Genomic DNA, 144,179 nt, shown 5'->3' with positions numbered 1-144,179 from the left:
TGTGTGTGTGTGTGTGTGTGTGTCTGTATCTCTGTGAGTGCGTGTGCGTCTGTGTGTGTGTGTGTGTTTGTCATGATCTGTTTGAGTGGGGGAGCAGGCTCGATGGGTCAAATGGCCTCCAACTGCACATATTTGAGATTCAAATACATTGACACACATGCATGCTGACACAGACACACACACACAGACACACACAGAGACACACGCACACACACACAGACAGACACACACACAGACACACACACACAGAGACACACGCACACACACACACAGACAGACACACACACAGACACACACACACACACGCGCGCACACAGAGACACACACGCGCACGCAGACACAGACACACACAGACACACACACAGAGAAAGATATACACAGTATTGACATATTTATTGACCATTTAATGTGACTGAATGCTACACATCCTGGTTTGCCGATGACACAAAACATTAGACAGCATTGTAAGCAGCGCAGCTGGAAACATCACATTGCAAAGAGTTATTCATATTTTGTACATGGACAAAGCTGGTGGAGAGGTTTCAGTGCTGCAGGGAAATGTAAACTGACACAACTTAGATTTAAAAGGGATAGAACAACGTACTTTAATAAATGATGAAATGACAGAAACAGTGGAAGCTCCAAATGTCCAGATATTTCACAGCTGAATTCGCACAATACACACAGCAATGGATCTGATATTGTGGAATTGTTGTAAATGTGGTTAATCTCAGTACGGAGGCTGTCTTCATGTTACAATGTTAATCTGATCACTCTCATCAAAACAGGGTCAACATTTCTGTACAATGTGAGTGAATCATCAGCTCAAATCGTTCAGGTTCAGTGTTTAAAATAACCAGTCACTTTTCTGTGGCTGCTTTGGGAATGTCAGTGGAATGTAGTTTACAGTCAAGTGTGAACAATTGTATTGGGGAATAATTGGAAGCAGTTTCCATTGAGAGCTTCCTGCATTCTGGAAATGTGTGTGATCTATTCAGAGATAGGAAATGGACGGATGAATAAAGATGCAGTTTGTTGTGAATTACATGAGATTGTCTGCCTTGAAGATTCACAAGTTCCATGTGCTGAGAGAAAGGAATGATTAAACAATGTCTATAATTCAAATCCTTCAGACAAGTGAAAAAGCAGGAGAACAACTGAATCCACAAACGCTGCCACAGACAGTATTCGAAGCTTCAACTTCATGTTTGAATGTGAAGGGCTGATTGAAATAAACAGGAGGCCACACTGGGATGCTGAGCAATTTGATTCCTGTTTTTCCTAAACTTCAAAATAATAATATGTGATGAAACATTCCTTGGACAGAGCAGAGGGAATTTTACTCTGTATTTAGCCCATTCCAGTATTTGTGTTGGGAACATTTGATGAACAGTGCAGGTTAAACATTATTCTTAACCGCTGGAATTTAAGTTGGGGGCTGATTTAATCAAACATTGAAAATAATGAGGGAAAGGGAGAGGCTGATAAAGAACAAGTTCTTCTGCTGGCTGGGAACTTCAGGATTTGGGAATATTTGAATGTTAGCCTCAGTTTAGAATTTTAGAATTGTAGAAATGGAAACATTGCCAGATGTGGTGTGGAGTTAGTTTGAAACAATCTTCTGCAAATGGCTATTGATGCTCAGTCACTTGTTATTATTTTAAATCTGGGTTTGATAGATTTTCCTTAGTCCAAGGGGTTAAGAGACAGAGAGTTAGATCACAGATCAGCCAGGATCTTATTGAATATTGGAACAGGCTTTCAGGAAGATTGTTCCAGATTCCAAACACCCTCTTGATGAAGTGCTTTTCCTCACTTCACTTCTGATCCATTTCCCCATCATTTAGAATCTGTGCCCTCTAGTTCATGACCATCTCTTGAGAGGGAAGAGTTTCTCACTCTTTAACCTGTGGATACCCCTTAGGATCTTGAATCTCTCTCTCAAGTCTCACCTCAGCCTTCTTTCCTCCAAGGAAAACAGTCCCAACCTCTCCAATCTACCCTCGTAGCTACGGATCTTATTCCCTGGGATCATTCTTGTGAATCTCCTCTGCACTCTCTCCAATGTCTTCACATCCCTCCTCAAGTACGGTGCCCAGAACTGGGCGCAGTTTCCAGATGAGGCCTAACAAGTGTCTTATACAAGTTCAATATGAACTCGTTACTCTTGTCCTCAATCCCTCCATTAATAAAAGCTGGGATACCATATACTTCATTTACTGCTCTCTCAAAGTGCCCTGCCACCTTCACTGACGTATGTACATATTAGAATCATGGAATCCCTACAGTGCAGAAGGAGGCCATACAGCCCATCGAGCCTGCGCTGACAACATTCCCACCCAGGCCCTATCCCCGTGATGCAACGTATTTACCCTGATAATACTGGCATGAATTGAGAAATGGTTAACGGACAGAAAACAGAGCTTAGGTACAAATGGGTCATTTTCAGGGTGGCAGGCTGTGACCAGCGGCTTATCACAAGGATCAGTACTCGGGAGCCCAGCTATTCACAATCCATATCATTGATTTGGACGTTTGGGATCAAATGTAATATTTCCGAGTTTGCAGATGACATGAAAGCAGGTGGAAGTGTGAGTTGTGAGGAGGATGTAGACTCTTCAAGGGGATGTGGGAGAGGCTGAATTAGTGGTGAAACCACACACGGAGTGTTGTGTACAGTTTTATCCTCTTACCTAAGGAAAGATATTCTTGTCCGAGAGGGACTTCAATGACATTTCACTGCATTAATTCCTGGGATGGAGGGATTGTCCTCTGAGGAAAGAAAATTGACTTTTACTTTATGCACTTTATGCATGAGAGGTGACCTCATTCAAACTTGGACAATTCTTACAGGGCTCAGCAGGGTCGAGTCATAGAGGTTTACAGCATGGAAATGCGCTTTGGCCCAACTTGTCCATGCCGCCCAGTTTTTACCATTAAGCTAATCACAATTGCCTGTGTTTCGCCCATATCCCTCTATACCAATCTTACCCATGTAACTGTCTAAATGCTTTTTAAAACATAAAATTGTACCCGCCCCTACTACTGCCCCTGGCAGCTCATTCCAGACACTCACCACCCTCTGTGTGAAAAGAATTGCCCTCTGGACCCTTTTGTATCTCTCCCCTCTCACCTTAAACCTATGCCCTCTAGTTTTAGACTCCCCTACCTTTGGGAGAAGATATTGACTATCGAGCTGATCTATGCCCCTCATTATTTTATAGACCTCTATAAAATCACCCCTCAGTCTTCTACGCTACAGGGAAAAAAGTCCCACCCTGTGCAACCTCTCCTTAAAACCCAAACCATCAAGTCCCGGTAGCATCCGAGTAAATCTTTTTTGCACTCTTTCCAGTTTAATAATATCTATTCTAAAATAGGGTGACCAGAACTGTACACAGTATTCCAAGCGTAGCCTTAACAATGTCTTGTACAACTTCAACAAGACGTCCCAACTCCTGTGTTCAATGTTCTGGCCAATGAAACCAAGCATGCCGAATGCCTTCTTCACCACTCTGTCAACCTGTGACTCCACTGTCAAGAAGCTATGAACCTGTACCCCGAGATCTCTTTGTTCTATAACTCTCCCCAACCCCCAAACGTTAGCTGAGTAGATACAGGAAGGATGTATCCCCCGGCTGGGGGGGGGGGGGGGGGGGCGGTGGTGGGGGTGTCTAGAATCATGGCATAGTCGCAGAGTAAGGGGGCAGGACATTTAGGACTGAGATAAGAACATAAGAAATAGGAGCAGGAGTAGGCCATCTAGCCCCTCGAGCCTGCCCCGCCATTCAATAAGATCATGGCTGCTCTGAAGTGGATCAGTTCCACTTACCCGCCTGATCCCCATAACCCCTAATTCCCTTACCGATCAGGAATCCATCTCTCCGTGATGTAAACATATTCAACGAGGTAGCCTCCACCACTCCAGTGGGCAGAGAATTCCAGAGATTCACCACCCTCTGAGAGAAGAAGTTCCTCCTCAACTCTGTCCTAAACTGACCCCCCTTTATTTTGAGGCTCTGCCCTCTAGTTCTAGCTTCCTTTCTAAGTGGAAAGAATCTCTCCACCTCTACCCTATCCAGCCCCTTCATTATCTTATAGGTCTCCATAAGATCCCCCCCTCAGCCTTCTAAATTCCAACGAGTACAAACCCAATCTGCTCAGTCTCTCCTGATAATCAACACCCCTCATCTCTGGTATCAACCTGGTGAACCTTCTCTGCACTCCCTCCAAGGCCAATATATCCTTCCGCAAATAAGGGGACCAATACTGCACACAGTATTCCAGCTGCGGCCTCACCAATGCCCTGTACAGTTGCAGCAAGACATCCCTGCTTTTATATTCTATCCCCCTTGCGATATAGGCCAACATCCCATTTGCCTTCCTGATCACCTGTTGCACCTGCAGACTGGGTTTTTGCGTCTCATGCACAAGGACCCCCAGGTCCCTTTGCACAGCAGCATGTTGTAATTTTTTTCCATTTAGATAATAATCCAATTTGCTATTATTTTCTCCAAAGTGAATAAACTCGCATTTGTCAACGTTATACTCCATCTGCCAGATCCTCGCCCACTCACTCAGCCTGTCCAAATCTCTCTGCAGGCCTTCTACGCCCTCCGCACGATTCACTTTTCCACTTATCTTTGTGTCGTCTGCAAACTTTGTTACCCTACACTCAGTCCCCTCCTCCGGATCGTCTATATAAATGGTAAATAGTTGAGGCCCCAGTACCGATCCCTGCGGCACGCCACTAGTTACCATCCGCCAACCAGAAAAGCACCCATTTATTCCGACTCTCTGCTTCCTGTGAGGAGTAATTTCTTCCCTCAGAGTCATAGAGTGGTACAGTGAAGAAAAGGCCCTTCGACCCATTGAGTCTGCACCAACAGTAACTTCCACTAAAGTTGTGCGAATCCAATTTTCCATCTCTTGTACCATATCTTTGAATGTTGTGATGTTTCAAGTGCTCATCCAAATGCTTTTGAAAGGTTGTAAGGTTTCCGACCTCCACTGCCTTCCCAGGCAGTACTTTCCTGATTCCCATCACCCTCTGAGTAAATGTTTTTCTCAACTCTCCTCTGAATCTCCTGCCCTTTGCCCTAAAACTATGTCCCCTCATGATTGACCCCTCAACCAAGGGGAACAGCTGTTTCCTATTCACCCTGTCCATACCCCTCATAATCTTGTACACCTCAATCAGCCTTCTCTGCTCTAAAGAAAACAATCCAAACTTTTCCAGTCTCTCCTTATAGCTCAAATACTCCATCCCAGGCAACTTGCTGCTGAGCCTCCTCTGTACCCCCTCTAGTGCTATCATATCCTTCCTCTGGTGTGGTGACCAGATCTGCACACGGTACTCCAGCTGTGGCCTAACCAACACTCTGTACAACTCCAACATTAACTCTTTGCTCTTCTACTCTGCGCCATGACTGATAAAAGCAAGTGTCTCATCTGCCTTCTTTACCACTTGATTCACCTGCTCTGCTGCCTTCAGGGATCTGTGAATAATTGCCCAAGATCCATATGTTCCTCTGAGCTTCCCAGTGTCCTGCAACTCATTAAATACTCCCTTGCCTTGTTACTGCTTCCAAAGTGCATCACCTCGCACCTATCAGGGTCAAATACCATCTGCCACTGCTCTGCCTATCTGACCAACCCAGCGATATCTTCCTGTAACCTACAACCTTCTTCACTATTAACCATCCTACCAATCTTGGTGTCATCTGGAACCTTGCTTATCATTGCCCCCACATTAGCATCTGTCTCATTTATGTATAACAACAATAAGCCCCCCAGCACGGAGCCTTGTGGTGCACCACTGGACACCGGCCTCCAGCCACTCAAACAGCCTTCCAACACCACCCTTTGTGTCCAATTACTAAACCAGTTTCGGATCCATCTCACCAAGTTTTCCTGAATTCCATGTGCTCCCAGGATGGTAAATCTTTGGAATTCCCTATCCCAGAGGGCTGTGGAGGCTCAGTCATCGTTCACAGACTGAGATGGATAGGTTTCTACAGATTAAACATATTGCAAAGTTTCACCATCTGTGACCCCTTGTTCCAGCCTCTTCTCTCCCCCCCCCCCCCCCCCCCCCGCCCCTCTCCCCACCCCCTCAGCCCCTCAGCTGGAGGAAACAACATCCCTGTATTCAGTCAGTCCAGCCCGGTCAGAATTTATACATTTCAATTCGATCCCCTCTCATTCTTCGGAACTCCAGTGAATACAGGCCCAGTCGACTCAATCTCTCCTCATACGACAATCCTGCCATCCCAGGAATCAGTCTGGTGTGCCTCCGCTGCTCTCCCTCTATGGTAAGTGCAGTATTTCATAGTTACAGAGACAAAAACTGTACACAATATTCCAGGTGTGGTCTCACCGAGGGCCTGTACAGCTGCAGTAAGACATCCTTGCTCCTTTCCTCAAATTCTCTTGCAATGAAGGCCAACATATCATTTGCCTTCCTAACTGTTTGCTGTAGCTGCATGCTTGCTTTCAGTCTCTGGTGTACTGGGACACCCAGGTCCCTTTGTATATCAACATTTCCCAATCTATCACCATTTAAATAATCCTCTGCCATTCTGCTTCTCTGTCCGAAGTAGTTAAATTCACGTTTGTCCACGTTATGCAGCATCTGCCACGCATTTACCCATTCACTCAATTTGCTGAAGTCACTGTGAAACATTTTAACATCCTTCTCACTGCTCACATTCCCAACAAGTTTCATGGCATCAGCAAACTTGGAAATATTATTTTTGGTTCCCTCATCCAAATCATTGGTGTACATCTTGTGTGTGTCTCAATGTCAGCTCGGAAACATGTACAGCACAATCCCATCCTGTTTCTGTCTTTCTATGGCTCTGTATCTGTATATATCGCTCTCTGAAATTAGAATAAAGAAAATTACAGCACAGGAACAGGCCCTTCGGCCCTCCAAGCCTGCACCAACCATGTGTGAACTAAAAACACCTCCCCTTCCAGGGACCATATCCCTCTATTCCCATCCTATTCTTGTATTTCTCCAGACGCCCCTTAAAACTCATTATTGTATCTGCTTCCACTACCTCTCCAAGCAGCGCGTTCCAGGCACCCACCACCCTCTGTGTAAAAAACTTGCCTTGTACATCTCCTTTAAACCTTGCCCCTCACACCTTAAACCTGTGCACCCTAGTAATTGACTCTTCCACCCCGGGAAAAAGCTCCTGACTATCCACTCTGTCCATGCCTTTAGAAATGTCCATCCCCCAAGTTGCTGTGAGGACATTCAGAGTCAGTGTGTGACTTGGGTCAAAGATAGACCAGCGAGGTCTCTCCCTTAATGACATTGAGTGACTCTTTAGCTTTTTATGATGAGCAGAAACCTTTCATCTCTCTTGTGTGTAATTCATTCCAATTCTGTCCCTGACATTAATCAGTTGTGACTTTCTGTAGGAGCTGGAATGTTCTCTCTGGCGACAGAGAATCCATTGAGAGGAGGATCAGGTGTGACCTTTCTCTCCTGGAATCCATGTTTCCTGTTTGTGTCTTGTAGATTGTGTGTGGAGAGAGCAGAGGGAAAAGGCTGAGTGGGTTTGTAATGAACAGGGGTTTGCTTTCATTCACAAACTGGAGCTGAAGCCAACGTGTGCAGATGTGAAGAATGGAGATCAGAAAAGGACCATGGGTAGAATTGGAGACTATTCTGCCCATCCAGATGTGCTGTCTTTTTGGAAGAGAAATCTAGTTAATCTCTATTTACAGAGGGAGAAGGGATTCCTCCTCCATTATATATCTGTTTCGTTTTAGGCTGTCTGTGTGAGTGTTAGTGTGTGCATATTTTTCTCAATCTGCCTGTCTCTCAGTCCCTCTGGTCCCAGAATCTGTTTCTCTCTCCACAGATGCTGTCTGACCTGTTTGGTATGTCCTTATTTTCTGTTTCAGTATCTGAGGAGTTGCGTATGGTGCTGAACATTGTGCAATCATCAGCGAACATCCCCACTTCAGACCTTGTGATGGAGGGAAGGTCAGTGATGGAGCAGCTGAAGATGGTTGGGGCCTCGGACACTCACCCTGAGGAACTCCTGCAGGGACGTCCCGGGACTGAGAGGATCGGCTTTGAGATAATCGGCACATTGGGGGAAAGGTTGAAAACCAGAGGATGCTGAATTCAGGTAAATGGCGACAGCGGCAACATGAGGAAATGTTTCTAACGTAGTGAGTGTCCAGTATCTGGAATGTACTGTCTGAGGGTGAGGTGGAAGCAGATTCCATCAAGGACTTCCAGGAGAAGTTGAATGGGAAGCTGAAGGGGAAATATTTACAGGGTGACGGGGAAAGGGTGGAGGAGTGGGAATAGTGACATTGCTCTTGCAGAGTGTCGCCCTGGCTTGATGGGGCTGAATGGCCTCCTGTGCTGTCACCGTTCTATGATTCAGATGCAAGTTATCTTCTCAGTGTCTATTAGACCCCACTCTTTCCTCCATGATCAGTTACAGCATTTTAAGTTCAGATCCCAGAACGTTTTATTTGGGGATTTGAGGAGTGATTTGTTTTCCAGCCTGGCCGAGAATTTGATGCTATAACTGAAGCCACAATTGAATGATTCTGAGGTCAGATTATGATCCACTGAGACACAGCTGGCTCCGAGCTTCCCTGAAAAATGTCGCTGTTGTGTTCCCGGCCAGATGATTTCTCCGTCTTGTGTCGGCCGGCTGTGCCACAAGGATCTGGACTTTGTTCCCAGATGTTCACAATGTTTATCAATGATTTGGATGTGGGGACCTAATGTAATATTTCCAAGTTTGCGGATGGCACAAAGCTCGGTGGGAATGTGAGTTGTGAGGAAAATGCAAAGTGGCTTCAAGAGGATTTGGACAGACATTGTCTCTCAGTGCCTCTCTCAATCTGGCTCTCTCTTTCTCTCACTCTCCTTGACCCTGTCATCTGTTGGTCTCTGCATCTCTCGCTCTCTCTCTCTCTGGGAATCTGTAAAAACATATCCACTAACATGCACACAGACAGAAACATACACACACACACACACACATACGCGACTGTGAGAATTGTCACAGATCAATCCCAATATCAGTGAGTAGTCTCCAATGCAATAGTTTGTGACCAGGTTGTGCAACATGCATTGAAATGTGGCAACATGGAAGTTGGTTCACTCAGTTGGCTGGACAGCTGGTTTGAGATGCACAAAGTCTCCAACACGTCATGAAAGCCCAACCCTTTCAACCTTTCCCCTGGCCTGAGGTGTGGTAAATCACCGCCAGTGAGTTCTCCCCCTCAAAGGGGAGAGCAGCAGATCGTCATCTGGGACTGTGGTCACTTTCCCTTTACCGATGTTCAACTTTATTTCCCTTCCTCAATTTCTGCTCATCTCCAAGAGACTCGAGCGAAATTCACCCAATCTTTCAACACCAATATTACACACACAATACTGGAGCAATTGGACATTTCACACAACACCCAATAGCTGGTAACAAGACCAAACAAAAACTGTTCCAAACAAGAGTGGTGGCACCAGCTGACCCACACAAATATATAACTTGAAAGGAATATTCGTCTATCCATCCAGCTGACTCTCTTTCTCTGTCTATCTAACAGAGAGATTTTTCAGTGCAGTAACAACTGAAACAGGGTAGAATGTAGGAATAAGAAAGACAGGAACTTGTGTGAAATAAAACTGAGACACAGGTGAGTTGAGTAATGAATGAAACAAGGCCGAACACAGCAGTATCTCCGATGATGCTGAATGTAAGAGAAACAGATCAAATCTATTCCTGGGGAAGTGCAGCAACAGCTTAGAAATTGTCGGGTGTGGTGTAGATAGAGGCATGGCTGCGTGCGTTAATAACTGTGACTTCACTGAGTGCATTGGAAACAGTGACATAGTTGAGTGAAGCAATAACTAAGTAAAGACCAATTGTAGTATATACAGAGGGATGGCCCCATGCATTAAGAAGAGAAACTGTATCTAGTTTATAGGGGTGGCACAGTGGTTAGCACTGCAGCCTCTCAGCGCCAGGGACCCGGGTTCGATTCCCGACTTGCGTCACTGTCTGTGTGGAGTCTGCATGTTCTCCCCGTGTCTGGGTTTCCTCCGAGTGCTCCGGTTTCCTCCCACAGTCTGAAAGACATGCTGTTCGGTGGATTGGCCATGCTAAATTCTCCCTCAGTGAAGCCGAACAGCGCCGGAGTGTGGCAACTAGGGGATTTTCACAGCAACTTCATTGCAGTGTTAATGTAAGCCTCCTTGTGACACTAATAAATAACATTGAAACTGTATAAAGTGTTATATACACAGATACAGTGCTGAGGTAAAGAGAAATGGAGACATGCTCCACATTCATTACCCAGACATGGTCGAGTTTATTTTTTATAAAGAGTGACATGGTTAAATGCAGTGATAATTTAAGCAGGTCCCCTCCCTAACAGCACTGTGGGTGTACCTACACCACATAGACAGCAGCGGGTTCAAGACGGCAGCTCACCACCACCTTCTCCAGGGCAACTAGGAATGGGCAATAAATGCTGACCTAGCCAGTGACACCCACATCACAAGAATCAATAAATATTCATCTAACCCAGCACATTGTCCAATGAAATATCAATCCATACATGGTATTAATACAGTGAGAACTCAAAAAGGGTTGATTGTAGTGTCCACAGCAGCATGGTGTAATGTAGTATTCACTGAGACAACTGAGCGTATAAACAGCGACTGGGTTGAGTGCGGTGATAACTGGGAAAGGAGCGAATGTCCGGGATTCTCCGGCTGTTCACTCGTGGGGAATTCTCTGCTCTCGTTCCCCTGCCTCTGGTTTCCTGCTAGCGTGAGGTGACTTCAATGGGAAATCCCATTGACAGCGACAGGACCAAAAACTCCCTCTGCGAGTGAACGGTGTGTCACCTCTCACTGCCCAGAAAGCTGCTGAGGGGAGACTGGAGGATCCCAGAAACTATGTTAAAAATAGCCATATTGGCAACAGCAGGAAAATATTACATCCCAAACTCAGTAATATTCACAATGATATTCTCCAATCAGCTGAAGGGCAGAGATTACTGATACAAGGCCCAGATTATAATAACAGAGAGAGGTTTCGGGCAGAGTTTACTGATACAAGGCCCATATTGTAATAACTGAGAGAGGTTTCGGGCAGAGTTTACTGATACAAGGCCCATATTGTAATAACTGAGAGAGGTTTCGGGCAGAGTTTACTGATACAAGGCCCAGATTGTAATAATTGAGAGAGGTTTCGGGCAGAGATTACTGATACAAGACCCAGATTAATAACTGAGAGAGGTTTAGGGCAGAGTTTACTGATACAAGGCCCAGATTGTAATAACTGAGAGAGGTTTCGAGCAGAGATTACTGATACCAGGCCCAGATTGTAATAACTGAGAGAGGTTTCGGGCAGAGTTTACTGATACATGATCCGGCAGGATTTACTGTTTGATAATCCAGCTGTTTGGCCCCGTTATGAGCACACCTTCCATGGCCATCAAGTCCGGAAGTCGGCCTTGAACCCTTGAAGAATGAGAGGCGATCCCATTGAAACAGACTTAAAATTCTTACAGGGTGTGACAGGGTGGATGTAGATTGGATGTTTCCCCTGGCTGGTGAGACTAGAACCAGGGGACACAATCTCAGAATCAGGGGCAGACCATTGAAGACTGAGATGAGGAGGAATTTCTTCACTCAGAGGGTGGTGAATCTTTGGAATTTTCTATTCCAGGGGGATGTGGAAGCCCAATCATTCAGCATGTTCAAGACGCAAATCGATTGTGTGAAATAAAATAGGAATCTGTGTGTGTGTTTGTGTGTGTCTGTGTGTGTGTGTGTGTCTGTGTGCATGCATGTGTGTGTGTGTGTGTATGTTTGTGTCTGTGTGTGTGTGTCTGTGTGCATGCATGTGTGTGTGTGTGTATGTTTGTGTGTGTTTGTGTGTGTGTGTCTGTTTGTGTGTGTCTGTGTGCATGCATGTGTGTGTTTGTGTGTGTGTGTGTGTGTTTGTGTGTGTGCGTGGACATGTTTCCGTGTGTGTTTATTACTGTGTGCGTCTGAGTGTTACTGGGTGAGAATATCTGTTTCTGTGTGTTTTCATAGAATCCTAGACTCCTACAGTGCAGAAGGAGGCCATTTGGCCCATTGAGTCTGCACCGACCACAATCCCACTCAGGCCCTATCCCCGTAACCCCATGCACTTAGCCGAACTCGTCTCCCTGACGCGGAGGGACAATTTAGCACGGCCAATGCACCCGAACCAGAACGTCTTTCAGACTGTGGGAGGAAACCGGAGCACCCGGAGGAAACCCACGCAGACACGGGGAGAACGTGCAAACTCTGCACAGACAGTGACCCAAGGTGGGAACCGAACCCGAGTCCCTGGCACTGTGAGGCAGCAGTGCTAAATTTTTTTTATGGTGTGTGTGTGTTTATTGTGTTTGTGTGTGTGATTTGTGTGTGTTTTATGTGTGTTTGTTGTGTGTGTGCGTGTTTTGTGTGTGTGCGTGTTTTATGTGTGTTTGTGTGTGCATGCTTTGTGTGTGTGCGTGCTTTGTGTGTGTGCGTGCTTTGTGTGTGTGCGTGCTTTGTGTGTGTGCGTGTTTTGTGTGTGTGCGTGTTTTGTGTGTGTTTGTGTGTGTGCGTGCTTTGTGTGTGTGCGTGTTTTGTGTGTGTTGGTGTGTGCGTGTTTTGTGTGCGTACGTGCACCATGATCTGTTTGAATGCTGGCGCAGGATCGATGGGCCAAATGGCCTACACCTGCTCCTATTTTCCTTTGAGATTTAAATACATTGACACACATGCACGCTGACACACACACACAGAAAGATATACACAGTGTGGACGTATTTATTGACCACTTAATGTGACTGAATGCTACACATCCCAGTTTACCAAAGACACACAATATTCAGCAGCATTGTAAACAGCGCAGCTGGAAACATCAAATTGGGGATTTGGTTTGAAAAAGGGTCAAAGCCTCTCTTGCTGAAGGCTGTTTGTCTATATTGTGCTGACAGTGATACACTGCCATCCTCTGCTGCCTGCTGGACATTGCTCCAGCCGCAGAGAGAGTGAAGTACATCAGAAACTCACTGGGAGAGAATGCAGCTTCACACAGTATCCATCCAAAATGACAGGAGCATCAGCACACACACAAGCTCCATGTGGAGACTGAGAGGGACTCAGTGTGGAACACAAACCTTCACACTAAACCTGGAAGGACATTGATAAAGAGTTTAAAACAAAACTTCAGCAAATGTTTTGAAACATTTTGGTCCGTGGAAAAGTGCAGTGTGTAAAAAGCTGAAGATGTTTCCATTTCACATCTTCCTGCTTTGGGGAAATGGGAGTTATCTTTGCATTTACAAGGATATGGGGAGGGAGGTGTTTGAATGGACATTCAGCTTTTTGGGTGATTAAAGTGGTAACTTTGTTTCCAGAAGCTGTTTACAGTGATTGTCCCGAGAGATTGTATTGTTTCAGTGATGTCGACATCTCCAATACTTCAGACAGAGGAAGGAAACAATATACAAAAGGAAAGATTGGGGGAATCACTACATTGAAGGTGTGAGGCCTCATCACTCTCTGTCTGGTTTTGTTCTGAAATCTTTACATTTTTAAACACTGAAACCTCTTGCTCTTGTTGGGAATATCACTGCGGTTTGAGAAAAGCAAACACTGATCCCACACTAAACACCCCCCCCCAACACAGGACTGAGCAGAGAGTGTGAAATGTGACTGGTGTCAGAGTGGATTGTCAAACTGACAGAAGGGATTTGAAAAATGTCTAAATGATTCATTGATTAAAAACTCTAACATTAATGTCCCGCATCATAAACATCTGCTTCTTTATTGTATCTTTCTTTTACAGATCAAGTGATGGGTTGAATTTTGGACGGTGTAGATTTCCCTCAGCTGATTATTAAGCTTTCTGATTGACACAAATACAATATCTGCTGTCGGTGACTCCAACAGTGAAATTCTCTCAGTTTATCATTCTGAATCTGTCACTGAGACAATTGTGGGCGGTAGTTCAGTTTTCAGTGTGAAATGTAGAAGGTAACTTTTGTTGTAATGTAATTGTAGTTAATAGTTTTCCTGTAGTTTAAATCTCAGGTATAAATTAATAACTTTTCTCGTTCCTGATTCACAATTGTTCATTTCCCGTGATGTTGAGCTCTGGTTTTCTCTTTCTGGTGTCTGGTACAGCTGTACAGATATTGGGCAGCTCAGAGCGGGTGGGGTCTGATCTCATTGTGAAGCTCAAAGGTCAGATTCACTTTTGTTAACTTTAAAATCAATTTTCCTGTCAAATATTCTCTGAATTTTTAAATAAATATTGAATGGAAAATTAAATCTGACTTTGCCAAACTCTCTTTCTGTATTTCTCTGTTCGGAGTCTCTGATCGATGCTAAGGGCCTAGTATTTGAGGCTCTGAGCTGAACTCACAATCTGTCTGATTCTGAGGGAAGATTACTGCCACTCAGATACAACTGGCTGCAATATCCCCTTGAAATATATCAGTTGTGTAAAGAGTCACATGTTTTTTTTCCCCTGTGTCTGCTGTCCTTAAAGAACTATTGAATAATCTAAACATCCGCATTAATGATCACAGAACAAGGCCAACATGGGGGAATTGAGTATCAGGTTTAAAAGTTTTTTTATTAGTGTCACAAGTAGGGTTACATTAACACTGCAATGAAGTTACTGTGGAAAATCCATAGTCGCCATGCTCTTGCACCTGTTTGGGCAACTTGGGGAGAATTTAGCATGGCTGATACACCTAACCAGCGCGTCTTTCGAACTGTGGGAGGAAACCACAGCACCCGGTGGAAACCCACGCAGACACGGGGAGAATGTACAAACTCCACACTGACAGTGACCCAAGCCAGGAATCAAACCCGGGTCCCTGGCGCTGTGAGGCAGCAGTGTGAACCACTGTGCCGCCCCTCATCGATAAATTGTGCAGTTGTGGATTGCACAGGACAGGAGGGATGTGATAGCACTGGAAAAGGTGCAGAGGAGATTCACCAGGATGTTGCCTGGCCTGGAGAGTTTTAGTTCATAGAATCATAGAATCCCTACAGTCCAGAATGAGGCCATTCGACCCATCAAATCTGCACGGACTCTTACCCAGGCTTACCCCGTAAACCCACGTGTTTTCCCGCTAATCCCCCTAACCTATACATCGTGGGACCCTCGGCAATTTTGCATGGACAATGCACCTGGAGGAAACCCACGCAGACATGGGGAGAATGTGCAAACTCCACACAGACAGTAACCCGAGGCCGGAATTGAACCCGGGTCCCTGGCGCTGTGAGGCAGCAGTGCGAACCACTGTGCTACCGTGCCGCCACTCGAACTGAAGAGAGATTTTATAGACTGAGGGTGTGATCTTGCCACCTGTTGATGCCACACTCCCGCTCAGCGAGGTCGGAGAATCTGGTGAGCAGCCAAAGAACAAAGAACAAAGAACAGTACAGCACAGGAAACAGGCCCTTCGGCCCTCCAAGCCTGTGCCGCTCCTTGGTCCAACTAGACCAATCGTTTGTATCCCTCCATTCCCAGGCTGCTCATGTGACTATCCAGGTAAGTCTTAAACGATGTCAGCGTGCCTGCCTCCACCACCCTACTTGGCAGCGCATTCCAGGCCCCCACCACCCTCTGTGTAAAAAACGTCCCTCTGATGTCTGAGTTATACTTCGCCCCTCTCAGCTTGAGCCCGTGACCCCTCGTGATCGTCACCTCCGACCTGGGAAAAAGCTTCCCACTGTTCACCCTATCTATACCCTTCATAATCTTGTATACCTCTATTAGATCTCCCCTCATTCTCCGTCTTTCCAAGGAGAACAACCCCAGTCTACCCAATCTCTCCTCATAGCTAAGACCCTCCATACCAGGCAACATCCTGGTAAACCTTCTCTGCACTCTCTCCAATGCTTCCACGTCCTTCTGGTAGTGCGGCGACCAGAACTGGACGCAGTACTCCAAATGCGGCCTAACCAGCGTTCTATACAGCTGCATCATCAGACTCCAGCTTTTATACTCTATACCCCGTCCTATAAAGGCAAGCATACCATATGCCTTCTTCACCACCTTCTCCACCTGTGTTGCCACCTTCAAGGATTTGTGGACTTGCACACCTAGGTCCCTCTGTGTTTCTATACTCCTGATGACTCTGCCATTTATTGCATAACTCCTCCCTACATTATTTCTTCCAAAATGCATCACTTCGCATTTATCCGGATTAAATTCCATCTGCCACCTCTCCGCCCAATTTTCCAGCCAAATCTCCTTTCACTGCAGTGGGATGGGAAAATCCTGCCGGCCTGAACGGTGATAAGATTCCACCCTGGGGTTGTTTTCCGTGGAGCAGAGGAGGCTGAGGGGGAACATGATGGAGATGGATAAGATTATGAGGGACATCGATAGAGTAGACGGGGAGAAAGCTTTCCCCTTGGTGGTGGGATCAATGACCAGGGGGTATAGATTTTGGGTAAGGGGCAGGAGGTTTACAGGGGATGTGAGGAAAACCTTTTTCACCCAGAGGGTGGTGGGAGTCTGGAACTCTCTGCCTGAAAGGGTGGTGGAGGCAGAGACCCTCAGAACGTTTAAGAAGTGCTTAGCTATGCATTTGCAATGCCAAGGCTTACCAGGCCGTGAGCCAAGTTGGGTGATTTGTCTTTGACCGGCACAGATGCAATGGGCCGAAGGGCCTTTTCTGTTCTCTAGACCTCCATTGCTAAAACACAACCTCACTGACCCAGCTTCTGGTCATACATCCAAATCTCTCCCTCTGCAGCTCGGGGACAAATCCTGCCGCGCAATCTTCCTTTGAAGTGGCTTTGGACATTTCATTCTCCGTGAGGACTTGTCCGGACAGTGGTTGCTGTTGTTGTGTTTGTCTCAGTGTCAGCTCAGAAACATGGACAACATGTTAGAAATGGCCGTCTCTCAGTGAGTGTGAGGACAGGGCAGGCTTTGAGCGAGGCCTGGGCCGCTCCCTGAAGGACACAGGGCCACCATTGTGCTTTTTGCTGACAAACAGAAAGCTTTCACCCCTCTCTCTCTCTCTCGTGTCTCATTCTGCCCCTTCCATTCACTCTGTGCTGCTTTCTGGAGGAGGCTGCCAGCTTTATCCGCCACAGAGCATCTGCCAACAAGAACATCAGATGAAACCTTCCATTCCCCAAGTCCCTCTTTCCTCTCTGCTCCTCGCTGTCTTTCCGGAGGAAGTGGGATGGGAAGCTGATGGGAAAAGATTTGCAGGGCTCCAGGGACAAGGTGGAGCAGTGGGGCTGGCTCGATTGCTCTAGCAGAGAGTCGACAGCAGCTGAATGGGCTGAATGGCCTCCTTCATTCTGTGGCTATTCTATGGTTGACACACAATAGATAGTCAATATCTTTTCCCAAAGGTAGGGGAGTCTCAAACTCGAGGGCATGGGTTTAAGGTGAGAGGGGGGACATACAAAAGTTTCCAGAGGGGCAATCTTTTCACACAGAGAGTGATGAGCGTCTGGAACAAGCTGTCAGAGGTAGTAGTAGAGACGGACACAGATTTATCTTTTAAAAAGCATTTAGACAGTTACATGGGTAAGATAGATGTGGAGGGATATGGGCCAAATGTGGGGAATTGGGACCAGCTTAGGGGTTAAAAGAAAAAGGGCAGCATGACAAGTTGGGCCAAAGGGCCTGTTTCCATGCTGTAAACATCTATGACACTATGACAACTTGTCATTTGGGTCTCAACTTCAAGTTTCTAGGTGTCCAGATCACCAACAACTTGTCCTGGTCCCCCCATGCCGACACTATAATTGAGAAAGCCCACCAACACGTCTACTTTCTCAGGAGGCTACGGAAATTTGGCATGTCAGCTACGACTCTCACCAACTTCTACAGATGCACCATAGAAAGCATCCTTTCTGTATCACGGCTTGGTATGGTTTCTGCTCTGTCCAAGACTGCAAGAAATTACAAAAGGTTGTGAATGTAGCCCCGTCCATCACGCAGACTAGCCTCCCATTCATTAACTCTGTCTACACCTCCCGCGGCCTTAGAAAAGCAGCCAGCACAATTAAGGACCTCATGCACACATTCTCTCTTCCACCTTCTTCCGTCAGGAAAAAGATACAAAGTCTGAGATCACGTACCAACCGACTCAAGAACTTCCCTGCTGCCCTCAGACTTTTGAATGGACCTGCTACATATTAGATTTATCTCTCTCTACACCCTACCTATGACTGCAACACTACATTCTGCACCCTCTCTTTTACTTCTCCCCAATGTACTCTATGAACGGTATGTTTTGTCTGTACAGCATACAAGAAACAATACTTTTCACTGCATCCCAATACATGCGACAATAATAAATCAAATCAAATCAAAATCCTCCCAATTCTTTCCTCCACGATAGGTCGCAGCATTTAAAGAACACGCCCAGGGCCCAGTGCTGAGTCTGAGGGTATCTGACTACAGTAAGGTGAGTGATACAGGAGGGTCTCACTGTCTGAGGGAGGTGAGTCTTAGCCGGGGGTGCGTGAGTGACCCAGGTTAATCTGACACTCCAGGGACAGTTGGAATGGAGCTTTCCCCCGGGCTGTCCCCTCCCCGTGTCTGCGTGGGTTTCCTCCGGGTGCTCCGGTTTCCTCCCACAGTCTGAAAGATGTGCTGGTTAGGGTGCATTGGCCATGCTAAATTCTCCCTCAGTGTAACCCGAACAGGCGCCGGAGTGTGGGCGACTAGGGGATTCTCACAGTAACTTCATTGTAGTGTTAATGTAAGCCTACTTCTGAGACTAATAAATAAACTGAAACTGAAGGTCAAGGTGCTGCTGTGACAATGCACTCTTGTTTAAACACTCTGCAATGCTGAGACTGGGAGAAGTGACCAACAGGGGGCAGCATTGCAGCTTCTGTCCCCCTATTGAAACTGGGATTGTTGCTCCATCTGCTGCACAATCCCAACCCCATCCACTGGGGGCAACCTGGACAATGGCTGCAGACGGACCTCACTGCGCATGCGCAGCAATGACACCCACCGCCGCCGGCCATTTTGCGTTGCCAAGGGAGACGGCCAGCGGCCATATTCCGTTGCCAAGGGAGACGGCGGCGGCGACCATCTTGCGTTGCCAGGGGAGACGGCATCAACGCGGCGGCGTCCCGCGCGCTGACCTCTGGGAGCATTCCCGTCCTGCACATGCGCACAGGCAGCCCCGCCCCCTCGACAGATCCCCTTTGTTGTCCCGCCAACGAGCATGGGCCGGGCCGGAGTGGGCAAGAGGTGGCACTGGGAGGAGCAGCCCCCGGCAGCGTCACAGCGACACCTGGTGTCCAGGAAGGGCAATAGCATCAGCACAGTCTCTGCCCAAAGGCTTCCCCAGTTCAGCTGCTCAGAGACACTGGGAATGTCTTCAAGTGGAAACTTCAGCTTCTCACATTCACCCCCTGTGTTCAGTCATTGTTTCCTAGACAACCTCTGTAGTCACATCACAAACAACTTGTTCACATTGAAGGCCATGGCAATCTGGACCATTCGGCTTCAAAGCCATTGAGCTTTGAAATTTCAATTGAAATGTTGGAGATGAGAGTTTATCGATGCAAGTCATGTTGCATGTGGAACGCTCATGATGCCACAATTAGAGCGGTGCAGACATCTCACAGGGTTGTGTGCCTGGAGGAGATGTCAGAGACGGGCTGGTTAAATATAGAGGGACAGGGTCTGAAGCTAAGTTTTGGGTAAAAGATGGCAGTGATGTTGTGACATTAATTTAGCTTCAGATAGTTGCTGGGGAGGGGGATAGAGAGGTTGGGGAGCGATGTTTGTATTGGGGCAATCTCTCTCTCTCTCTCATCATGTATATATATGAATCCATCTCTCACTCTCTATCTCTCTTTACCCATTGTGTCCAGAGTCTTGTGAAGGCGCAGACCGGTGGCAGGTCATTACTGCCGAGGAGGACAGCCTTCAGCGCACTGGAGCTGCGTTGCTGCACGGATAGCTCGAGGCACCTCTGCCTCCGACAGCATCATCTTCCACACGTGTGTCTCTTCTGGACTTTGTGTGTGTCGTGTGTAACTGGTGGGGACTATACAATCCAACTGGAACATGGTATGGTGGGAAGGTCTTATGAGCAAAGGCTGAGGGACTTGAGGCTGTTTTCATTAGAGAGAAGAAGGTTAAGAGGTGAGTTCTCATCATAAACCAGCTGGTCGCCTCCATGCTGCGGTACCGGCTGGTCCCTTTGACCCCTCCCCCTGGCTTTGTCGCCGATATCCAGAGAACCCTCGTGCGGTTCTTCTGGGACAATCGACTGCACTGGGTCCCTGCTGCGGTTCTGCATCTCCCGCTTGAGGAGGGCGGACAAGGTCTGGTGTGCCTCCGCACTCAGATAGCGACCTTCCGCCTCCAGGCCCTGCAGAGGTACCTTTACGTTGAGCCCCCTCCACAGTGGTGTGCCATGGCGACGTATTTCTTCCGCCAGTGGCACGGCCTCAATTATGACGTGCAGCTCCTGCATATCGAACTGGGGCGTGCTTCGACCGCCCTGCAGGAGTTGCCCGTCTTTTACCAGGGCCTCCTCACTGTCTGGAACAAGGTCGCCTCGTGACGCAGCTCTCCCCCGTCAGGAGTAGCGGCTCTCGTGCGAGAGCCGCTGCTCAGGAATCCGCTCCTCCAGCCGTATAACTTCAGGTGGCTGGCGGAGAGGGGGGCTGTGGACGCCGGGGTGACCAGAATCGGGGACGTGCTCGATGGCGGAGGGGCGGGCTGGATGAGTCCCCGCATGCTGGCTGAGCGCATCTGGATGGCAATCTGGACCATTCGGCTTCAAAGACATTGAGCTTTGAAACTTCAATTGAAATGTTGGAGATGAGAGTTTATCGATGCAAGTCATGTTGCATGTGGAACGCTCATGATGCCACAATTAGAGCGGTGCAGACATCTCACAGGGTTGTGTGACTGGAGGAGATGTCAGAGACGGGGTGGTTAAATATAGAGGGACAGGGTCTGAAGCTACGTTTTGGGTAAAAGATGGCAGTAATGTTGTGACATTAATTTAGCTTCAGATAGTTGCTGGGGAGGGGGATAGAGAGGTTGGGGAGTGATGTTTGTATTGGGGCAATCTCTCTCTCTCTCTCTCTCATCATGTATATATATGAATCCATCTCTCACTCTCTATCTCTCTTTACCCATTGTGTCCAGAGTCTTGTGAAGGCGCAGGCCGGTGGCAGGTTCTGTTTCCTGAAGGACATTACCGAACCTGTCAGATTATTGTGACAATCCAGTAGTTTTCATGGTCACTTTTTCCTCGCGCCGGCCCCACAAATGATCAGATTCATTCAGCTCAATTTCACAATCTGCCTTTGTGTTTTTGTGGGTTCTCTCTCACTTCCTTTTTTCTGTTCGAACTCAATTTCCCAGGGTTTTAGAAGAGGAGGATTTGCAGTTGGGAAACTGAAACCAAATATGATATCGAAACCTGCTGGAGTTAGCCAATTTATTGTAACCTGAATATCATTGTGTTTTGAACATGGAAGGAAAAAGCACCATTTTTAGGGGAGAGAACCTGTACACGTGTTCTGTGTGTGGACAGGACTTCAACCAATCATCCAGGCTTTCGGAACATAATTGCAGTCACAACAGGGAGAAGCTGTGGAAATGTGGGGACTGTGGGAAGGGATTTGATTACCCACCCCAGCTGGAGATTCATCGGGGCAGTCACAGCAGGGAGAGACCATTCACCTGCTCCCAGTGTGGGAAGGGATTCACTCAGTCAAACAGCTTATATATACACCAGAGAACTCACACTGAGGAGAGGCCATTCACCTGCTCCCAGTGTGGGAAGGGATTCATTACCTCATCCCATCTGCTGAAACATCGGCGAATCCACACTGGAGAGAGGCCGTTCACTTGCTGTGTGTGTGGGAAGAGATTCACTCAGTCTTCAAACCTCTTTATATGCCCTGTTTGCCCTGTCTTTATATGCCCTGTTTGTGAACAGAATTCCCACTCACCTGAAGAAGGGGCTTGAAGCTCCGAAAGCTTGTGTGGCTTTTGCTCCCAAATAAAGCTGTTGGACTTTAAGCTGGTGTTGTTAAACTTCTTACTGTGTTTACCCCAGTCCAACGCCGGCATCTCCACATCATGTTCTGTCTGAGTCAGAGGTGGGAGAAGATTCCATCAAGAGGAAATTGAATGGGAAGCTGAAGGGAAAATATTGACAGGGTTACGGGGAGAGGGTGGAGGATTTGGAATACTGCGTCCAGTTCTGGTCGCCACACTCCCAGAAGGACGTGGAGGCTTTGGAGAGAGTACAGAGGAGGTTTACCAGGATGTTGCCTGGTATGGAGGGGCTTGGTTATGAGGAGAGATTGGGGAAACTGGGGTTGTTCTCCTTGGAAAGACGGAGGATGAGGGGAGACTTAATAGAGGTGTATAAAATTATGAAAGGCATAGATAGGGTGAACGGTGGGAAGCTTTTCCCCGGGTCGGTGGTGACGTTCACAAGGGGTCATAGGTTCAAGGTGAAGGGGGGAAGGTTTAACACTGATATCAGAAGGACATATTTTACACAGAGGGTGGTGGGGGCCTGGAATGTGTTGCCGGACAAGGTGGTGGAGGCGGACACACTGGGAACGTTTAAGACTTATCTAGACAGCTATATGAACGGAGTGGGAATGGAGGGATACAAAAGAGTGGTCTAGTTTGGACCAGGGAGAGGCGCGGGCTAATTGTTCTTTGTTTCTCGTTTCAAGGCTTCATTCTATGATCATCTTGCTGGTGCCAGTACAGAGCGAGACTGCGGATAGTTGGGAACCTGTCTCGGGGGCAGGGAATTCAGATGGTGTTCGTAAAGCAGAAGTGGAAATGACTAGGGTTGGGAAGCAGTTTCTGATCAGGGCCAGTGTGATCTCCTGGACTCGTTTCGATCGCCTCAGGGGGTCGGAGAGGAATTTCCCAGATTTTTTTTCCCCATATTGGCCCTGGGGTTTTCACTCTGGGTTTTCGCCTCTCCCTGGAGATCACATGGTCTGGAATGGGGGGGTGGGGGTGAGTTAATAGGTTGTGATGAACAAAGAATCGTAGCTGTGAGGGACAGCTCGGTGGATAGGATATTAGGATGTAGATAGGCTGGAAAATTGGGCGGGGATCCTGGATTCAGGATTCAATCCTGGACCGGGGAGCGGCGCGGGCTTGGAGGGCCGAAGGGCCTGTTCCTGTGCTGTATTGTTCTTTGTTCTTTGATTGGGAATAGTGAAACTGCTCTTGCAGTGTGTCGATCCAGGCTTGACGGGCTGAATGGCCTCCTGTGCTGTCCCCATTCTATGATTCATACACAAGTTAACTTCTCAGTGTCTATTAGGCCCCACTCGTTCCTCCATGATCAGTTCCAGCATTTCAAGTTCAGATCCCAGTACTTTTTAGTTGGGGGATTGAGGAGTAAAACAGAAATAGGAATAAGAGTGTCGGTGCGCTTATGTTTTTGTATTTCTGTGTGTGTGTGTGTGAGAGAGAGAGACAGTTTCTAAGTGTGTGTAAGTGTCTATTTCAATGTGTGTTTCTGTGTGTGTGATTGTGTTTCTCTGCGTGTGTCTGTGAGTGAGTGTCTGTGTCTGTGTGTGTGTCTCTCTCTGGGTCTTTGTGCATGTGTGTCTGTGAGTGTGTGTTTGTGTCTCTCTGCGTGTGTGTCTGTGTGTCTCTCTCTTTGTCTATGTGTGTGTGTCTATGAGTGTGTGTGTGTGTCTGTATCTCTGTGAGTGCGTCTGTGTGTGTGTGTGTCTATGAGTGTGTGTGTGTGTTTGTGTGTGTTTGTCATGATCTGTTTGAGTGGGGGAGCAGGCTCGATGGGTCAAATGGCCTCCAACTGCACATATTTGAGATTCAAATACATTGACACACATGCATGCTCACACACACACACACACACACACACACACACACACAGAAAGATATACACAGTATTGACATATTTATTGACCATTTAATGTGACTGAATGCTACACATCCTGGTTTGCCGATGACACAAAACATTAGACAGCATTGTAAGCAGCGCAGCTGGAAACATCACATTGCAAAGAGTTATTCATATTTTGTACATGGACAAAACTGGTGGAGAGGTTTCAGTGCAGGGAAATGTAAACTGACACAACTTAGATTTAAAAGGGATAGAACAACGTACTTTAATAAATGATGAAATGACAGAAACAGTGGAAGCTCCAAATGTCCAGATATTTCACAGCTGAATTCACACAATACACACAGCAATGGATCTGATATTGCGGAATTGTTGTAAATGTGGTTAATCTCAGTACGGAGGCTGTCTTCATGTTACAATGTTAATCTGATCAGTCTCATCAAAACAGGATCAACATTTCTGTACAATGTGAGTGAATCATCAGCTCAAATAGTTCAGGTTCAGTGTTTAAAATAACCAGTCACTTTTCTGTGGCTGCTTTGGGAATGTCTCTCTACACCCTACCTATGACTGCAACACTACATTCTGCACCCTCTCTTTTACTTCTCCCCAATGTACTCTATGAACGGTATGTTTTGTCTGTACAGCATACAAGAAACAATACTTTTCACTGTATCCCAATACATGCGACAATAATAAATCAAATCAAATCAAAATCCTCCCAATTCTTTCCTCCACGATAGGTCGCAGCATTTAAAGAACACGCCCAGGGCCCAGTGCTGAGTCTGAGGGTATGTGACTACAGTAAGGTGAGTGATACAGGAGGGCCTCACTGTCTGAGGGAGGTGAGTCTTAGCCGGGGGTGCGTGAGTGACCCAGGTTAATCTGACACTCCAGGGACAGTTGGAATGGAGCTTTCCCCCGGGCTGTCCCCTCCCCGTGTCTGCGTGGGTTTCCTCCGGGTGCTCCGGTTTCCTCCCACAGTCTGAAAGATGTGCTGGTTAGGGTGCATTGGCCGTGCTAAATTCTCCCTCAGTGTAACCCGAACAGGCGCCGGAGTGTGGCGACTAGGGGATTCTCACAGTAACTTCATTGCAGTGTTAATGTAAGCCTACTTCTGACACTAATAAATAAACTGAAACTGAAGGTCAAGGTGCTGCTGTGACAATGCACTCTTGTTTAAACACTCTGCAATGCTGAGACTGGGAGAAGTGACCAACAGGGGGCAGCATTGCAGCTTCTGTCCCCCTATTGAAACTGGGATTGTTGCTCCATCTGCTGCACAATCCCAACCCCATCCACTGGGGGCAACCTGGACAATGGCTGCAGACAGACCTCACTGCGCGTGCGCCGCAATGACACCCACCGCCGGCGGCCATTTTGCGTTGCCAAGGGAGACGGCCAGCGGCCATATTCCGTTGCCAAGGGAGACGGCGGCGGCGACCATCTTGCGTTGCCAGGGGAGACGGCATCAATGCGGCGGCGTCCCGCGCGCTGACCTCTGGGAGCATTCCCGTCCCGCACATGCGCACAGGTCGCCCCGCCCCCTCGACAGACCCCCCTGCTGTCCCGCCAACGAGCATGGGCCGGAGTGGGCAAGAGGTGACACTGGGAGGAGCAGCCCCCGGGAGCGTCACAGCGACACCTGGTGGCCAGGAAGGGCAATAGCAGCAGCACACTCTCTGCCCAAAGGCTTCCCCAGTTCAGCTGCTCAGAGACACTGGGAATGTCTTCAAGTGGAAACTTCAGCTTCTCACATTCACCCCCTGTTTCCTAGACAACCTCTGTAGTGACATCACAAACAACCTGTTCACATTGAAGGCCATGGCAATCTGGACCATTCGGCTTCAAAGCCATTGAGCTTTGAAATTTCAATTGAAATGTTGGAGATGAGAGTTTATCGATGCAAGTCATGTTGCATGTGGAACGCTCACGATGCCACAATTAGAGCGGTGCAGACATCTCACAGGGTTGTGTGACTGGAGGAGATGTCAGAGACGGGCTGGTTAAATATAGAGGGACAGGGTCTGAAGCTACGTTTTGGGTAAAAGATGGCAGTAATGTTGTGACATTAATTTAGCTTCAGATAGTTGCTGGGGAGGGGGATAGAGAGGTTGGGGAGTGTGTTTGTATTGGGGCAATCTCTCTCTCTCTCTCTCATCATGTATATATATGAATCCATCTCTCACTCTCTATCTCTCTTTACCCATTGTGTCCAGAGTCTTGTGAAGGCGCAGACCGGCGGAGAGGGGGGCTGTGGACGCCGGGGTGACCAGAATCGGGGATGTGCTCGATGAGAGAGGGGCGGGCTGGATGAGTCCCCGCGTGCTGGCTGAGCGCGCGGGGATGTTCGTCTGGCGCGCGGACAAAGCCATCCTAGACCTTAGGACGGTCGTGCTCGGCCCCGAAACTGCACGCAAACTTGAGACGGCGCAGGCGTGCGGTGGGATCCCGCCCGAGCGTTCCCCTGTTCGGGCGGAATTCCACATTGGCCCAAAGCCTCAGCCCCCTCCCCTGGGTGAGGTGCCCCACAGCCTGAGCCGCCTCGCGGAAATGCCCTCCGTGCCTTTTTCTACCGCGCGGAGGCGTTTCCTGTGCGGGCTGCTGCTGCACACCCTCCACTACCGCCTCCTCGCCTGTCGCCCGGATACACCTTGGCGGGCCTTGTTGCCGCCGGGCGGCGGAGGTCCCCGCTGGAGGTCCCTCTACGGAGGGATCTCCCCCAATTACGTCGGGGACCTGGGGTGGAGGGTGATGCATGCAGCAGTTCCGCACAACCGTAGGATTCACTGGTTCACGGGCTCCGAAGACTGCCCTTTCTGTGGCCTTGTGGAGTCCGTGGACCATGTCTATGTTGAGTGTCTTAGGCTGCACTCCCTTTATGTTTTCCTGAAGAACCTTTTATTGATGTTTTGTTTGCACTTCAGTCCCACGCTCCTGATCTACGGACACCCGGTGCGGAGAGGGGAGGGTCGGGATGGCGACCTCCTCGTGAACCTGCTCCTGGGCCTGGCGAAACGCGCCATTTACCGGTCCAGGCAGCGGGCGATCGAGGGGGCCGTCCATCCTGACTGTCTTCCCCTCTACCGCGGCTACGTTCGCGGCCAGGTGTCCCTGGAGAGGGAGTATGCGGTGTCCACGGGCGAGGTTGACGCTTTCCGCGCCCGCTGGGCACCGCAGGGGTTGGGGTGCATTATTGACCCTAATAATCACATTTTAATTTGATGTTTTTAAGTTTCCTTTGCATTTTGATTTCTGTTCGGGCTGTTCCCCCTCCTTTTTGGGGAGCTGCCCCTTTTACTTTGTCCTGATTTAATTTGAGTTTGTTTACTTGGTTTGACCTAAAAAGAGGTCTCAATGAAGATTGAGCTTCAGACGGCCTGAAACGTGCCTCCTCTGGGGCAGCGCCTGCACTTTGTGTCCGGGGTGGGGTGAGTTCACGTTCGCCCGAGACGCGGGGGGCCCCGGGTCGGAGCCGGGCGGAAACTGTGGGTTTGTTTTCTTTTCTTTTTTTGTGAGTACCTTTATTTATTTTCTTCTCTCGTTTTTGCTCACGGAGACGCCCGGTTTTTGTTTTTTTTTTGTTGGGTTTGTTTGTTTTTCGCTCCCTGCGGGGAGGAAGGAGGGAGGTGAGCTGCTGCCTGCCTTGCCCGGCCTGCCTGTTGCCTGCCTGCCTGCCGTCTGGCCTGCTTACCTGCCTGCCTGCCGTCTGGCCTGCTTACCTGCCTGCCTGCCGTCTGGCCTGCTTACCTGCCTGCCTGCCGTCTGGCCTGCTTACCTGCCTGCCTGCCGTCTGGCCTGCTTACCTGCCTGCCTGCCGTCTGGCCTGCTTACCTGCCTGCCTGCCGTCTGGCCTGCTTACCTGCCTGCCTGCCGTCTGGCCTGCTTACCTGCCTGCCTGCCGTCTGGCCTGCTTACCTGCCTGCCTGCCGTCTGGCCTGCTTACCTGCCTGCCTGCCGTCTGGCCTGCTTACCTACCTGCCTGCCTGCCGTCTGGACTGCCTGCCGTCTGGACTGCCTGCTTGCCTGCCATCCGGCCTCTGGAGGGTGTGCTCTCCCCGGGGGGAGGGAGGAAGAGAGGACAGGGAGTAACTGGAGGAGAAGGGGGGGGGCGAAGGCGTTTAGACTGTCTCTTCTCCATCTGCAGTGGGGGGGGTGAAGGCCTTTTCCTAATTCCCCGACCCACTGCTGCTGCCCCCGGGACCGGCACCCCCTCCCCTTTTTCCCTCCTGACTGGGGCACCGGCCTTGTTCCTCGTTCTCCCTCCCACTGCTCCGACCTCCTCTCTCCCTCTCTCACTCCGGGGAGAGAGCACCTACACCCTTCCCCGCCTACCCCACCCTGCCTTATCTTCCCCATCCCACATACGCCCTGCCGTGCATCTGGGCAGTCTCGGGGTGGGCGTAGCACTTCCCCTGATACCATGGCGACATCACCAGCGTCGCCGGTGGCAGGGCCTTCTCGGCCCACCTATGCGGGCGTGGCGGCTGCCAGAGCCCCCGCCGCTCCCAAGGCCCTGCCGCCATTCTCTTTAATCACGCGGCAGCTCGGGGTGAAGTGCTACGCCCACCCCGACATGTCTATCGAGGCCTGCGTTAAGGCAATGGCTGGGGTTGTCGGCCCCTCAGCCATTGTCGCGGCCTCTAAGATGTACGGCCGGGCCGTATTCTTCCTGAAGGCCGAGCGGGCGGTTCGCCTCGCCCTGGAAAAGGGGCTCACGGTGGGCGGGACGTTCCTGGCGGTGGGCCCATTGGAGGCCACCGCCCACAAGATAGTAATATCGAACGTCCCGCCCTTCCTACCAAGTGAGCTCCTCCTCCCCCACCTCCATCTACTGGGGGAGGTCAGGTCCGGGGTGCAGCCGATCCCGCTCGGCCTTCGGGACCCCTCCCTCCGCCACATATACTCCTTCCGGCGCCAGGTTTTTGTCCGCCTGGCCCGGGAGGAGGAACTGGAGGGAGGTTTCAATGTCCCCCACGAGGGGACCACGTACCGGGTCTTTTGGTCCGCGGACGGTGTGCGGTGCCATGCCTGTAAGGAGGCGGGGCACGTGCGGAAAAACTGCCCCGTCTCCAAGGCCGCCGACCACCAACCCAAGGCGGCCGCAGCTGGCACCGCAGCCCCCTCTCCCCCCAAACGAGTACCATCTGCCCCCCCGCGAGGGGAGGCCACGCCGGCAGCAGCTGCCACCTCAGCTGCCGGCGGGGGGGGAGCGGAGCCCCCGCGCGGCCAAAAGGCCCATAAGGGACCTACAAAAAAGAAGGGGGGTACCGGAACCCCGGCCCCCAGGGAAAACACCCCAACCACCCCGGCAGCCGGCTCGGGGACCGCCTCAGTCTCCACCTGCGCCCCCCCCCCACCACCACCACCATCTGCCGGGCCCGTGGGCTCTCCGGGGCCTAGTGCTGGGTCCGGCGCCCGGGATCATGGGCCCGAGCATGGGGGGGTAAGCGACCCCGAGCCGGCAAAACTGGCGACGCCGCCACCTCGGGGGGAGGTGACGGGAGAGCAGGGGGGGCGCGGCAAGGCGAAGAGGGGCGGAGGGCGAGGGGCCTCGCCTGCCCGAGGGCAGGTTAACAAAAAGAGGCGGGGCCCCCCGGGCACCGTAGAGTTCGAGGTCTGCGTGCCCCTCCCCCCTTGTGAGTCATCTCCTGCCGTGCCCCCACCTGTCTTTGTGCCTTGTCCCGCGAAAAAAGGGGGCAAGGCACCCTGCAAATCGAAGCATGTGTTGCCTCAGTCCCCCGGCGAGGAGTCTCCGGGGCCGGGTGGCAGCGGGACCCCCACGGTTCCGTTCCACCCGGCCGGTTACAACCCGGAGTTCTTCTTCAGTCTGTCGGGGGACTGGGGCGACACTCCAATGTTCATGTCCTCGTGCGGCGGTGGCGAAGAGACGATCCACTCGTCCTCTCCGTCCCGACCTTGGACGCTGGACATCCCCAACCTCAGTCCGAAGGATACACCGGACCTGGGGGGTGTCCAAGCGTCTGGGGCGGGGGGGGCGGCTGGGCCGCCGTCGCACGGGGGCCCGCAATCCGGGAAAGGTGAGCCCGGGGGGAACCCCTCCTCCACCGATCCTGGGGGTGGGATCGGGGAGGGGCTAGGGCTAGTTGGTGGCTCCGTGCCGCCCGCCGTACGTCCTGCGGCGGGGGACTCGGAGTCGAGGGGCGACCGCCCTGAGGAGGTCAGCGGCTCGGTGGAGGGCACGGGGACACTTTCAGAGTCTGCCCAGAGTGAGGCGGGGGACTCCCTCGTGCCCCCCACCGAGTCGTCCCTCATCCCCTCCAAGGACCTCAGGGTCTTTATCCGTAGCCATTCCGGTCGCTCCGACATAATCCGGCTAGCCCTCGGCCGCTGGCCGGACCTGGCGCAGCTCGTCCGGTCCGTGAAGGCATGCTCGCATGCCTCCGCGGGCCTGGAGAAAATAGAGCGGCGCTGGGTACTGCGGTTCCTCCACAGGCTCGAAAAGGTGGGGGGTGGACTGGTGAGAATTGCGCCAGCGCCCCCCCACACACCTAGTTCAGTGGTGACGGTGGCACAAAGCTGCTGACATGAAGGTGACCATAGCCAGCCTCAACATCAACGGCAGCAGTGGGCCACACCGCAGGTTCCAGAACTTCTCGGTCCTCCGTGACGGGAAGTATGCGGTGTGTTTCCTGCAGGAAACCCACACCGTTCCGGGAGACGAAGCCCAATGGCTCCTGGAGTGGCGAGGGGGGGTCTACATGAGCCACCTCACGCTCGCTTCTTGCGGGGTGGCTATCTTGTTGGCCCCGCGTTATAAGCCGGAGATCTTGGGGGTCAAGGAGCCGGTGCCAGGCCGGTTGCTGCACTTGACGGTCCGTGAGGGGGGCGTGGTCATTCACTTGCTGAATGTCTACGCCCCGACCGCTGGACCGCAGCAAACGACTTTCTACGAGAAAGTGTCCGCTCACATCGACACCATCGCGGGGGGCGAATGCATTATCCTCGGGGGAGATTTCAACTGCCTCCTCGAGGCACGGGACCGCACCGGCCCCTGGCTGCGCACTCCGGCGGTGGTGAAGTTGCGGGACCTGATCGGGTCCCACGACTTGGTGGACGTCTGGAGACATCTCCATCCTGGCTCCAGCGCCTTCACTTTCGTGAGGCCTGGAGTCGGAGCGTCCAGGCTCGACCGCCTTTACATTTCGAAGGCGCACGTGTCCGGCGTGTCCTCGGTCTCCATGCGGTCGGTGTCGAGCACGGACCACAGCCTGGTGTGGGCGGACTTTGCGCCGTCTCGCATCCGGCGGGGGTCCGCGTACTGGCACTTTAACAACACGCTGCTGGAGGACGAGCGCTTCCTGGACTCGTTCCGTCGATTCTGGGCCGGCTGGAGAAGGAAGCGGGGAGGCTTCCCCTCCTTGAGGCTCTGGTGGGATGTGGGCAAGACTCACGTCCGTACCTTCTGTCAGGGGTACGCGAGGGGGTCGACAAAGAGGCGGAAATCCAGGCTCGAGGAGTTGGAGAAGGAGGTGCTCGACCTGGAGGCACGTCTCAGTCGGCCTGACGCGGACCCGGCCCTGCGTTCGGAGTACAGGGAGAAGAAGGACGCGCTGCGGGACCTGCAGCTTGCCAGGTCTCGCGGCGCGTACGTGAGGTCGCGGCTCCAGTTCCAGGTGGACCTGGACCGCGGCTCCCCCTTCTTCTACTCGCTGGAAAGAGGGCGGGCTAACCGTCAGCAGCTCCTTACGCTGCTGGCCGACGACGGTTCCCCCGTCTCGGATCCGGAGGGCATCCGGGCCATTGCCCGGGAGTATTACACCTCGCTCTTCTCTCCGGATCCGTCCAGCGAGGATGCCCGCAGACTTCTGTGGGAGGACCTGCCGCAGGTCAGCCCGGAGGGCGTCGGCAGGCCCGAGGCCCCTACCACGATGGCCGAGCTGACCGGCGCCCTAAATGGCCTCAGCCGGGGCAAGGCCCCTGGGCTGGACGGGCTGACAGTAGAGTTCTTCAGGGCGTTCTGGGACGTCCTGGGGAGCGACTACGCGGGGGTCCTGGGGGAGAGCGTCGCTACCGGGGAGATGCCCCTTTCGTGGCGCAGGGCCGTCATTGCCCTGCTGCCCAAGAAGGGGGATCTCCACCTGCTCAAGAACTGGCGCCCGGTCTCCCTCCTCAGCACGGATTATAAAATCTTTGCCAGGGCTATGGCTTCACGCCTTGGATCCGTGCTGGACCACTTGATCCACCCTGACCAGTCCTACACGGTCCCGGGCCGTTGCATACATGACAATCTCCACCTGGTCCGGGACCTAATCCATCACACCCAGAGGGCTGGTCTGTCGGGCGCCTTCTTGTCATTAGATCAGGAGAAGGCGTTCGACAGGGTGGAGCACGAGTATTTACTCGGGACTCTGCGGGCATTCGGGTTCGGGACGCATTTTGTCGCCCGGATCCGATTACTGTACTCTGCCGCAGAGTGTCTGATTAAGGTTAACGGGTCGCTGACGGCGCCCCTTCGCTTCGGGAGAGGAGTACGGCAGGGCTGCCCCTTGTCCGGCCAACTGTATTCCGTATGCGTGGAGCCATTCCTGCGCCTCTTGCGGAGGAGGTTGTCAGGTTTGGTCCTGCGCGGACCGGACGTAGGGGTGGTCCTGTCAGCTTACGCCGACGACGTGCTCCTCATGTTCACGGACCCGGCTGACCTGCGGAGGATGCGAGAATGCCAGGCGGTGTACTCCGCCGCGTCCTCCGCCAGGATCAACTGGGCCAAGTGCTCCGGACTCCTTGTCGGTCCTTGGGAGACGGACCCCCTCCCGGAGGAGCTCAGGCCTTTCACCTGGAGCAGGACCGACCTCCTCTACTTGGGGGCCCATCTCTGCCCAGCCGAGGAATCCTGGCCGGCGAACTGGCGGGAGCTGGAGGCCAAAGTCTCCGCCCGCCTGAGTCGCTGGACAGGACTGCTCCGAGTGCTGTCCTACGGGGCGCGAGCTCGCGTCATAAACCAGCTGGTCGCCTCCATGCTGTGGTACCGGCTGGTCCCTTTGACCCCTCCCCCTGGCTTTGTCACCGATATCCAGAGAACCCTCGTGCGGTTCTTCTGGGGCAATCGACTGCACTGGGTCCCTGCTGCGGTCCTGTATCTCCCGCTTGAGGAGGGCGGACAAGGTCTGGTGTGCCTCCGCACTCAGATAGCGACCTTCCGCCTCCAGGCCCTGCAGAGGTACCTTTACGTTGAGCCCCCTCCACAGTGGTGTGCCATGGCGACGTATTTCTTCCGCCAGTGGCACGGCCTCAATTATGACGTGCAGCTCCTGCATATCGAACTGGGGCGTGCTTCGACCACCCTGCAGGAGTTGCCCGTCTTTTACCAGGACCTCCTCACTGTCTGGAACAAGGTCGCCTCGCGACGCAGCTCTCCCCCGTCAGGAGTAGCCGCTCTTGTGCGAGAGCCGCTGCTCAGGAATCCGCTCCTCCAGCCGTATAACTTCAGGTGGCTGGCGGAGAGGGGGGCTGTGGACGCCGGGGTGACCAGAATCGGGGACGTGCTCGATGGCGGAGGAGCGGGCTGGATGAGTCCCCGCGTGCTGGCTGAGCGCGCGGGGACGTCCGTCCGGCGCGCGGCCAAAGCCATCCTAGACCTTAGGACGGTCGTGCTCGGCCCCGAAACTGCACGCAAACTTGAGACGGCGCAGGCGTGCGGTGGGATCCCGCCCGAGCGTTCCCCTGTTCGGGCGGAATTCCACATTGGCCCAAAGCCTCAGCCCCCTCCCCTGGGTGAGGTGCCCCACAGCCTGAGCCGCCTCGCGGAAATGCCCTCCGTGCCTTTTTCTACCGCGCGGAGGCGTTTCCTGTGCGGGCTGCTGCTGCACCCCTTCCACTGCCGCCTCCTCGCCTGTCGCCCGGATACACCTTGGCGGGCCTTGTTGCCGCCGGGCGGCGGAGGTCCCCGCTGGAGGTCCCTCTCCGGAGGGATCTCCCCCAATTACGTCGGGGACCTGGGGTGGAGGGTGATGCATGCAGCAGTTCTGCACAACCGTAGGATTCACTGGTTCACGGGCTCCGAAGACTGCCCTTTCTGTGGCCTTGTGGAGTCCGTGGACCATGTCTATGTTGAGTGTCTTAGGCTGCACTCCCTTTATGTTTTCCTGAAGAACCTTTTATTGATGTTTTGTTTGCACTTCAGTCCCACGCTCCTGATCTACGGACACCCGGTGCGGAGAGGGGAGGGTCGGGATGGCGACCTCCTCGTGAACCTGGGCCTGGCGAAACGCGCCATTTACCGGTCCAGGCAGCGGGCGATCGAGGGGGCCGTCCATCCTGACTGTCTTCCCCTCTACCGCGGCTACGTTCGCGGCCAGGTGTCCCTGGAGAGGGAGCATGCGGTGTCCACGGGCGAGGTTGACGCTTTCCGCGCCCGCTGGGCACCGCAGGGGTTGGGGTGCATTATTGACCCTAATAATCACATTTTAATTTGATGTTTTTAAGTTTCCTTTGCATTTTGATTTCTGTTCGGGCTGTTCCCCCTCCTTTTTTGGGGAGCTGCCCCTTTTACTTTGTCCTGATTTAATTTGAGTTTGTTTACTTGGTTTGACCTAAAAAGAGGTCCCTCTGAATGAAGATTGAGCTTCACACACATTACAACCTCCTCCCCTGTCAAACATCTGTGAGTAAAACACTTTATTTTCTATCCATTTATATTTCTTTTCTCATTCTGGGGGAAATTGGGGACTTGCAGCAACTGAAGGGAAAGGAAGTGAATCCAGGGAGGCTGCAGACTCTGGAAAGGTTAGCCCAGGTCTCTCTCTCTCTTTTAAAGTTTATTTATTTGTCACAAGTAAGGCTTACATTAACACTGCAATGAAGTTACTGTGAAATTCCTCTAGTCGCCACACTCCAAAGCCTGTTCTTGTCAATGCATCTACCCAGCATGTCTTTTAGACTGTGGGAGGAAACCGGAGCACCCGGAGAAAACCCACGCTGACACGGGGAAAACGTGTAAACTCCACACAGACAGTGACCCAAGCCGGGAATCGAACCCAGGTCCCTGGCGCTGTGAGGCAGTAGTGCTAACCACTGAGTCACCGTGCGGCTCTCTCTCTCTCTCTCTCTCTTAAAGAGATTGACATCCTTTGCTCCCTCAGCTTGATACATTCATTTGTCTCACGGAAATGATGGCCTCTTTCCTAATGTTCACAATTAAAAGGGTGGTTTCCCCAGAAGATGCTGAGATTTAAGGACGTAAATTAATATAGGACAGAGAGTAATATGGTATGTTTTAGATACATTATTTATCGATCTGCAATGAACTTCATTTATTATTTAGTCTTGTAATATAATACTCGAGTTACGTTATATGTTTCCAGTTGTAGTTACAGCACAGAAAAAGTCAATTCAGCAACTTGAGTCCATGCTGACAATCTCTGGAGCAATCCAGTCAGTCCCATTCCCCTTCTATATCTCTGCTCCCCTGCAAGGTTATTTCTTCAAGTGCCTATCCAATTTCATTTTGGAATCATCGATTATGTCCAATTCCACCATTCTCATAAGTAGCAGGTTCCTGGTCATGCACATTCACTCAGAAACAAAGCTTGTCCTTGCATTATTTCTGTATCCTTAATCAGGTGATGGAGTGTATATTAAATATATACATACACAAAGCCAGCAGCCTATGTGGTGGTCTTCAAGCCGTTGTGCCCTGGACAAGAAGCAGTAAGCATGTATCTGTCAATCAGGAGAATTAGGAGGGAGTATATTAGGTACAGCAGAGTGAGAATGGAGGATGGTGTGTGGTGTGGACACTTACAGCTTTTGGGGAAGAGGCAAGACTATTCCATTGAAACTACAATTGTCTGTTCTGAATTTCTATCCTGTTCTGCCAGTGATAACTTTTGTGAACCCTTTTCACAGGACACTCGAAGAGGATTTGCATTTGAGAAACTCAAACCAAGTATCACATCAAGATCTGACAGTCACTGAATTAATCAGGATCTGAATATCATCGTCCTTCGATTGTGGAAGGAGAAATGTTTGCCCGTTCTATCTGTGAGAAATGATTTCAACATCAGTGTAGCTGGAAAAGCACCGAGACACACACACACACACCCGAGTGAGAGTGTTCCAGTGAACTGACTGTGGAAAGAGCTTCACACAGCCGGAAAAAGCATCACACCATTCACAGCGGGGAGAAACCGTACTCAAGTTCCATGTGTGGATGAGGCTTCAATTGATCATCCAACCTGGAGGGACATAAGGATCCCGGCACCATGGAGAAACCGTGGGAATGTGGGGACTGTGGGAAGGGATTCTGCACCCCATCTGCATTGGAAACTCATCATCGTGTTCACACAGGTGAGAGGCCATTCACCTGCTCTCAGTGTGGGAAGGGATTCACTCAGTCATCCACCCTGCTGAAACACCAACAAATTCACACTGGAGAGAAACCGTTCACCTGCTCTCAGTGTGGGAAGGGATTCAGTAATTCATCTCACCTGCTCACACACAAGCGTGTTCACACTGGGGAGAGGCCATTCACCTGCTCTGAATGTGGGAAAGGATTCACTCGGTCATCCAACCTTCTGATGCACCAATGGCTCACACTGGGGAGAGGCCATTTACCTGCTCAGAATGTGGGAAGGGATTCAGTGATTCATCTGCCCTCCTGACACACAAGCGAGTTCACACTGGAGAGAGACCATTCATCTGCTCCGAGTGTGGGAAGAGATTCCCTCAGTCATCCAACCTGCTGACGCACCAGCGGATTCACACTGGAGAGAGACCATTCATCTGCTCTGAATGTGGGAAGGGATTCATTCAGTCATGCAACCTAGTGATGCACCAGCAAGTCCACACTGGGGAGAGGCCATCCATCTGCTCTGAGTGTGGGAAGGGATTCAGAGATTCATCCACCCTTCTGAGACACCAGCGCATTCACACTGGGGAGAGGCCATTCACCTGCTCTGTGTGTGGGAAAGGATTTGGTCAGTTATGCAGCCTACAGAGGCATCGGCAAGTTCACACCGGGGAGAGTTTGTTAGCCTGCTCTGTGTGTGGGAAGGGATTCACTCAGTCATCCTGTCTGGTGACACACCAGCAAGTTCACAAGTGAAAGCAATGATTAGATTCTGTTGTTAATCAGATCCAGGACTGAACCATGTTCATCTTGACAGTCGGTAAAGTGGGAGAGTTGGAGTATTTCTTTCTGCTGGACTGGCCGGTCTCTCAGTTTGGCTTCCAGTGGGCTGGTGTTCTTTCACCGATGTTGGCAGTGCTCCCAGTGCAGTCTAATCCTGGTTCAAAACAAGTTGAATATAAGCTCCCCTGCTTTCCAATCCTAACCTACTTCAATAGGAGCTGTTAATATGGGCCCGACACGGGGGGAAAGATGTGAATTTTTCGAGTGTGTGCAAAGGAGATGTGCTGGAATGTGTCACGCATGAAAGAATTCGGAGGCAGATTCAGTCATAGTTTTCAATAGAGAATTGGATCATTTTTTTGAAGAGGAAAAATTGACAGATGTGGGGGAAATGGGCACTGTGTGAATTTTTATTGCAGAGAGCTAGCACAGACAAAATGGGCTGAATGGCCTCCTTCTGTCTTGCCATTCCACAATTCTGGATTACCAGCTAGCTGATTCTGTACAGCACGACATGACAGTTGGTATCTCTCTTGCCTCTGAGTCAGGAGCTGGGGGGAAGGGGTTTGAATTTCCAAACCAGAGCTGGCATTCCCGGTACCAGTACTGAGGGAGAGCCGGACTGGCAGAGCGACCATGTTCCGAGTGAGACACTAACCCTGTCTCCCTCTCAGGCGGACATAAAAGATCAAACAGCAACAGCTGGAAGAGGACAGATGTAACTCCGTGATGTCCTGGGGCCTGATATTTATCCCACAATTAATATCCCACAAGTAAGACCAGGTGATCTGGTCATCATCACATTGCCTTCTGTGGGAGCTTGCTGTGCGCAAATTGGCTGCCACGTGCCGATCTTCGGAAAGTGTTGACTGTGAAATGCATTGAGGTTCCCCAAAAGGCGGAAGGCACTATATAAATGCAAGCTTCCTTATGAATTAACAGGCTCCTATCCTTGTGGACAGATCGTCCAGAGGACCAGGAGTCAGCACAAGCCGGCTGAGTGCGGGACGACAGGAACTTCCAGTGTGAACCCAGGCTGCTTCCCTTCAGAGGCCACTGAATACATTGTGGGACCTGACCATTTAAAGAGGATACTTTGACTTGCTGAGCTGTGAATCCCGCCCCTTTTCCCTCTGTAATGCTGGCTGAGAATGAACATCGGGACTGGTCAATGTGCTGAAAGTACCTCTGCCACTGAAGATCGAGATAATGTTTCCCTCTATAATTCTGCTGTAAATAATTTATCTCACAAACTAATTGATAGATTTCACCAAACCTTGGTACACTGACCGAGTATGGCCGTTGGAAGAAATGATTCATTTTTGGTTAAGATTGGGATCTAGGAATGATATAAAGGAGCCATTCACAACGGGGGATCAGGCAAATTCACTTTCTCTATTAGATTGTTATGGTTTGTTTTATTTTGACTGTTTATTGTTTCAGGATTTTGTGGAGTATCTCGGCTGCTGGGGTGGAATTTGTCACAGCTGTCAAATGTGAGCTGAGTTTTCAGAGCAGGTTGTTGGATTAGGATTTGCCTAAAATCTCCTCGTGAGACAGTGCTCTTAATGAATAAATGTACTATTTTTAGCTTTATTGTCACAAAGCATGTTTTCATCCCTGTCTGTAACAATATACCTCAAAAACTCATGGACGAGTTTAAACAAAACATGGTACATGAAATAACGCCTCAGAGACCATTGTCCCTTCAACAGATTCCCTTTATTTACAAACTCAGTTCCACTCCTAAGATCGCTTCAGTTACAAAGTCAGAATCAGGATTGTCAGTGCATTGCCAGAAATATATATATATGCACACACACACAGATGGTACTCCCTGATTAGGTAGGTGATCATTACCAACCTAATAGGTTGGAAGAACAATAGGTCAATAAGCATAGAGGCTGGGGATGAGGTTGGGGCCAAGACAAGGCTATCTAAGAGGAAGAGCATTCTGGGGGAGGATGACCTCAGTGGGCCTGGAGGTCTGGAGTGCATCTGCTTCAATGCAAGGAACGTCACGGGCAAGACAGACGAGTTTAGAGCCTTAATGCTTGCGCGGAACTTGGAGGTGGTTGCAGTGACGGAGACTTGGTTAAAAGAAGGACAGGACTGGCAGCTGAATATTCCGGGGTATAAGTGTTTTAGGTGAGACAGAGGAGGGGCGAGGAGAGGTGGGGGAGTAGCAATGCTGGTTAGGGAGCATATTACAGCAGTACAGAGGGTGGACAATATGGAGGGGTCAGGTAACGAGTCATTGTGGGTGGAGCTCAGAAACAGGAGGGGCGGAGTCACTATGCTGGGGGTATACTACAGGCCTCCCAACAGCCCACGGGAAGTTGAGGAACGGATATGTAAGGAGATTCTGGACAGGTGCAGAAAAAATTGGGTTGTTGTAGTGGGAGACTTTAATTTCCCTCACATAGACTGGAAATCGCTTAGGGCTGGGGGCCTGGACGGGAAAGAACTTATAAAATGCGTACAGGAAGGTTCTTTGGAACAATATGTTGACAGTTCAATGAGAGAGGGGGCAATACTGGGCCTAGTACTGGGGAATGAGCCCGGTCAGGTCATCAAAGTTGCAGTAGAGGAACATGTGGCAAATAGTGACCACAATTCTGTAAACTTTAGGATAGTAATGGAAAAACTTGAGTGTTGTCCTATGGGTAAGGTGCTGAATTGGGGGAAGGCGAACTACAACCGGATTAGGCAGGATTTGGTGGCTGTTGATTGGGAGAGGCTGTTCGAGGGTAAATCCACATCTGGCATGTAAGGAGCAGTTGATAGGACTGCAGGACAGGCATGTGCCTGTAAAGAGGAAGGATAGGAAAGGTAGGATTCGGGAGCCGTGGATAACCAGTGAAATTGTGGGTCTAATCAAAAAGAAAAAAGAGGCATACATGAGGTCCAGGCAGCTAAAAACAGATGGCGCACTGGAGGAATACAGAGAAAGTAGAAAAGAACTGAACAGGGAGTTAAAAGGGGTCACGAAATGTCTTTGGCAGACAGGATTAAGGAGAATCCTAAGGCATTTTATACATAGGTTAGGAACAAGAGGGTTGTTAGGGAAAGAATCGGACCTCTCGGGGAAAAGGAGGGGAATTATGCTTAGAACCAAAGGAAGTAGGTGAGATCCTAAACGAATACTTTGCATCAGTATTCACAAAGGAGAGGGACATGTTGACTGGTCGTGTCTCAGAGAGATGTGTTGACCCGTTAGAAAAAATCTCAATTACAAGGGAGGAAGTGTTAGGTTTTTTAGGAAACATTAAGACAGACAAATCCCCAGGGCCAGATGGCATCTATCCTAGACTCCTCAGGGAGGCGAGAGATGCAATTGCTGGGCCTCTAACAGAAATCTTTGTCTCTTCACTGGACACAGGTGAGGTCCCAGAGTATTTGAGGATCGCAAATGTGGTCCCGTTATTTAAGAAGGGTAGCAAGAATAACCCAAATAATTATAGGCTGGTGAGCTTGACGTCCATGGTGGGGAAGTTGTTGGAGAAGATTCTTAGAGATAAGATATATGTGCATTTAGAACTGAATAATCTCATTAGCGATAGACAGAATGGTTTTGTACGAGGGAGGTCATGCCTCAAAAATTTGGTTGAGTTTTTTGAGGAGGTGACAAAAACGATTGACAAGGGAAGGGCCGTGGATGTTGTCTATATGGATTTTAGGAAAGCGTTTGACAAGGTCCCTCATGGCAGGCTGGTGCAAAAGGGTAAATCTCACAGGATAAAAGGTGAGCTAGCTGGATGGGTGGAGAACTGGCTTAGCCATAGAAGACAGAGGGTAGCAGTGGAGGGGTCTTTTTCTGGCTGGAGGTCTGTGACTAGTGGTGTTCCGCAGGGCTCTGTACTGGGACCTCTGCTGTTTGTGATATATATAAATGATTTGGAGGAAGATGTAGCTGGTGTGATCAGTAAGTTTGCGAACGACACAAAGATTGCTGGAGTTGCGGATAGTGATGAACATTGTCAGAGAATGCAGCAGGATAGACTAATGGGACTGAAGGTGGACAAGTCCCCGGGTCCGGATGGAATGCATCCCAGGGTATTGAAAGAAATGTCAGAGGTAATAGTGGATGCGTTAGTGATTATTTATCAAAACTCGTTGCATTCTGGGGTCGTGCCGGCTGATTGGAAAACGGCTAATGTTACGCCGCTGTTTAAAAAAGGAAGGAGACAAAAGGCGGGTAACTATAGGCCGGTCAGCTTAACGTCTGTAGTAGGGAAAATGCTGGAATCCATTATTAAAGAGGAGATAGCAGGGCATCTGGATAGAAATGGTTTGATCAATCAGACGCAGCATGGATTCATGAGGGGAAAGTCGTGCTTGACGAACATGTTGGATTTTTATGAAGATGTGACGAGGGCGGTTGATGGAGGAGAACCGGTGGATGCGGTGTTTTTGGATTTCCAAAAGGCGTTTGATAAGGTGCCCCATAAAAGGCTGCTGAAGAAGATTAGGGCACACGGAGTTGGGGGTAGTGTGTTAAAGTGGATTGGGGACTGGCTATCCGACAGGAAGCAAAGAGTCGGAATAAATGGGTGTTTTTCCGGTTGGAGGAAGGTAACTAGTGGCGTGCCGCAGGGATCGGTACTCGGGCCGCAACTATTTACCATTTATATAGATGATCTGGAGGAGGGGACGGAGTGTAGGGTAACGAAGTTTGCAGACGACACAAAGATAAGTGGAAAAGTGAATCGTGTGGAGGACGGAGAAGATCTGCAGAGAGATTTGGACAGGCTGAGTGAGTGGGCGAGGATATGGCAAATGGAGTATAACGTTGAGAAATGCGAGGTTATACACTTTGGAGGAAATAATAACAAATGGGATTACTATCTCAATGGAAACAAATTAAAACATGCTACCGTGCAAAGGGACCTGGGGGTCCTTGTGCATGAGACGCAAAAGCCCAGTCTGCAGGTACAACAGGTGATCAAGAAGGCAAATGGGATGTTGGCCTATATTGCGAGGGGGATAGAATATAAAAGCAGGGATGTCTTGATGCACCTGTACAGGGCATTGGTGAGGCCGCAGCTGGAATACTGTGTGCAGTATTGGTCCCCTTATATGAGGAAGGATATATTGGCATTGGAGGGAGTGCAGAGAAGGTTCACCAGGTTGATACCGGAGATGAGGGGTTTGGATTATGAGGAGAGGCTGAGGAGATTGGGTTTGTACTCGTTGGAGTTTAGAAGGATGAGGGGGGATCTTATGGAGACTTATAAGATAATGCGGGGGCTGGATAGGGTGGAGGCGGAGAGATTCTTTCCACTTAGTAAGGAAGTTAAAACTAGAGGACACAGCCTCAAAATAAAGGGGGGTCGGTTTAAGACAGAGTTGAGGAGGAACTTCTTCTCCCAGAGGGTGGTGAATCTCTGGAATTCTCTGCCCACTGAGGTGGTGGAGGCTACCTCGCTGAATATGTTTAAAGCGCGGATGGATGGATTCCTGAGCGGTAAGGGAATTAAGGGTTATGGGGATCAGGCGGGTAAGTGGTACTGATCCACGTCAGATCAGCCATGATCTTATTGAATGGCGGGGCAGGCTCGAGGGGCTAGATGGCCTACTCCTGCTCCTATTTCTTATGTTCTTATGTTCTTATATAGATAGGCTGGAACATTGGGCGGAGAAATGGCAGATGGAATTTAATCCAGATAAATGCAAAGTGATGCATTTCGGTAGATCTAATGTAAGGGGGAGCTGTACAATAAATGGCAGAGCCATCAGGAGTATAGACACACAAAGGGACCTGGGTGTACAAGTCCACAGATCCTTAAAGGTGGCAGCACAGGGGGAGAGGGTGGTGAAGAAAGCATATGGCATACTTGCCTTTATTGGACGGGGCATAGAATATAAAAGTTGGCATATGATGTTGCAGCTGTATAGAACGATGGTTCGGCCACATTTGGAATACTGCGTCTAGTTCTGGTCACCACACTACCAGAAGGACATGGAGGCTTTGGAGAGAGTACAGAGAAGGTTTACCAGGATGTTGCCTGGTATAGAGGGTCTTAGCTATCGGGAGAGATTGGGTAAACTGGGGTTGTTCTCCCTGGAAAGATGGAGGATGAGGGGCAACTTAATAGAGGTGTATAAAATTATGAAGGGCATAGATAGAGTGAACAGTGGGAAGTTTTTTCCCAGGTCAGAGGTGACGAACACAAGGGGTCACGGGTTCAAGGTGAGGGGGAGCAAGGTTCAACACAGATGTCAGGGGGACGTATTTTACACAGAGGGTGGTGGGAGCCTGGAATGCACTGCCAAGCAAGGTGATTGAGGTGGACACGCTGGGATTGTTTCAGACTTATCTGGATAACCACATGAACAGTGTGGGAATAGAGGGATACAAAAGAATGATCTAGTGGGCACATGAGCAGCGCAGGCTTGGAGGGCCGAAGGGCCTTTTCCTGTGCTGTATTGTTCTTTGTTCTTCATTTGTTCTTTGACTCTGGGAGGAAAGTGGAGCACCCAGAGGAAACCCATGCAGTTACGGGAATAATGAGTGACTTCCATACAGACTCCACACATTCTCCCTGTGATCTGTTTCCTAATTTCATAGTTGGCCATTCAGTCCCAGCCCCTGTACCCGATAAAAGCAAAAGAATGATCATAAGGTATTTGTGAATCTGAAACCAAAAGAGAAAATGCTGGAAAATCTTCTCAGGTCTGGCAGCATCTGTAAGGAGAGAAAAGAGCTGATGTTTCATAGATTCATAGAATACCTATAGTGCAGAGAGAGGCTATTAGGCCCATCGAGTCTGCACCGACAACAATCCCACCCAAGCCCTATCCCCACAACCCCACATATTTACCCCCCTTATCCCTCTAACCTACACATCCCGGAACACAAACGGGAAATTCAGCATGGCCAATGCACCTAACCTGCACATCTTTTGGACTGTGGGAGGTAACCAGAGCACCCGGAGGAAACCCATGCAGACATGGAGAGAACATGCAAATTCCACACAGACAATGACCCAAGCCAGGAATTGGACCCGGTCCCTGGTGCTGTGAGGCAACAGTGCTAACCGCTATGTCACCATGCCGTTTCGAGTCCGGATAATCCTTTGTCAAAGCTAAAAGGCAGAGAAAGTGGAAGATATTTATACTGCAGGGTGAGGGAACGAAAGATGAATCATAGCCACAGAAAACAGGGGAAAATGTTTATTTGGAATCACGAGGTTTTGGTGCGCTGCTCCTTTGGAGTCGCTCACCTGATGAAGGAGCAGCGCTCCAAAAGCTGGTGATTCCAAATAAACCTGTTGGACTTTAACCTGGTGCTGTGAGACTTCTTACTGTGCCCACCCCAGTCCAACACCGGCATCTCCACCTCATCCCTTCACAGGCAACAGAGGAACTCCGCGCAGGCGCAGTACAGGCCATGTTCTGAGCTTGCGCAGTGGGAGTGCTGGCAATCGGGAGTTCCTTGTTTCTTGTCCTTGCGGCGGGTAAGGAAGTGACGAGTCCGAGGGAGAGATTGGCGCAAAGGGAGGGCGGAAAGCATTCATAAACACCCAGTGAAGGCTGCAAACCTCGATTAAGAAGGTTCCAGGCCAGTCCCGAGTTTGTCCTGAGCCGCTCCTCTTCCCGCGGATACAAACCCGGAAGAACGGCCGCCATCTTTGCCGAGGCAAGGTGCAGCAATGCGCATGTGCAGTGCTCCCTGCCAGCAGGAGGAGAGATTGTGAATGTCTGTCCTGGGACGACAGTGTTGGATTTTGAAGCTCCTTTTACAGTGTTTAGAGTTTGTTTATTAGTGTCACAAGTATGCTTACATTGACACTGCATTGAAGTTATTGTGAAAATCCCCTCGTCGCCACACTCTAGCGCCTGTTCGGGTGCACTGAGGGAGTTGGAGGGGGAGGATTTGTCAATGGGAATTTCAAGCCAAGCGTCACGTCAACATTGATAGAATCTCCAGATTCATTTGGATCTGGATAGTACACAAAGGAAATTTCTGTTCATCCAGCACTGGATACCATAAGTGTTAAAGAACAAAGAAAATACAGCACAGGAATAGACCCTTCGGTCTCCAAGCCTGTGCCGATCATGGTGCCCTAAATTATCGATAAAGTACCTTCTGCCCTTACTTGGTCCATATCCCTCTATTCCCTCCCTATTCATTACCCATCCAGATGCCTCTTAAATGTCGCTAATGTGCCTGCTTCCACCACCTCCTCTGGCAGCACGTTCCAGGCACCCACCACTCTCTGCATGAAAAACGTCCCCTGCACATCTCCCTTAAACGCCCCCCTCTCACCTTGAACCTGTGCCCCCTTATAATTGACACTTCCACCCTGAGAAAAAGCCCTGTCTATGCCTTTAAGAATTTTGTAGACCTCTGACCTCTATCAGATCTCCCTCTGCCTCCATCTTTGCAGTGAAAACAATCCTAGTTTATTCAACCACTCCTTATAGCTGACCCCTTCGAGACCAGCCAACATCCTGGTCAACCTTCAGTCAGGACAGTGTGTGAGTGCCAGTGATGATGTTCACAGACTCCTGTTACCCTGGTCTCTCTAAGTGATAGAGGTTGAGGGTTTGGGAGATTTTAAAGAAGTCCTGGTTGATTGTAGCTATGACTCTCCCTGCCTCTTCCATCTTCTCCTTCTCACCCCTTTCCCTGAAGGAAATTCGTGAACCAGTTGAGTTTTTACAACAATCCGGCAGCTTTCATGGTCACGTTTTCCTCATGCCGGCCCCACAAATTACCAGGTTCATTCAGCTCTATTTCACAACCTGTTTTTGTGGGTTCTCTCTCACTCCCTTTTTTCTGTTTTAAATCAATTTCACAGAGTTTCGGGAGGGCTTGGAGTCAGGAGATTCAAACCAAACATCACATCCGGATCTGACAGTCGCACAACTTATCACAACGTAAATATCATCAGATTTTGAACATGGCAGAAAAAAGCACCGTTCACACTGGGGAGAAACCGTACATGTGTTCTGTGTGTGGAAGAGGCTTCAGCCGATTATCTTACCTGTCGATACACAATCGCAGTCACACCAGGAAGAAACCATAGAAATGTGAGGATTGTGGGAAGAGATTCCAATCCCCATCTTACCTGGAAATGCATTGCCGCAGTCACACTGGGGAAAAACCATTCATCTGCTCCGACTGTGGGAAGGGATTCACTCAGTTAACCAACTTGCTGAGACACCAGCAAGTTCACAGTGGGAAGAAGCCAATGACCTCCTCTGAGTGTGGGATGAAACGCCAGCGAGTTCAGACCGGGGAGAAGCCATTCATCTGCTCCGAGTGTGGGAAGAGATTCTCAAGGTCACCTAACCTGCTGGCACACCAGCGAGTTCACACTGAGGACAGACCTTTTAAATGCCCAGACTGTGGGAAGTGCTTTAAAAGTGCTGGGGAACTCATGTCCCATCAACGTGTTCACACTGACGAGAGACCTTTCAGATGCTCTCACTGCGGGAGTGGGTTCAAGACATCCTCTGCCCTAACTAAACACCAACGCATTCACACTGATGAGAGACGTTTCAGATGCTCTCAGTGTGGAACTACATTCAGGCAATCGCGTAACCTGTCTGTACACCAGCGCATTCACACTGGGGAGAGGCCATTCTCCTGCTCTCAATGTGGGAAGAGATTCACTCACTCATCTAGTCTGCAGAGACACCAGCATGTTCACACTCATGAGAAACCTTACATCTGCTCCAAATGTGGGAAGGGATTCAGTCAGTCCACCAACTTGCTGACACACCAGCAAGTTCACACGACTGAGAGACCATTTAAATGCCTAGAATGTGGGAAGTGCTATAAAAGTTCCGCAAAGCTGCTGTGCCATCAACGTATTCACACTGATGAGATACCGTTCAGGTGCTCTCACTGTGGGACTGGATTCAAGACATCGCCTGCCCTCACATCACATCAGCGCACGCACACTGAGGAGAGACCTTTTAAATGCGCAGAATGTGGGAAATGCTTTAAAAGTTCAGGGGAAAAGGTACGCCATCAACGAGTTCACACCGAGGAGAGATCTTTTAAATGTCCAGACTGTGGGAAGGGCTTTAAAATTTCCAGCAATCTGGTGTCCCATCAACACGTTCACACTGGGGAGAGACCGTTCAGGTGCTCTGATTGTGGGACTGCATTCAGAGAATTATGTCACCTCACTGTGCACCAGCGCACTCACACTGGGGAGAGGCCGTTCACCTGCTCAGAATGTGGAAAGGGATTCTCTCATTCATTCAACTTGCTAATACACCAGCGAGTTCACACTGGGGAGAGGCCGTACACCTGCTCTGTGTGTGGGAAGGGATTTGCTCATTCATCCAATCTGCTGACACACCAGCGAGTTCACAAGTGAGTGGATTTTGCCATCAATTACATTCAGAAATGAACCATATTCATTGGGCTCTGTTTCTGCTGATGCTAATAAACTCCATCTCAGGGCGGCACGGTAACAGTTGTTGGCACTGCTGCTTCACGGCGCTAGGGACCCGAGTTCAATTCCAGCCCTGGAATGCCGGATGACTGCGTGGATTTCCTCCGGCAGTCCAAAGGTTTGTGGGTCAGGTTGATTGGCCATGCTAAGTGGCTCCTCATTGTCAGGGGGATTAGCAGGGCAAATACATGGAGTTACGGTGATAGGGCCTGGGTGGGATTGTTATCAGTGTATGCTCAATGGGCCAAATGGCCTCCTTCTGCACTTAGGTATTCTAGATTTGTGTTAAACATCAAAGAACAAAGAAAATTACAGCACAGGAGCAGGCCCTTCGGCCCTCCAAGCCTGCACTGACCATGCTGCCTGACTTAACTAAAACCCCCTACCCTTCCGGGGACCATAATCTGTCTATTCCCATCCTATTCAGGTACTTGTCAAGATGTCCCTTAATAGTCACTACTTTATCCGCTTCCACTATACCCCTGGCAACGTGTTCCAGGCACCCACTACTCTCTGCGTAAAAGATTTGCCTCATACACCTCCTTTAAACCTTGCCCCTCGCACCTTAAACCTGTGCCCCCTAGTAATTGACTCTTCCACCCTGGGGAAAAAGCTTCTGACTATCCACTCTGTGCATGCCTCTCATAATCTTGCAGACTTCTATCAGGTCTCCCCTCAACCTCCGTCGCTCCAGTGAGAACAAACCAAGTTTCTCCAACCTCTCCTAATAGCTAATGCCCTCCATACCAGGCAACATCCTGGTAAATCTTTTCTGTACCCTCTCCAAAGCCTCCACATCCTTCTGGTAGCGTGGCGACCAGAATTGAACACTATATTCCAAGTGCGGCCTAACTAAGGTTCTATAAAGCTGCAACATGACTTGCCAATTTTTAAACTCAATACCCCGGCCGATGAAGGCAAGCATGCCGTATGCCTTCTTGACTACCTTCTCCACCTGCATTGCCACTTTCAGTGGCCTGTGTACCTGTACACCCAGATCCCTCTGCCTATCAATACTCTGCAGGGTTCTGCCATTTGCTGTATATTTCCTATCTGTATTCGACCTTCCAAAATGCATTACCTCACATTTGTCCGGATTAAACTTCATCTGCCATTTCTCCGCCCAAGTCTCCAACTGATCTATATCCTGCTGTATCCTCTGATGGTCCTCATCGCTATCCGCAAATCCACCAACCTTTGTGTCGTCCGCAAACTTACTAATCAATCCAGTTACATTTTCCTCTAAATCATTTATATATATTACAAACAGCAAAGGTCCCAGCACTGATCCCTGAGGAACACCACTTGTCACAGCCCTCCATTCAGAAACACACCCTTCCACTGCTACCCTCTGTCTTCTTTGACCGAGCCAGTTTTGTATCCACCTTGCTAGCTCACCTCTGATCCCATGCGACTTCACTTTCTGCACCAGTCTGCCATGAGGGACCTTGTCAAAGGCCTTACTGAAGTCCATGTCGACACCATCCACTGCCCTACCCTCATCAATCATCTTCATCACTTCCTCGAAAAACTCGATCAAGTTCGAAAAATATTCACATCGTGAATATTTTTAATAACTCTAATACAAGTCAGTTCCTTTTGAAGGGCTCTCCCCTGTTTCCTCCATCCTCACCTCCAACAACAAGTGTGAGGAGCTCATGGAAGTACTTTGTCACTAAGATTGACGTAATCCAATCAGCTGTCTCTGTTGCTTTGCTCCATTCCATTAGCCCAATGGGCCAAACTGTCTCTAAATATCCCTCTTGTCTGAGCCCGAACTCCCATTTTTCTCCATCCAGTCTCCACACACACCAGTGGGTTCATACTGCAGAGAGAGGATTTAAATGCTGAGACTGTGACAGGAGCTTTAAAAACCCACATTCACTGATGGTTCACCAGTGCATTCAGTCCGTTCCACTCCACTCATCTGCTCTCAGTGCAGGGAGAGGTTCAAGCGATTGTCCATCCTGCAGCAACAGCAGAGAGTTCACACCAGGGAGAGGTCATTCACCTGCTCCATGTGTGGGAAGCAATTCACTGATTCATTCGTTTTGTTAACACACCAGTGAGTTCACACTGATGGAATGTGTTTCAAATGTCTGGATTGTGGGAAATGTTTTAAAATTTCTATGAATCTGATGTGCTATCAGCAGGTTCACACTGACAGCAGACCATCCAGAGTCTCTCACTATGGGACTGGGTTCAGCTGGTCATGTGAACTCAGTGTCCACCAGTGCACTCACTCTGGGAGAGGCTGTTCACTTGCTCCATGTTTAGCAAGAGATTTACTCAGTCATCCCACTTCACTGCACATCAACTTGTTCACACTGATCAGGAACTTTTTCAAACTTCTGACTCTGAGCAGCGATTTAAATGCAAAATGTATCTGCGGATACACAAACACATTCACAGGCTGTTCACCTGCTCCATGTGAGAAGAGATTCATTTGGTTACCTCACATTCTGACACACCAGCAAGTTCATAAGTTACTACAGGGGCTGGATTCTGCTGTTATTGCTGCTGCTGTGAATCACATTCAGGACTGGACTATGTTCATTCTGATATTTGGAGTTTGTTTCTGATTATGTTAATAATCCCTGTAACTGGACTGGAGTTTAATATTCCAAATAAATGTGAAATAAAACAGTGATATTTGAATACATAGTTGCAGATGTTCGTCTTTCCCAGCTGAATGTTTAACATTGACTGGCTGGAGCTCAGAAGGGGCAATCTGGGGGAGGTTCATACAGCAGGAACAGAACTGCAGTCTGTTCCTGCCATAGGGTTACACTGAGAGGGACAAACAGCACTTTGGACTTTCTCATCTCTCTTCACTGACAGCAAAGTGGGTTAATCCTGAGGTGTGTAAGAAATGTGTCCCAACTGCTCTTTTCCAAAATCCAGAGCTCCTAAACATGGAACAGAAGGCTCTTTTATAACTATGTTTCGAGTCAGGTGAACAATTGTGAAAGAAAATCAAAATATTACAGATGCTGGAAATCGGAAATAAAAACAAAGCTAGAAAAACTCAGCAGGTTTGGTAGCATCTCTGCAGAAACAGAGCTAATGTTTTCAAACTGAAGAGTCATATTGGACTGGAAACATTGACTCTGTTTCTGTCTTTACAAATACCGTCACACAGCTGCCGTGAGTTTGCAAAAATTTGGAACAACGGTGAAGGCTGGAAACATGCTGTCAAATCAAAGATTAGTGTGAAACTGGGACGTGTTCCTGACTGAAAGTGAAACAGCAGGTTTAAATTCCCAGACTGACAAATGATTGTGGTAATTACACTGTGCACACTCTTTCAAGGAAGGTGTTAATTAATTTAAAATAAGCCTGTTTAAATATATTTTCATAGAAAATAGGAACAGGAGTAAGCCATTCTCGGCCAGGCCAGTCATTCTGATCATGGACCACAAAAGATGTATTTGTCTTTGACAACATCAAGTGGCAATGGCGGTGCCATTACCCAGCATGCACCGAGAGGGTGACGATACCCTATCTTCAATACAGGAGATCATTGCGCAGGCTCAGTGCCTCTCTGACTGGAGCATGCGCAGTGCGGTGTAGGCAGTGGTCGGATGGGGTGGTGTCGGAGCAGCAGGGAGAGCAGAAACTGATTGTAGACACCGGGTGAGTGAGGTTAAATGGAGCCTGAGAGTCAAAAAGGAGGACTCATAAACACCCGGTATAGGAAGCGGAGCTTTCATAAACATCGGATATTAGCTTCAAACCACAAATAAGACGCCCGAGGCCCTGCCTGACCGATTTTGCAGCCTCCATCTTTCGAGAACAATGGGCAGCGTGACCGCCATATTTATAGGGGGCAATGGACAGCAGGGCGGTGGCCATCTTTATAGGGGGCAATGGGCAACAGGGCGCATATGCAGCCGCCACCTCTATTGGAGGCAGTGGGCATTGATTCCAGAAGTTAGTTCCTGGCCTCCAGAATTGGTCTCTTTTTCATTAAGCCACAGAAACATTGAATTATTACACTACAGAAAATGACTAACCCGTCATGCATTTGCTGGTTCTCTACAAGGAAATCAGCTCATCCCACTACCCTGTCTTTTCACTAACAAGACCAACAGAAAATATTTCCCATCCCCAAAACGGGCGGCACGGTAGCACAGTGGTTAGCACTGCTGCTTCACAGCTCCAGGGACCTGGGTTCGATTCCTGGCTTGGGTCACTGTCTGTGCGGAGTTTGCACATTCTCCTCGTGTCTGTGTGGGTTTCCTCCGGGTGTTCTGGTTTCCTTCCACAGTCCAAAGATGTGCCGGTTAGGTTGATTGGCTATGCTAAAAAAAAATTGCCCGAGTGTCCTGGGATGTGTGGATTAGCGGGTAAAATATGTAGGGATATGGGGGTAGGGCCTGGGTGGGATTGTGGTTCGTGCAGACTCGATGGGCCGAATGGCATCTTTCTGCACTGTAGGGTTTCTCTGAAATTACCTGTGGAGAAGATTATGTTTTATCTTCTTCAACAGCTGCAGTCCATGTGGTGAAGGTGCTCTCCTTTAGGTCAAGAGTTACAGGCTATTCACCCAGTGATGATGAAGGGACAGTGATACATCTCCAAATCAATAATTACAATGTGTATTTATACAGCATCTTTCATGTACTGGAGTTTCTCAGGTGTGTTATAAAGCAACATTTGACATAGAGTCATGTGAGCAGACATGAGGGTGGATGGGTAAAGGCTTGGTTAAAGAGGTAGTTTTAATGAGTATCTTAAAGGGGGGGGGGAAGGATGATAGAGAGGGGGAGCAGTTTAGGGGGAAATTCCAAAGATTATGGCCTTGGTAACTGGGAGTGCGGACACGTATGATGGAGTGATTAAAACTGTGAATGCTGAGGAAGCCAGAATGAAAGGAATGCAGAGATATTGGAGGGTTGTGAGGCGAGAGGAGATTACAGAGATAGGGAGGGGGGAAACGATGGAGGTACTTGAGGACAAGGATGAGAAATTTAAAATGTTGATTCATAAACAGGAGCCTTTGTAGCACAGGGGTGATGGGTGAACAAGATTTGGAATGAGTAAACACGTGGGCAGCAGAATTGTGATGACTTCAAGTTAATAGACAGGTTGAGTGAGGGAGACCGGCCAGGGGTGTGTTAGAATTATTAAGTCTAATGGTAACAAGCACTCAGATCCTGCATGGACCAGCTGGCAGGGGTATTCGCAGACATCATCAACCTCTCTTTACAACAATTTGAGGTCCTATCTGCTTCAAGAAGATGACCATCATCTCAGTACCAAAGAAAAGCCAAGCAGCATGCCTTAATGACTATCATCCGGTGGGTCTAACATCCATCATTATGAAGTGCTTCGAAAGGTTAGTCATGGTACGAATCAATTCCAGCCTCTCGGACTGCCTGGATCCACTACAGTTTGCCTACCGCCCAACAAGTCCACAGCAGACACCAATTCCCTGGCCCTGCACTCAACCCTGGAACATCGAGATTACAAAGACAGCTATGTCAGACCCTATTTATTGACTACAGTTCAGCCTTCAACATCATTATTCCCACGAAACTCATCTCCAAACTCCGTGGCCTGGGTCTCGGCATCTCCCTCTGCGACTGGATGCTGAACTTCCTAACTCACAGACCACAATCTGTAAGGATAGGCAACAACACCTCCTCCACGATCATCCTCAACACCGATGCCCCACAAGGCTGTGTTCTCAGCCCCGACTATACTCCTTATACACCTATGACTGTGGGGCTAAATTTCCCTCCAACTCGATTTTCAAGTTTGCTGGTGACACCACCGTAGTGGGTCGGATCTCCAACAATGACAAGACAGAATACAGGAATGAGATAGAGAATCTGGTGAACTGGTGCAGTAACAATAATCTCCCCCTCATTGTAAACAGAAATGAAGGAGATTGCCATCGACAGAAGGAAACATAGTGGAGAACGTGTCCTGTCTACATCAACGGGGATGAAGAAGAAATGGTCGAAAGCTTCATGTTTTTAGGTGCCCAGATCATTAACAACCTGTCCTGGTCCCCCCAAGCCAACACTATAGTTAAGAAAGCCCACCAACACCTCTACTTTCTCAGAAGACGAAGGAAAATCTCGCAGGATCCAGGGTGAGGTAGCTAAATGGATACAAAATTGGCTTGATGACAGAAGCCAGAGGGTAGTTGTAGAGGGTTGTTTTTCAAACTGGAGACCTGTGACCAGCGGAGTGCCTCAGGGATCAGTGCTGGGTCCACTGTTATTTGTCATTTATATGAATGATTTGGATGAGAATATAGGAGGCATGGTTAGTAAGTTTGCAGATGACACCAAGATTGGTGGCATAGTGGATAGTGAAGAAGGTTATCTCGGATTGCAACGGGATCTTGATCAATTGGGTCAGTGAGCCGACGAATGGCAGATGGAGTTTAATTTAGATAAATGCGACGTATTGCATTTTGGTAGATTGAACCAGGGCAGGACTTACTCAGTTAATGGTAGGCCATTGGGGAGAGTTACAGAACAAAGACATCTCAGGGTACAGGTTCATAGCTCATTGACAGTGGAGTCACAGGTGGACAGAGTGGTGAAGAAGGCATTCAGCATTCTTGGTTTCATTGGTCAGAACATTGAATACAGGAGTTGTTGAAGTTGTACAAGACATTGGTAAGGCCACACTTGGAATACTGTGTTCAGTTCTGGTCACCCTATTATAGAAAGGATATTATTAAACTAGAAGAGTGCAGAAGAGATTTACTGGGATGCTACCGGGACTTGATGGATTGAGTTGTAAGGAGAGGCTGGATAGACTGGGACTTTTTTTCTCTGGAGCATAGAAGGCTGAGGGGTGATCTTATAGAGGTCTATAAAATAATGAGAGGCATAGATGAGCTAGATAGTCAATATCTTTTCCCAAAGGTAGGGGAGTCTAAAACCTGAGGGCATGGGTTTAAGGTGAGAGGGGAGAGATACAAAAGGATCCAGAGGGGCAAAGTGTCTGGAACAAGCTGCCAGAGGTAGTAGTAGAGGTGGGTACAATTTTGTCTTTTAAAAAACGTTGTAGACAGTTACATGGGTATAGAGGGATAAGGGCCAAATGTGAGCAATTGGGACAAGCTTAGGGTTTTTAAAAAAAAGTGCAGCATGGACAAGTTGGGCCGAAGGGCCTGTTTCCATGCTGTAAACCTCTATGACTCTATGAAATTTGGCCTGTTAGCTATGACTCGCACCAACTTTTACAGATGCACCATAGAAAGCATTAGCATCAGCTTGGTATGGCTCCTGCTCTGCCCAAAGACCGCAAGGAACTACAGAATGTCGTGAATGTAGCCCAATCCATCACTCAAACCAGCCTCCCATCCATTGACTCTGTCTACATTTCCTGCTGCCTTGCTAAAGCAGCCAGTATAATTAAGGACTCCATGCACCCCGGCCATTCTCTCTTCCACCTTCTTACGTCAGGAAAAAGATACAAAAGTCTGAGGTCACATACCAACCGACTCGAGGACAGCTTCTTCCCTGCTGCCATCAGACTTTTGAATGGACCTACGTTGCATTAAGTTGATCTTTCTTTCCACCCTAGCTATAACTGTAGCACTACAGTAGCGTTTCCTTCTCTATGAATGGTATGCTTTGTCTGTATAGCACACAGGAAACAATACTTTTCACTGTATGTTAATACATGTGACAATAATAAATCAAATCAAAACAAAGGAATGGGTGACGGTTTCAGCAGCAGATGAACTGAGAGGAGACTGGAGTTGGGTGATGTTACTGAGGTGGAACTGGTCTTGGTAATGATGTGGATTTGTGGTCAGATTCTCAGGTTGGGTGAAATATTTTGCTATGGTTGTGGCTCAGTCTCGGACAGTTTCCGAGGAGAGGGATGGAGTCAGTGGGTAGAATTTGTAGCAGAGAGCGGTGACAATAACTGCAGTTTTCCCAGGATTAAAATGGAGGAAAATTCTAGCCCAGAGCTGGAGAGATCTTTCAGGGAATCAAAGGATTTGAGGAGGGGGTGGGAAATTGGCACTAAAACCAGCTCAGTTTCACAACCTGCCTTTCTGTTTTTGAGAGTTCTCTCTCACTCCCTTTTTTCTGTTTTAAATCAGTTTCACAGGGCGTTAGAAGGGGAAGATTTGCAGTCAGGGAAACTGAAACCAAACATCACATCAGGATCTGAATATCATCGGGTTTTTAACATGCAAGAAAACAGCAATGTTCACAGTGTAGATAAACCGTGGAAATCTGGGGACTGTGAGCAGGGATTCAGATCCCCGTCTGAGCTGGAAACTCATCAGCCCTGTCACACTGGGGAGAGGCCATTCACCTGCCCTGAGTGTGGGAAGGGATTCACTTGGTCATCCAACCTGTTGAGGCACCAGCGTGTTCATAATGCGCAGAAGCCATTCACCTGTCCCGAGTGTGGGAAGGGATTCACTCGATCATCTGGGCTGCAACAACACCACCGAGTTCACACTGGGGAGAGGCCATTCACCTGCTCCAAGTGTGGGAAGGGATTTACTGATTCATCCACTCTGCTGAAACATCAGCAAGTTCACACTGATGAGAGACCGTTTAAATGCCTGGACTGTGAGAAGTGCTATAAAAGCTCTCAGAATCTAATGCGACATCAGCATGTTCACACTGACGAGAGACCCTTCAGATGCTCTCACTGTGAGACTGGGTTCAGACAATCATCTGAACTCACTGCACATCAGCGAATTCACACTGGGGAGAAGCCGTTCATCTGTTGCAAATGTGGGAAGAGATTCACTCGATCATCAGGGCTTCTACAACACAATCGAGTTCACACAGGGGAGAGAACATTCACCTGCTCCAAATGTGGGAAGGGATTCAGCGATTCGTCCACTCTGCTGAAACACCAGCAAGTTCACACTGACGAGAGACCTTTTAAATGTGCTGACTGTGAGAAATGCTATAAAGGTTCTGTGGACCTGATGCGCCATCAGCTTGTTCACACTGACGAGAGACCGTTCAGGTGCTCTCACTGCGGGACTGGGTTTAGACAATTATGTCAACTGACTGCACACCAGCGGGTTCACACTGGGGAGAAGCCATTCATCTGTTTGCAGTGTGAGAAAGGATTCACTCAATCAGCCACCCTGCAGAGACACCAGCGAATTCACACTGGGGAGAGACCATTCACCTGCTTCGTGTGTGGGAAGAGATTCACTCGCTCATCCACCCTGATGAGTCACCAGCGAGTTCACAAATAATCAGTGACTGGATTTTACTGTAAATCACATCCAGGAATGAATTATGTTCATTGACGTCCATTTATTTAAACGGATGAAGTGAGTGGTAATTACAAAAGGAGACAGAATGGCTGTGTGAATTTAAACTCTGAGGATTTTTTATGCATTTGTGGGACATGGGCGTCACTGCATGGCCGGCATTTATTGCCCATCCCTAGTTACCATCGAACTGAGTGGCTCACTGGGCCATTTCAGAGGGCAGTTGATCGTCAACCGCATTGCTGTGCCTCTGGAGTCACATGTAGGCCAGACAGGTAAGGACAGCAGATTTCCTTCCCCAAACGGACATTCATGGGGTGGTACAGTGGTTAGCACTGTTGCCTCACAGCGCCAGGGACTGGAGTTCGATTCCCAGCTTGGGTCACTGTCTGTGTGGAGTTTGCACGTTCTCTGTGTGTCTGCGTGGGTTTCCTCCGGGTGCTCCGGTTTCCTCCCACAGTCTGAAAGACATGCTGGTTAGGGTGCATTGACTCGAACAAATGCCGGAGTGTGGCAACCAGGGGAATTTCACAGTAACCTCACTGCACTGTTAATATAAGCCTACTTGTGACTAATAAATAAACTTTACTTTTTGCTTTACTGAACCAAATGGTTTTTTTCTGACAATTGACAATGGTTTCATGGTCAGCAGTAGATTCTTAATCCTGATTTTTTAAAAATTGAATTCAATTATTTTTATTGAATTAAATGTACGAGGCAAGTTTTTTTTTTACCAAGAGTGGCAGGTGCCTGGAACTCGCTGCTGGGGGAGGTAGTGGAAGCAGATATGATAGTGACTTTTAAGGGACACCTGGACAAATGCATGAATAAAATGGGAATAGAGGGATATGGTCCCCGGAGGCCTTTTTAGTTCAGACGGGCAGCATAATCAGTGCAGGCTTGGAGGGCCAAAGAGCCTGTTCCTGTGCTATAATTTTCTTTTTTCTTGTTCTTTGTTCAAATTACACCACTTGCTGTGGTGGGATTTGAACCCGGTCCCCAGAACATAAGCTGAGTTTATGGATTAAGTCCAGGGATAATAGCATTGGGCCATCACCTCTCATCTGGAACAAAACTGTTTTCACTACTAAGGCTCTGCTGTGATGTAATAGTCTCTATGACATCATCGCAGCAGGACTGGATGACATCATCAGAGTCCATTGTTTCTGAATGATCCACATCAGTAACAACAGGAAATACTCATCAAGCTGAGCACATTATCTAGGCTGACACTGCAGTCTGACATTGAGGGACTGCTGCACTCTGTCACACACTGTCCTTCACATGGAGCTTGTGGAGGCTCTGGCCACAACCTTCCAATCCTTATAGAGTCGTAGTGACAAAGGACAGAGAATGTAAATGTTACATCCCTGTTCAAAAACACAGCAATTACAGAACAATCAGCTTAACATCAGCAGTGGGGAAAAGCCAATAATCTGGGACACAATCAACTGACACTTGGAAAAGTATGGATTATAATTTCCAGTATTTTCTGTTTTTAAATACTGAAAACTTCCCTAGATCTCAAGGCTGGGAGAGACATTCTAGAAAGTATAGGGAGCTGGGACTTGTCCATGATAAGAAACAATACTTTTCATTTTATGCTAATACTTGTGACAATAATAAGTCAAATTTTAAAAAAATGAGTGTAACTGAAGGCCTGAGACTGAAATAATCTGGAGTTAAAAGGAGAAAAGAACCAAAAAACAGAAGTCAGTAACAAGACATCAATTAATCTCTTATCCTGGAGAAATCAAGGATTTAACACACCGTGTGTTTGGAACAAAGCTGATTTATTTAACAGATTTCAGAATATTAAATTCCAGGTCAGTTAGAGATTAACATCAGAAGAAATAAATGTTAATTGTCTGATTGAAGATGGTCGAGAGGAGATTAATACAGGTATTCAAGATCCTGAGGAATTGGGCAGGTGAAATAGTGAGAAAATGTTCCCACCAAGAGAACATCAAGAACTAGAGGGCACAGACCTATGTTAATGGGGAAAACAGAGTCAAAGTGATGCAAGGAAAATTATTTTCACCTAGTGAGTGGTTGGAGTCTGGAATAAACGTCCTGTGAGAGCAGTGGAGGCAGGTTTGATCAAGGTACTCAAAAGAGAATTGGATTGTTATCTGAAAAGAAAGAGTGTGCAAGGTTACAGAAGTATGGCAGGGGAATGGGATAAGGCTCTTTCAGTGAGCCAGTGCAGACTTGGTGGGCTGAATGGCCTCTTTCTGTACTGTGAAGAATCGGTGACGAGAGTTCCTGAATGATGGGGAAAGATCACAGACAGTGGTTCTTAAAGGGAAATGGCAACCCCAAAAACACAATCAGCTCTCGATCGAGAATATTAAACTCCAGCCCAGCGACAGGGATTATTATCAGCAGAAACAAACCTCAAATGTCAGAATGAATGTGGCTCACTCCTGGATGTGATTAACAGCAGCAGGTACAGCAGAATCCACTCCCTGCACTCACTCGTGAAGTCGCTGGTGTGTCACCAGGTGGGAGGAGGTAGTGAATCCCTTCCCACACTCTGAGCAGGTGAATGGTCTCTCCCCAGTGTGAAGTCGCTGATGTGCTTTGAGGCTGGATGAATGTCTGAAGCTCTTTCCACAGTCAGTGCAGCTGAATGGCCTCTCCTCAGTGTGAACTCGCTGGTGTGTCACAAGGTTGGATGAATTAATGAATCGCTTCCCACACACGGAGCAGGTGAACGGCCTCTCTCCAGTGTGAACTCTCCTGTGTAATTGTAGGTTATACATCTGGACGAATCCCTTCCCACACACAGAGCAAGTGTATGGTCTCTCTCCTGTGTGAACTCGCTGGTGTAATGTTAGGCAGGATGATTGAGTAAATTCCTTCCAACACACGGGACACGTGAAGGGTCTCTCCCCTGTGTGGGTGCGTCGATGAGTTTCCAGTTTGGATGGGCAAGTGAATGCTTTCCCACAGTCCCCACATATCCACGGTTTTTCTATGGTGTCAGTATCATCATGTCTCTCCATATTGAGTGATTAGTTGAAGCCTCGTCCACACACAGAACACATGCACAGATTCACATTGCTGTGAATGGTGTGATGTTTTCTCAGGCTGTGTAACTGGTTAAAGCTCTTTCCACAGTCAGTTCACTGGAAAACTCTCACTCGGGTGTATGTCTGTCTCAGTGCTTTTCCAGTCACACTGATGTTTGAAATCTTTTCCCGCACTCCACATTCAAAGTCTGATCGTGTTCAGGTGCTGGTGAATTGAGCGACTGTTAAATCTTGATTCAATTTTTCTGACTGTAAATCTTCCCCATCAAATATCCTGCAAAAGAAGAAGTTTACAAAACTACTGTCAGTCCAGGATAGAAATTCTGATCAGACAAGTCTAATTTCTAAGGAACAACTTTTCTGCTCTTGTTCCCCAAAACAGTAAATCTGTCCCATACACTCTCCCTCTTCCCTGAGCAGAGGGCGGCATGGTGGCGCAGTGGTTAGCCCTGTGCCTCACAGCCCCAGTGACCCGATTTGATTCCCAGCTTGGGTCACTGTCTGTGTGGAGTTTGCATGTTCTCCCGTGTCTGCATGGGTTTCCTGCAGGTGCTCTGGTTTCCTCCCACAGTCCAAACATGTGCGGGTTAGATAGATTGGCTATGCTAAATTACCCCTGAGTGTCAGGGGGGCTAGCTAGGATAAATGCATGTGGTAATGGGGATAGGGCCTGGGTGGGATTGTGGTCAGTGCAGACTCAATGGGCCAAATGGCCTCCCTCTGCACTGTAGAATTCTATGAGATCCAAATGAAATGCGTATTTTTCATGCATCCTTACAACTAATTTGTACAAATCACTCCAAGGCCTGTTCCTATCTCTGGAATCACCTCTAACACTGTGCTGATTCTGGTTTCCTGCACATTCCCTATTTTAATCACTCCACCATTAGTGACTAGACCTTCAGTGCACAAGGATGACTTCTCAAAGAATTCCTACAGTGCAGAAGGAAACCATTTAGCCCATCAAGTCTACACTGACTCTGAATATTTTACCCCTGATCTGTACCCCACTAATCCCCCTTACCCGCACATCTTTGGACACGAAGGGGCAATATAGCATGGCCAATTCCCCTAAACGTCACATCTTTGGGCGGTGGGAGGAAACCGGAGCACCCAGAGGAAACCCACAGTCACAGGGATAACGTGCAAACTCCGCACAGACAGTGACCCAAGGCTGGGATCGAACCTGGGTCCCTGGAGCTGTGAGGCAGCAGTGCTAACCACCCTGATATTAATGGTGTTATATAAATAGAAGTTGTTGTTGGCTGTAACCCTAACTTCCAGTTTTACAACAACACATCGATTTTGTTATGAAATCAAACTCTGATTTTTTTTGTCCCCTGTGGGTTATTCATTTGGTTTCACCCTCAACAAATACGGTGGCTGCGCATGCGTTGTTCCAATTTACCTCAATAAAGATGGCGGATGCGCATGCGCTTTGCAGTACACGGACCTTTATAAACATGGCGGATTTGAACTCCGGCCTGAAACCATCAGAAGGTCTGAGGAATTTGCTTTGCAAATTGAGGGACTGATGCGCGACAATCAAGCACGTGGAACCAAGGCTTCGATATTGAAGGCTTTTATTGTGTAACAATGGAACAACTAACACGAATACACCAGTTCAGACTGAAGGGGTCCTGCCGGAGCAGAGGGTCTTATACCTCGCCACCGGAGGCAGGGCCCCACCGGGATGTGCCATGATAACACTTATAACAGGTAAACACCCTAACCCAACAACATTGTACAACCCCCACAGTAACAACACCCTAGCCCAACAGTAACATAATAACAACCCCCAGTGGTAACCAACGATGGTTCACCACATTCACCCCTCCTTTAAAAACAAAAGGCGGCGGGGTGCAAGAAAAAACAGGTCATATATACAGAATTCACAAGTCCAGACGGTCTGGAGGACCGCACCGACGCTGTGATCTCCTCAACACCGGTTGCGAAACCGGAGCAGGTGCTTGCGGTGGCGTTCTCTCCAAAACAACGTCCGGCTGTCCCCTCAAGGACTCCCGGGCCGGTTGGCCCTGGTGAGGCGATGGTGCAGGGGATCCTGGAACCTTCGGTGGTGGCGCCGATCTCCGAGTCTCAGGCAAGCTGTACATGGGAGTAGAACTGTTATGCACTGGTCCCGGTGCTGACCGCGCCACGTCTGGGGAAGCAATGAGGAGTAGTGGATTCGTGACTGGGGGAATAGGAGCGACAGGAGTTGCTACGTCCCCTGCAGGCGCCAGGTCTCTAATGGAGACAGTGTCCTCTCGCCCGTCAGGATATGCCACATAGGCATACTGAGGGTTGGCGTGGAGGAGTTGGACCGGTTCGACCAAGGGGTCGGACCTGCGAGCCCTCACATGTCGCCGCAGAAGGACGGGTCCTGGGTACGTCAACCAGGCTGGCAATGAGATCCCCGAGGACGACTTCCGAGGGAATGAGAACATCCTCTCGTGGGGAGTAGCATTGGTTGCCGTACACAGGAGGGAGCGGATAGAATGGAGCGCATTTGGAAGGACCTCCTGCCAACGGGAGACTGGAAGGCCCCTGGATTTCAGTGCCAGTAGGACAGCCTTCCAGACTGTAGCATTCTCCCTTTCCACCTGTCCGTTACCCCTAGGGTTGTAGCTCGTGGTTCTACTAGAGGCAATCCCGAATGAGAGCAGGAATTGCCTCAAGTCGTTGCTCATGAACGACGAGCCCCTGTCGCTATGAATGTAGCAGGGGTACCCGAACAGGGTAAAAAGCTCACTGAATGCCTTGATGACGGTGGCAGTCGACGTGTCCGCACAGGGGACAACAAACGGGAACCGGGAGTACTCGTCTATTATGTTGAGGAAATAGACGTTCCGGTCCGTTGAGGGAAGGGGGCCCTTAAAATCCACACTCAGCCTCTCAAAAGGGCGAGTGGCCTTGACCAATTGTGCCCGGTCTGGTCGATAAAAGTGTGGTTTGCATTCTGCGCAAATCCGACAGCTTCTCGTCACTGACCTGACATCCTCCACCGAGTAGGGCAGGTTGCGGGCTTTGACGAAATGGTAGAGTCTGGTGACTCCAGGATGACACAGATCATTGTGGAGGGCCTTCAAGCGGTCCTCCTGCATGATGGCGCATGTTCCTCGCGAGAGGGCATCCGAGGGCTCATTGAGCTTCCCTGGACGATACATAATATCGTAATTATAGGTGGAGAGCTCAATTCTCCACCGCAAGATCTTATAGTTCTTGATCTTGCCCCTCTGCGTGTTGCTGAACATAAACGCCACAGATCGTTGATCCGTGATCAGGGTGAACCGCTTCCCCGCCAGGTAATGGCGCCAGTGTCTGACTGCCTCCACAATGGCCTGAGCCTCCTTCTCCACCGCTGAGTGCCGAATTTCGGGGCCTTGAAGGGTGCGGGAAAAGAACGCGACGGGCCTGCCTGCCTGGTTTAGTGTGGCGGCTAGGGCGAAATCAGATGCATCACTCTCCACCTGGAAAGGGATGGATTCATCCACCGCGTGCTTCGTGGCTTTCGAGATGTCGCTTTTCAAAGCCTTGAAGGCCAATTGGGCCTCCGGCGTAAGTGGGAAGGTCGTGGACTTGATGAGCGGACGAGCTTTGTCCGCGTAGTTGGGGACCCACTGCGCATAGTACGAAAAGAACCCGAGGCATCTCCTCAGTGCTTTCGTGCTAGCGGGCAAGGGAAGTTCAGTAAGGGGGCGCATACGGTCTGGATCAGGGCCAATGACCCCGTTTTCCACCACATATCCGAGGATGGCTAACCTGCGCGTATGGAATACGCACTTCTCCCTGTTATAGGTCAGGTTCAGGCGAGATGCGGTGCGCAGAAAGTGTTGGAGATTCGTGTCGTGGTCCTGCTGGTCATGGCCGCAGATGGTGACGTTATCCAGGTACGGGAAGGTAGCCCGCAACCCGTTCTGGTCCACCATTCGGTCCATAGCACGCTGGAAGACCGAGACCCCATTGGTGACACCAAATGGAACCCTGAGGAATTGGTATAGACGACCATCTGCCTCAAAAGCCGTGTATTGTCGGTCCTCTGTGCGGATGGGGAGTTGATGGTAGGCGGACTTAAGGTCTATGGTAGAGAACACTCGGTACTGCGCAATCTGATTGACCATATCAGAAATGCGCGGGAGAGGATACGCATCCAGCTGCGTATAACGATTAATGGTCTGACTGTAGTCGATGACCATCCGAGGTTTGTTCCCGCTTTTGACTACCACGACCTGCGCTCTCCACGGACTAGCACTGGCCTGTATGATCCCTTCCTTGAGGAGCCGCTGAACCTCAGATCTAATAAAGATCCGGTCCTCAGCGCTGTAACGCCTACTTTTAGTAGCGATGGGCTTGCAGCCTGGTACCAGATTCTTAAAGAGGGATGGTGTAGTGATTTTCAGAGTGGAAAGGTTGCATGCGGGGCGCTTTGGGCAATTTGGAGCCTGCGGCTGATTCCCTACTGCCAGTGAAGGGAGTGGCCCACCGTACTGTAGGATCACACTCTTCATGTGGACCATAAAATTTAGTCCGAGGAGAATTGGCGCACAAAGGTGAGGTAACACAAGGAGCCTGTATTGCTCGTAAATTGTGCCCTGTACCTCAAGAGTTACCATACATCGTCCTTGGATCGGTACAGACCGGGACCGTGATGCCATGGAAATTGTCTGCTTGGCAGGGAGAACCCGGAGTCCACACCTTTTAGCAGTTTCAGGGTGTATGAAACTTTCGGTGCTCCCACTGTCAAACAGACAATTCACAGTTCGACCATTTACCTTTATATCCATCATGGAATTCTCAAGCCTGTGGTGCTTAGTCTGGTCCAGGGAGATCGACGCCACCGTTGGCCCCTGGGCGTCACTGCATGCCGCCGATGTTGATGCTGAGGACCCCTGCTGGTCGCTCCTAGTCGTCGTGGACCATGATGGCCGCCCCCATGAATCGCACGTGGGCGAGGGCGCCAAACGCAGCGACTCCTGGTGGTCTTCCTCCTCCTCCGTCAGCCACGATGGCGCCGTCCTGGGTTCGCACGTGGTCGGACCTCGTGGGTACTGCAACGCCGAAGGAGATTGTCTCTGTTCTGGAGGGTTACAAGCTGCACTGCCGTTTTTAGACTTCGACCTGCAGACTTTACCGTAGTGGCCTTTTTTACCGCACTGGCTGCAGGTTGCCGTTCTTGCCGGACACTGTTGCCGTGGATGCTTGGCCCCACCACAAAAATAGCATCGCTGGCCACCTGGAGCTGCCGCCGTCGTCGGATCGATCTGGGAGCGCGGGTTAGCGGGGCGAGGAGGGAGCTGAGCTTGCTCCTGCCACGTTGACTGCACGTGGTCCTCAGGGTACAGCGCCAAGCTTTTCGACGCCGCTTCCAGCATCTCAGCCATCTCCATTGCTTGGGTCAAGTCGAGGTTCCCCTTTTCCAGCAATTTAAGCCTGATGTACGAGGACCCTACCCCTGCTACGAACGCGTCTCGGGCGAGGTCGTACATATATTGTTCGGCTGATACGTCTTTACAATCGCAACCCCTGGCAAGCTGCAGGAGCTCATTGGCGTAGTCCTCCATGGTTTCGCCCGACTGCCGACGTCATGTAGCGAGGAGGTAACGAGCGTGTATCTCGTTGGGTGGTTTCGTGTATCGTTTCTTCAGGAGCTCGACGGCCCTCGGGTAAGTGGGAGCCGCACGAATCGCGAGATAAATCGTGTCGCTTACCCTTGCGTGGAGGACTTGGAGTTTGTCACTGTCTGTAGTGATAGCTACAGAGGCAACCAGGTAGTCTTCGAAACACTTCCACCAGTGGTCGAAGGTGTTAGCGGCACCGACCGCACGTGGGTCCAGCGCCAGACGATCTGGTTTTAAGATCTGTTCCATACTCTTTTTTTGTACAGCTGAGAGTTTTCTGTTACACAATAAAATTGATGCGCGACAATCAAGCACGTGGAACCAAGGCTTCGATATTGAAGGCTTTTATTGTGTAACAATGGAACTACTAACACGAATACACCAGTTCAGACTGAAGGGGTCCTGCCGGAGCAGAGGGTCTTATACCTCGCCACCGGAGGCGGGGCCCCACCGGGATGTGCCATGATAACACTTATAACAGGTAAACACCCTAACCCAACAACATTGTACAACCCCCACAGTAACAACACCCTAGCCCAACAGTAACATAATAACAACCCCCAGTGGTAACCAACGATGGTTCACCACAGGGACTGTGGCCGACACCGGGTGTTTATAAAGCCTCACCATCCACCCGCAAACTCCATTTATGTTTCCGGTTTTATTTCGGGCTCTGGATCTGCACTCGGTCTTTGTAAAAATCTCCATTTAAAACCCGCTCGCTCGAGCTCCTTCCCGTCTGCCGCAGGCACTGCGCATGCTCCAGCTCCAACCAGGATGGTGCCGTTCACCTGGGCCTGTTCCCGGGAGGGAGGGAGAAGCCCCGCAGCTGCAAACCAGGGAGCTGACAATGATTCTGAAGGGTTTGCGGATCCTCCCCAAACTCCAACCGCCGGCTCCAGCGCTTCACCCGGTGCTGAAATATTTGCTCCAGCCCCGCCCTTCCTTCACTCCGATTGGTTGGAGGACCAACCGCTCCCGTTCGGTCCTCCAGCCCCGCCCCCTCTTCCTATTGGTCCGGAGCTGCCGTCAATCAGTGCCCGGGCATTGTGATGTGGAGCATGCGCTGTGTCATTGCTGTCCTTGGCGCTTGTTTGTCCCGGAGAAGCGGAGTCAGCGTTCGGCGGTGGCTGGGAGGATTTGGAAACACTTTGTGGATCCGCAAACCCTTCAGAATCATTGTCAGCTCCCTGGTTTGCAGCTGCGGGGCTTCTCCCTCCCTCCCGGGAACAGGCCCAGGTTAACGGCCCCATCCTGGCTCAGCCACTGGAGGATGGTTCACATCAGAGGATGGGGGAGGGGGACAATAAATAAGAGGTTACACTTTGGCCTCAAATCAATGAGGACTCTGATCTCTGGGAAGGAAGGAAACCCTGGGAGGTGGGCGGGGAGGATTCACAAACACCCGCTGGAGGCACCAACACCCCCAGTAAGACCCATTGGTTTTATTGTCAGTCTGCAGACAGGAGCTGGAGAACTGAACCCAGACAGAGGAGAGGGAGGGAGAAAACTGGGAGTGGAGAAAAGAAATGGTGAGATGGGTTTGGATTTAAGCCAAGGGAGGAGGGAGAATTTGTGGGACAGGAATTTATTGATTTGGGGAACAAGAGAGGAAGAAATGTTCCAGAGAATTAGAATTGTCTGTTCAAAATTTCTATCCTGGACTGACAGTGATTAATTTTGTAAACTCCTTTTACAGGTGAGGTGAAGAAACATCACATCAAAATCAGACAGAGTCTCGATTCACTTGGACTTAAATATCCTCAGACTTTGAATGTGGAAGGAGAAATGTTTGTCTTCTGTCTGGAGGAGAAGATTTCAAACATCAGTGTGACTGAAAAAGCACCAAGATACAGGCACACCCGAGTGAGAGTGTTTCAGTGAGTTGACTGTGGAAAGAGCTTTATCCAGTTACGCAGCCTTAAAAAACATCACACCATTCACAGCAAGGAGAAACTGTACACGTGTTCTGTGTGTGGATGAGGCTTCAACTGATCGTTTAACCTGGAGAAACATAAGGACACCAGCACCATGGAGAAACCGTGGAAATGTGGGGACTGTGGGAAAGGATTCAGTTACCCTTCCCTGCTGGAAAATCATCGGCGCAGTCACACTGGTGAGAGACCGTTCACCTGTTCTGTCTGTGGGGAGGGATTCATTCAGTCATCTGGCCTTTGGTCTCACCAGAGAATTCACACTGAGGAAAAGCCATTCACCTGCACCTCCTGTGGGAAGAGGTTCAGGCATTCTTCAGCACTCACTGTGCACCAACGCACTCACACCGGGGAGAGACCATTCATCTGCTCCGTGTGTGGGAAGGGATTCACTCAGTCATTCCACCTGCTGTCACACCAGCGAGTTCATACTGGGGAGAGGCCGTTCACCTGCTCCGACTGTGGGAAGGGATTCACTGGGTCATCCCACTTACTGTCACACCAGCGAGTTCACATTGAGGAGAAGCCATTCAGCTGCACTGACTGTGGACGGAGTTTCAGACAGGCATCCTCCCTCATTGCACACCAGCGAATTCACACTGGGGAGAGACCGTTTACTTGCTTTTTGTGTGGAAAGGGATTCACAGTTTTATCCAGTCTGCTGAGACACCAGAAAATTCACACTGAAGAGAAGCCATTCAGCTGCACTGACTGTGGAAAGAATTTCAGGCAGTCATCCAACCTCACTGCTCACCGACGCACTCACACTGCACAAAGACCATTCACATGCTCCGTGTGTGGGAAGGGATTCAATCGGTCATCCAACCTCTCTGCTCACCAGCGAGTTCACACAGGGGAGAGGCCATTCACTTGCTCCGCGTGTGGGAAGGGATTCGCAAAGTCTTTCAACCTGCTGGCTCACCAACGCACTCACACTGAGAGGCCATTCAACTGCTCTGTGTGTGGGAAGGGATTCACTCAGTCACAATGGCTCCTGAGACATCAACAAGTTCACAAGTGACTGCAGGGGTTGGATTTTGCTGTTTTTGCTGCTGTTCAGTATTGACTGACAATATTTTATTTCTGCTGATGTTAACAAACCCTATAACTAGCTGGAATTTAATATTCTGGAAGTGTCACTGATTTTCAGGGCTGCAATGTCACTTTTTAAATGCACCACCAGTGATCTTACCCCTTAATTGAAGAACTCTCAACAGGAACCTGTTTAGAATAAAATTAAGAACTTTTGCTTCAATTCTAATTTGATCTTTGGGCAAAATCTACAATTCATTCTCTGAAAGATCCATCTGCAGGGCACAAAGTATTTATTTTCAATGCTTGTATTCAGATTTTCTGGAAAGCTACTCTTTGATTTTTAAGGGCTATTTTTTGGTTTCCAGGGCATCGTTTTCCATTCTCAGTAACTCCTTTATTAGTGATGTAGTCACGTAGTAACATTACCTTTTGTGTTTCTGTTAGTTTACTTCTTTGAATAAGATAGCACAAATACTGAAGACTGTGTATATATTAAATCTTTTAAATTGGAATCTATGAATGATATGTTTTGTTAACTTATTTTAAAAATACTCCCATACTCTCTTTCCAAAATGAGAATTCTAACTATTTGACACAAGGGAACTGAATCAGATGTTTACTGGTTCAGATGGTGGAGCAGGAAAAATCTCTCCCGATTCTGATCTTCATTGTGTGTGGATTTACATTGATAATCCATCAATAACCTCACTGCACCAGCTGAGATCAGCTCTGACCGGGGATTCTGGATGTTGTCTGTGAACATTAAACTGCAAATAAAAGCAGTTTAGAATATGAACCTGGATGAATGGATCTCAATTTCTAATGTGACGACCCAAGTGATTGTAAGTACGTTCACAATATCTGTTTACTCAAATTCCTGAGCTGTAAACCCCACCTCCTGAGATATATAAAAATAATCAAGACTTGTTCAGCAGAATGGGGAAAGGTCTGCCGATGGTTGGATCATTCCTTTTGAGGCTCACACTGCTATGAAACTAGTTCTGTAGCAGGAAGACACAACTCCTCCACACGTCACTGATAGGCTGCTGAGTCTTTTCTCAAAATAGGTGGCAAAGCTGTTCCTCCAGTTTGAGACTCTGTCTCTGCAGATGTAGCAACATCGGGAGAGACAGAATCTGTGATTGGAGGAGATGGTCCTCACAGTTTCTGTCTCTCCCATGTACAGGATGATTTATTTTCTTCCAGTAGTTCCTCACAAGACTTAATTTCTGCGGGCCTTTTGGCAAGTCATGTTGCAGTTTTATAGAACCTCAGTTAGGCCGCACTTGGAATATAGTGTTCAATTCTGGTCGCCACACTACCAGAAAGATGTGGAGGCTTTGGAGAGGGCGGAGAGGGTACAGAAAAGATCTACCAGAATGTTGCCTGGCATGGAGGGCATTAGCTATGAGGAGAGGTTGGAGAAACTTGGCTTGTTCTCACTGGAACGACGCAGGTTGAGGGTGATCTGACAAAGTCTGCAAGATTGTGAGGGGCTTGGGCAAAGTGGATAGAAGCTTTTTCCCAGGGTAGAAGAGTCAATTACTAGGGGGCATAGGTTTAAGGTGCGAGGGGCAAGGTTTAAAGGAGGCAGGTTTTTTACCCAGAGGGTGGTGGGTGCCTGGAACTCGCTGCCGGGGGAGGTAGTGGAAGCAGATACGATAGTGAGTTTTAAGGGGCGTCTTGACAAATACATGAATAGGATGTGAATGGAGGAATATGGTCCCCAGAAGGGTAGGGGGTTTCAGTTCAGTCGGGCAGCGTGGTTGGTGCAGGCTTGGAGGGTCGAAGGAATGTTCCTGTGCTGTAATTTTCTTTGTTTTCTTTTGAGGGTGAATTCACCATCCACAGCCGTTCATTTTGAACCCTGGTTTGAAATATTCTCACTCTGGGTTTAAGGCTTCCAGGCGTAATACACACATTTAGATCTTACCACCAAACACCAATTCATATCCTCATCCGAGTCCCAGATTTAAATGTGGTTGTCCAAACTAGAAAACATATATAATTTGACTCTTTTTAAACCTGATTCACCACACCCTGCCACACTAACTACAAGAGATTGTTTTTGGGACCAGTTGTTCCATTAAAGTCTGTGTTGTTCTCAATGATGACAGTTTTAACCTCTCCATAACCTGTCCTAACCCTTCTGCCCTCCAGGGGCTCTGTTTTTCTGATGGTGACATTCCCTGTTTACCCAGTCAGCCCTTGAATTGTTTGTGAATCCAGTCACATGTCGGTTAGACTGGATCAGGGCGGCAGATTTCCTTCCTTAAAGGGCATTAGAGAACCAGATGTGTTTTTACAACAATTAATTCATGCTCATCAATATTTTTATTGAAACGTGGTGGGATTCAAACCCAGGTCCCCAACTCATTATAATAAATAGAGAAAATGCTGGATAAACTCAGCAGGTCTGTTTTATTCAGAATTCCAGCATCTGCTGGATTTTGCTTTACCTCCAAATCATTCCCCTGGATTACTCCTGCTCTGGCTCTAATTCCAGTCAGCTCAGACAACAAAAACAGGTTTCACAAAATCACAAACATTTAAAAAAGGAGGTAGACAAAAGGCAGGTAACTATAGGCTGGTTAGCTTAACTTCTGTCGGAGGGAAAACGCTTGGATCTATCATCAGGGAAAAAATAGTGAGACATCTGGATATAAATTGTCCCATTGGTGAGACACAGCATGGGTTCATGAAGGGCAGGTCATGTTTGACTAATTTGGTGGAATTCTTTGAGAACATTACATGTGCAGTGGACAAAGGGGAACCTGTGGATGTGGTGTGTCTGGATTTCCAGAAGGCATTTGACAAGGTGCCGCACCAAAGACTGCTACATAAGATAAAGGTGCACAGTGCCACGGGTAATGTATTAGCATGGATAGAGGATTGGTTCACGAACAGAAAGCAAAGAGTGGGGGTAAATGGGTGTTTTTCTGGTTGGCGACCAGTGACTAGTGGTTTGCCTCAGGGATCAGTGTTGGGACCGCAATTGTTTACGATTTACATCGATGATTTGGAGGTGGGGACCAAGTGTAGTGTGTCAAAATTCGCAGATGACACTAAGAGCTAAGTGTGCAGAGGACGCTGAAAGTCTGCAAAGGGATATATATAATCTAAGTGAGTGGGCGAGGGTCTGGCAGATGGAGCACAATGTTGGTAAATGTGAGGTCATCCATTTTGGTAGGAATAACAGCAAAATGGACTATTATTTAAATGGTAAAAAATTGCAGCATGCTGCTGTGCAGAGGGACCTGGGTGTCCTTGTGCAGGAATCTCAAAGAGTTGGTTTGCAGGTGCAACAGGTAATTAAGAAGGCAAATGGAATTTTGTCCTTCATTGCTAGAGGGATGGAGTTTAAAAACAGCAAGATTATTGCAGCTGTAGAAGGTGCTGGTGAGGCCACACCTGGAGTACTGTGTACAGTTTTGGTCTCCTTACTTGAGAAATGATATACTGGCACTGGAGGGGGTGCAGAGGAGATTCACGAGGTTGATTCCGGAGTTGAGAGGGTTGGCTTATGAGGAGAAACTGAATAGACTGGGGCTATACTCATTGGACTTCAGAAGAATGAGGGGAGATCTTATAGAAACATATAAGATTATGAAGGGAATAGATAAGATAGAGGCAGGGAAGTTGTTTCCACTGGCGGGTGAAACTAGAACTTGGGGGCATAGCCTCAAAATAAGGGGAAGCAGATTTAGGACTGAGTTGAGGAGGAACTTCTTCACACAAAGGGTTGTGAATCTGTGGAATTCCGTGCCCAGTGAAGCAGTTGGGGCTACCTCATTGAATGTTTTTAAGGCAAGGATAGATCAATTATTAAACAGTAAAGGAAGTAAGGGTTATGGTGAGCGGGTGTGTAAGTGGAGCTGAGTCCACAAAATGATCAGCCATGAGGGCTCGAGGGGCCAGATGGCCTACTCCTGCTCCTAGTTCTTATGTTCTTCCCACAATCCCCACATTTCCATGGCATCTCCCTGTGACTGCAATTGTGTTCCAAAAGGCCAGATGATTGGTTGAAGCTTTCACCACACCTGACAAAACCTCTGACTAACCTGACTAAAACTGAGGATAAAGTATTGGTGTCTGTAAGGGCTGAAAGAATACACTTGGCTTCCTTGTAGATCTGTGGCACCAAGTTCAAGACTCCTTCATGAATCATCCTCTTGGCCTCGAGCTTGTCAACTGCCCATGAGAATCTCACGTTTCAGAATGTTCACTGCTCATTCTTCCAAACCCAATGAGTATCGGTGCAACCCTTCCCCAAAAGACAACGAGTTGGATTCTGCGAGGTCAAAGGACCTTTGTCTGGTCCACCCCCCGGCCTGCTACGATTCCTGTGGTGGGTGGGACGGGAGAATTCTCCCCTACACCTTCACAACCTTTCCTCAAAAGACAACACCTTCATCTTAGGAATGGGCCTGGTGAACTTTCTCTGAACTCATTCCAATGAAAACATGTCATTCCATAAGTAGGGAGACCAGAACCGTACACAGTATTCCAGCTGCTCTCTCAGCAATGTCCTGTGTAGGTGCAGCAAGTTCCCTTTTTCAAACTCCACCCCCTTGCAGTAAAGTCCAACACTCCATTTGCCTTCTTCTTTACTTGCTGTACCTTCATCCTATTTTTTCACGATTCATGTACAAGGTCACCCAGATTCCTCTCTACGGCAGTATTCTTCAGTTTCTGTATATTTAAACAATTTTTTGCTTCTCTATTCTTCCTGCCAAAGTGGAAAAGCTCCCACTTTCCCGCACTATACTCCATCTGCCATTTTTCTGTCCATTCAGGTAACTTATCTGTGTCCCTTACAGATTTTTTGTAATAACCTCACAACTTGCTTTTCTACCTATCTTTGTATCATCAATTCTGGCTTCATCCAAGTCATTGATCAAGGTGGCTGTTTTTCTCTCTCTCAGTTGTGGGTGATATTTGTCCCTATTCTCCTGGAAACTGAATGAATCTTGTTCCAAACTGGGTTCAATATCAGACATTTCAGGGAGTCAGGAATCATTCGCCCCTGAACCTACACTGGTAAAACCCCAGACAGTTCCTCAGTAAGGATTTTTCTGGTTCCTCACCATATATTAGTCAGGATACTGAAACCCAGCTTTTTTACAGTCCGCTCCTGGAGGCCCCACTCCCTGAGCCGACAACATTCAGCAGTGTCAGTGCTGAAGTTTCACAGTGGGAGTGATTCCCAGAGTAACTGTCAATCAGATCACCATTGATGTTCCAGGTTTGTGTAGTTTTAGTTATCCTGATGTCTAACACACACACATCAATAAAACAGGGAATTCCTGCAAACAAACTGCAGCTTCTTCTCTATCTGGAAATCCAATGTTTGTTGAATAATTGTCCCAGTGGTTAACAGGCTCCTGTGAACTCATCCAACTCGTATTTTAATACTGACTTTAACAAATATATTTTAAATAGGTTTATTTTAAATGAGTTAAAACCAGCCTTAAAATTGTAGATATAGTATAATAACCAGAGTACTTTTCAGACTGGAAACTTTAACCTGCTGTTTCACTTTGATTTAGGAGCAGATCCCAGTTTTACACCAATCTCTGATTCATGTGCCCAGCATTCACCGTCATTCTAAAAACAGAAGTTGCTGCAAAATCTCAGTAAGTCTGACAGAATCTGTAAAGACAGGAACAGTTAATGTTTCCAGTTGAATGTGACTCTTCTTCAGTGTCAAAACATTAGCTCTGTTTCTCTCTCCAGAGATGCTGTCAGACCTGCTGAGTTTTTACAGCACTTCTTGTTTTTATTTATGTGTTCAGGACTCAGACAAGACAATACACAATACAAATCTTACAACTGGGCCAGGGTTTATTAACATCAGCAGAAACAGACACCAATGAAAATGGTTGGAACCTCGATGTGATTAACAGCAAAATTCAGTCCTTGCAGTCACTCGTGAACATGATGGTGTTTCAGCAGGTGAGGTGACTGAGTGAATCCCTTCCCACACACGGAGCAGGTGAATGGCCTGTCCCCAGTGTGAATTCGCTGGTGCTTTACCAGGTTGGATGATTGACTGAATCCCTTGCCACAATCAGAGCAGGTGAATGGTTTCTCCCCGGTGTGAACTCGCTGATGTGCACTGAGGTTGGATGAACATGAGAACCGCTTTCCACAGGTGGAGCAGCTGAACGGCCTCTCCTCAGTGTGAATTCGCTGGTGTAACAGCAGGTGGGATGAGGTAGTGAATCCTTTCCCACACACAGAACAGGTGAATGACCTCTCTCCAGTGTAACTGTGTCTATGGTTTTCCAGCAAGTATGGATAATTGAATCCTTTACCACAATCATCACATTTCCATGGTTTCTCCATTTTCCCCACCCCAATGTGACCGTGTCGATGGGTTTCCAACCGGGATGGATAATTGAATCCTTTACCAGAATCCTCACATTTCCACGGTTTGTCCATGGTGCTGGTGTCCTTCTGTCTTTCCAGGTTGGATGATTAGTTGAAGCCTCATCCACATACAGACCATGTGTATGGTTTCTCCCCACTGTGAATGGTGTGGTGTTTTTCAGGCTGTGTAACTGGTTAAAGCTCTATTCACAGTCAGTTCACTGGAGCACTCTCACTCGGGTGTGTGAGTGTGTGTGTCTCAGTTCTTTTTCTGTCACATTGAATTGTGAAATTTTCTGTCACTGACAAAACAGGGAATGAATTCTCTAGTAGTAGGAGGGATAGGTAATGGGCGTCTCTGCCCAGGTGGCAAGGCGAGATCAGAGAGGGAAATAAGGGAGGGTGGGGTAGGTGGGTGGGGGTTCAGTTGCTCACTCCCCGGAGTTAGAGAGAGAGAGAGGAGGTTGGAGGAGCAGGAGGGAGGACGATGGACAGGGCACTGAGGAGGGCCGGTGCCCCAGTCGGGGGGGGGGGGCGGGGTGCCGGTGTTGGGGGCGGCAGCAGTAGGTAGGGGGACTTTGCTCCTTCAGCCCTCTTGGGCGAAACAGTTTAAGTCCAGGGTGTCTTCACCCCCATCCCTGCAGATGGAAAACAGTCTTCATATTCTTCCCCCCTCTCCTTTTCAGGCACCGACATTCTGATGATGAGGGCACCAGCCCAGCCACTCAGTCCCTTGATGTTGAAATGTTTAAGTCCTCCTTCCTGTAGATGGAAAAAACAACAAAGAGAAACTCTCTCTGTGTCTTCTCTCCCTCCAGTCGTCGGACGGCAGCAAGCAGGCAGGCAGGCCGGATGGCAGGCCGGCCAGACAGCAGGCATGCAGGCAGGCCGGACGGCAGGTAGGCCGGATGGCAGGCAGGCAGGCGATAGCTGTCTTCCTTCCCCCTTCTTTCCTTCCTTCCTTCTTCCTGGAAGTCAACAATTCAGCAGAAACAACAAAGACGGGTGTCTCCAGTGAGTAAGCTCCGTAACTCTCAGATGTTGGTTTCTTTTTGTTTATTACAAATACGTTAATACAAAACAATTACAAATACACAAAGAACAAAATGTGAAAAAAATACATTACCAATGGCTAACGCCATCCATTTATCAGTTACTATCTTCTATTTCGGAAGGGTTCACTAACGGTCATAGTTTTCCAGGGCATTGCCCTCTCAATACACCTCCAATTACAAATCATAATCTACAAAGTGACAAACATTAGTACAACACAACAAGAATAAACATTGCAGCATATCCGCCGCCCTCCAGGGCACCGCCTCCCGGGTTTTTCCCCTGCCGGGCGATGCAACCCTCCAGAGGTACTCAGGTCCGGGGGTTCCACCTGACGGATGTTTGACTGGAGATGGGGGGACAGGAAAACCACCCCGAACCTACTCAATCCGGACTGCCTTCCGGATTTTCGGCTGGGGCGGTGGGAAAAGCTCTCCGGGATACTCAATTCGACCTGCCTTCCCAATTTTTCTCCCAGAGAACAAAACCCCCCCGGTGTTACCCCTCTGGGTGCCCCGGACACTTTCCCCAACTGGATGTCACACCCCCCGGGGGTCACTCTATCCAGGGGGGGGGGGGGGGGGGATACCCCCCAGGCCACAAACAATGCAAAGATTTTCCGTTGGTTAGTACAAACACGATATTACAAAACAATTACAAATGAACAAAGAACAAATCTGAAAAATACATTACCGATGGCTAACACCATCCATTTATCAATTACTACCTTCCATTTCGGAAGGGTTCATCATCAATTACAGTTTTCCAGGGCATTGCCCTCAAAATACACCTCCATTTACAAATCATAATCTACAAATCTACAAACATTAACACAACACTACAACTATACACAACAAAAAATAAACACTGAAGCATAAGGGCACCGTCCCCTGGGTTTGTCCACCTGCCGGGGGATGCAACCCTCCAGTGGTACTCATATCCGGGGGTTACACCTTACGGATGTTCAGCCGGAGGGGGGAAATGGGGAAACCACCCCGAACCTACTCAATCCGGAATCCCTTCCGGAATTTCAGCCGGGGCGGTGGGAGAGTCTCTCCAGGGTACTCAGTTCGGGCCTGCCTTCCCAATTTTTCTCCCGGAGAATAAAATCCCTCTGGTGTTACTATATCCGGGGCTTCACCACCCAGAACTTTCCCCAAGTGGATGTCACACCCCCCGGGGGTGACTTTATTCAGGGGGGGATGCCCCCCAGGCCACAAATAACGCAAGAAAGTAGACGGGGGCCGGAACAAACCACCAACTATCATAACAGGAAAACCACATATTACAATAACAAACAATCCATGAACAACCATACAATTGTGAAACATTTCAGAGGCATCGCCTTCCAGAGCTTCGCCCATCAACATTCCACCGTCCGAAGTCGACAACGCTCAACTACAGTCCTCCAAAGTCCACCACTCCGGGCCAGAACTTCCAAAATCACACCCACTGGGGCTGCACCGTCTGGGGTCACACCTTCCGCGGCTGAACCTTCCGAAACCATAGTTCCCAAATGGCTCCTCCCTGGCTTGGGTCTTCCGAGATTGCATCTACCTGGGCCACGCCTTTCAAGGCACAGGAATCCCAGCGAGAGCAGCATTCAACAAGCCGCAGCCGAAACAAAAAGTTCTTGCACAAATCACGAACCCAAGCACTTGAAACAGAAACTTCACGCCGACCAAGGCGTTCCTCCCAGCGGCCACATTTCCAAAAGCTCACCGCAAGGCGCGCATTAAGCCCGCCTTGAACTCCTTATCCTCTGCCCGCCCCCTGCCTGGAGCACACCATACTGGCCAACACGCAAAGCGAACGGCCAATATGGTGGACTGGCTGGACAATCCAATCTTTCCCACTCACAGATGTTGGCGACAGGAGGGAGTTTCAGTCCGTCTGAAGCTCAATCTTCATTCACACAAAGCCCGCGCTCTGATTGGCCAAACTCCTTCCGGTCCTCCAACTCGTTCGTCAATCCCAAAGAAGGTCAGGGGGTGGGCTCTCCCCTGCAATGCGCAGCTTCCCTCTCCCTTCAACATGAGCAGTCCTGGACCGGGGGGAGGGGGAGATCACCGAGCGGCTTCTCGCTCTGGCCGGAGCCGTCAGCCGGTTGCCTGGAAACCTTGGCTCGATGTGGTGCAGGGGGAGGGGAACAATGGGTGGGGGACAATGGGTGGGGGCGGGGCTCCCGGGTCCGCGCGCCCGGGCCTGCGCACTGGAACCCAGAGACGTCACCGCGGAGCAGAGTGATTCCTATTGGCTGATTCAGGCAGGACTCCATTGTGACATCACAAAGGGGAAGTTGGCCAATGATGATGTAATTTAAACAATGCCTGAGATCACTTCACTTCTTGGTCAGACCCCCTTTTCAGTCCAGTGCTACTTGGAGTTTACCGTCAATTCAACAACTATTGGGTTACAAGTCCCTCACACGTCTGATCACAAATTTATGATAAAATAATTTAAATAATGCATGAGAACGCTTCTGAACTAACTACCGACCACTGTTTGTTGATTGGTCAGACCCCCTTTTTACAGATTCGGGAATCTCAGCCACTGAACACCAGCCGGTCCTGGAATAAGTTTCATTCTAACTCATTCTGAGTAAATATTCTCACCAGGTCCTCTGTCGGGGCCCTGCTAAGCAGCTTTAATGGTTCATGATTGCAGAAACTGAGCAGTCACAGGAATGTGGTCAAGATAGTCCAGTCCCATAATGCCTCACATTCAATCTGTAGTCCTTCAATTATAACAGAATATGTGGCTGTATGTAGCTGCCTCGGCCACAATCAGCGCCAACACTGCCTTCTTCCAACTGCTATAATGCCGAAGGTGTAAGTACACCCACAGTGCTGTTAGGGAGGGATTTCCAGCTACACATTCCACACTTTCACTCGACTGTGGGTGGATACGAGATTGATATATTCCATTCAACTGCACTCAAGCTGAGTTATTCAAATCCCTTTATTGTACGGGACAATATATTCATGATTTCTTTAAAATAGAAATTAAACATTCCCATTTGATTTCAGGTATTAACATATTCTGTTAGTTTGTTCTTTATTGTCAATGTCAGGCTGGGGTTGTTCCTCTTGGAGCAAAGGAGGTTGAGGGGAGATTTGATAGAGGTGGACAAGATTCTGACAGGTTTAGATAAGGTGGACAAAGAAAAGCTGTTCCCATTAGCTGACAGGAGAAGGACGAGGGGGGACACAGATTTATGGTTTTGGGTCAGAGATGCAGGGGGGCGCGGATGTGAGGAAGAATATTTTGATGCAGTGAATGGTAATGACCTGGAACTCGCTGCCTCCGAGGGTGGAGGAAGTGGAGACAATAAACAATTACAAAGGAAATTGGATGGGCATCTGGGGGAGTTTCAAACAGAAATGCTGATTAAATATCTCTTAACTTCCTCACACCCTGTCACTCTGTGATCCTTGTGAAATTTAAAACAAGGTATTCGCAACAAGACTCAAAGAGCATCAGCCCACTGGAGGCAGTTGTGAGACCGGCCAGTCTAGCAGAAAGAAACCCCCCGACCCTCCCCATTGACTAACTGTGAGAATGAACAAAATGCAGTCCTGGATGTAATTGAGAGCAGAAACAATAACAGCAGAATCCAACCCCTGGAATCACTCGTGAACTTTTTGGTGTCTCAGCAGGTTAGATAATTGACTGAATCCCTTCCCACACTGAGAGCAGGTGAATGGTCTCTCCCAGTGTGAATGTGCTGGTGTATCTGCAGGTCAGATAATTGACTGAATCCCTTCCCACACGGAGAGCAGGTGAACGGTCTCTCCCCAGTGTGAACTCGCTGGTGTCTCTGCAGGTTAGATAATTGACTGAACCCCTCCCCACACTGAGAGCAGGTGAACGGCCTCTCCCCAGTGTGAACTCGCTGGTGTCTCCGCAGGGTGGATAAATGAGTGAATCCCTTCCCACACTGAGAGCAGATGAACGGCCTCTCCCCAGTGTGAACTCGCTAGTGTCTCCGCAGGGTGGATGAATCAGTGAATCCCTTCCCACACTGAGAGCAGGTGAACGGTCTCTCCCCAGTGTGAACACGCAGGTGCATCTGCAGGTCAGATAATCGACTGAAACCCTTCCCACACTGAGGGCAGGTGAATGGCCTCTCCCCAGTGTGAACTCGCTGGTGTGTCTGCAGGGTGGAGAACCGAGTGAATCCCTTCCCACACTGAGAGCAGGTGAACGGTCTCTCCCCAGTGTGAACTCGCTGATGTGTCTGCAGGTTAGATAATTGACTGAACCCCTTCTCACACTGAGAGCATGTGAACGGCCTCTCCCCAGTGTGAACTCGCTGGTGTGCCTGCAGGTTGGATAACTGACTGAATCCCTTCTCACACTGAGAGCAGGTGAACGGTTTCTCCCCAGTATGAATTCGCTGGTGTGTCTGCAGGACGGATAACTGAGTGAATCCCTTCCCACACTGAGAGCAGCTAAAGGGCCTCTCCCCAGTGTGAACTCGCTGGTGTGTCTGCAGTTGGGATAATCGAGTGAATCCCTCCCCACACTGAGAGCAAGTAAATGGTCTCTCCCCAGTGTGAACTCGCTGGTGTCTCTGCAGGCTGGATAAATGACTAAATCCCTCCCCACACTGAGAGCACATGAATGGTCTCTCCCCAGTGTGACTGCGCCGATGAGCTTCCAGCTCTGATGGGGCTCTGTATCCCTTCCCACAGTCCCTACATTTCCATGGTTTCTCCATGGTGCAGGTGTCCTTTCCTCTCTTCAGTTGAAGTCTCGTCCACACACAGAACAGTCCCCCCACCCCTCCCACCCCACTGTGAATGGTGTGATATTTATTCAGGCTGTGTAACTGGTTCAAGCTCAGTGCACTAGAACACACTCACTCCAGTGTGGCAGTGTGTTGGTGCTTTTCCAGTCACACTGATGTTTGAAATCTTTTCAAGTCATCAGACCGGACAACCATTTCTCCTCGATTCAAATGCCGATGATATTCAGGTCCTAAGGAATATGACTCTGTCAGATCTAGGTGTGACGTTTGAGATTTCGGCCGGTGATTCCTCTTTCAGTATCCTGTAAAACAAGTTTACAGAGGTCATCAGTGTCAGTGCAGGATAGAAATTCAGAACACACAATTCTAGTTTCTATGGAACATTCTTTCCTTTCTCCAGACTCGAAACATTGGCTCTATTCTCTCTCTATCTGGGGGATAGCGTAGGAAATGATGCTGCGGTAGATCAGCCAATTCTCAATGAATGGTTGAGGCAGTTCGATGGGCTGAATGGCCAACTGCAGCTCCTGTTTCTTATGATTTGTGTGTGGTGGACAGGAAGCAGTGAGCATGGATCTGTCAATCAGCCTCAATCAGCACCTTCAGGAGAATTGGGAGGGTGAATATTAGATACAGCAGAGTGAGAATGGAGGGAGAGTGTGTGGGATGGAGATTCACAGCTTTTGGGGAATGAGAGGAAAGAATGTTCATTAGAATCATCGAGTTCTTACATCTTATCAACTGTTTTTGAGCCTTCACAATGAATCTCTCTTCTCAAGACATTCTTATCTCTGACTTGTCTGTGCTGCTCGCAGTCTCACAAAGCAGCTGCCTGTGTGTTGATACGAGGGGCCCTGCTCGGCAAGTTTAATGTTCCATGACTGTGTCTTTAATGACTGAATAACTATAGGAATATGGTCAAGTCAGCTAAATCACATGATGCTTTATATTACGGTTAGCAACTGTCCATTTTGTTAACATAGCACGTTTGGATATATAAATACATATAAAAGCAAAATATTGCGGATGCTGGAATCTGAAACAAAAACAGAAAGTGCTGGAAAATGTCAGCAAGTCTGACAGCATCTGTGGAGAGAGAATAGAGCCAACATTTAAAGTCTGGATGACCCTTCATCAGAGCTCTGACAAAGGGTCATCCAGACTCGAAATGTTGGTCTATTCTCTCTCTATAAATATATATAGGACAGCTGCCTCAGCCTTGGCCCACTCTAACCCATGCACGAAGCAGTGCTGACTATGTGGAAATGCTCAGATTAAAGTTTCCTGCCTTCTCTGTAACAGCGAGTGAAAATGTTTATCGGCTTGCAGACCTTCAAAGGAGTCAGTGTCTGCTATTTCAGCATGAACAGGCTAATCTTCACCTACGTAGGCCCCAGAACATTCTGCTTTTCGGCCTTCACCAGAGGGTGAGCAAGACCAGATTTCTCCATAACAAATACCAAAGGTGAGATATGGGGATATGCTATGCAAATAAAAGATTAGCAGAAGTCAATTTTGAATGCGAAAGGGTGAAAAGCGAGGATTTAATTGGCGAATATGTCCGTCAATGAAGGATTAGAAACATTCCTGGTTTCTGATTTGCTGTAATTGACTATTATTGCCAAGTTATTTTTCTGTAACATCAGAACCACTTGCGGGACAGCTGCACAGGGTTTCCCCTTGTGCACAAGTCATTAAAGGCCCCACGTTGGATTGTGCATGGTGTCCAGTGCTGTTTGTACTCAAGTCGACTAAGAATGCCTAAAGGTACTGGTACCCAGGATCTCTGACAACTCTCCCTAACCGGATCTTGATTATCCAAAGGTTGGCCAGAATCCTCTCCAGTAACTTACCCGCCACTGGTGTCAGGCTCATTGGCCTGTAATTACCAGGCTTCTCTTTGCTGCCCTTCTTAAGCAATGGAACAACATTAGCCACACTCTCGTCTTCCAGAACTTTGCCAGTGGAAAGGGATGAAGCAAATACCTCTGCAAGGCCCTCTGCAATTTCTTCCCCAAGTTCCCCAAACTCCCACAAGATCCAAGGATGCACTTGATTTGATTTATTATTGTCACATGTATTAGTATACAGTGAAAAGAATTGTTTCTTGCACACTATCAAGACAAAGCATACAGTTCATAGAGAAGGAAAGGAGAGAGTGAAGGATGTAGTGTTACAGTCATAGCTCAGGTGGACAGAAAGATCAACTTAGTGCGGGGTAGGTCCATTCAAAAGTCTGACGGCAACAGGGAAGAAGCTGTTCTTGAGTTGGTTGGCACGTGAGCTCAGACTTTTGTTTCATTTCCCCAACGGAAATAGGTGGAAGAGTGAACGTCCGGGGTGTGAGGGTTGATTATGCTGGCAGCTTTTCCGAGGCAGCCGGATGTGTACACAGAGTCAATGGATGGGAGGCAGGTTTGCGCAATGGACTGGACTTCATTCACAATCCTTTGAGAAATCCGTTGTTGAGAAAAGCATGGATGTTAGGGAACTTGGGGAAATGAATAGTGATGTCTTGAGGAGTGCACATGTAACCAGAGAAGGAGGTGCTGGAAGTCGTAAAGTGCATCAAGGGAGATAAATCCCTGGGACCTGATGAAGTGTATCCCAGGACATTGTGGAAGGCTCGGGTGGAAATTGTGGGTCCCCTAGCAGAGATATTTGAATCATCGATAGTCACAGGTGAGGTGCCTGAAGATTGGAGTGTGGCAAATGTTGTGCCTTTGTTTAAGAAGGGTTGCAGGGAAAAGCCTGGGAACTAGAGGCCAGTGGGTGAGCCTCACATCTGTAGTGGCTAAGTTGCTCGAAAGTATTTTGAGAGACAGGATCTACAGGCATTTAGAGACGCAAGGACTGATTAGGGACAGCATGGCTTTGTGAGTGGAAAATCATGTCTCACAAATTTGATTGAGTTTTTTAGAACATAGAGTTTCAGGTCATTACCATTCGCTGCATCAGAATATTAGTATTGTTTCTGAAAATTTCATGCATTCCCTCTTGACTTGACCGGACAGCCTCATCTATTCATTACCAACTTGAGTTTCGCTAAATCCCTGTCTCAGCTGAGGTTTCTAGAACTTTCATTCATTCCTTTATTTTCTTTAGACTTGACTGTCAGCGTCCCTCATTTAACCCATGAAAAACTTTGGCGTATATAAACCCCTGTCCTCTGCATCAAGTCCCACACACTCACCCATCACCATGTCCTCACCATGGGGCTGCAGTGGTTAGCACTGCTGCCTCACAGTGGGTTCAATTCATGGCTTGGGTGACTGTGTGTGTGGAGTCTGCACGTTCTCCCCATGTCTGCATGGGTTTCCTCCCACAGTCAGAAAGGCTTACTGGTTAGTTGCATTGACCCGAACAAGTGCCGGAGTGTGGCAACTAGGGGAATTTTACAGCAACTTGCAGTGTTAATGTAGGCTAAGCCTACTTGTGACACTAATAAATAAACTTTAAAACACTGACCCACACAGGCTCCTGGTTAAACAACTCAATTTAAAACATTGCATCTTTTTTTGCAAATCCTTCCATGACATTATCGTTCCCTATTTCCAGTCACACAGATGTTTGAATCTTTTTCTACAGACACACTTACAATCAGGTTCTGATGAATGGAATGACTCTGGCAGGTTTTGGTCTGATGTCTGGTTTGAGTTTCCCTTCAAATTTTGTCATCAAATTTCCTGTAAAAAAAGATCATCACTGTCAGTCAAGAATAGAAATTAAGTGAGAAACATTTCTCTTGGGTTGAGTTTTCTGTGTGTAAATCCTCCCCTTCTAACTCCCTGTAAAAGGAGTTTCCAAAGTCCATCCCTGTCAGTCCAGGAGAGAAATTCACAACATTCCTCCTGCTGGCAGGGAGCACCGCGCATGCGCACTATTGCCCATCGCCCCGAGAAAGATGGCCTCCATCAACTCGGGGCCTCCAACTCGGCATCTGCGGTCGCGGCCCCGAATGGTAGGAACGCGGCACTGAGCAGTTATTATTCGGGTTCTCCTGTCTCCACTGGATGCTTATGAAGCCTCTCCACCCACCCCGCCGCCTCCATTACCCTCCAGAATAAGCCGTTTCCCTGGAAACCCGGAGCCGATATAACTCCCTTGCTGCTGCTGCGGCAGCAACATCCACTGCGCATGCACTTTAGATCTACAGTACGCATGCGCAAAGTCTGTTGTAAGGATAGATCATATTCTGATTCACTGTGAATGCTGGGTAAGATAGCCACCATTGAAGTATGTTCTTGCATAAAAAATAATTATGTATTCTGATTCAATTATGACTGAAGCCAAAGCACCAAGGCATAAAATAAAAATAACTAATACAGTCGCTAGCTCTGTCCTGAGTTTAATCAATTTAAGAAGTCTCACAAAACCAGGTTGAAGTCCAACAGGTTTATTTGGGAGCAAATAAACCTGTTGGACTTTAACCTGGTGTTGTGAGACTTCTTACGGTGCTTACCCCAGTCCAACGCCGGCATCTCCACATCTGAGTTTAATTAATAGGTGAACAAACGTCTGCATCTGAAGATGAACTCCTTGGAGTGTCAGCTGGTGTAACGAGCTGATGATTTACCATCCACCCTCTCTCCACACACACACACACACACACACACACACGGACTTGACAATAAGAATGAACTCATGTTTGATCAAATCCTTTGAACTTTGAATACACGAATGAATACAAGAAGGTTCACTGTCTAAATCTCCTTTATCATAAAGCCTGCAATTTGGATGCAAGCTCCTCCTTTAAATGCTCTGTCGTATGAAGTGTTGCCTCCAGGCAACGATATTTCCTGCAATCCCAACTGTCACCTGTGGTACCAATAAACTGATGCTATCGGATATTTTTGGCCACATCTAAAGTCCTGGAGCGCCATCCCGTGGAATCCAGTCGAAAGCCTCTTCCTTTCTATGCAAATATTGCGACATGATATTTTATAGAATGATTATTAATGCTGGTTTATTATTACTGCTCTCTTCTTATCCTTTCTTCTCCCATTTGGAAATGTTGCTTATTTGCATAACGTCTGCGATTAATGGTTTCAGGTTGCTGGTATTCAGTGTCATAATGCGTGTTTCTTTTATTCATATAGGGCTCTGTATTGGGACCTCTGCTGTTTGTGATTTATATAAACGATCTAGAAGAAGGTGTAACTGGGGTGATCAGTAAGTTTGCGGACGACACGAAAATGGCTGGACTTGCAGATAGTGAGAAACATTGTCAGAGGCTACAGAAGGATATAGATAGGCTGGAAATTTGGGCAAAGAAATGGCAGATGGAGTTCAATCCAGATAAATGCGAAGTGACGCATTTTGGTAGAACTAAAGTAGGGGGGAGCTATACGATAAATGGCAGAACCATAAAGGGTGTAGATACGCAGAGGGACCTGGTTGTGCAAGTCCACAGATCCTTGAAGGTGACGTCACAGGTGGAGAAGGTAGTGAATAAGGCATATGGCATGCTTGCCTTTAAAGGACGGGGCATAGAGTATAAAAGTTGGGGTCTGATGTTGCAGATGTATAGAACGTTGGTTCGGCCGCATTTGGAATACTGTGTCCAGTTCTGGTCGCCACACTACCAGAAGGACGTGGAGGCTTGAGAGAGAGTACAGAGGAGGTTTACCAGGATGTTGCCTGGTATGGAAAGGCTTAGTTATGAGGAGAGATTGGGTAAACTGGGGTTGTTCTCACTGGAAAGACGGAGGATGAGGGGTGACCTAATAGAGGTGTATAAAATTATGAAAGGCATAGATAGGGTGAACGGTGGGAAGCTTTTTCCCAGGTCGGTGGTGACGTTCACGAGGGGTCATATGTTTAAGGTGAGGGCGGGGGGAGGTTTAACACGGATATCAGAAGGCCGTATTTTACACAGAGGGTGGTGGGGGCCTGGAATGCGCTGCCGGGCAAGGTGGTGGAGGCGGACACACTGGGAGCGTTTAAGACTTATCCGGATAGCCACATGAACGGAGGGGGAATGGAGGGATACAAAAGAATGGTCTAGTTTGGACCAGGGAGCGGCGCGGGCTTGGAGGGCCGAAGGGCCTGTTCCTGTGCTGTATTGTTCTTTGTTCTTTGTTCTTATATGAATACTTCCATCTTTCATAAAGTTGTATTAATAATTTGTTGTGAATAGAATCTTTTCATCGACCCAACCAGCAAAGACTCATAACAACTAAAATGTATGTGTGTGTAGTGTGTGTGTGTGCTTACTGGTTATCAGCAAAGCGTGTTATTAAGTCCAAAGGTTAAGCACAGATAGAATTAAAACCTCTCTCTACAATCTGGTGTCACATTATAGGACAGGTATGGTATAGGTGTGATGCAATACAAATCTCCCTCTACATTATCCAATCACTCAATCCCAAAGTCAGTAGAGCATGCGTTAGAAAAGAAACGGTCGCCCTGACCAACGTGAGACCTTCCGACCTTGGGGAAAGTACATTGAGATGGGGAGTCAGACCACTGAAGGTAAAAGTAAAAGAGAGAGGGAGGGTCAGCCCTTGGCTGCGTGGGGCGGCAGACATGGTGAGTAATAGAGATTCGAGCAGAAATAAACTTTAATTTTCAACTGGATCCATTCAGAGAAGGTCTTCTGAACTCGCATGCTGGCCGTTCATCCTTCTCTCTCTGAAGTTGATATGACAGGTCAGCAACTCAAATCTCAGGGCTGAACTCCAGGACATTAGAATGAAAAGATCTCAGATTCAGGCATGTCGGAAAATACAAAGGACCAGACCAGAATCCCCAGGAGATGCTCATATCATCCACAACCTGTGGAAGAACATGGTGAGATGGAGGTGGATGGAAAGGCCTTTAACCCTATAATCCACATTTAAATTAGACCTACCAAAATGAATCACCTCACATTTATCAGGGTTAAACTCCATTTGCCATTTTTCAGCCCAGCTTTGCATCCTATCTATGTCTCTTTGCAGCCCTCCACCTCATCCACTACTCCACCAATCTTGGTGTCATCAGCAAATTTACTGATCCACCCTTCAGCCCCCTCCTCTAAGTCATTAATAAAAATCACAAAGAGCAGAGGACCAAGCACTGATCCCTGTGGCACTCCGCTAGCAACCTGCCTCCAATCCGAAAAATTTCCATCCACCTCCACCCTCTGTCTTCGATCAGACAGCCAGTTACCTATCCAATCGGCCAACTTTCCCTCTATCCCACACCTCCTCACTTTCATCATAAGCCGACCATTATAAAACATATATGCTCATATTTTAAATGTAATTCATGTATTGAATGAATTATTGTTCATTTCAACCAAAAGCAAGTCACTGTACGGTATGATGACAAATCGAAGAGTTGAGAGCCAATGGCCTGGGAACCTTAGTAGTTGCAGAATTAATATCTGAAAGTTTCTGGCGAGGGAACACATTTTGCAACTTTATGAATGGGGACATTCAATGTTTAGACATAGAACAGATCGTACTGGGACTCAGGATCACGTGTCTATCCAGTTTTGGATATGAGCCGGTGGGAATATTCATTTTGACCTCCTCACACAGAGATACCTGCCGCGTGAGTTTTATATTGTCTGTAGTTAACGACAGTATTGGTCATCTCAAATTATCCCACAACATTAGTCATAATTTGGAAATTTGCAATCGATGATGTGCTTATGTGAAATACACCTCATTCTCTTGGTTTCACCCCATGGTTTGCACATCTGTTCTGTATGTGTTCTCTATCTTGCTTGTGGTTTGCCTGCCTGCGAAGTATTTCATCGGACGATATATAGAGAGATACACTCTGTTAACCCACGCTGCAGCGACACTGATACTGTTTTTAAGGGACAGTGTATAGGAAACTATCTTCTGCCACACACTGTCCTGCATCGGCCTCTAATGAATGAGCCTTTTGCTGTTTAGAATTACCTGAAACTCGTCAGTGACAGTCCAGTTTATGCTTGAAATCACCGCGGTTCTCCTCATTATTCATTCATTCTGTATCTGGATTTTATCATAAAAAGGCAGCGATGAAGGTGTATTTACACGGATGGGTCACTGGGTGGCGCAGTGACTCTTTCACGAAAGGGCATTGAGTTCAACCACGTCCCACATATGACTGGGGAAAATCCCTGTCTGGGAAAGAGGGGAAACCGTGTAATGGGGAAAATGGGGCGGAGTTGATGTGTTTTGGAGAACGGAATTAAGCCAAGCCAGAGATGGTTAAAATTTCATTCAATATTTATTTTAAAAATTCAGAGAATATTTTACAGCAACATTATTTTTTTAAAGTTAGAAAAGTGAACATAACGATCGAGCTTCACATTGAGAACAGAACAGATGCACAGGGAATCCGTCAGTATCTGTACATCTGTTACATACACCAGAAAGAGAAAACAGGACCTTAATAGAAAGAGGAATTATCAAATGTGAATAAGGAATGAGAAAAGTTTCTTATTTATACATGATCTTTAAACTACGGGGAAACTATTAATCACAATTACATTATAACAAAAAATGCCTCGTACATTTCACACTGAAAACTGAATTCACGTCTATAATTGCCTCAGTTACAGATTCAGAATGATAAACTGAGAGAATTTTACTGATAGAGTCACCGAGAGCAGATATTGTATTTGATCCATACAGAGATCTTGATAATCAGCTGCAGGAAATCTGCAGCTTCCAAAATTCAACCCATCATTTGATCTGTAAAAGAAAGATACAATAATGAAGCAGATGTTGATGATGCGGGACATTAATGTTAGAGTTTTTAATCAGCGAAACATTGAGAATTTTTTTCAAATCCATTCTGCCAGTTTGAAATGTGAGTGAATTGAATCATCTCACCTTCACCAGAGTGACGGCAGTGCTGTAGAAAATGCTCAGGAAGAACAGCACGATGAATGTAGAAGCGGTTGTCCAGATGTTGCTGTTATCATCGTCATTGTCGTCAATCCAGACGCGGTCGGTGGAGTCTAGGGGACGGAGACCAGGAACTGAAATTAGATTACTTTATTTATCCAGGTGATCTTATTGTTATTTTTATGTGCCCCGTTCTCCTTTTTAAGCTGTTCATTTAATCTCGAATTTAATTTTCAATGTGTATCTACTGTTAAATTCAGGACACTCAGTAACCGATCTCCGTAACTATTTTCACACCTGATCTTTATTGATATTCCTTGGACAGTCCATGTCAGAAAACACTGAAGATGTTTAATTGAGTATCAGTTCATTTTTGAACTATTTGCCACTATCCCTTATTGAAGAATGTTATGACTGATATCGAGGAACGTTCACTGATCAATGATTGTTTTCACAGATGGTTACTGATCTATAAACTGTAAATGTTGTTGTTTAAGACTTGGGATGTAATTTCCGATCTGTGCTTCTTTATGGTGGAAATAGATCATGAGCTTAATTCAGCTTCTCAATGTGTTTGTCTGTTCATTGTACATTTGGAGAGTTAATCTGTGGATATGTGCATTAAAAAATCACCCTTAAATTTTACATTCATCATTTGCCTACCGTTTGTATTTAAGATCATGCGTTTGTGTGCGTGTGCATGAGCATCTCCTGGTCTGCATTATTCTTTAGCTTTGAGTTAATATGTGTGCAAGAGTGTTAATGTACGTGTTCATTTGCCTATGGTTGTTGATTTGTGAAGTTGTGTGTCTGCATCTGTGTGTATATTTTATTCTTGTGTCATTGTGTATGTATGATTCTATTATTGTGTGAAGTCTATGAATATTTCTTAACGCCATTCTTAATGGGCGCACGTGTGTTTATGCCTCTTGCTATGTGTTAATTTCTGTCACTCTAGTAATGTTTGTTTCCCTTTCTGTGTGCGTCTGTCTCTCCGTGTGTCTGTGTGTATGTCTGTTAACAGGTCAGTACATGTATGTACGTGTTGATAGTTCTTTATAACGGTGTGTTGATGTATGTTTGTGTTTCGATGTGTAGTAATGTGTGCGATGGTGTTCTGTTCTGTATGAGCATGTTAATGTTTGCGTCTACATGTTTGCGTGTAAATGTTTTGCAGTCTGTTCATCTATATGCAGTCTGCTAATTTGTTTATATATATTTCCATGTATGTTTGTTAATGTGTATAACATTGTGCGTCTTTATATCGATACTCCTGTCAGCGTGAATGTGTGCTAATATATGTATTTATTTGAGATGATGTATGTGCTTGTCTATTTATCTGGGTCTGCATGCGTGTGTATCTGTCTGTGTTGTGTCTCTGAATGTATGTGTTTGTGTTTGGGTCTGTGTACCTACTCACGTATGTGAATGTGTATGTACTTGTGTGTTTTATGTGTATATGTGTGCGTTTGTACATATTTGATTATCTACGTATGTTGTTGTTTTAGTGCCTGTTTGTACAAGCGCGAGTCTATGTATCCGTGTGTGTGTGTGTGTGTGTGTGTGTGTGTGTGAGAGAGAGAGAGAGAGAGAGAGAGAGAGAATGTGTGTGTGTACCTATGTATATTTGTGTACGGATGTATTTATGTATGGGTGTATTTTTGTGTGGGTGTATTTGTGTCTGTGTGTATTTGTGTGTGTATTTTTGTTTGTGCCTGCGTTGTCCATGAGTGCATTTGTGTGCGCATTCTTGTTTCTCTGCATGTGTGTTCGTTTGTGCAAGTATTGCATGTACCTATGGTGTGTGAAAGTGTATCTGTGTGTATGCATGTATCTGTGTGTTCTGTGCATGTGTATGTGCTGTGTGTGAGTGCTTCTATGTCTGTATTTGAATGCGCCTGTCCGTATTTCTGTATATGTGCATGCATTTGTGTGAGTGTATTTACATGTGTCTTTCTGCATTTGTGTGCATATTTGTGAGTATGTGTATTTGTGCGTGTATTTGTGCATTTGTGTCGATGTGTGTGTGTGTGTCTGTGTGTGTGTGCGCCTATGTGTGTATTTATAATTGTGACAGTTTTGTGCGGTATTGTCAGTGTGTGTATTTTTTAACTGTTGCTTCAAGTTTCACCGGTAATCATTAACTGAACATGATCCAAACAATATGAATAATGGAGCACATTTTCAGTGTTTGCTGTATAAATTTCTTTTATGTGAGTGGCACGGTGATATCAGGAGAGCGAATGAAATAATTCATTGATGCATCTCAGAAACCTCAGTGACAGAACAGTGAAAACCGGGGAGGATTCTATTATTTGTTTAAATTTGTATTCTGGGAAATCAATGCCAGCACATGATTAACAGGAACAAGAGTGTTGCAACATTTTTAAATTATGTTGCATAAGTATATATGTATATAAGTACACACATATATACATATATTATATATATATATAAGTATATGTGTATTATATACTTCAATGACACTTTGATAATGATAATGATACTTCAAAATCTGCAGCAAGTAAACGGAAGCTAATTTGCACTGTTGACAACTGAGTCCTTATAGTAGAGAGCCGTTCCCTTCCAAACACGCTACTTGGGGAGAGTGAGGTGAGTGAGCTCATAGTTTCCCTCTCTCAACCTGGTGAAGCAATGTCCCTGATGGTTCTCACCACTGAGGAGGTGGAGGTACAGTGGATTAAATAAGGCCATTCCTCCTCTTTTCATTGAGGAAGTGGTGGTACATGGGTTAGCTACTGCTCCTCCCCTCTCTTTGTTGGGTGAGTAGGAATCCGGTATGTTCACAATTTCATTCTCCCTCTCTCTGATGGGGGGATTATTGCTCCATGTTTCTGTGTGACCCTCACTCCAGTTCCCAGTGGGTGTGGTGCAGCAGCTTAAATATGACATCAATGCGTAAAGGCATGGACAACGAGAGAAGCAGGAACACCGAGATCTAAATGTTGTGTTCGTTTGTTAGAAATGTTCAAATTGTCGGATTTTTCCTCAGGGAGGAACGTCGGTGAAGATATTTTGCAGAATCCTGTAATGAATGTGCTCTACTCTGTCTCGAACACAGGGTGTATCTGAGCTGGGCGCACTGGTTCAACAAGACTTGGGCCTGAGACCTGAAAATATCTGACTCAAACCAAAGATATCTAATGGAAGTAAAACTGAAAAACAATCAATTAGGCGTTTGGATATTTCATTTATCGTTAGAGGAAAAAGATTTTATTCTTTTTATTGAAGTTTTTAATGTAACCGAGTGATTCTCATTGACATGAATTAACGGTGTCCATCAGTGCAAGGGAAATGTTCACAAAACTGGGTTTACCGCTGGATTTGTCAACTGTTCTGTTGATGATCTTCAAGGGGATGGCTTCATGTCCCACCACACAGGAGTAAGACGCACCGCTGGACCACTCCTCTGCTGCAATGGATAACAGGCTGTACATGAAGAAGGAGCTATTGCCGTTCTCCGCGACCACCTCGGTGTTCCTGTAGTTCCCAGGATTCACCGGCTTGTCGTTGACAGTCCATTTGACGAAGATCTCTCGCGGGGAGAAACGTCTCACTAAGCAGCTGAGGGAGACGAATCTCTGAGCGGAGACTTCTTCTGCCGAGGGCAGGAGGACAGAGACGAACGGTTCCCGCGGATTTGGATCTGCAGAAAAAGTACAATAAATGTCAATAAACTGGAGAATTCTGGAGACAATGAAACTGCTGGCTAGGTATCAGAAAAATGTGCTTCGCTTTCGATTTTAAATGTTTCCATCTTTGACTTCCAGCTTGGAGGAGAGGTGAACGCAATTGTTTTCTCAAATAACTCAGCGGGTTGGACTGGAAAGCTTCAGAAAGTTTACAGCACTGAATCAGGCTCTTCGGCCCAACTGATCTGCTTTTTTATTGGGTTTCATGCTCCACATCAGGCTCCTCCCTCCTTATTCGATCTATATCCAATAAGATCGCCTTCAGTTCACTTTTCATTCATCAACACATCAAATATCCCCGTAAAACTATCTGCAGGACCAGAGTCTTTAGTTAGTGGAGTTTCCACTCGGGAGACCATTAATGCACTGAATACTAAATATTGACCAGTACACTTACACTGGAAATAGACACAGTGACGCATTTATTGCTTCAATCTCTCAGCTCACCTGTTTCCTTGTGGATGGATTTTCTTAAAGGAGTCGGTAGATCCTGATGGCTCACCACGCAGTGAAACACAGCCGCACTCAGCCAGGCTTGTGTCGAGATGTTTAATTTGCTGACCACGCTGTCAGGATCCGCTCCTGGCTTTTCGGCAATCTCTGACTTCAAATACTTCCTGTCTCGGATCCAGGACACGTTGACTCCATAAGGAGCATTAGAAATGATGCAGGTTAAGGTCACTGTTGCCTCCAGTAAGACCTGTTCTATTGGTGGTGGCTGTATCGTCACTGTGGAATCATGGCACTGGCAAGGACCTGTGAATGACAAATGAAAATCAACCCAAGTTCCCTCTTCAGAAGCAGGACAGCAGTATTCACCCTAAAGGAGAAAAAGGTCGCCTTCGAGATATCAACCTCTAAGTATCGCCTTTAAACTTCTATAGACGATGGAAAACCAGCTAGTTCTGTGAAATTATTCTCTTTATTAAGATATTTTAGCAGCGGTATCATTCTCATGAATCAGCATTGCAGCATTCCAAACCATGCCCCAACTCAGGAACACAGCACTTGTCATTGATTTATTATTAGGGTGAATGCACTTTCCAACATTTACCCCCTCCGCTGTGACCTGTGAAACACTCCAACACCAACTGTTTCTCCAAATCTTACCAGCCATCTCAGGAAAAAAGCTGACATCAAGGCCGCCTCGCTCACTATGTTACTTCAAAATAGAAAGAAACACTCTTTCAAGGGGAGGCAGTGGTATTGTCAATGGACTTGTAATCCAAGAGACCGAGGACAAGACTCTAATTGAAGAGACACGGATTCGAATCTCACCACTGCAAATGGTGAAATTGGAATTCAATAAAAATCTATAATTAAAAGTCAAATGATCATCATGAAGCCGTTGTTGTAAAAGCCCACCTGGTTCACGAATGCCCTTTAAAAAAGTAAATCTGCTGTCTTTATCTGGCCTGGCATGCATGTGACTCCAGGTCCACAGCAACGTGGTTGACACTTAAGTGCCCTCAGGGATGGGAAATAAATGCACATCTCATGAAGGAATAACAAAAATTGCTGTTGTGATGAAATTCTGAATGGGGCGCTGTCCTAATGCAGCAAACCACATGACAGCAAATTAGAAGTTGTTCTGTGCTTTGTACTAACTTTAATAGACCCCTAATTCCGATTAACATCGGAATGGTATATTTTATTTTATCCTCGGTTTGAGTCTCTTACCCAGTGATCCGCTGATGTTCTGACTCTGAGTGAATTCTTGATGAGTGACCTGGCAGGTATAGACCGCTTTGCTGATCCATTCCTGAGCGGAGACTGTCAGCCGACTGCTGGCCGAGAAGTTCCTGTTCACTTCATAGGCGGGAGAGGTGACAATTCCTGAATCCATGGGTTGTCCATTCTTCAGCCACTTCACCGTCATTGACTTTGGCTGGAAATCGATGATTGAACAGACGATGGTTGCAAATTTTCTGCTGGTGATTTCTTCACTGGAACTCACGGTGAGGATGACGGTTGGGGTGATAACGATTGGGCCTTCAACAAACAAATGTTCAGACGTTACTTGAAGATTCAATTGACATCAATTATAAATTAGTTCTTTTATTTGAGCAAAATAGCTGCCGATTTGAGAATTATATCCATGGTTTGGCTGAATTGGCAGGGAAATGGCGAATGGAATTCAACCGTCAAAAGTGCCATACAATGCATTTGTGGAGGGAAAACAAAGCAAGGCAATAAACTGGAATGTTAAGTGGGATTGAGGAAATGCAAGACCTTAGAGTGCACGTCCACAGGTCCTTGTAGATGGAAGGGCAGCTGGAAAAGTTGATCAAGAAAGCATATCGGATTAGTTTCTCTATTATGTGAGATATTGAATGCAAAAACAGTGATACAATGATGGAGCTGCATAAAACCGAGTTAGGCCACGTTTGGAGTTTGCTGTACAGTTCTGGTCACCACATTGCAGGAATAACGTAATGACTCTGGAGAGAGATGAGGTTTACAAGAATGTTGCCAGGGACTGAAAATTCCCGCCATGAGACGAGATTGGATAGGCAGGGGTTGTTCTCTTTAGGAAAAGAGGAGGCTGAGGCCTGACATAATTGTGGTTCACAAAAAAATAAGGGACGTAGGCAGAAATAATTCATTCCCCAAGTGGAGGGCTCAATTACCAGGGAGCATGGTCATTTGAAAGGTATCTGGGTCTGCATCTCAATTGCTTTAAGCTGCAATGCTACGGAGCAAGGGCTGGAAAATAGACTTAACTTGTCTGGCTAGTTTATTTGTTCTCCCTTTTGACCAGCACAGACATGATGGGCTAAATGGCCTCATTCTGCACAGTATCATTTCTGTTGTTCTTTGATTCTGAGCAACTTTTCAGGCAGTAGACACTTACCTGGATTTTGCATAATTCAATTTTTCAGAATGCTACAGATCAGTTATAACTAAGGCCTTATAGAGATCAATCAGAGCGCCCCTGTCTTGCCCAGGTTCCACAACACTTACATTGCATTTCAATGCTCTTGACTGAGCCGCTGTGTCGAACCTCACAGTCGATTTTGCTGCACTCTCCCTTTGACTGGGTGATGGTTAACTGGCTGCTCAGGGTGTAGGTTCCCTTCGTGTTTCTCACTGATGGGTAAGTCTTAAATCCAGTGGTGATCAGCTGTCCATTTTTCTTCCAGGTGAGACTGGTGATTTCTGGAGAGTAGTCCATCGCCAAACAGCCATAGGTGACGGAGCCAGCGGAGTTGTGTTGCTGACAGGAGGAGATCAGGCTGTACAGATTGGGCAGAGACGGTGTCGCTGGGAAAGAATAGTCGATTCAACAAGTTAGACTCTTATCTGCGTTTATTAATTTGTCAAACATATTTATACAAGTAAGTTTCTATATTAGGTATAGCTCTTGGGGCTAAAGGGATGAATGGATATGGGTAGTAGACGGGGTCAGGATATTGATGAGCTGTGATCAAAGTGAATGGTAGAGCAGGGTCAAAGGGCCGAATGGCCTACTCCTGCTTTTATTTTCTATGTTTCTACATCACGATTTGTCTCGAATTATGAACTTAACTTAATATTTCCCGATTAAGACCTACATACACCTTTCAGCTTCTGTTACTCCTATCATTTGAGAATCGCCATCTTTGTAGAAACTCACATCACTGTCTCGAGCTCTATCAGGTTGGAAAGACAAAAACATTTTGATGTCATTGTAATTTCATACCATTCATTAGATTAACAGAGAAGTGTAAAGAGTTTCTCCATTACTTCAGGCACGAGCTATTTCTCAAACAACAGCACTTTGTGATGAAGAAGTTGTCTCTTCATTCATATCAGCCACTCACCTGATGAAAGAGCTCCAAAAGCTCACGATTCCAAATAAGCCTGTTGTACTTTAACCTGGTGTTGTGAGACTCCTTACTGTGCCCACCCCAACCTAGCGTCGGCATATCCACATTGTAGTTTTGGCTATTGCCTGTGTTCAAACTAACTGATGCCCCTTCCTCTCTCCAACTCACTGCCCCTCACTCCACAAAACGAAGATTAGTGTCTTTGCTTCAAAACTACCTTCGGAATGAATACTTACTGAATGACCAGGAAACTCTCAATGTGATTACAAATTCAAATAATTGCAACATTGACTAATTGAAGGGTCATACATTAAGAGCAAGAGTTGGCCATTCGGGCCCTGAAGTCTCCTCCATTATTCACTGAGATTACAGATGATCTGGTTGTGGTGCTCGCTCTATTTTGCACATCCTCACTCCGCCCGTCGATCACCCACTCTCTGCCCATTTTCCCCGACTCTCTGCGCTTTCCCCTGGCTCTCTGCTATTCCCTGTGGCTCTTTTCCCCTTTCACCCGGCTCTCCGCACTTCCACCTGGCTCTCTACACTTCCCTCCAGCTCTGTCCCCTCTCCCCCGGCTCCCTGCCCTTTCCCTCAGCTCCCTACCCTTTCCCCCGGCTCTCTGCCCGGTGTCCCTGCTCCCTATCCACTTTCCCCTTTCCCCTGGCTCTCTGCCCTTTCCCCCTGACTTTCTGCCTTTCCCCTTGACTTTCTGCCCTTTCCTCTGGGCTCTCTTGTCCTTTTCCTCGGCTCTCTGTCCTTTCCCCGGCCTCCCTGCCCTTTATCCTGGCTCTCTCCTCTTTCCCTGGTCTCTCTGCCCTTTCTCCTGGTTCTCTGCCCTTTCACCTGGCTCCCTGCCCTTTCTATTAGCTCTCTGCCCTTTCTTCTGGCTCTCTGCGCTTTCTCCTGACTCTCTGCCCTTTCCCGGCTCTCAGCCCTGTTGCCCGGCTGTGGGCCCATTCCCCAGGCTCTCTGCCCTTCCCCCCCGGCTCTCTGCCATTTAGCACGCCTCCTGTTCTCCCCGGCTCTTTGCCATTGTCCTTGGCCCTGAGCCCCCAGGGATTCCCCCCAGCTCTCTACATTCGCAGGGCAGCTCCCACATTTGAACACCAAACTGCCGCTTGAGATCTTTCTTCTCTCTCGTTGCAGACCTCCGCACACAGGTTTAGCGAGTGTGAGTGAGAGAATGTGAGTGCGTGAGGGTGAGTGATTGAAGGAGTGAGAGTGGATGAGTGATGGTGTGTGAGTGATGGAAGGTGGGCAAGTGAGAGTGAGTGAGTGAAGTTCTTTCAATGAGGATGAGTGATTGAGGGTGAGTGAGTGAGTGAGTGTGGGTGAGGGTGAGAGAGCGTGAGTAAATGAGGGTGTGTGAGAGAGGGTGGGTGAGTGAAGGTGGCTGAAAGTGTGAGTGAAGGTGGGTGAGTGAGTGTCGGTAAGAGAGAATGAATGAGGGTGAGTGAGTGAGGATGCGTGAAGGTTAGTGAAGGTGGGTGAGTGAGAGCGAGTGAATGAGGGTGAGGAGTGAATGTGACTTAGTAAGTGAGGGTGAGAGAGTGAGTGAGTCAGGGTGTGTTATTGAGGGTGGTGTGTGAGAGTGTGTGAGGGAGAATGAATGCAGATGGGTGGATGAGTGAAGGTGAGTGAGTAAAGGTGTTTGACTGAGGATGAATGATTGAGGATCTGTGAGTTAGGGTGGGTGAACGTGAGTGATGGTGAATATGTGAGGGTGTGTGAGTGAATGTAGGTGCGTGAGTCTCAGGGAGTTTGAATGGGTCAGGTGGCGTACGTGAGAGAGAGAGGGTAATTGAGCTTGAGTGTGTGGGGCAACGTCTGGGTGAGTGAGGGTGGGTAAGTGGGGAGAGTGAGTGAGGGTGAATGAGAGAGATTGAGACTGGATGAGTGAGGGAGGGTAAGTGCGGTGAGTGAGTGAGAGTGATTGAGACTGGATGAGTGAAGGTGGGTAAGTGGACTGAGTGAGTGAGAGTGGGTGAGTGAGGCTGGGATAGTGGGATGAGTGAACGAAGGTGACTATGAGTGTTGGTGAGTGACTGAGGCTCTGAGTGAGTGACTGAGGGTTAGTGAGTGAGGTTGAGTGAGTGATAGCGTGTGAGTGTGGGTGACTGAGTGACAGTGAGTGAATGAGGGTGTGTGAGGGCGAGTGAGTGTGACTGAGTGAGTGAGTGCTGGTGAGTGAATGAGGGTGTGAATGTGAGTGAATGAGGGTGAGTGAGTGAGGATGGGCGAGAGTGAGAGAGCGAATGTGTGTGATGGATTTTGAGTGAGTGAGGGTGTGAGGGTGAGTGACTCAGGGTGAATGAGGGTCAGTGAGTTTCTGAGATTGAGTGCGTGAAATTGAGTGTGTGAAGTTGAGTGTGTGAGGTTGAGTGTGTGAAATTGAGTGTGTGAGGGTGGATGAGTGAGCAAGGGTGAGTGAGTTGGGATGAGTGAGTTGGGATTTGTGAGTGGGGATGAATGAGTGAGAGTGTGTCAGCGAGGGAAGGTGGGTAAGTGAGGGTGAGTGAGTCAAGTTCTTTGAGTGAGGATGAGAGTTTGAGGGTGAGTGAGGAAGTGTGGGTGAGGGTGAGAGAGTCAGTGGGCCACTTCCACCTCTTCCTCTACATCGATCTTTTCCCGATTCTCCACATTGATCAGCTTTCAGTAACAGGGATGTGTAAATCACCAGGCAGCTGCTTTAATGTCGGTGTCTTTCTTTAAGAAACACGTACCAGTGAACAAATAGTCAGACTGAGGGAGCTGTAGGGAAGCTGACAGCAAAACTAGGATGGGTCGCACAGGAATCAACTAGTATTGGGGAGCCAGGCGGCCTTGGTCTCAGCCAATTCCCTTCTTATTTTTTGGGTTTTTGTGTCCGGTGTAACACATGGAAATTCCTACTTCTGACCTCATGTTGGAGGGAATGTCACTGTTGAAGCAGTAGAAGATTGTTGGTCCCGAAACAATCCCCTGCCGAAATCCTGCAGTGAAATCTGAAATTAGATGTTTGACCTCCAACCACCAATACCATGTTGCTTTGTGCTAAGTATGACTCCAAACAGAGAAGAATTTCCCGCCGATTCTTATTGACTAGTTTTACTCGGGCCCCTTGATCCCACCCTCATTCAAATGCTACCGGGGTGGGGGGCGTATCGGGGTGGGGGGGGGGCGGTGGCAGTGGCACAGTGATTCGCGCTGCTGCCTCAGAGTTGGATTCCCGACTTGGGTCACTGTCTGTGTGGAGTTTGCAAGTTCCCCCCGTGTCTGTTTGGGTTTCCTTCGGGTGCGCCTGTTTCCTCCCACAGCCCAAAGATGTGTGGGTTCGGTGGATTGGCCGTGCTAAATTGCCCCTTAGTGTCAGGGGGACTAGTTAGGGTAGATACATGTGGTTATGGGGATAGGGCTTTGGTGGGATTGCTATTGGTGCAGACTCGGTGGGCTGAATGGCCTCCTTCTGCACTGTAGCATCCTATGATTCTACTCTATGGTGTCAAGGACAGACACTCTGACGTATGTGAGATCGAAAGTGTGTGTGAGAGAGAGAGAGAGAAAGAGAGAGAGAGTGTGTGTGTGTGTGAGAGAGAGAGAGAGAAAGGGAGAGAGAGAGAGTGTGTGTGTGTGTCTGTGTGTGTGAGAGAGAGAGCGATAGGGAGAGAGAGTGGTAGAGGGAGAGAGAGATAGAGAGAGAGAGAGAGAGAGAGAATGTGTGTGTGAGGATGCCTGTGAATGATAGAATGCGTTTGCACGTGTGTGAGACAGTGGGCTGTGCGTGCAAGAGGAGAGAGTGTGCGTGAGAGAAAGGATGTGTGAGATAATGTGTGTGTGTGAGACAGAATGTGTGTTTGAAGAGTTATTCTTTGTGTGTGACAGTGTGTCTCTTCTTGAAAATGTATGTGTGTGGAGGGGCGGGGAGAGTGTGTGTGGGGAGTCTGTGTGAAAGAGTACTTCTGTGTGTGAGTGTGTGTATGTTGATGTGAAAGGGAGTGTGTCTATTTGAGATACACGATGTCTGTGAAAGAGAGTGTGTGTGCTTGAGGGAGGGTGTGTGTGTGGGAGAGTGTTGTGTTCATGTGAAAGACAGTGTGTGTGAGAGGGAGTGCCTATTGGAAAGCAAAATAATATGTTCATCAGTGTGTGAAACTGTGCATGGGATGGCGTGTGAGTGCGAAAGATGTGTACAATGTGTGTGGGAGATAGAAGCAATGTGGGGTGTTTGAGTGTATGTGTGTGTGTGTGTGTGTGTGTGTGTGTGTGTGTGTGTGTGTGTGGAGGGGCGGGGAGAGTGTGTGTGAGCGAGAAAAAGTGTGAAACTTAGACAGAATGGATGCGTGAGTGTGTGTGAGTGAAATAACTGTTGAGAGAACATGTGTCTGTGATAGGTGGAGTGTTTAAAGAGAGATACATTGTACATACATGTGTGTTCGTATGTAAGAGAAGTAGAGACTGTGTGAGAGATTGTGTGCGTGTGAAAGAGAGGGTGTTTGTGAGAGACAGTGTTTGAGAGCAAGATTGTGCATGTGAGACAATGTGTAAGGGAGTGAGCGTGTGAAAGAGAGAGAAATATGTGCCTGTGTGAGAGAATACATGTGCAAGTGTCCGTATGAGAGAGAGAGAGCATGGGAATGTGTGTGAGACGAAGTGAGAGTGTACGGAAGAGGGAATGTGAGAGGCATAGTGCATGTGTGTGTGAGAGAGCGAATGTGTGCGCGAGACTGTGCTTATGGGAGAGACTGTGTCTGTGTGTAAGAGTGTGTGTTAGAGTGTGTGCATGTTCTATGTTTGTGAGAGAGTGATTGTGAGAGAGCCAGTGTGTGAGAGCAAGAATGCAGAGGTGTGAGATAGTGTGCGCAAGAGAAATAGAAATATGTGCGTGTGTGTGTGTGAGAGAGAGGAAGAGATGCGTGTGCAAGAGGAATTGTGAGAGAGCGTGTGGAGAAATGTGAGACAGCTTGAGCGTGTGTGACAGAGAGTGGAAGAGAGAGAGTCCATGTGAGAGTGCGTGCGCGAGAGTGTGAGACTGTGCTTATGTGAGAGTGTGTGTCTGTGTGTAAGAGAGAATGGGTGGGTGTGTGGGGATGTGAGCGCTTTTGTGTATGGGGATGTGAGAGATTGATGGAGAGAGCGAGACGATGTATGTATTTGTATTGAGAGAGTGTATGTGTAACGTGAGAGAGAGAATGTGTATGGGTGTGTAAGAGAGACCGTATGAGAGAGAAAGTAAGTGTGAGTATGTATGTTTGTGTGTGTGCATGTGTGAGAGAATATGAGAGTATTTATGTGTGTGAGAGTGTGTGATGTGTATAAGTCTCTATTTGGCTGATTCAGTCTGGAAAACACACTCACTCCACACATACTCACCCATTCACACAGTACGTGGGAGTGACAAGTGAGCACAATACGGAGCGCGGGCCAAGGGTTGGAAAAACATTTAAATCTTTCGCAATCAGTCGCAATTGAATAATTCACCCTACTCAATGAGGGAAACCTGTAAAAACTCAAGAAATATGACACAATCCAGGGCAAAGCCACCCACAAGATTATCCGCCCCCTCATTCACCCTATTCGCTCTCTCCATCACTAACAAGCAGTGACAGCAGTGTGTGTTATATACAAGATGCACTGCAGCAACTCACCAAGGCTCCATAGTAAACACTGTCCAAACCCGTTGCCTTTATATCCTAACAGGATAAGGGCAGCAGCCACATATGAAGACTACCACCTGCAAGCTCCCCTCCAAGACACACACCATCCTGACTTGAAACAATACCTCAGTTCCTTCTGGGTCAAAATCCTGGAACTTCCACCTAACAGCACGGCGGATGCCTGCAGCATATGGATTGCAGTTATTCAAGGATGCTTTATATCAACACTTTCTCAAGGAACAATTATTGATGATTAAAACTTCTGGCCGAGCAAATGACTCTAAAATGGGTTTAGAAGATTAAAAATAAGATGCAAATGAATTTGACCCTTCAACTGTCATACCAAACAGGTCATGGACTGCTTTACTACGGAGCACAATATAGTAAATCTCACTTTGCATTTGCTCATCGAACATTCCCAAGGCCGGTACATCACTGGTTAAAAATCATCCAAATCTCCCTCTACAATCTGACGTTTCTGCTCTCTCTGATGGTCACAATATGCTTTAGGGATCTCATTTCTGAGACGCCGAGCCAAACATCAAGTCAAACTGTCACATTTCTCACAGATACAAGTTTATTGAAGAAATAAATCAAATTTCACTCCCTGAAATACAGCAGAAGGAACCAGAAGTTTTACAACCAGTCAGGCAGATTCCTGGTCCCAACACAGTGACCACGCGCGCAGAAACAGAACAGACACAAACGGTGCAACAATCGATTTCCCAGCAGGTAGGTATGATCAATCTGTCAATTTAATTCAAACTGTTTGATTCTAATTGATCAATGTTCAATTTGCAACAGAAAATCAATAACCTCTTTTAAATAAAACTGATATTCATTTCAAAACTCCTGTCGATTTTAAATTAAGTCTCTCTGTCTGTCTCACTTCTCGAAAACTATGTAAAAATGTAATTTCGCTGAAAATTAGGAATCAAAAATAACAGATTCAGGACAGTTCAATGTCCCCGACAGAGATACAGTGACACAGTAAGGATTAAATAAACCAAGAAACATTTACATTGAAAATCATTACCTGATTCGATCGAATTTCTTAATTAAATGTAATCAACAAAATATTCGAGATAAAACACCTTATCGAGCTAAGCATAGCTGATGAAAGAAAGGTTTTGTCTCTTAATTCATTTTCGATACAATTAAACATTCTCTGAAACGGATGATACTTTGCACGCCCGTGCATTATTCAAGGTATTTTGTTTTGAATTAATTAGCACCAATATTATATTTTGTTTTGTTAATTGCCGGTTACTTTTCCTGTTAGCTGATTTGTACTCCCTAATAAAATCAGTTTTCAATCATTCAAAACTTTCCCTGCCTCGAACATTGTGAAGTAATTAGGTTCCAATTAAATCTTAAACAATAAACTTCAAATTACTGAATGGAAAAATTCAGACATCTGTAATTCATTTGCTTAAATCGAATAACATTGTCATGTTTTTTCATTTCCACTTTTACTCCAAATGCCTTATTATAACCTGCAAACGTGTTAAGAATGCATGTTTCTGAATTTGTATATACTGTAACGGCCTGGCAGTTTGAGGTCAATGAAGCTGCTTCCTAGATTTAATAATTTGGACCATCCATATAATTTAATTACTGAACATATTGTTTAAATTAAGAAGTTCTGAATTAAACAATGAAAAACACAATGAGGACAATTGATTCAAATCCTCTGCAACACTGAAACATGATGCACAAAATAAGTCGAGACTTTTTCTTCAGTATAATATTTAATACTAATTAAACATAATGCTCAAATAGAATCAATTCTTCCATTCTGTCATTTATTCATCCAATAATTCTATTCTATGTTCAGCAGTAATGGGAGACAGGATGTGATTATTAAATGCAGAGCAAATATTACTAATATAAAAATATTATAATATTATAAAAATTAATTATTTGAATTTCAAGTATTAAATTGCAAATCTCTAGCCAGTTTCTGTTGACACCTTACGACAATTCAAACACCATTATATGAACAATTGTTTAGTGTTAGCGAATTCCACCTGTCAGAAAACTGTGTTCACTCTGTCACATTTATTTAAACTGCGGGATTCTAATTGATCAATTTTCAAACTACAACAAAAATCAATAACTTCTTTTAAATTAAACTGATATTCATTTCAAAATTCCCTTCGACTTTTAACTATTTCTCCCTGTCTATCTCAAATTTCGAAAACTAGGCAAAAAAAATATTTTTTTTCTGAAAATGAGCACATCAGATATAACAGATCCAGTGTAGTGTAATGTCCCTAACAGAGATACAGTGACGCCGTAAGAATTGTAATTCATGATTTACTTTAATCTGCAAGCATCAGTTAACATGAATAAAATGCTCAAATATATATTTGTTTTATTTTTTCCGATACCAGTTTGTTTTATCCTGACAAGGATGTTTAAACGCAGTTTGTTTTTTTCATTTAGCGAGAAAAAGTGTAACCGCTCAGGATCACCGAGTTGAAACAATACAGAAACAATTGAGAAACACCAAACCATTTCACAAATTTTGGGATGAGATTAGTGATTAATTACCTCTGCATCCAACTACAAATTACTTGGAAGGAATGCTGCGCCTGCACAGAAACAATGTAATAATCGGGCACAAAAATTGCCAAATAGCGTTTTATTGCCAATTATTCTCCAAAACTCAGATTTAAGTGAATGCGAACTTCATCGGGGATATAACAATTAATGCAAAGTATCTTGTTGAACTGAGCGCTGCTGTGGAAACAGCATGTTATCATGGAAATAGTTTCTGGAATTATCACAAAATATTTCCAGCCGAGAAACCTTTCTGGTCATGTTAATTGTATGCAAAGCACAGCAGAACTATTAACGCCGATTAATGCGAAATGATATTAATGGAAAATAATCTTTTGTGAATATGTAGTTATGTTACCGATTAATAACAGTTTGATTTATATTAATTTTACTATCAAACTTGTTAACGAGAAGTTTCTTTTTGCAGCAACTACTTAGTGTCCGATTGAGCGTTGTAAGACATGATTTATTTTAATTTCTAAGTTAGTTAAAATTTATTAAAATGCTGTAATACCTTTATTTTATTTATTTCACAACCTGCTTATTTTCTCCCTACAAGGATTTTCAAACTCATAGATTATTTGCATTTAACCAGAAAACGTGTAACCGCTCACTGCCACCGAGTTTAAACAATGCAGAAACACCAAAACATTTCACACATTTTAAACATTCTTAGTGACCCAACAACAGAACCTCCTCAACAGAAACACACCAAAACACATCAATGAGGGAATGAATCCGTTTCACGGGGACGCAACTCAATTATCCATTCAACAAAATCAAAAATATGATTGCAAGGAAATCTCAATATTCAATCCGGTAAACCAGCTCGTCACCAAATATATGAATGATTGAACTAAACAGAAATTTGGAATAAGAGCAATAGCATTGCGAGGAGGTGGAATATGTCCAACAAATTAATATTGAAATTTTACCACATTCTATTCATATTGGGTCATATTTCAAACAGATTTCAAACATATTAAAATATTGGGTGGGTAAAAGCTGCAGCCGTCAGATGCCACCGAGGTTAAACATGGCATGTATCCCAAATTGTGAATGCTGTGGTAAACTATGTTTTGGACGAGTGGCATAAACCATGGTTTGGTTTAACCTGCAATTATCAGCTACGATTTAAAAAAATACAAATACAATAAAGCCTGCCTGATTTCTGTCTGCAGGCACGCGTCAAGTAGTTTAAAACCCGCAGACTGTTTGTATTCAATCACAAAGTGTGTAACAGCTCAGTGTCACCGAGTGGAAACAATGCAGAATCTCCGAACCATTTCACAAATTTTACTTATTCAAAGTCACCCAGCCAGACAACCTCCTCACCAGAAACACGCAGCACTGAGGGACTGAACCCCGGTTCATGCAGAAGCAGCTCAATTCTACAAACAGTTGCAACAGAATCAAATTTCACATTGGCAGAAAATCTCAATTTAAAATCCAGCCAATCTGACCATCACCAAAGCAACTAATGATTAAAATAAGCACAACAATGAGATAACAAAACCAGATTGTGATTAAGCGGAACATGTTCGCAACATTAAAGTAGAAACTTTAACACATTTTGTTAATATTGGGTTAGATTTCAAACACTTGTGCAGTAGATGGTGCAACTCGCAGCCACTAGATGTCACCGAGATTAAACATTGAAGAAACGCCGAACTGTTTAACAAAAGGAATGCATTTAAAGTAATCCAGCCACACAATGTCCTCAGCAGATAAACACCAAATCACAACAAGAGACTGAATCACTCAGTATCGCCTTTTGTCAATTAACAGTAGAATTCTATAACCCCCATTTTAAGCAGGATCACATGAAACATTGTAAAGATTTTCAGCACAGAATCCACCAAACCACATTACATTGAACGAATGAATTAATAAAATCGAGAAAAAGTACAAAACAAAAACTCAAATAAAACACTGACTAAATAAATGCATGGTTCTTACCTGCAGTCACCGTCACCATGGTCCCTTGTCCCCAGTAGCCCATGGCGTCACAGTGTCACATTCTCGAGGCTGGGTCATACAATAACCATCTCTGCACAAAATAGACAGAAATCCATCAGTATTTTAAAAATTCACAAGCCAGAGGGAAAGCAAATCACTGCATGTTCATGAAATTATTATTGCACTGGTGGATACCGTTCGCTCTTCGTAAATAACCTTAATGTTTTATATTTCATAGAGGGTCACATGATCAAGTTATTGAAAACACCAACTGATAATTAAATAGTTATCATAAATTTTCCATATTAATTCTCGCTATTTGTGTAGTGCTGGGACATAAATAATACAGCACTGTAAATAATGCTGGATTGGAAAACAGAGCACTGCCCCAGTCTCGGTCAATTAGTGCTGAGGGGTTTTTGTATTGACAGTAACTGCTGTGCCACCCAGTTATCACAGTGAGACACAGCATGACAAATACTGTGCCCGACTGCTAACTGTTTAATTTCACTGCTGTCTCAAAAATCTGATTCTGCCTCATCCACGAGCGAATGAGTGAGATATTTCAGCTTGTCCTGGTCATTGTATTTATAAAGGGGATCGGAATGCTTTTAAACTCTCTGTGTAGATTTAGCATATCGGTAAATATAGATTTTACGGGAAGATTTTTATACCTTTTCACAAACTAATATTACTTCCACACATTATTTCACTGAAGCCTCGTTTACTTTGAAAATCCTGCTGTGGTACTGATTACCAATTTGAACAATCTCTTTCCATGAGGTTTTTGTATGAGGATTTCGCTGTACTCAGCACTGTGACCCACTGCTGTATCACAGTGACAGACACTCGCACAAAAACTGCACTCACTCTCTGTTCAGTACTGCCGCTCAATATGTACTTCAAATAAACCATTATTTCGATGTAATTTACAGTTTATGCAGCAGTTTACAAAACACAATCTAGAAACACCTCCTCCAAGTATCAGAAATAGTAAAACGAGCGTTATATCCAGGTGTGTAATTGCTGAAACTGTTAAGAGTAAGTATAAACAGAGTGAAAATCCTCAGTCCATTATGTCTGTGTGTTTTCTTGGTTTAATGTTTAATTTTCACTAAGTTAGGTTTGTCAGAAGCGTTTTGTGTTTTGGTTCTGGTCACTGTCGTTAATACTACATTTAAAACAAGCACTGACCTTCAGGTTATGATGGAAGTTGCTGAATTCCCTCTCGAGCTGTTCTTGTCCGGGTCCATCCCTGGTTCCTCTCGCTGTGGTGTCTTGCACAGTAATAGATGGCGGTGTCTTCGGTCTTCAGCCTCGTCATTTCCAAAGAGAAGATGTTGCGTGAAGTGTCTTTGGACGCAGTAAATCGATCCTTAATTGCTGGGGCGTAGTTGTTGTTTGATGAAGAGTAGTAGTAAAGCAACCACTCCAGCCCCTGTCCTGGAACCTGTCGGACCCAGTGCATGTAAGCGCTGCCAAGATCGAAGCCGCTGGTTTTACAGGTCAGTGTCAGGGAGCCTCCGGGACGCCCGGTCTCTGCCTCTGGCTGAGTCAACACAACCTCCGACTGGACACCTGTAAAAATAGATCAAAGGATTAATTTTGGTGACATGATTGCTGACTCTGGAACATTCCAGAGACAGACTAACATTTTGATACAGTGACAATGAGGAATTGGACAATAAAAAATACTACTTACCGGATAAGATACTCAACAACAAACTGAGAGAAATCGCCGACCTCATCTTTCTGGTGATTTGGGGGAAATGGTTGTGTCAGGAACTCAGTGAACAAACCAGCTCCCGGACTGTTGGATTCCGGTCCCAGTGAGCGGCATTTAAATACCCGGCAGAAGGGGGCGGCTTTCCAGGCGCCGCCTGTTGATTCCCTGCTGGAGGCGGCGACTGGATCCAGGTCCCACCTTCCACACCCCAACAGAATGGACTCCCAGATTTACAATAGATTAATATTAAAATGGACATTTTATCAGCGTCGGGATATTTGTTTGGCTGAATATGTTCAATGTATTGTCTCCATTATTGCTGATGCTGATATTGCAGTTCATCATTTCTTTATTTAAAAAACTAATTCCATTGTAAATATGGTGATTTTATTACCACGCCCCCAAGAAGAACACAAATCTAAAAATGATGAAATAACAGTTTTGGAATATAAAGAGACCGTCAGTCTATTTTGCAACAATTCCGGGTCTCTGTCAGATTACAATAATAAAGCATCATTTATCAGAAGAATTGTTGTCGATTTCTGTAACTGAATGCGGAGTATGAACAAAGTGATTCTATTTACAGTGCGGATGGCTATCACTGGACATTTTGGGTTTGGAGATGAGAAGAAACTCTCACACAATACAATGTTTCTCCTTATATTTGTCAAACTGCCCCAATCTCGAAGACAGCCCTTTGAAAATACTGAGAATCCCGCCCTCCTGATAATTAAATAGTGAGTTGACAGAGAAACATAAATTTAACATCGACTTTTGACAGAGAAGTTAATGAATGAACGGACACGGAGATCATTAAAGTTCTCCTTCAGCATCCAAATCATTGCAGCTCACTCTATTGGCCACCGGCTGTCGAACATTCTCTGGTATTGGGAACACAAGATATCAGGTCTTTGCTGCACATTGCACAATATCACAAGAATAAATGTTTTATCTTCCATTGAATCAGGTTATGACCTGATCATTTCTCCGCTCATTGGCAGCTATGATTGGAACTCTTCAATAATGGAAATCAGATTATACTGTACAATAGAACACGGTGTAAATCAGGTACAAGAGACGCTGCTGTTTAAATAGGGGGCAAAACTTTCAGAATATTCCAGGAATCCCTGTTGTTCATGTCAGTTTGATGATGTTCTTTTAATATTATTTCGATGCATTTTTGCCATTGCTCTGATCTCAATTGACTGGGGAATTGGGACCATCAACATCTCTCTCGCATTTCATGAAGTGGTTAATAAACAGACTTTAATTATTGGAATGACATTTACTTGGAAGTTATACAAATGAAAAAACATCTGGTCACTTTACTGTTTTGCGATGCTATTTACTCACATAATGAACAGGACATTGAATGAAAATATTTGATTAGAATGATTACTATTTAAAATGTGTCTTTCTTGTGGGAATGAAACATTTACTGTTCAAATGGCTGAATCCCATTTTGTCCATTCAGGTTCACGCTAATCTGTCCCACACAGTATTTGGCAGCAATCCAGCCTGCTGTCAAATGCTCAAAGTTATTGACAGGAAGCATCTGGGGGTGTTTGTGCAGTAGATCTGCTTCCTCAGTACTGACCGCTTGGCTGCAAGCCAACTTCAAACCCTTCACATTGTCAATGAGCCCTATTTATAAAGAAATCTACCCAGCAACAGTACTGGAGGCAATTTAATGTTTTAAGTTGTAAGTCTATATGGATTTTACCCATCTCTCAAGAAAGACAATTTATGCAGCTTCTCTGGCACCCTGTTAGCAACAATGATGATTTTTCCAGCACATCAGGATATTGTCATGGATGGATCGAAAGAATTACAGGCAGACTGAAAGATGACTCAGGGAGACGATACATGTTGTAATACATGAACATGTATGTTTGTGTATTCTTTCCCTATCTCGTTCCATGAGATGTTTGAGTTGGTGGAACGACGAGCACATTATGCCTGTCCCAAGTGCCCTTGAACTGAATGGTTTTCTATGCCACTTCTGAAGAGTCAGCCATTTTGTGTCCGTCTGGAGTCACATTCTTGTGAGTCCAGGTAGCGATGGCAGATTTCCCTCATTGGGGGATCAAAGAGGGTTATATGGTCGCCATTAGAATGTATTCCACATTTATTAATTGAATTCAAATTCCACCAGCTGCAATGCTCCGATTTAAATCCCTGTCCCATCGTTGTCCTGGGTCTCTGGATCACTGGGCCAATTAAATTAATATTACGTCACCATCTGCGCAAACAATAAATGAATGACTGTCTTGATGCAGGAATGAATGACAGTTGAATGAATGATAGTTGGATGAATCACAGTTGGATGCCTGAATATTTTGATTGAGGAATCAGTGAATGGATTGATGGATGTGTTGCGAGATGGCATTGAAAAATGCTGTTCTTCATTCCCATATTTGTGCTTGATTATTTCATAAATTGAATCAGCTCCTTTATTCCATTTGTGTCAGTCTAATACCTTCAACTCTTCCAGAGTCTCTGGGTGAAATCCATCCCGAGTTTATCGGGAGTTAGCAAGCTAATCCTCACGAAGAGAAGGACGAGATATTCCTGCCGCTCGGATGGTTCATTTCTCTGCTGATGCTGAATCTTCATATCCAAGATAAAACGAGTGAACATGATTAGGTTGAGGAGGGAGGATTGTAATATTTGAAACATGTGGTTCTTTGACGTACAGCAAATCACTCAACATGCCCTCACCTAAATTAGTGAAGGTAACAGGGTGAAAAGTAAATAAGGTACCAACAGAAATATTGTGAGACTCACTGGACAATAACAATTGTTACATTACTTCCCAAAACAGTGTAATACTGAATCGGGATTTAAAGATTCAGTAACTTCACATGAGGTACAGGTAGTTTCATTTATATCATCACTTTGAAAATCATCACACACTCTAGCTATGTATCAGGACATTCTGTGTGATGATGAGGTGATTACTTGTCAATGAAGAACAGAGGCTGCTGGGTCGCTGTTCATTATGCACGGTCTGAATTAATTTCATTCCCCACTGAATTCTGGGACAGATTATATTCCTTGGTGACAAAAAGGCCAACATGATGCCAATAAATGTTAATATCAATACATCCTACGAAGCAAATTACAATTGTATGTTGTATAGAATGAAATACTGAAAACAAACAGAAAATGCTGGAAAATCGCAGCAGGTCTGACAGCTTCTGTGGAGACAGAATGGAGCCAACGTTTCGTGTCTGGATGGCGCTTCGACAGAGTATTCCTGATGCGTTGGAGAGATCATCATTGTTTCTAACAAGGTGTCAGAGAAGCTGCATCACTTTCCTGTGAGATGGGAATAGTTTAAGTAGTTACTGTTTAATGATATACACTATGTCGACCCGCACACAAGTTACACCAATTCAGATATCGATCCCAAATATCATATTCAACTTCTCCATCCTAACTAACCTAATCAACGCCTCAATCACTAACTATATTCTAAAAAAAACTTCCTAATCCCTATCCAACCGTATCATTTCCCAATTTCATCATCCACTTCAATTTCCTCCAAATAAAAATTGGTCATCCTGACTCAAAATGTTGGCTCTATTCTCTCTCCCCAGATGCTGTCAGACCTGTTGAGATTTTCCAGAATTTATTGTTTTTGTTTCAGTTTCCAGAATCCGTAGTAGTTTGCTTTTATCAAAATGCTGAATATAATTGGTGAAATAATTGTTTATCTGTATGACTTGATGATAATTGATGAAGTGGAATAACCCCGCCTGGAAATACCGCCCCCCTCCCCTCCCCAAGACACTCATCAACCCCACTTGAACATATATTACCATTCCTATACTGTCGCTGGGTCGGAATCCATGAGCACCCTCCCGAACAGCACTATGGGAGTACCTACTCTGCAGGTTTTGCAGCGGTTCAACAAGGCAGGTCACCACCACTTTACTGAATGCAATTAGCAATGGGGAACAAATGCTGGCCTAGAAAGTGTCGCCCACCTCCCATAAAGTAATGTTAAATATACTAATCTTTATGAATGAATGAGAACTGGTGAATGCATTTTTAAAAATTGTGAATGGATGGTCGTTGGTGAAAATAATTACTATTTTTCTGAACATTTATGACATTCTCCTTATCTGCTGGAAGATTTAAGGTTTGACGTTTATTTATTAATGTCACAAGTAGGCTTACATTAACACTTCAATGAAGTTACTGTGAAAATCCCCGAGTCGCCACGTTGCGGCGTCTGTTCGGGTACACCGACGGAGAATTTAGCCGGGCCAGTGCACCCTACCTGCATGCCTTTTCGGACTGTGGGAGGAGCACCCAGAGGAAATCCACGCATACACGGGAAGAATGTGCAGATACCGCACAGACACTGACCCAAGCCGGGAACCAAACCTGTGGCCCTGGCGATGTGAGGCAACAGAGCTAACCACTGTGCAACCCTGGCACACACCATTCCACAAGAGATGCATGATTCAAATTCATCACACTTTTTGCAAAGTAAGCCAATGGAAGAGACTGCTCCAGCTACAGACATATCTCAGTCATGGCATCACGGGAAAGATCTTTGCTAGGGTCACACTTGAAATACATCATCTACTTGCAGACCGGGTGTTCCTGATGTGCAGTGTAGTGATTGTGTTGGAAGATTTACTCCAGCCAACAACTTCTCCATGTTCCATATGTCCATATCTTTAACGTACTTTGGTCAATCTCGCTAAGACATTCAACACCGTCAGCAGGGCAAGGAATACAGGATTTTGGTGATAACTGGCTCTACACCAAAATATCCATTCATGATACAAAAACGATAACACACTATGACAAATGGTAGCTTAATGGGCAGCACCTGTGGCAGAACTAACCTTTCAAAAATTGTCCTCTTCAATCATCAGAAAAGGTGACATATGTAAAGGAAGCCAATCTGAATTGGATGTGTTTATTGTGCGTCCAACATGCACTGTAAATGGAAGGATGCAAGTGATCATTTTGAAATTAATTTCTGTCAAACATGATATATTTCACAAAACACACGCAAACCAAGATGCTCAATTTTTGTTCCGCCAGGATCACTCGATTCCAGAAATGATTTAAAATGAGTCCAAATATAGATACAAATTTTAAATTAAAAGGTGAAGAGAGGTTGCGTGCCCTTGACATCGACGCAACATTTGACCGTTTGTCGCATCAAGGAGCCCGAGCGAAACTGCAGTTAATAGGAATCAGGGGGAAACAGTCCACTGGCTGGAACACAAAGGAAGATGGTTGTGGTTCTTAATGGTTAATCATCTCAGTCACACGGCTTTGCAGGAATTCATCAGGTTAGTGACAAAGCCCCAAGCTTCAGCCATCATCAAAGTTCATATGTGGGATGTTCACTGATGATTGGACAAAGTTCAGCACCAGTTCCGACTCCTCAGGTACTGACACAGTCTGTGTCCATATGAAGCAAGACTTAGAAAACATTCAGACTTGGGCTATTGAGTGACAAGTAACATTAATGCCACACAAGTGACAGGCAATGACCCTCTCCAGTAAGGGAGATTCCAACCATCTCCGCCTGACACTAAGTAGCATTACTAGCACAGAATCCCTCACTATCAACATCCTGGGCATTATACTTCGTGAAAATCTGAACTGGAGCAGGCATTTAAATCATGTGGCTACAAGAGCAGGTGAGATGCCAGGGGTTCTTCGGCGAACAGCTCACCTCCTGAATTTCCAAACCCTCTCCATCATCTACCAGGCAAAAGGCAGGAATATGAACAAAGAACAGTACAGCACATGAACAGGCCCTTCTGCCCATCAAGTCTGTTCCAACATAAATGATTGAATATTCTCTACTTGCCTAACTTGTGACACTCAAAAAGCTCAATGCCATTCTGGAAAAAGTAGCTGTCTCGAAGAACACCCCACCCACCAGCTTCCCAAAGCTTGCCAACATATTCTCAAAGGAAATTATGATTTGGCAACAAAAGTTGACTGTCAGTGACGTCAGAATCCCATGAAGTAATGTTAAAAATATCATATCTCTGCTTATATTCAACTCACCTCTGACTCTGTCCGTGTTACACTAGGTTCTGCCTGGATCACATTCCAGGAGGTCCTATCTACGTTTTTTTGCTGCACTCGGCTCAATATCAGCCGTTCATGTACAGGCCCTGTTAATATTATAATTTCTAAGTTACGGTTGCACTTAGCCATGTCTCTGCTAATCTGACAAGAGGCCGTGTCTTAATTCTTACTGCCTCAGAACATTTACCTCTGTGTACTAAACTGGAAATACTGTCTTCATGCATTACACATGGTTCTGTCACAGTTACTTTGCTAGTCGTTCATTAGATTTTAATAATCCAAGTCCTTTTTAAGTTAATGCAGCACCAGTCCATGTATTTGGTTATTTAAGACTATGTCTTGTCTCAGTTTTATTGTACTTTGCAATACCTCCTAATTGCTGCATTGTCCGAATCTCAGTGTGCATCAGTCTAGTTCCTTTATCAACAACTACTACGAATGAAGTGGGCTCTGTCTAAGTTTATATCAGTCAAGGTACTATATCAGTAATTATCACTAACACACTGGACTTTGTTTCAGTTTAAACCTGTCTCAGTCCTGTATCAGTAATTATTACTAATACACTTGGCTCCATCGCAGTTCATATAAATCTCGGTCCAGTATCATTAATTACTCGGCGCTGTCTCAGTTCATGTCGCATAAGCTCCTATATCAGTAAAACTGAGCTAGACACTGTCTCAGTTTTCTTTTCCTTGGCAATGTCATTTTTAAAAATGTTTCTTTCATGGGATGTGGCTGTCATTGGAATTTGGCATTTGACATGGCACTCGGCACTAACTCATTTCTATTTTGTTGGATCTGGCCCCTGTTTATATTAAAATACAATCTGGTTCTGTTAATACTCTGCTAGATCGAAATTCAGTTTATATTGCACGAGGCATTCTCTCTGGATACGTAATATTTGATACCGACACTGTATATATTTCACTAGACTGTGTTATTCCTGCACTTAACTATAGCTGTTTGAATTATGCCTGCGAGAAGAAGAGATAATATGTCTGCGAGAAGAAGAGATAATATGTTGGGATAAAAACATTGTTATCAGGCAGGATCCAGAAACGGGCAGTATTGGATCGACAGTATTTGGTTGGTGCAGTCTTGGAGGGCCGATAGGCCTTTCCCTGTGCGGTGATTTTCTTTGTTTTTTGTTCTTTATTGACAACGCATGCTACACAGGGCTTGGTATCCATTTTCCATGCAGTCAGCAGAAGTAGATTTCAGATATCGCTTCTTCTTTTCCCGTGCTCAAAACCTCATAAAGTTTGCAGAGAATTGTATTCCCCCAACCACTTCCCTCATTACTGGCATTGTCCAGTGCAGTAAAAACTGAGACCATGTCCAATACAATATAAACGTGGACAGGGTCAATTGCAGAAAAAAGGCTGCATCTAGTTTAATGCAAATAGAGATAGGTTTATGTTAATAAAAACAGAGACAACGTCTCGCTTAATATGAACAGAAACATGGTAACGTATAATATAACGTATAACAGCGTCTAATTTAGTATAAACAGATACAACATCTAGTTTCATATGAGTAGAGACAGGCAATATAATATTCTACGTGCAATATAAAAATAGTTAGGGTCCAGTGAAAAATCAACAAAGGCATGGCCTCATAATATAAGCTGACAGAGGGTAAATTTACTGTAATATAAAGAGACTGGTTCAATCCCCATGAAATTTGTAGAGACGGCCGACTATCCCATCAAAAGCTTACAGGACAGGAGTAACATGGTGTTAGCTGAAGAATGCAAAGTTCCCTCTGCATTGCCAAATTAAACCCTCCCAAGGCAGGAATAGCATGAGTTACATACAAAGTGAATCTCGCTCTAGACTATCCAAATCAAACATTCCCAGGACAGTATACTGTCTAGAAAGAGAGTGAAACTCCCTCTACAAAGTCTGCTCAAACAAAATGAAGGCAGAAAGAGCATGAACTCTCTTCTACGTTAAACCTCTTCTGCACTCTTCCTTCAGAGATTCGGGAGGCAGATTTAAATTAGTGTTAGGTACAGGAAAAGAGCTGTCTACACAGTGCCATAAAACACACCCAGGTCAGGTACAGCAGAGATGAGATACGGATTAAATCTTCCTTGACAAAGTCATAGCAAACATTCAAAAGGAAGGTACAGTGAGTTTAGATGCAGAGTAAATATTCCAAAGACAGGGACAGCAGCGGCTAAATATGGGGACAGATCCTTTGGTACTGCCACATTGAATCCTTATCACCAGGTACAGCCGAGGTTAGATACAGAGGAAAATGTATCAAATATTCCGAGATCAAAGAATGCTCAAGACATCTTTTAGAGTCAAGCTCTTTCACAGATTCCAATTCAGTGAGTTAAATTATTTTAGAAGTCTATAACTCTGGCTGAGAGAACACATTGGGTAGACATTGACTTCATGCTGTGGAGTGAAGGCGACGAACCATTGTGGGGAGATCAGACACTGAAACAGACAGGAGAAAGACAGAGAGATGAAACAGGAAATTTCAATGAATACATTTGCCGTGTCATTATATTTCGGGATCAGAGGGATGTTTTCCTAATTCTGGACATAGATATCATCATGACGTTTTTCCTCATGTAATTTAAAATCATAGCTTTCAATAATATTGAAAAACAATCGTTACTGGAATCCGTTGATTGATTTGCATGTTTGTCTCTATTTCTGTGCTGTGTTGGTGGGGAAATATTTGTTGTGTTTTTGTCAGTCAACAATCTAATCTGGGATTTCTATTTCTGTGTTTATTTACATAAACACCTCACTGTTTACAATGAAATGTTCATGGCAGCAAAACCATAAACCGTCACTTATTGATCTGTTTCAAATCAAAATAGCGTTTATTTTAAGAATATTAACAGTTGATTCAAAATTAATAGAAACTTTTTGAACATTCATTACACAAGATACAAAGTGGCAAAGATTAGTGGGAAAATAGAGCATTTGGAAATCTTTAAAGGTCAACAGAAAGCCACGAAGAAAGCTATAAGGAAAAGTAAGATGGATGATGAAAGTAAACTAGCTTAGAATATAAAAACAGGTATCAAATGTTTCTACAAATATATAAAGCAAAAAAAAAAGAGTGGCTAAAGTAAACATTGGTCCTATAGATGATGACAAGGGGGATGTAATAACTGGAAATGAAGAAATTCAGAGATTTTGAACATATAGTCATTGGAATTCAGAAGAGTGCCGGGAGAATCTTATAGAAGCATATAACATTAATAAGATAGAAGCTGGGAAGTTGTTTCCACTGGCAGGGGAAACAAGAACTAGGGGGCATAGCCTCAAAATAAGGAGGAGCAGATTTAGCACTCAGATGAGGAGGAAATTCTTCACACAAAGGATTGTGAATCTGTGGAATTCCCTGCCCAGTGAAGCAGTGGAGGCTACCTCATTGAATGTTTTTAAGGCAAGGATAAATACATTTCTGAACAGTAAAGTAATTAAGGGTTAGGTGTACGGGCTGATAAGTGGAGCCGAGTCCACAAAAAGGTAGGCCATGATCTTATTCAATGGCGGAGCAGGATCGAGGCGCCAGTTGGCCTACTTCAGCTCCTAGTTCTTACGTTCCTAAGATACTACAAACACTGTCCAGGGACCTGTCTGACCCAGACACCCAGTTGCTGCCATGGGTAAAGCCACGCAATGGCTTTCCAGGTCAGTCTCAGGGACGCCCGGTTTCTGCCTCTGGCTGAGCCAACACAATATCTGATTAGACACTTTTAAAAATATGAAAGAAAAACATGTAAAAACAACGCCACGCACCCCGGACATACTCTCTCGCCTTTTTCCATCGCGATGATGCAAAAGCTTGAGGACATTTATAAACCGAGTCAAAAACAGTTTCTTTCCTGCTGCATTCAGACTTTTGAATGGACCTACCTCGCATGAAGTTGATCTTTTTCTACACCCTAGCTATAACGGTAACATTACATTCTATACTCTCTTCCTTTCTTCCCTGTGTACGGTATGCTCTGTCTATATAGTGAACACGAAACAATAACTTTCACTGTGTACTAATATGTGTGATAATAATAAATCAAATGAAATCATAATAAAATTTATCAAAAATACCGAGAATTACTCCCGGTGAATTGATTGCTGACACGGGAACATTCCAAAAACAGATTAATACTGAGGCAGTAAGATTGAGATCCATTGTAATGTCTCTGCAAGTCCAAGAGGTGAAATTGCATTTGATTATCTGTTATATAAAATAAACAACTTCATTGTAAATTAAATACCTTCATTTCTGCACCCCTTCACAAGGGAATAGACATAAACAAGGTGACATTATCTTATCAGGGTAAAGACGTCAGTCAGATTTGCAATAATTCTGTGTCTCTAACACATTGCAGCAAAATAATAATTCATGAGAGGAATTATTATCGATTTATGTAACTACATGCTGGAATGATTGTATTTCAGGTGTGGATAGCTATCAGTGTAATTTGGGACTGGATATAAGCAAAAAGGGAAGCAATGGCTTAGTGTTATTACCGCTATACAATTAATCCACAAACTCAACTAATGTTCTCAGGATCTGGCTTCGAATCCCGCCACGGCAGATGGTGGAATTTAAATTCAGTAACAACGTCTGGACTTAGGAATCTACTTATGACCATGACATCATTGTCGATTGTCTTCAGTAATGTCCTTTAGAGAAGGAAATCTGCAGTCCTTACCTGGCTGGCCTACATGTGATTCCAGAGCCACAGCAATGTGGTTGGCTCTCAACTGCCCTCGGACAAGGAGTGGGCAATAAATGCTGACCATCCAGCGGCATCCATGTCCATAGAATCCCTACGGAGCAGAAGGAGGCCATTTGGGCCATTAGGCCTGCACCGACAACATTCCCAGTCAGGCCTTATCCCCATCACCCCACGTATATTCGCTGCTAATTCCCTTGGCATCATGGAAGAATTTATCATCGCCAATCAACCTAAGCGGCACATCTTCGGACCGTGTGAGTAAATAGGCAGACAATTGGAGGACGTGCAGACTCCACACAGACAGAGACTCCACGCAGATCCAAACCGGGAATTGAATCCGGGTCCCTTGCGTTGTGCGGCAGCAGTGCTAACAACTATGCCACCGTGCCGTCCATGAATGAATTGAAAAAAGAAACTCCTCATATGATACAATGTTACACCTCATATTTCCCCAACAGCTCCTTAACCCTGTGAAAATGAACAGTGAAAGAAACCTGGTTGACTTATAATTAATTGAGTTGACAGAGATACATAAAATTGAAATCGATTTGGACAGAGAAATTAGTGAATCAGAACCAACACGGCGATCAGGAAAGTTCTCCTTCAGCATCCCAATCATTACAGCTCATTTTATTGACCACCGCTGTCTAACATTCATTCGTCGTGGGAATACAGGATATCAGGACTTTGCGGCATTTTGCACAATATCACAAGAGTAAATGTTTTATCTTCCACTGAACCAGGTTATGAACTGGTCATTTCTTCACTCATTGGCAGCTATGAGAGGGACTGTTAAATAATCGAAATCAGGTTATGCTGCACAACAGAACATGGTGCCAATCACGTATAATTGACGTTGTCTTTTTAAAGAGGTGTAGAACACTGAGAATATTTCAGGAATCCGCGCTGTTCAAGGCAGTTATATGACTTTCTTTTACTTTTAATTATTTTAATTTTGGGCCATTACACTGATCTCGTTGGACTCAGGGATTGGGGACATCAAAATCTCTTTCGTGCACTTCATGAAGTTGCTCACAACGTGGATTTAATTGTTGGAACGACATTTATTTGGAAGTTATACAAATGAAATAGCACCTAGCCAATTTACTAGTTTCCGATACTGTTTAATCACATAATGAACAGTGCATTCATTTAAAATATTTGCTGAGAATACCACTTAAAACGTGTCTTTCTTGTGGGAATCAAACATTTATTATATAACTGGCTAAGTCCCATTTTATTCTTACAGATTCACGTTAATCTGTCCCACGCAGTATTTGGCAGCAGTCCAACCTGCTGCCAAATACCCGAAGATATTTACAGGAAGCATCTGAGGGTGTTTGTTCAGAAACTCAAAGATCTGTTTCCTCAGCACTGAGCGCTTGGCTGCAAGCCAACTTCAAACTCTTAGCATTGTCAATGGGGCCTATTTATAAACAAATCTGCCCAGCAACAGTACTGGAGGCAAGTTAATTATTGTTTAAGTTGTAAACCTATATGAATGCTTCCCATTTCTTTGGAAAAGAAAGTTTCCAGCTTCTCTGGCACCTTGTTAGCAACAATGATGATCTCTCCAACACAACAAAATACCGTGAACGATGGATAAAAATAAACACAGGCAGATTGTGAGAGTTGATTCAGAGAGGTGATACATTTTATAATACATAAACATGTATGCTTGTGTTTTATTTCACTTTTTTCTTCCATGGGACGTGGGAGTCTCTGGAAAGACCAACATTTGTTTCCTGTGCTTAATTTATTTTGAACTGAGTGGTGTGTTAGGACATTTCGGAAGGCATGCCCAGTTACGCATACTGCTGTCCGTCTGGAGTCACACCCTGGTGAGACTAAGTAGGGATGGCAGATTTCCTTGACTGGGGAATCAGAGTGGTTAATCTGGTCGCTGCAAATATGAATCCAGATTTATTGATTGAAATCAAATTCCACCAGCTGCCATGGTCGGATTTAATCTCGTGTTCACACATCACTGGCCTGGGCCTCTGGATTACTGCTCCACTGGCACTAATATTACGCCACCATCGACACAAGAAATAAATAAATGCTTGTGTTGATGCAGGGGTGAACGATAGTTGGATGCCTAAATGTTTTCATCGAGGAATCAGTGAATGGACTGATGGATGTGATGATAGCTGGTCCTGACATTTGTTGTTCCACATACGCACACTTGTGTTTTACTACTTCAAAAATCGAGGCTGGTCCTTTATTACAATTGTGTCAGTCCACAACCTTTAATCCTTCCAGATTTTCTGGGTGAATTCCATCCCAGGGATATGCGGAACAAATGAATTGAACGTCACTAAGAGTAGTCTGATTTCCCCCCCTGCTGATGGTGAATCTCCAAATGCAAGATGGAAAGAGGGAACATGATTAGGTTGATGAGGGAAGATTGTAATATTTGGAACATGTGGCCTTCCTAGTGCAACAAAATCACTCAACAGATCATCACCCAATTTAGTGAAGATAATACGCTAAAAAATAAACGATGTGGCAACTACAATATTGTGAAACTCACTGGACAGCTTGAAGTTTTAAATTCCTTGCCAGAACTTTGTAAAAATGAATCGGGATTTTAAGCGTCTATAAATTCACATTACATACAGATACTTTCAGTTCTACAGTCATTTTTAAAATGGTCACACACTCCAGTTATATATCAGGAGTTTCTGTGTGATGATGAGGTCATTACTTGTTAATAAAGCGCAGAGGCTGCTGGGTAGCTGCTACTATTTGGCTGATTTAATTCAATTTCCCGCTGAATTCTGGGGCAGATTTGTTTCTTTCGTGACAGAAAGGCCAATGTTATCTCAATACATTTGAATCTGCAGTTTCATAAACTGCAATTATATTTGCATCAAATAAAATACTGACAATAATTGGTGAAATATTAATTTATTTTTGTGAATTGAAGGTTATTGGTAATATTGACGCCAGGCAATGATCATCTCCAAAAAGGGAGAACCGACCCATTGCCCCTTGTCACTCAATGATATTATGATACTGAATCACCCACTATAAACATCGGCGGGGTTACCATTGGCTAATAAGAACATAAGAACATAAGAAATAGGAGCAGGAGTAGGCCATCTAGCCCCTCGACCCTGCCCCGCCATTCAATAAGACCATGGCTGATCTGATAGTGGTTTAGTTCCACTTACCCGCCCGCTCCCCATAACCCTTAATTCCCTTATTGATCAGAGATCTATCTACCTGTGACTTCAACATATTTAACGAGGTAGCCTCCACTGCTTCAATGGGCAGAGAATTCCAGAGATTCACTACCCTCTGAGAAAAGAAGTTCCCCCTCAACTCTGTTCTAAACTGACTCCCCCTTATTTTGAGACTGTGTCCTCTAGTTCTTGTTTCCTTTCTAAGTGGAAAGAATCTCTCTGCCTCTACCCTGTCTAGCCACTTCATTATCTTATATGTCTCTATAAGATCTCCCCTCAGCCTTCTAAACTCCAACGAGTACAGGCCCAATCTACACAATCTCTCCTCATAAGCTAACCCCCTCATCTCTGGTATCAACCTGGTGAACCTTCTCTGTACTCCCTCCAAAGCCAATATATCCTTCCGCAAATAAAGGGACCAAAATTGCACACAGTACTCTAATTGCAGCCTCACCAGTACCTTGTAAAATTTCAGCAAGACCTCCCTGCTTTAATACTCCATCCCCTTCGCGATAAAGGCCAACATTCCATTTGCCTTCTTGATCACCTGCTGCACCTGCAAACTGAGTTTTTGCGATTCATGCACAAGGACCGACCCCCAGGTCCCTCTGCACAGTAGCATGTTGTAGTTTTTCACCATATAAATAATAGTCCATTTTACTATTATTCCTTCCAAAGCGGATAACCTCACACTTGTCAACGTTATACTCCATCTGCTGCATTATAATCGCTGCATTAACTAGGTATATAAATGCTCCGGCTAGAATATCAGGTCAGCCTGCTGTGAGTAACCCACCTCCTGACTCCCCAAACCTGTGCACCACCTACACGACACAAGTCAGGAGAGTAAAAGGGTTCTCTCCACTTGCTTGAATAAGTGCAGCTCAAACAGTATTCAAGAATCTTCATACCATTCAGGACAAAGCAGCCGGCTGGACTGGCACAGCATTTGCAAATGCTCAGTCCCTCCACCACAGAGAGCAGCATTATGTACCATCTACAAGTTTCACTTCCGAAACTCACCGAAACTCCTTACGCAACACCTTCCAACCACACGACACCTACCATCTGGAAGGACAGGGGTAACAATTACCAGGGAATATCACCTATAAATTCCCCTCCAAGTCAGTCATATACCTGACTTGGAAATATATCGTCCTTCCTTCACTATCGCTGGATCGAAATCCTAGAAGTCCCTCTGCAACAGCACAGTGTGGGTACCAGCACCACCGGTTCTGCAGCAATTCAAGAAGGTAGCTCACCACCAGCTCACTAAGGGCAATTAGGTATAGGCAACAAATACTGACTGAGCCAGCGACGCACGTATCCATTAAATTAAAACTTAAACAATTAATGTTTATGAATGGATGATAACTTATGACCAAAATTGTGTAACTTTGTGAATGGATGGCAATTGGTGAAAATAAATACCAACTTTCTGAACATTTATGACCTTCTCTTTCTCTGCCAGAAGATAGGTTCCGTTCCACAGGAGACTCATCATTCAAAAGCATCACACTATCCGAAGACAAGGTCGACAGAAGAGGCGGCAACATCTGCAGCTATATCTCAATCATAGCATCACGGGAAAGGCCTTTGATAGGATGACAATTTTGTTACTCATCTGCTTGAAGACCGGGATTAACCTGAAGCACAGTGTTGTGTTTGTGTTGGAAGATATACGTATCATAACCATACCTTCCTGAATCTAAATAAGACATTCAACACTAGCATCAGAGCAGAGACTACAAGATTTGGGGGAGCTAGGCTCTCCAACAAAAATTCCTCGGTCTTATTTATGACACAGAAAACGACAATATACAACCACAACTAATAGCTTCATGGGCAACACTTGCCGTTGAATCACCCTCTCAAAAATTGCCCATCGAGTCTGCACCGAGTCTCTGACAGAGTATCTGAGCCAAACCCTTTCCCCTACCCATTCCCCATAGCCCCACACATTTACCATGACCAATCCACCTAATCTGAACATCTTTGGATACTAAGGGGCAATTTAGCATGGCCATTAGAATGTATTCCATACTTATTAGTTGAATTCAAATTCCATCAGCTGCAATGCTCCGATTTAAATCCCTGTCCCCACATCATTGTCCTGGGTCTCTGGATCACTGGGCCAATTAAATTGATATTACGTCACCATCTGCGCAAACAATAAATGAATGCCTGTCTTGATGCAGGAATGAATGACAGTTGAATGAATGATAGTTGGATGAATGACAGTTGGATGCCTGAGTATTTTGATTGAGGAACCAGTGAATGGATTGATAGATGCATTGTTAAATGGTACTGAAAGATGTTGTTCTACATTCCCATATTTGTACTTCACTGGTCCATAAATTGAAACAGCTCCTTTATCCCATTTCTGTCAGTCTAATAACGTCAATATTTCGAGAGGTTCTGGGAGAAATCCAACCCTAGTTTCGAGGGAGCTAGCAAGCTGATCCTCACGAAAAGAAAAGGGGATTTTCCTGCAGCACGGATGGTTCATTTCTCTGCTGATGCTGAATATTCATATCCAAGATCGAAAGAGGGAACATGATTTGGCTGAGGATGGAGGTTTGTAATATTTGAAACATGTGCAGCAAATCACTCACCATGCCCTCACCCAAATAAATGAAGGTAACAGGCTGTAAAATAAATAATGTGGCAACAGATATATTGTGAAACTCACTGGATAACTACAAGTGTTACATTATTTCCCAAAACTGTGTAATAATGAATCGGGATTTAAAGATTCAGTAAAATCATATTTGGTGCAGGTAGCTTAATTTGTATGATTACTTTGGAAATCATCACACCAGTTATGATTCAGGAGTTTAAAGCGCAGAGTCTGCTGGGTAGCTACTCATGATCCTCGGTCTGTATTCATTCAATTTCCAACTGAATTCTGGGACAGATTTTATCCTTGGTGACAAAAAGGTGTCAATAAATGTTAATATCAATAAATTATTCAAAGCAAAGTTGTTTAGAAGGAAATACTGGAAACAAACAGAAAATGCTGGAAAATCTCAGCAGGTCTGACAGAATAGAGCCAACGTTTTGTTTTTGGATGACGCTTCGGCAGAGTATTCCTGATGCGTTGGAGAGATCATCATTGTTTCTAACAAGGTGTCAGAGAAGCTGCATAACTTTCCTGTGAAATGGGAATAGTTCAAATAGATACTGTTTAATTATATGCACTATTTCGAGCCACACACAAGTTGCATCAATTTACATACCGATCCCAAAAATCATCAACTTCTCCATGCTAACTAACCTAATCAACATCTCAATCGCTAACTATATCCTAATCCCTTTCCACCTCATCATTTCCCAATGTCATCACTCTCTTCAATTTCCCCCAAATAAAAAAAAAGGGTCATCCCGACTCGAAACTTTGACTCTGTTCTCTTTCCACAGATGCTATCAGACCTGTGGAGATTTTCGGAATTTATTGCTTTTGTTTCAGTTTCTAGAATCCGCAGTATTTTCCATTTATCAGAATGCTGAATATAATTGGTGAAATAATTGTTTATCTATATGAATTGATGTTAATTGGTGAATTAGAACAACCCCGCCTGGATATTCCCCTCCAAGACGCTTATAAACCTGACTTGGACATATATTACCGCTCCTTTACTGTCGCTGGGTCGGAATCCAGGAGAACCCTTCCTAACAGCACTGTGGGTGTACCTACACTGCAGATTGTGCAGCGGTTCAAGAAGACGGCTAACCATCAGCTTACCGAATGCAATTAGCAATGTGAAATAAATTATAGCTTAGACAGTCGCCCACCTTCCATCAAGTAATTTTAAATAGACTAACCTTTGTGAATGAATGAGAATTGGTGAATGCATTTATTAAATTGCGAATGGGTGGTCATTGGTGAAAATAATTACTATCTTTCTGAACATTTATGACATTCTCCTTATTTGCTGGAAGATTTGAGGTTTGTAGTTTATTTATTAATGTCACAATGGGAATCAGGGGGAACAGAGTCCACTGCCTGAGTCACGCTGAGCACAAAGGAAGATGGTTGTTGATGGTCAATCATGCCAGTCACACGCAGTGCTGCAGGATTTCTTCAGGTAGTGACCTAGCCCCAAGCTTCATCCTTCATCAAAGTTCAGAAGTGGGATTTTCACAGGTGATTGCACAAAGTTCCGCACCAGTTGCGACTCCTCAGTTACTGACACAGTCTGTGCCCATATGCAGTAAGACTTAGAAAACATTCAGCCTTTGGATAATGAATGACAAGGAACATTCATGCACCACAAGTGGCAGGCAATGACAGTCTCCAATGAGGGAGATTCCAAACCACTCCCCATGACATTAAATGGCATTACCCATCGCTGAATTCGCCCACTATCAACATCCTGGGAATTATAATTCGTGAAAATCTGAACGGAGACAGACGTTTAAATCATGTGGCCACAGGAGCAGGTCAGACGCTCGGAGTTCTGCAGTGAACAACGCACCTCCTGAATTCCCAACTCCTATCCATCATCTACAAGGCAAAAGGCAGGAGTATGAACAAATATCACAGAACAGTAAAGCACAGGAACAGGCCCTTCGGCCCACCAAATATGTGCCGACACAAATGATTGAATATTCTCTACTTGCCTGACTTGTGCCACTCAAAAACTCAATGTCATTCTGGAGAAAGTAGCTGGCTCGAAGAACACCCCACCCACCAGCTTCCCAAAGCCTGCCGCCATATTCTCAAAGGAAATCATGGTTTGACAACAAAAGCTGACTTTCCCAGTGACATCAAATCACATGAAACAATTTTAAACATACCATATCTCTGCCTATATTCAGCTAGCTTCTGCGTCTGTCTATATTACAGTAGGCTGCGCCTGGATCACATTCCAGGAGGTCATGTCTAAGCTATTTCCTACACTTGGCTCAATATCAGGTGTTCATATATGAGACACAGGCCCTGTTTATATTATAATTTCTAAGTTATGGCTGTACTGAGCCATGCTTCTGCTGATCCGACAGGAGGCCGTGTCTCAATTCTTACTGCCTCAGAACATTTGCCACTGCATACTAAACTGGAGCAACTGTTTCATTCATGACACATGTATCTGTCACAGTTATTATGCGAATAGTTCATTAGATTTTGATAAACTCGATCCTGTTTGCGTCAATGCTGCACCAGTCCATGTATTTATTTATTTAAGTCTATGTCACGTCTGAGCTATAATTGCATTTTGCAATACCTCCTAATTGCTGCATTGTCCGTATCTCTGTGTGTATCAGTCTAGGCCCTGTACCAGTAATTGTTACAAATAAACTGGGCTCTGTCTCAGTTTACATCAGTCTAGGTGCTGTATCAGTAATCATTACTAATACACTGGACTCTGTCTCAGTTTACATCTGTCACTGTCCTGTATCTATTAGTAATTATTACTAATGCACTTGACTCCGTCTCACTCTAAAGAAATTTAGGTCCTGTATCATTAATTACTGGGCTCTGTCTCAGTTTATATGCATAAGCTCCTATGTCCAGTAAAACTGCACTGGACACTGTCTCAGTTTTATATTCCTCGACATTGTCATATATATTTGTAATGTTTGTTTCATGGGATGTGGGTGTCACTGAAAAGATCAGCATTTGGCCTTTGACCATCCCCACATGGCACTCGGAAAGAAACCCATTTCTATTTTGGTGGATCAGGACCCAGTTTATGTTAAATTAGAGTCTGTCTCTGTTAATACACTGCTAGACTAGAAATCAGTTTATATTGCACTAGCCATACTCTCTGGTTCAGTAATATTTGATCCTGACCCTGTACATATTTCACTAGACTGTGTTAGTGTTATGCCTGCACTTAATGTTGCCTCTATTTGAATGATGTCTGCATTTCTCCGCGGTTCTACGAGAAGAAGAGATATTATGTTGGATGAAAAACAGTGGTCTCTGGCAGGATTCTGAAACAGGCAGTATTGGATCGACAGTATTTGGTCGGTGCGGGCTTCCAGTGCCGAAGGGCCTGTTCCTCTGCAGTAATTTTCTTGTTCTTTGTTCTGTGTTGACAGTGCATGCTATACAGGTCTTAGTAACCATTTTCAATGCAGTCAGCAGCAGTAGATTTCAGATAACACTGCTTCTTTTCCTTGTTTAAGAGGATGCAGAGAATTGTGTCCCCCTAAACACTTTCCTCATTACTGGCATTGTCCAGTGCAGTAAAAACTGAGACCATGTCCAATTCAATATAAACGTGGATAGGGTCAAGTGCAGAAATAAGACTCCATCTAGTTTAATACAGACAGACAGGTCTAAATTAATACAAACCGATACACCGTCTAGTTTGATATAAACTGAAACATGTTGATGCATAATATAAACAGGGACAAGGTCTAATTTAGTATAGTCAGAGAAAGCATCTCGTTTAATATGTGTAGAGATAGGGTCTCGTGCAGCATAAACCGAGGCATGACCTTATATAATAGAAGCTGACACAGGGTAAATTGACTGTCTAATAAAGAGACTGGTTCAATCTCCATGAAATTTGGAGAGACGGCCTACTGCCCCATCAAAAATTCACAGGAAAGGAGTAATATGGGGTTAACAGTAAAGTTCCCCCATGCATTGCCAAATTTAACACTCCCAAGTCAGGAATAGCATGATTTAGATACAAAGTGAACCTCCCTCTCACTATCAAAATAAAACATCCCTGGAAAAGGGAGACTGTCTAGAAACAGAGTGAAACTCCCTCTACAAAGTCTGCTCAAATACAATGAAGGCATACAGACCAGGGATTCTCTTCTAGGTAAAACAACTTCTGCATTTTTCCTTCAGAGAATCGGGAGGCAAGTTTGAATTGGTGTTCGGTAGAAGGGGAAGATCCCTCGACACAGTCCCATAAAATACACCCAAGTCAGGTACAGCAGAGATTAGATACGGATTAAATCTCCCTTTACAAGTAATATCAAACATTCAAAGGGCAGGTACGTGAGTTTAGATGCAGGTTAAATATTCCTCTACACTGTCCAGTCAAACAGTCCAAGGGCAGGGATAAATACAGGGAAAATTTCTTTGGTACTGCCACATCGAATCCTTGTTACGGGGTACAACACAGATGAGATACAGAGGGAAATGTATAAAATATCCCAAGATAATAGAATGCTCAAGAGATCTTTTAGAGTAAATCTCCCTCATGGATTCGAATTCATTGCGTTGCATTCCTTACTACTCTGGCTGAGGGAATACATTGGGCAACATTGAATTCAGATTGTGGAGTGAAGACGATGAACTATCGTGAAGAGACAAGACTTAGAACCAGAAGGAGAAAGACAGAGAGAGAGATGAAACACAGGGAATTTCCATGAACACATTTGCCGTGTTATCACATTTCGGGATCAGAGGATTTTTTGCGAATTCTTAACATAGATATTGTCATGATATTATTTCTTCATATAATTGATGAATAACTAATGTATAAAAACAATCATTTCTGGAATCCGTTGATCAATTTGCATGTTTGTCTCTATTTCTGTGCTGTGCTGGTGGGGAAATATTTGTTGTCTCTTTGTCAGTCAACAATCTAACCTGGGATTTCTATTTCTGTGTTTATTTACATAAGCACCTCACTGTTTACAATGAAAAGTTCATGGCAGCAAAAACAGATAAACCGTCATTTATTCATTCATTTCAACTCAAAATAGCGGTTATTTTAAGAATATTAACAGTTGGTTCAAAATGAATAGAAACCTTTTTAACATACATTACACCAGATGCTATTTAATTAAATGAATAAATACATTCTATTTAAGAATTTGTTCTGAAAATTCTGATGTCACAATAAATAAAGTATCTGTGAACAGGCTGGTATTCCATTGAATGTTAATTTGATTGATGATCTAAATTGCTTCAACTAGACAAGTTAAAACAAAGAGAACTGATGTGTGAAATATTCCTGTCATAATTCGTGATCAGACTCACACGAGGGAAGAATAAAAAATCCAGTGTGGTTATCACTAAGTGATACAAGTAGCATTGCAGCCTCACAGTGACAGGGAAGCGGGTTCGACTCCAACCTTGGGTGACTGTGTGTGGTTTTTCACATTCTACCATGTCCATGTGAGTTTCCTCCGGTGCTCCGGTTTCCTTCCACAGTCCAAGGATGTACGGGTTAGGTGGATTGGTACGATAAATTGCTCCTTTGAGTCCAAGGATGAGCAACGGAGAATCACAGAATCCCTACAGTGCAGAAGGAGACCATCGCTTTATCAAGTCTGAACGAGCTGTCCAGCAGGGCATCATTCCCAGGCCCAAGGTGGAATGGCGATTCTAAATTGCCCCTTAGTGTGCAACGATGTGTAGGTTAGAGACATTAGCCTCTGAATATGTGAGGTTGTCGGGATAGGGTGAAGGCTGGGCCTGGATAGGAGGCTCTGCTGGAGAGCAGCTGCAGACTTGATGGACCGAATGGCCTCCCACTGCACTGCACTGGATTCGATGATTCTATGCTGCTATGATCAGCAGAGGAATGAATATATTCGCATTAATCTCTCAGCACTTCCAACGTATTACAACTTTCATTTTGGTAGAGCTTACATTTATAGAACCCTTTACCCGACTTCATGTCGTCCCAAAGTTCTTAAAACTCACTGATGTACCTTTGCTGAATTTAGTCACTGCTATCATGTTGCAAATACAAGAGGTAATGAACGTACAACAAACTCCCACAAACCGAGATGTGATAAATTGCCAGTAAATTTGTGATTTTGTTTGAAGAATCAGTATTAAGGTAGGATATTGGGGAGAACAGCCTTGCTCTTTCGAATATATCAATGAGATTTTGCATCCTGGCATCGATTTTAAATGTGAATCTGGTTCTCTATCTGCTGATGTACACTGACCTGCTGAGTAGCATTTGTGTTACTTTAGTTTTAGATTTCCAGAATCGGCAGGACTTGACACTGTTGTTATTGATCCTCTGGATGTGAGCATCACTGACAAAGCCAACATTTAGTTGTCCCTGCTGAGAAGGCGGGTGTGAACCACCTTGTTGAAACCTGCCCTCTGGATGATTTTATTATTTGTTTTTCCATAGCAGCTTTGATACAACTGACTGGCCTGCTCGGCAATTTCAGTAGTGGCTAAGAGTCATTTTCATCATAGTGGAATTGGAGTCTATGCAGAACAGACAGGGTAAAGATAGGAATCTTCGGTTTTCAGTTATTTCCAAAGAGACGATGTCGTTTGAAGTATAAAAGCAAATTACTACGGATTCTGGAATTGAAACCAAAAGAGATATTGCTGGAAAATCTCAGCAGGCCTGGCAATATCTGGGAGGAGAGAAAATAGCTGACATTTGGAATCCAGATGACCTTTTGACAAAGCTTTGACAAAAGGGTCATCTGGAATCGAAAAGTCAGCTCTTCTCTCTCCTTACAGATGCTGCCAGACTTGATGAGATTTTCCAGCATTTTCTCTTTACGTTGTTTGAAGTGTCTTTGGGCGGAGTAAATTGATTCTGAATCCTGGGGCGGAGGAATTGTAGGTTGACCCAAGACTATCGTGCTGAAGAAGACACTGTAAACACTGTTCAGGGACCTGTCGGACTCAGACCATCCAGTTTCTGCCAACATTGAATATGTTGGCTTTGCAGGTCAGTCTCAAAGAGTTTCAGGGGCGCCCACTTTCTGCCTCTCGCTGACTCAACACAACCTCCGATTCAACACTTGTAAAAATATCTAAAATCCTATGAAAATAAAACTCCACGCACTCCGGACATACTCTCTCACCTTATTACATCGGGAACAAGATACAAAAGTCTGAGGACACGTATAAACCGAATGAAATACAATTTATTTCCTGCTGCTATCAGACGTTTGAATGGACCTCCGTCGCATTAAGTTCATTTTTCTCTACACAACAGCTATGACTGCAAAATTACATTATTCACTCTCTCCCTTCCTTCCCTATATACGTTATGCTCTGACTGTATAGTGCGCAAGAAACTATAATTTGCACTGTGTACTAATATATGCGATAATAATAAGTCAAATGAAATCAAATAAAATATATCAAAAACACCAAGGACTATTCCCGGTGAATTGATTGCGGACAATGGAACATTCCAGAGACAGACTAACACCGAGGGAGTGACAGTGAAATCCAGTGTCATGTCTCTGCTCGTCCAAGAGGTGAAATTGCATTTGAGCATCTGTTAGAGAAAATAAACAATTTCATTGTAAATTAAGTGCCTTTATTTCTGCAGCTCTTCACAAGGGAATGGACATAAACAGATGCCATTACATTATCAGGGTAAAAACGTCAGTCTGATTTACAATAATTCTGTGTCTCTGACACATTAAAGCGAAATATAATTCATTAGAAGAATTAATATCGATTTATGTAAATTATTGCTGGGATGATTGTGTTTCAGGTGTGGATAGCTATCACTGTAATTTGGGACTGGATATAAGAAGAAGGGAAGCAGTGGCCGAGCGTTATTATCGCTAGACAATTAATCCACAAACTCAACTAATGTTCTCAGGACCCGGCTTCGAATCCCGCCATGGCAGATGGTGGAATTTAAATTCAGTAAAAACGTCCGGAATTAAGAATCTACTTATGACCATGATATCATTGTCGATTGTGTAAAAATCTATCTGGTTCATTAATGTCCTTTCGAGCAGGAAATATGCCGTCCTTACCTCATCTAGCCTACATGTGATTGCAGAGCCACAGCAATGTGTTTAGCTCTCAACTGCCCTCGACAATGGGTGGGCAATAAATGCTGATCAGCCAGCGGCACCCATGTCCATAGAATCCCTGCAGTGCAGAAGGAGCATGTCGGGCCCGCACCGACAACGCTCTTCCCCAGGCCCTATTCCCATCCCTGCTAATTCACTTGATTCTATGGGACAATTCATCATCGCCAAACAACCTAATTGGCATATCTTTGGACAATGGGAGGAAACAGGCAGACAATTGGAGAATGTGCAGACTACACACAGACAGTGACCCATTCCGGGAATTGAACCACGGTCCCTGATGCTGTGAAGCAGCAATGGTAACCACTATGCCACCGTGCCGCCCACGAATAAATTAACAAAATAAACTCCTTATCTGATACAATGTTACACCTTATATTTCCCCAACAGCTCCTTAACCCTGTGAAGATTAACGGTGAAAGGAAACTTCTTGACTTACAATTAAGCATTGAGTTGACAGAGAAACATAAAATTGACATTGACTTTTGACAAAGAAACTAATGAATGAGAACGGACACGGCAATCAGGAAAGTTCTCCTTCAGCATCCAAGTCATGACAGTTCATTTTATTGGCGAGCAGCTGGTATTTGGAACACAGGACATCAGGACTTTGCGGCATAATGCACAATATCACAAGAATAAATATTTTATCTTTCACTGAACCAGGTTATGAACTGGTCATTTCTTCACTCATTGGCAGTTATGAGAGGGACTGTTAAATAATCGAAACCAGATTATGCTGGACAACAGAACACGTTGTACATCAGGTATAAGTTTTTAATGAGGAGCAGAACATTGAGAATTTTCCAGAAATCCCCGCTGTTCAAGGTAGATATATGATTTTCTTTTACTTTTAATTATTTTCATTTTTGTGCCTTTACACTGACCTCTTTGGACTGAGGGATTGGGGACATCAACATATTTTTCCTGCACTTCATGAAGTTGTTCATAAAGAGGCTTTAATTGTTGGAAGGACATTTCTTTGGAAGCTATACAAATGAAATAGCATCAAGTCAATTGGCTAGTTTCCGATACTTTTTAATCACATAATGAAAAGTGCATTCATTTAAAATATTTGCTTAGAAGAAAAACCATTTAAAATGTGCCTTCCTTTTGGGAATAAAACATTTATTGTATATCTGACGAAGTCCCATGTTATCCTTACAGATTCACGTTAATCTGTCCTACGCAGTATTTGGCAACTGTCCAGCCTGCTGCCAAATACCCAAAAATATTTACAGGAAGCATCTGAGGGTGTTTGTTCAGTAAATCAAAAACCTGCTTCCTCAGTACTGAACACTTGGCTGCAAGCCAACTTCAAACTCTCAGCATTGTCAATGGGGCCTATTTATAAACAAATCTACCCAGCAACAGTACTGGAGGCAATTTAATTATTTTTAAGTTGCAAACATCTATGAATGTTTCCCATTTCTTCGGAAAAGAAAGTATTCAGCTTCTCCGGCACCTTGTTAGCAACAATGATGATCTCTCCAACACAACAAAACATTGATGGATGGATATAAAAACAAATACCGGCAGATTATGAGATTGATTCAGAGAGGTGATATATTTTATACGAGATAAACATGTATGCTTGTGTTTTCTTTCACTTCATTCTTCCATGGGACGTGAGAATCTCTGGAAAGGCCAACATTTATTCCCTTTGCCTAATTTCTCTTGAACTGAGTGGTATGCTAGGGCACCTCAGAAGGCATTGCCCAGTTAGTTATATTGTGTCCGTCTGCAGTCACATCCTGATGAGACCAGGTAGGGATGGCAGATTTCCTTCACTGGGGAATCAGAGAGGATAATCTGGTCGCTGTCAGTATGTATTCCAGATTTATTGATTGAATTCAAATTCCACCAGCTGCCAGAGCCGGATTTAATCTCGTGTCTCCACATCATTGGCCTGGGCTTCTGGATTACTGGTACACTGGCATTAATATTACGCCACCATCTACCCAACAATAAAGGAATACCTGCGTTAATGCAGGGATGAACGATAGTTGGATGCCTGAATGTTTTGCTTGAGAAATCAGAGAGTGGACGGATGGATGGGACGCTAGCTGGTCCAGAAATTTGCTGTTCTACATTCGCATATTTGTGATTTACTACTTCAAAAATCGAAGCAGGTCCTTTATTCCAAGTGTGTCAGTATATAAGACCATAAGTCCATAAGACATAAGAAATAGGAGCAGAATGAGGCCACTCGGTCCATCGAGTCTGCTCCCGCCATTCAATGATGGCTGATATTTTTCTCATCTATATTCTCTTGCCTTTTCCCCATAACCACTGATCCTCTTATTAATCACGAACCCATCTATCTCTGAATTAAAAACACCCAATGACCTGGCCTCCAACCTTCTACGGCAAGAGATCCACAGATCCACCACACTCTGGCCGAAGAAATTCCTCCTCAGCTCTGTTTTAAACGATCGTCCCTTTAGTCTGAGGTTGTGCCCTCTGGTTCTAGTTGTTCCTACGAGTGGAAACATCCTCTCCACGCCCACTCTATCCAGGCCTCGCAGTATCCTGAAAGATTCAATAAGATCTCCCCTCATCTTTCAAAACTCCAACGAGTACAGATCCAGAGGACTCAACCGTTCCTCATACAGCAAGCTCTTCATTCCAGGAATCATTCTTGTGAAACTCCACTGGACCCTTTCCATGGCCAGCACATCCTTCCGAAGATATGGGGCCCAAAACTGCTCACAATACTCCAATTGGGTCTGACCAGAGCCTTGTACAGCCTCAGAAGTATATCCCCTGCTCTTGCATTCTAGCCCTCTCGACATGAATGCTAACATTGCATTTGCCTTCCTGAACCTGCACTTTAACCTTAAGAGAATCTTGAACAATGACTCCCAAGTCCCTTCGTATTTTTGATTTCCTCAGCATTTTCCCATTTAGAAAATAGTCTATGCCTCCATTCCTCCTTCCAAGAGCATAACCTCACATTTTTCCAAATTGTATTCCAGCTGCCACATCTTTGCCGACTCTGCTAACCTGTCCAAGCCCTTCTGCAGCCCCCCTGCTTCCTCAATACTACCTGTCCCTCTACATATCTTTGTATCATCTGCAACCTTAGCAACAGTGCCTTCAGTTCCTTCCTCCAAATCGTTAATGCATACTGTGAAAAGTTGTGGTCCCAGCACTGACCCCTGAGGCACACCACTAGTCACCGGCTGCCATCCTGAGAAAGACCCCTTTATTCCCACTCTCTGCCTTCTGCTAATCAACCAATCCTCTATCCATGAAAGGATCTTACCCTTAACACCATGTGCACTTAACTTATTTAACAGTCTCTTTTTCGGCACCTTGTCAAAGGCCTTCTGGAAATCTAAATAAATCATTTCCACTGGCTCTCATTTATCTAACTTCCTTGCTACCTCCTCAAATAACTCTAACAGATTTGTCAGATATTACCTCCCCTTCAGAAAACTGTGCTGACTCAGTCCTTCTTTATCATGCACTTCCATGCACTCTGCGATCTCATCTTTAATAATGGAATTTAAAGTCTTGCCAATGAACGAAGCCAGGCTAACCGGCCTATAATTTCTCGTCTGCTGCCTCCCTCCCTTCTTAAACAGTGGTGTTGCATTCACTACTTTCCAGTCCTCTGGTACAGTCCCTGCCTCCAGTGATTTCTGAAAGACCACCACCGATGCCTCCACAATTTCCTCAGTTATCTCTTTTAGAACCCTGCGGTGTAGTCCTTCCGGTCCAGGTGAATTATCCACCTTCAGACCTTTCAATTTCCCCAGAACCTTCTCCTTAGTGATGGCCACTGCAGTTACCTGTGCCCCCGGACTCTCCTGGAGCTCTGGCATTCCACTGGTGTTTTCCACCGTGAAGACTGATGCAAAGTAACTATTCAGGTCCTCTGCCATTGCTTTGTTTCCTATTATTAGTTCTCCAGTCTAATTTTCCAGTGGTCCAATGTCAATGTTTGCGTCTTTCTTACCTTTTTTTATATTGAAAAGAACTCTCCCTGTCTTATTTGATATTACTAGCTAGCTTACACTCATATTTCATCTTCTCCCCCCTTATTGCTTTTTTAGTTCTCCTCTGCTCGCTTTTAAAGACGTCCCAATCCTCTGGCTTCCCACTAATCTTTGCCGCTTTGTATGCTTTAACTTTTGCTTTAATGCTGTGCTTGACCTTTATGCTGTGCGACAACCTTTAGTCCTTCCAGATTTTCTCGGTGAATCCAATCCCCGAGATATCGGCAACAAATGAACTAAGAGCAGTCTGACTTTTTTTCCATCTGCTGATGGTGACTCGAGTCATAGAGTCATAAAGGTTGAGAGCATGGACACAAGCATTTCGGCCCTACTTGTCCATACCGCCCTTTTTATTAACCGTTAAGCTTGTCCCAATTTCCCGCGTTTGACCCATAACGCTCTGTACCCATCCTACCCATGTAACTGTCTAAACCCTTTTTAAAAGACAAAATTGTACCCGCCTCTACCACTACCTCTGGCAGCCTGTTCCAGACACTTGCCACACTCTGTGTGAAACAATATCCCCTCTGAACCATTTTGTATCTCTCCACTCTCATCTTAAACCTATGCCCTCTCGTTTTAGACTCCTCTATCATTGGGAAAATATATTGAATATCGAGCTGATCTATGCACCTCATTATTTTATAGACTTCTATAAGATCCCCCCAAGCCTCCTACGCTCCGGAGAAAAAGTCCCAGTCTATCCAGCCTCTCCCTACAATTCAAACCACCAAGGTCTCGTAGCGTTCTAGTAAAACTTTTCTGCATTCTTTCTAGTTTAATAATATCCGTTCGATAATAGGGTGACCAGAACTGTACACAGCATTCCAAGTGTAGCCTCACCGATGTCTTCAAAATCTTCAAATCCAAGATGGAAAGAGGGATTAGGTTGAGGGGGGAGGATTGTAATATTTGGAACATATGGCCCTTTCTAGTGCAACAAATCACTCAACATATCATCACCTAAATTAGCGAAGGTAACAGGCTAAAAAAATAATGAGGCAATTGAAATGTTGTGAAACTCACTGGACAGATCCAAGTGGTAAATGACTTTCCAGTAGTGTGTAAGTGTGCAAGGGCGGCATGGTGTCATAGTGGTTAGCCCTGCTGCCTCACAACGCCAGGGACCCGGGTTCAATTCCGTCCTCAGGTCACTGTCTTTGTGGAGTTTGCAGTTTCTCTCCTTGTCTGTGTGGATTTCCTCCGGGTACTCTAGTTTCCTCCTGCAGTCCGAACATGTGCAGGTCAGGTTGATTGGCCATGTTGAATTAACCCTTGTGTCAGGGGCATTAGTGGGGTTAATATGAGGGGTCACGGGAACAGGGCCTGGGTAGGATTGAGGTCGCTCCAGACACGATGGGCTCAAAGGTCTCACTCTGCACTGTAGATTCTTTGTTCCATGAATAATTAATCTGGATCTTAAGATTCTATACCGTCACATTAGACATTTTACATTATATATAACATTAGATACACGTCCTTTCAGTTATACAGTCACTTTCAAAATGGTTACACACTCCAGTTATATATCAGGGGTTTATGTGTGATGATGAGGTGATTACGTGTCAATTCAATAAAGCGCAGAGGCTGCTGGGTAGCTGCTCATTATCCTCGGTCTGATTTAATTCAACTTCCCAGTGAATTCTGGGACAGATTTGATTCTTTGGTGACAGAAAGGCCAAAGTGACCTCAATAAATTTGAATCTCAATAAACTACAATAAATGAACTGCAATTATATTTGTACCAAATAAAATGCTGAAAATAATTTGTGAAATATTTATTTGTTCTTGTGATTTGCAGATTATTAGTAATATTAGCGCCAGGAAATGACCATCTCCAAAAAGAGAGAATCTACCCATTGCTCCTTGTCATTCAATGATATTACGATACTGCATCATCCACTATAAACATCGTCGGGGTTACCATTGGCTAATCGCTGAATTAACTAGATATATAAATGCTCCGGCTGGAATATCAGGTCCGCTTGCTGTGAGTAACTCACCTTCTGACTTCCCAACCCTGTCCACCACCTACAAAAAAACAACTCAGGAGTGTAATAGAGTTCTTTCCACTTGCTTAAATGCGTGCAGCTCAAACAACATTCAAGAAGCTTTATAGCATTCAGGAAAACGCAGGCGGCTTGACCAGCATAGCATTTGCAAATGCTCACGCCCTCCACCACCGACAAACAACAGCAGCATTACACACCATCTACGGTTTCCTCCGGGTGCTCCCGTTTCCTCCCACAGTCCAAAGATGTGCGGGTTAAGTTGATTGGCCATGCTAAAAATTGCCCTTAGTGTCCCGGGATGCGTAGGTTAGAGGGATTAGTGGGTAAATATGTAGGGATATGGGGGTAGGGCCCGGGTGGGATTGTGGTCGGTGCAGACTCGATGGGCCGAATGGCCTCTTTCTGTGCTGTCGGGTTTCTAAGTTTCTAAGTTTCTAAGTATCTACAAGTTTCACTTCAGGAACTCACCAAGACTCCTTAGGCAACACCTTCCAACCACAGGACTGTTACCATTTGGAAGGACAGGGGTCAGAGTTACCTGGGAATATCACCTGTAAATTCCACTCCAAGTCAGTCATATAACTGACTTGGAAAAATATCGCCCTTCCTTCACTGTCGCTCGATTGAAATCCTGGAACACCCTCTGCAACAGCACTGTGTGAGTACATACGCCACAGGCTTCGCAGCAATTCACGAGGGTAGCTCACCAGCAGCTTACTAAGGGCAATTAGAGATAGGCAGCAAATGTTGACCTAGCCAGCAACGATCACATCACTTAAATTAAAACGTAAATATATTAATGTCTATGAATGGTTGATAACTGGTGAACAAAATTATGCAACTTTGTGAATGGATGGCAATTGGTGAAAATAAATACCAATTTTGTGAACATTTATGATCTTCTCTTTCTGAATGGAAGATAGGATGCGCTCCACAGGAGATGCATGATTCAAAAGCACAACACTACCGGGGAAAAAAGCCGCCAGAGGACACTGCAACAACTATAGATATATGTACATCATTGCCAGTGACACATCTGAAAACATTCATCTGTTTGAAGATCCGGATTATCCTGAAGCACAATGTTGTGTTTTTAATGGAAGATTGACTCTGGAAAATATCTGCTTTATATGCCCTATGTACTTATCTTTACCTTCGTCAATCTCATCAAGACATTCAACACCGGTAGCAGAGCAGGGACTACCATATTTGGGAAAAAGTCGCTCTCCATCAAAACTCCTCAGTCTCATTCATGACACAGAAAACGACAACATAAAACCACAATTGGTAGCTTCATGGGCAGCACTTGTAACAGAGCCAACCTCTCAAAAATTGTCCTTCTCAGTCACCAACAAAGGTGACATTTGAAAAAGAAACCATTCTGAAATTGATGTGTTTACTCTGCGTCTATTTTTTTTATTTTAAATGGAAGGACGCCGGTTATCATTGTGAAATTGATTTGTAAACAATATGACGTTTTTCAGAAAACGCACACACTCACACGGACACACACACATATTTTCCTTCAACTTAAGACTCCATCTTTGCTTCCTGGGGGGCTTAAGAGACAATTACCCCAACTATCTTTCAGATGGAATGAAGAACAAATACATTTTCCCCAGCACCATGTTTGCTGAGCTGAACATTAAAGGCCCCATTGTCTCCAACAGCGCCCTGGTCAGCATTCCTCCTTCTAACCAAAATGAACAAATATACATTACCGTGGATTGAGGCATTATGCTCTGATGCTGACCTGGCATCATAGGAACAGAGGAGCAGAATTTCCCCTCCAAGCCACTCACCATCCTGACTTGGAAATATATCGCCGTTCCTTCACAATCGCTCAGTCAAAATCCTTAAATTTCCTCCCTAACGGCATTGTGGGTCTACCCACAGAAAATGTACTGCAGCGATTCAAGAAGGCAAATCACCATAACCTTCTCAAGGGCAACTAGGTATGGGGAATGAATGTTGACCAGCCAGCGAAGCCCATGTCCCAAGCATGAATAAAAAAAGCAGACGCAGGCCATTCAGCTTCTCGAACTCGCCCCCCATTCATAAGATCATCGCTGATCTGTGGCCAAACCCCATGTACCTGCCCTTGGCCCATATCCCTTGATACCCCTGTTCAATAAAAAAATCGATCTCAGAGATAAATCTAACAATTGAACTAGCACCCACTGGCCTTTGCGGAAGAGAGTTCCAAAAGTCCACCACTCTCTGTGTGTAGAAATACTTTCCATCAACTCTCCTGAACGGCTTGACCCTGTTTTTTTAAAATTATGGCCCTTTATTCTAGAGCCTTCAACTTATTGATCCGCCCGATCCTACCCGTAAATATTTTGTAGATTTTTGTCAGAACACCCCTCAACCTTCTGAATTCGAGAGGAAAAGTCCCAATTTGTCTAATTTCTCCTCGCAACTTAACCCCTAAAGGCCAGGTCTAATTCTTGTGAACGTGCGTTCAACTCCCTCCAGGACCAAAATCTTTGCAAAGGTGTGGTGCCCAAACCTGTGCACAGTACTCCAGGTGGGCTCTAACCAGGATTTTGCATAATTGCAGCATAACATCTGCATCCCTATACTCCAGTCCTTTAGATACAAAGGCCAGAATTCCGTTGACCTGCTTGACTATTTTCTGCATCAGTTCGTGGCATTTTAAGAAGCTATTCATTTGAACACCCAAATCTCGCTGGGCATCCACTAAATTTTACTTTCTGCCTTCTAAAAACTACCTTTATCTATTATTTGGATTATTTGACTTTTTGTGGCATTATCTAAGCCGTTATGAATATTGTAAATAATTGAGACCTCAAGACAGATTCCTGCGGGACACAACTTAACCTGTATTATTCAGCAACGTTCATCTCATCTATAATTCGTTGCACCTTAAATTTGGGCACTTTCCGCAGAAGGGGATGTGGTCTTACATTTATGAATGTGAATTCTTTGTATATTACTATCATAAATCATACCTGACAGCGATATATTTACAGTAACTGTAATTACAGAATTTTGCCAGCAGATGGAATTGGCATCTTGATGGTTTACATTACATGAAGAAGGCACTGCCTCAATAAATACTACACTGGACCCTAACTTTGCAGTTCTGCCACATGCAGTCCTGAATGGTGATTGACATTTAAACAAATAACCGCAGCAGGAGCCTCAAACGAAACCCCCATTCTTGAAAGGGAAAAGAAACAAGACTGAAACAATTGCTACTATGTTCAGGCAGAAGATGTTCCATCTCTGCCTTCCCCTGATGCCCCGAACATCACAGATGCCAGTCTCCAAGGAGGTCAATTCATTCAACATGCTACGAGAGGTCACAGGTTTAAGGTGCTGGGGGGTAGGTACAGGGGAAATGTTAGGGATAAGTTTTTCACACAGAGGGCGGTGGGCGATTGGAATCGGCTGCCGTCAGTGGTGGTGGAGGCAAACTCAATAGGGTCTTTTAAGAGACTCCTGGACTCCTGTACATGGGACTTAATAGGATGGAGGGTTACAAGTAGGCCTAAAAGGTAGGGATATGTTCGGTACAACTTGTGGGGCCGAAGGGCCTGTTTTGTGCTGTAGTTTTCTATATTTCTATGTTTCTATAACATTGAGGATAGGAACAGGAGTAGACCATTCAGCCCCTGGAGCCCGCTCCGCCATGCAATATGATCATGATTGATCTGTGGCCTAACCCTGTGCTGAAAGCATTGGATACTGCAAAGATTATGGATCCTGACAATATTTCAGCAGTAATAATAACGGTTTGTGCTCTGGAGCTAGCTGAGCCTTAGCCAATCTATGCAAGTATAGCTATATCACGGTCACATACACAACAGTGTGAAAATTGGCAGACATGACCTGTTTCAGAAGGTAGGACAAACCCAACCCGACCAAATATCCCCCAATGCGTCCTCACTCGATCAACGTAATGGTAAGTATGAAGGATCATCTAAAAAAGTAATAATAATATAATAATATCAACACTGCTACAACTACAAATAATAGTAATCTGCTCAATGATGCTCTGTTTGGGTCCCACTCGGAGCACTCAGTTCCAGAAATCATTTAAGCTTAGTCCAAATCTAATGGAAATAGCTGCTTTAATGAGGTGAGGTGAGAGTGCCTGCCCTCGGCATCAACGCAGCACTTGACCGATTGTGGCATCAATAAGCCCGAGCAAAGCTGCAGTCAATGGGGATCCGGGGGAAAACAAAACATTCCACTGGCTTCAGTCATACCGAGCACAGAGTAAGATGGTTGTGGCTGTTGAAAGCCAATCATCTCAGTCACAGGGCATTTGCTGAAGGAACTCCTCAGGATAGTGCCCTCGGCCTAATATTCACGCTTCAATACAAGCTCAGGAGTGGGATGTTCACTGATGATTGCACGATGTTCAGCACATTTACAACATCTCAGATACTGAGGCAGCCCGTGTCCGTAAGCAAAAAGACTTAGAAAACATTCAGGCTTTGGCTGTGAAGTGGCATGTGACATTCACGCCACCGAGGTGACAGGCAATGACCCTTTCAAGTAAGAGAGATTGCAATCATCTCCGCTTGCCATTCATTGAATGACTACAGCTGAAACCCCACTATCATCATTCTGGGAATTGCCATTGATGGAAAGTTGAACTGGGACAGCCATGTCAGTAATATTGCTACAAAAACAGGTCAGAGGCTGGGAATTGTGCGTGGAGTAACTCACCTCCTGACTTCCCAAACCCTATCCATCATATAAAGGCAAAAGTCAGGATTGTGATTGAATAT

At 45.9% G+C, this 144,179-nt stretch overlaps 1 protein-coding gene and 1 pseudogene across 2 annotated transcripts; one reads left to right on the top strand and one right to left on the bottom strand.

Annotated features, from left to right (window-relative positions):
* Positions 1-36,213: 36,213 nt before the first annotated feature.
* On the top strand, positions 36,214-75,406 carry LOC144486357 (uncharacterized; the record flags this gene model as incomplete). Its single annotated transcript, XM_078204388.1, is given in 8 exon segments — positions 36,214-36,450; positions 36,453-36,808; positions 45,865-46,183; positions 46,235-47,333; positions 50,932-51,051; positions 55,507-55,979; positions 58,523-58,574; positions 75,325-75,406. Coding segments are annotated over 8 exon segments (2,738 nt in total), but the record flags the coding sequence as incomplete, so codon positions are not given.
* Positions 75,407-92,478: 17,072 nt separating this feature from the next.
* On the bottom strand, positions 92,479-108,770 carry LOC144486352 (Ig heavy chain C region-like; annotated as a pseudogene). The gene is made up of 7 exons (XR_013496252.1): positions 108,657-108,770; positions 108,224-108,532; positions 106,955-107,023; positions 95,953-96,252; positions 94,669-94,980; positions 93,436-93,744; positions 92,479-92,942 (listed from the first exon to the last, which is right to left on the bottom strand). The product of XR_013496252.1 is annotated as an Ig heavy chain C region-like (transcript).
* Positions 108,771-144,179: the final 35,409 nt, after the last annotated feature.

The sequence above is a fragment of the Mustelus asterias genome, unplaced genomic scaffold, assembly GCF_964213995.1.
Source record: "Mustelus asterias unplaced genomic scaffold, sMusAst1.hap1.1 HAP1_SCAFFOLD_322, whole genome shotgun sequence".
Classification (NCBI taxonomy): Eukaryota; Metazoa; Chordata; class Chondrichthyes; order Carcharhiniformes; family Triakidae; genus Mustelus; species Mustelus asterias.
Note: the sequence above shows the minus strand (reverse complement) of the source record. Positions and strands in the feature narration are given on the sequence as shown.